The 144,179-nt window shown below is 37.8% G+C and overlaps 1 protein-coding gene across 32 annotated transcripts; it reads left to right on the top strand.

Moving 5' to 3' along the window:
• The first annotated feature begins 59,523 nt into the window (after positions 1-59,523).
• Positions 59,524-128,749, top strand: NRCAM (neuronal cell adhesion molecule). Of its 32 annotated transcripts, none has more exons than XM_057403673.1 (31): positions 59,524-59,708; positions 62,036-62,053; positions 64,162-64,267; positions 67,187-67,383; positions 68,280-68,402; positions 68,779-68,949; positions 69,400-69,456; positions 71,523-71,634; positions 73,875-74,059; positions 75,475-75,606; positions 83,378-83,521; positions 84,719-84,830; positions 85,196-85,362; positions 85,446-85,593; positions 86,124-86,248; positions 87,145-87,174; positions 88,602-88,703; positions 92,139-92,336; positions 92,450-92,520; positions 93,409-93,634; positions 93,940-94,055; positions 96,646-96,850; positions 97,043-97,165; positions 98,177-98,353; positions 99,495-99,530; positions 107,328-107,393; positions 107,910-108,035; positions 109,071-109,223; positions 113,493-113,624; positions 116,530-116,608; positions 126,376-128,749. In XM_057403673.1, exons 1-31 carry the CDS (start codon positions 59,603-59,605, stop codon positions 126,611-126,613), a joined length of 3,981 nt encoding a protein of 1,326 aa, XP_057259656.1. In that variant the 5' UTR covers positions 59,524-59,602; the 3' UTR covers positions 126,614-128,749. The 32 variants fall into 32 exon arrangements, with proteins under 32 accessions (XP_057259656.1, XP_057259639.1, XP_057259671.1 ...); XM_057403656.1 differs by lacking the exon at positions 126,376-128,749 and adding an exon at positions 118,377-121,428; XM_057403688.1 differs by lacking the exons at positions 69,400-69,456; positions 107,328-107,393 and adding an exon at positions 125,787-125,798.
• The last annotated feature ends 15,430 nt before the right edge of the window (positions 128,750-144,179 follow it).

Raw genomic sequence — 144,179 nt, 5'->3', positions numbered from 1 at the left:
CATTGCCCTGGAGATGGAGGTTTCTAGCATCCCCGCTTCTTTGGGTCTAGCTACACTGTGTCATGCTGTCTATGGAGACACACAGTCAGAGATAAAGTAGTTATTTAAGGCAGTCTGAAGCTGAACACTGCCTCAGTTTTAACATTAAGAACAAAGGTGAATGCAGCTAGCTTGTAATGAATGGGGGTGGAGGATAAGAAATAGGAGGTAAGAGAACAGAAGAAAGTCTGACAAAAGTACATCTTATGAAAGAAGGAAGCTTCTCTAGTGAGGGAGCGGAGGATGGGCATAGTGGGGTTTCCAGTTGTGAACCCTGGTCTGGTTTTGTGTCTTTACTGTTGATAGCAGTTTGATAGAAATGACTCGGGGGCTAAACTGTGTGGTCTCTCCTTCAGGACAAGTATCTTAGCCTATTTCAAAGTCCTGGGCAGGAATAAATGGGCCTGCTGAATGCCCTAAGGAGGAGTATCTGACACCTTCTGTACTAATGCTTGGTTGTGTGCTAAAGCATGCAGTGACCCAGCTGCAGGGAAAGCAATTGAAAGCACTCTTGAGAGTAGTGGCTTCTGTGGCTTACACTCGTGGCTTGGGTATGGAACAGGATGGGTTCTGCTCTGTCAGGCAGAAGTGGGTGTTGAGCCAGGGATGGGGTTGGTATTAATTTGGATAAGGTAATTGCAGTCTCCAGCATGTTTGGATCCCAGATGACTACCTGCCATTGTCCAACACCAACTCAAACTAAGATGATAACCTCACTAGGCGTGAGAAGTAGGAAGACTCATGCCTCCTAGGGGAGTAGTTATCTGAAATCTAGGACAGAAGCTTTTTCTCTGGAGTGATCTTGAGAGTTAAGGGTTTTAAATTTCAGTCAAGTTAGAAGTCCTGGTTAAATGCTTGGTTAAATATTTGCCTAGATGAAATAGTGAGGGAAAACCCAGTTGCTTTTTGCAACTTTTCAGTTCAAACTGAAGAATAAGTTTGTCTAGATTTACCCATTCTATTTAGCTTTAAGAGCAATAGTTGCAATGTAATTTTATTTTTGTTTGGTTTTGTTTAAGCTACCAGGTCTTAGAAGCTAAAAGCTCCAAGAAGGAAAGGCTTGCTTGGAAAAGTGTTTGGAACATACGGTAGAAAACTTCACAGTATACATCTGTAGTTGAAAGTCAAACAGTGTGATACTCTTAAATTAAGAGGAAAAAGGTGTGGTGTTTCAGGGTGGGGCTTTTTTGCCTTACAGAAATGTAAAACTTGCATGTCATGTTCACTGGAATATGGAAAGACATGGAAAGCAGAATTTGGGTGTCAGGCTCAGCAGAGATTCTTATGGCTTCCTTTCATGTTTCTCTCCTGCTTAATGTCTCATAAATCAAGATAAGTATCTTGCTATGCTTCCATACAATGTCAGCGTTTTAGGGCATGATTAGTGTGCCTGATAGGCATCCTCATTTCTTCAGTAAGTAATTATGATCCAATAAATACACTTTTTGTTTTGTCTTTTCCTCTGCTGCATTTCATATGCTACTTGTTAGGGAAAGCTAAATAACTTTGTTGTTTTCAGCCTATTACACTTGTCATTATTATACTGTATTGAATTCTAGGGCATAACATTGTTATTGTTTCACATTCTTCTTGTCCTCTGTGCCAGACAGCCAAAGATGCATGTGTATCTGAACTACCTTTGTTAAAATAATCAATGAGGTTCAAGATGATTTATAGAAAGCAGTGGGTGATCCCTCTTTGTTGGCGCGTCCTTTGTAATCCTGAGGATGGCAGTGAGTGGGCCGTAAAGAGCAAGGGTTCATGTGGGGTGATTCATAGAGTACTGAAATGGGAGGATTTCAAGTGAGGGTTTTCTAAGTTTAATTTCAGAGTGTAGAGAAACATTTTGCAAGTACAAGTACTGTTGTGAGAATGAAAGGTAGAATAACAAATTATTTCACATTTAAAGTTTTAAAGCAGCTTGAGACAGTTCTTTTCAGTTTGTTTCAGCTTTGATTTCTCTTGGTAAGAGTATTGCCTCATTTAACTTCCTGGCTCTAACAATAAAGACCTCGGAAAGACTTTTGTGTATTGCCTGACAGATGATGCAGGGCATAAATACAGCTTTGGGAACATCTTTAGTGTCTGTCTTAGTGAAACCTGAACATAAAGGTTGGTATTTTTAAGAGGCAGGATTTCAATAGACTTGCATGACCATTGGCGCCCAAGCATATATTTATTTTTTGTTCTTGCTGTACTCTGCTAAGTGATGTCATGTAAAATGCTATATTTTCCCACCCCCAAGGAAGGGAAGAAAAGCACCTATAGCATTCGAGTGTTGGTTTGAGCATTTTTTCTAGTGTGAAGAAGAGTGATGACAATAACTTCCAGTTCAGATAATGATTCTCAGTTAATCATTACTTGTGACAATGTGGTGTATTAAAAATTCTAAGCTTTCCTGACATAATTTTCTATTGATGTAATAGCTGTTAAATTTGGCTTGTCTATGCCCCCCCTAGCATGTCTTGCTTTGGAAGACTTATTTTTCCTTGTTAGCTGTGTGTGTCTTCAGTTACATTCTTTCTGCCTGCAACAGAGTTTTAATTCAGTTTATACTTTCTAGCAATCAGTGATATCTAGTCACTTGTCAGATGCTGTTTGACAAACGCAAGTGAATTTCCCCAAATGACCTCTTAAGGAGCTTTGAAGCTGTGTTGATTTCTAGCTCTGGACCCGTAGATTATTTTTTGAGCAGAGTGAAAAGAATTCAGCCAAGGTATAGGGAGAAGCATACCCAGGTTCAGTTTTACACAGAATACTTGTAGAGTTTTTACTGGAAAAAACTGTTTGGTTTTGCACATTTTTCATAGGATGGAATTACACTGAGTGGTGCCAGTATTTTTCAGATGTCACGTGAAAATGCTAATACAGAAAAGTAAAAAATGCAAGATGTGATGTAGTAGGGATTTTTTTTTTTTTTTTACTTAAAGACCATCTTCCTGTTCAAACTACTCATACTTGACAAAAGCTTTTACTCAAATAAGCATCATGTGCTAAAAGTCAAATTTGAAAGATTACTGTTGTCTGTTCTTCACATTTCCATATTGCTTTTCAGTTTTGTTGTTTAAATATCAATCAATAAATAGTTTTGTAGTTTCTAACAATTTAACACTCTTAAAGTAACTATCTTTGTCAGCAGATATTTTGTGAAGCCAGACAGGATGATGGGTCTTCACAAAACCATAGAATGGTTTGGATTGGAAGGGACCTTAAAGATCATCTGGTTCCAACCCCTCTGCCACAGGCAGGGACACCTTCCACTGGACGAGGTTGCTCAAAGCCCTGTCCAGCCCGGCCTTGAACACTATCAGCATTTACCACTTTTCTGGGTGACCTGTGCCAGTGCCTCACCACCTTCACAGTGAAGAATTTTTCCCTAATATCTAATCTAGATCTCCCCTCTCTGTTTCAAGCCATTCCTCCTTGCCCTGTCACTACATGCTCTTGTAAAAAGTCTGTCTCCAGACTTTTTGTAGTTCCCCTTTAGGCACTGGAAGGGTGCTATAATGTCTCTCTGGAGCCTTTTCTTTTCCAGGTTGAACCAGCCCAACTCTCTCAGCCTGCTTTCATAGAATAGGTGCTCCAGCCCTTTGATTGCCTTCACTAGCCATTCTCTGGACCCACTCCAACATTAATTTTTGAATAGGTCATAACAAGCACCAAAATGTTGACTGATTTCAGTATTTAATAAATATTTTAGGAGACTTTGTCAGATTATCCGTCTAATGATTGGATTTGAGATCTACAGGGCTTTATTCTGTTAATTCCATTAATTTTGAGGGGTCTCTTCCTTATTATTTTTCAGCTGTCCACAGTGTGACTTTCGTCACCATAGAACTAATCAGTAATTTTTTTTGTAATGCACCAGAAGTCTACATAATATCTCTTCATGGAGCAGAAAAAGACAATCATTGGCAGCTGTTTCAGAAATATATATGATCATATACTGTTTGTGCATTTAGAAGTTTAGTATCTCAGCAATATTTGTGAGCTAGAAAAAATGACTTAAAAATCTCAGCTAAGAGTATTTGCATCCTGTGTGCTTATTACATTGATTAAACAATTCATTATAAGAATGCATTATGTGGGATATATTTGCCCATACAGCAATTCACTTTGTATGAATTACTCAAAATCCCTGGAAAACCTTCTTCCCCCAGTCGCTTGGTTTGAATCCAGCTCTTTACATGAGGAGTTGGTGACAGTATGGTCCAGGAACGAGTACAGAAAAGTATCTTTGCAAAGAAAGCAAGCTGGCAGAATGATTAGAAAACAAAGCAAACCAAGGAAACAGAAGGGTCTGTGCAGGACTGGATATGTGACTTTTCAAACTCTTAGGCATCCAAATGAGAGAACTTGAGTCACTGAGTCACTGTGAATCACTTGAGTCACTGTGTCTTGTCCTTCCACTCAGGGCTTTTAGTTTTAGGGCTTTTAGTCTGGGGTCTTTGGCTTCTTCATGTGAAAAACCTTCCCTATATATATGCTCCATAGGAAGGTTGAGGCATCCATTTTAAAGCATCTGGTCACTTAGTGTTCTCTTTTATAGGGTTAATTTTTTAAAATGGAAGAATAGTTCTTGTTTGGATTGAGATGCTTCTTTATCTGGAGTGGGTTCTTAGCCCCTACATGGGGACTTCCTATTAAGCTGGGGTGGGGTGTGGGAATCTAGCAACATTATTTAAAATACAGATCTCCACCCACCATGCTTAAACCATCAAATATTCAAATGCCTTTTTTAAAGGTTTATTGCATAATTAAAAGGATCCTATACTTTTGCTTCTAATTATTAAAATGAGCTGACACAGCATGTGCACAACAGTCTGACTTGTATGGTTGTGTTGAGCAGTGTGTATTGCGGAGTTCCTTATCCTTAAAATATCATACTCTAGGTATATGGTGGCAGTTTGCTTTTGTGAAGGTCAGCTGTTCAGGAGTTCTCAATTTGGTGAATCATGTAGGATGGTGCAGTGATTAGATGTCAAGTCACGATCCAGTGCTTTGAGCTAATTTTACTTCCAGTGTGCTGCTTTTAAATTCAAAGCTCTTCTTACTGACACTGTTCTGTTACAGACAGGAAAGGAGATCTCCTTTAGCTGCTCTCGGTTGTTTTCTGGTTCTGAGCTTTTCACAAGGGTCTGCGCCTCGCAGTGTGGGCTGCCTGGACCTTGGGATGAAATTGGCAGCTTCTCAGTTTGGGCTCTAAGGATCCCAGCTCCTTCCCCAGTTGTTTTAGTGGATGACATATATGTATATATAAAGGATAATCTGCTGCTTGATGCTTGCTGCAGTCCTGAATCCAAAGTAGGCTCCTAAGAATGTGTAAGCACTGAGCCGAAAGGGGAGTATTGCCCTGAGCAGAGCAGACGCTGCTGAGCCATCTGAGTAAGCTTTGTGCTGTGTTCTGGATGCAGGCTTTCCTCCAGTGGATTTCAAAATTAGTTGAGAACAACTTTCATTCTTTAATACTTAAAAGCTTGAAAGAAAATTATACCTGAAGAAACAGTTACACAATGCTGAGCTAAAATTGGATCTCTGTTCAAACCTGGAGATTAGCTTTTGGTGTATGTTCATTCCTATTTTGGGTTATTTTGATTCACATGGGCACAGTGATACCAAGTTGCATGAAATAAAAGTAATTTGTAATAGTTGATCGTGTCTTGCCCTTTATTATTAAGGGAGGGATTGTTAGAGTGTTTTTAAAGCTGTTTGACACTGATGTTTGATGCAAGCTAAATTTGTTTGCAAAACTTCAACAAAAGTTCAGTCCCTTCTGAAGATGGTGACAGAGTAGGAAAAAAGACATCTTGAATTTGAAACCTTTGCCCTTTATATCAAAGACCAGTATTTTGCCCTTTCTGTGACCATTTGCTTATCACTGACTAAGTTAAAGAACCTTCACTAAATGTCAGTTTGTCCATTTCCAGTAGCAACGCATAAGCTGTAACAAATACTGTATCTACAGACATGTGTCTCCCAGATCACACCTGCACGTATCTGAAAAGGCTTTCTATGTAATTACAGGAGTACTGGGGCATGGCCACATCTGGGGCTTGGCAAAAGAACTCGGTGTTTTAGGGGGGAAAGAGAGTTTTCCCTTTGGTTAATAATATTGTTTGTCAGTAATTTAGAGAGATGAATGGTTGGTATGATGGAAGAGGAAGGAGAGTCAGCAGGTGTGAGTGGATAGGCCCAGAGCCCCTGAGGAGCTGGGGAACTGATGAAACAGGGACTGGGAATTGCTAGGCAAGAAGGAATTTCTTGCCTGGAAGGCAGTGGGGGTGAAGTGGCTGACTCAGCTCTGTTAAGGGCTGCATCCTCTTGTAGCCTGGCCACTTCCACACTGTGTGGCATTTGGTGCTGCGTCTTGTCCAAGTCCTACATGGTAAACCTGTACCTTAAATCAAAGCGTCTGGTATAATGTCAGGACTCTGCTGCAGCTCAGCAGGACATTCTTTTTTTTTGTATTATGGCCTTGGTTATGTATATTGTGTGCGCTGGGGAACGTAACAGCATGGGTGTGAGAGGAGCTGCCTAGATGGTGCTGGAGCGCTGTTGAATGACACAGAAGTAATGCTGTCTTACGAATGTTGCCCACTGCCAGAAGCCCCCAAATGAAGCGCTATTTTAGAAACCTCACCACACAGTATGGATGGTTGAGCAGCTCCATGCTTCAGCTCCTGCATACACCTTTTATTTTGTGAGCAGTACATATGTGTTCAATGTGACTGAATTGGCAAAGAGATTAGTTGGGGGATGGGGGGGGGAGGGAGGGGGAAGGTTGACCTGGAGGGCTGGAAACTTGTTTATGCACATGGATTTGGAGGACAGAAAAGATGAGCAGAATAGATAACAGTAGGAGCTGGGAAGAGATACCAGGAGAAACCCTAAGAAACTGGAAAAGCTGAAGCTTGATTAGCAGGGAATGTGAGACAAGATTAAGGAGCAGCAGTGTAAGAAGAGATAGGACACAGATATACAAAAAGTTCATCCAAGCTGAGATGCGCTTCTGAACAGTACCCATTACCAGCTTCAAAGGCTGACCCAACTATTTTGGGGTCATCTTTCTACTGCTCTGTAATCCACCCCAAAAGCATAAGTTGTCTTTTTACACTGTTGCTTGGCAAAGAGAAGTTCACTTTTGAAGTTTCTTCAGATCACTTGTGCAGACATAAGGTCAGTGCTTAGATGACTTGTCAGACCTCAAGTTCCCAACTCTGCTTTTAAGCTGTCATTATTTATAATAATGCCATCTGATAGAATTTTTCTCTCCAAAAATTTCCTTGAGAAATCTGGTATGAAGCTTTTATTGAAAGAAATCTGAAAACCTCTGAAATAAAGCACTCAATAGAAGCATTAAAATAAATTTGCAAATGTGATAGTGCTTTAGTCTCATAATACATATGCATTATAATCATTACATGATAAGGCATGCCGAAGTTGATGTAATCTTCTGCTTATATAAGGGGAATGAAATTGCTGCTGGAAAGCTTAATTATTGATATGGTTATAGAGATCAGCTTCAAGATAACAGTTCATCCTGCCATATGTTATGAAATGTATATGGATTTGGGCGGTGGGGGAAGTGGTGCACATAGAAGGAACTGAAAGGCACTCCCAGAGTGTTAAATATCAAAATCTTCTTGGAGAAACACTTTGCAGAAACTCCCCCGTTCCCTAGGACTGAATTCTCAATCACGTCAAGCACAGATGACTTGACTCCTCTATTTTCAGATACCTCCTGATAGTCTTATGGGTCTCTTTCTCACTCTTGTCTCCCAGAGTTAGTGTTTTCAGCGTTGTTGAGCACTCAGCTTCCAGGCTTAGTGACAGCGCCGTCATTGTGGTGCTGGCGGATGCTCTGTCAGCCCTTTTCCTGCCAGTCAGTGGGGGTTTGCAGCACACAAACCCCCAGTTCCCACTGCCTTTTGGGAGAGCACAGAGCTTGGCAGCTTTAATCACCTGCCAACTCACAAAAACATGTTGGGATTTCCAACCTTGTAGCCAAGATCGGAATTATCTCTAGTGAGAGTTTGGTTTTGGTGGCATTCCTTGCTATCCCTCTTGAGGCAAAAGCAATCCCTAGTCATTGTAAGGGAAGAAATGTAGGTTTTGGTGTTTTTTTGTTATCTTAAGTTTTACTGCTTGTTAGAGAAGCCAGGTGGTTTCTGTGGACTTCTCATGTTTGCCATAGGTGGTGAAAATTAATTTGATGCCCTGTAGCTTTGACAGGTGTTATCGATATATGTACATCATTCAAAATAAAAATATCTTACTGTCATTTTACCCAGACAGCGCTGCAGACTGTCTTGTTATCACTCAGTCCAGTTCTTTTTCCAGTGTTTCAATACCCAGATGCCTGAAGTAGCTGCATAAGTCCAGATAGATTTGTCGCTTGCTTCTGACATGTAAAAAAGGGAAGGATGTACTCTGCAGTGATTTCAGTGAATACAGCAGAGTATATTTGGATGGGAGGCTGATTTAGACTGCCAGATGTGCTTAGCAGAAAGCACTTCTAAAACAGGTACATTACAGTGTTTGCTAAAAAAGGTGCATGACCTATACGTGGCAATTCTGGCCACTGCTGATATATCGGGAAGTGGCTGCAGAGGCCTGCTAGCTGCAGAGCAAGAGGGAGACAGAAATCAGAACTAGATAAGTCTGGTAGGCCCATGCAGAACAGGGTGAAGGACTAGTATCTGTTAATGTGATCTTGTCATCACCTCAGTTTTTTGTCTTTTGAAGCTTGTACAGTTGTCATACTAGAGTGTATAATCTGCTGCTGCTCTGTAGCCCTGAGCCACTTCAGCTCTCAATAGGATGTGTAAAATAAGAGCTGCCATTTAACTGTGCTATGTTAAGTGCTGGTCTGAAGCTTGCAGAATACTCCATAAAATAGTCTTGTCTTTAAAGCTATATTAAAAAGATTCTTTCAGATTTTCATTTTCCAAATAAATTAACTTGGACTTCACTTTATGTTTGCACATCTGAGTCTTACAACTTCCATATGTTAACGCAGGAGGGATTAGGGAACATTTTCAACTGATAGATACTGTTACTCTGCTGTTAGGTGACATCAAAGTTAATCCAAGTTCAGCATCATTTACCTGGGTACATTAATGTAAGGCTGGCAGAAGAGTGTGTGCTGTTTTAATGGAACTGCCCTCAGCATGAGGTTTCAGTGCGCCACTTCTTGTACGGTTTAAACAGAAAACCAGAACAACACTCTTAAATTAGAGAATCATAGAATCATAGAATAGTTAGGGTTGGAAAAGACCTTAGTTCCAGCCCCCCTGCCATGGGCAGGGACACCTCAAACTAAACCATCTCACCCAAGGCTTCGTCCAACACGGCCTTGAACACTGCCAGGGATGGAGCATTCACAGCCTCCCTGGGTAACCCATTCCAGTGCCTCACCACCCTAACACGAAAGAATTTCCTCCTTATATCCAATCTAAACTTCCCCTGTTTAATTTTTAACCCATTACCCCTTGTCCTGTCACTACAGTCCCTAATGAAGAGTCCCTCCTCAGCATCCCTATAGGCCCCCTTCAGATACTGGAAGGCTGCTATGAGGTCTCCAGGCAGCCTTTTCTTCTCCAGGCTGAACAGCCCCAACTTTCTCAGCCTAAATTCTCAAAAGCCATCATTATTTTATGAAATATGTTTTAAAAGAAAAGTTTTGATTTTGACTTGTTTTTTTTTTTTTTCTAATGCAGGTATCTTCATTGGGTTGGTAGTGTTGTAATTGTTGTGAAGGCGCAATTCTTCTAATGTCAGGAACTAGAAGCTAAAAGTCTTCTGCTGAATGTTTTAAACTTGAATCTCTATCTCAAAAATGTTCTTTAATTTTTTTTTTAATGTTCATAAATCAGGTATCTTATCAGTGTTTAGTGTCAAAATAACGTTAACACCACAGCTTTAAGTTGCTGTGTGTCTTAAAAGCTAGCTCAGTGCTTCAGAGGGAGCTGGTAAGCACTTGATGTTAACCTCAATTAATATATACCTAAATATCCTTTTAAGGAACCTGGAGTGGGTATTTTTTTTCTCACGCTGTCTTGGTTATTTTTCTTCCTTTAGCCTGTTTGAATGTCCATTCCCATATTGGATTTGGCTTTTTCAGGGGCATACACTGAACCTCTTGCTGTTTGTCACATTTTGAGAGTAAAAGCATGTTTTAAAAATTGTTTGCTACTGGTGGTCCTTGCCTGAATGTTATTGTTTTTCTGATAAGGGAGAACTGTGTGTGCATACCAACACTGTCTGTGCTGATGGATTATCCTAGACAGACTACAACACCGTGGCAACAGCATAAAAAATGTTAATCTGATTTGCACTTGGAAAACAGTTACACAGCAACATTAGAATGAAATATGCTTTTGATTTTATTTACTGGTTTACTGTAGCATGTATTCAAGTCCCCAGTTTTTGCTTGTACATTATAATCTTTTAAGTATTTATTGCTTTTATGTTCTTCATAACCTTTTGTTTTTCTTTAAAGACCACTAATAGTTGCTGAAATTATATTTAAACTGGTTAGTTTTAGGTTTAAGTGTATTTGTAAACAAAAAAACTCTAAAGCTTAGTAAAGTGAAAAATAGAACTTTGCTTCTATATTTGTAGAAAAAAAATTACAAAAAGCTTTAAAGTAATATTAACATCAAGAGGTGGCCTACTTGAATGTCTTATTTAAGATCAAAAAACATGTTTTCAGCTTTTTGGGGCTAATTCGTTATTTGAAATAGGCTGTATTTTCTATGGTAGTTTCCAAATAAGTTTAGCAGAATTCCAGTAAGATGGGAGTTCACCCATCACAGCTCATGAACAAAATATTCATTGTCTGATAATGAAGTAACTTCTCTGTCAACCAGGTTATGTTTTCAGGTAAAGTGAATGATATATATTGATATCCACAAACCATAGTAACTGAAAAAAAATAGCTTTGATTAAATTTCCAAAACTGACTTTTCCAGTGAATAATGAAGTTAAAGAAAGACGTGAAGGTTGGGAAGAAGGGCAAGTATAATTTACTGGAACTGGGGGCTTTGTTAATATAGAGAAGTGTTCAGTACAGCCAGAAAAGTAAATTAGGAGACCATGTGATGAGTAGATGTTAACAGCTTTAAAAGGGTATTCACAGAACCCTTCTATACAGTGATGTTCTTTGTGTGACAAAATAGCGATTGCTACTAGTTTCCTGAATAAAACAGGAATAAAATTTTGTCATGTCCTTAGAAGTCCCTCAAAGGCAATCAATCCATTGCTTTCTAAGATCACATTGGGCTAGTATATATGTTGTAAACCCATCAAACTTTGAGCCCTGAGGCTGCATTTGTTACATACATGTGTTATTTGCACTTTTGGAGGGGAGCACAGTATATTTGTGTTACCTCAGCCACTTGCTTGAAACACATTGATTTCCTGGCCACAGCCATTTGGAATCCAGCACCACAGGTTCTTGCACAAATAAAACCTGTCCAAGGGATGAAGGCCTCCACTGAATTTGTAGGAACAGGTAGCTATTTTACAATTCTACATATGGTATGCAATTTGGTAAGCAAAAAGTGCTTAAAATGGATTATATTTAAATACAGAAATTATATGTAAACTATATTCCTCCTCCTCTGAGAAGTAAAATCATTGGTCCCCCTCAATAATACCTTTAGACACATGTCAGGGTCCTAATGAAAGGAGGACACTGTTTTTGCAGGGGGACTATCTGGCCTCAGGAATTAATCCAACTGTACCTTTTGGTATCGCAGAGTTACAGCTGTGCAATTTTTCCAGTTGCTCCAGGTCTGTCTCTGCAGCAGTTCTAGCTGAGGCTGATCCAAACCAGATTTGCTGCACAGAAAGCAAATGGTAAATAACTGAACTGAATAGTTGGCAAATCCAGCCAGAAATTATTCCAAGTAACTTTCTTCTTGAGCTGCTAGGAAAGAAGAGAGGTGCTGCTCATCAGACTGTTTGATAGCAGCAACACAGGCTTCCGCAAAGGTCAGGTTCTTACAGAGACTTCTAGGGTTTTATTTTATAATTATTTTAAACCTAATAGGACATAATTTAATAAATATGTTAAGTAAGGAAAAATCTATCAAGCACACAACTTCTCTGGGGGTTATAGGCAGTGATAAAGCCTATTTCTGTATGTTTGTGAATATCTCATCTCTTACTGTACAGAAACACAAAATCATGCAGTGCATCCAAATCAAATCACTGAGCCTGCTGTGAGTTTGGATGTGTGGGAATTTGGCTATAATGAATTGGATGTTAATTACTTTAATAAAAATTACATATTAAAATATTTTAATAATGAGCTTATCTTTACAGGAATCATGCCCTCCCTTTCAGTCTTTTTGTACACCTTCCTCTTACTACTCTTTTCCTTCACTGCTAGTATTTGCAGACTGTATTTTCTTGCTGAAACTGTCTCCTGAGGGTGTGATTTCATTGTTCAGTTCACCTCTATTGCCATATAGTTTAACTGTTTTTAAAGAAAAAAACAAATAGTTTCCATTTTCTGTTGTTGCAGAGGTGATGATACAGGCATGTTGTCCGGGAAGCTAGTGACAAGGTTAGGGAGGCTAAGGCCCAGTTAGAATTATAGAATCATAGAATCGTTAGGGTTGGAAAGGACCTTTAAGATCATCTAGTTCCAACCCCCCTGCTGTGGGCAGGGACACCTTACGCTAAATCATATCACCCAAGGCCTCGTCCAGCCTGGTCTTGAACACTGCCAGGGATGAAGCATTCACAGCCTCCCTGGGCAACCTATTCCGGTGCCTCACAACCCTAACAGGAAAGAATTTCCTTCTTATATCCAACCTAAACTTCCCCTGTTTAAGTTTTAACCCATTACCCCTTGTCTTGTCACTACAGTCTCTAATGAAGAGTCCTTCTCCAGCATCCCTATAGGCCCCCTTCAGATACTGGAAGGCTGCTATGAGGTCTCCAGGCAGCCTTTTCTTCTCCAGGCTGAACAGCCCCGACTTTCTCAGCCTGTCTTCATGCGGGAGGTGCTCCAGTCCCCTGATCATCCTTGTGGCCCTTCTCTGGACTTGTTCCAACAGTTCCATGTCCTTCTTATGTTGAGAACACCAGAACTGCACACAATACTCCAGGTGAGGTCTCATGATAGCAGAGAAGAGGGACAGGATCACCTCCTTCAACCTGCTGGTCACGCTCCTTTTGATGCAGCCCAGGATACGATTGGCTTTCTGTGCTGCGAGGGCACACTGAAGCCGACTCGTGTTCAGTTTCTCGTCAACCGACACCCCCAAGTCCTTCTCTGCAGGGCTGCTCTGAATCTGTTCTCTGCCCAACCTGTAGCTGTGCCTGGGATTGTTCCGACCCAGCCGTAGGACCTTGCACTTGTCATGGTTAAGCTTCATGAGGTTGGCATCAGCCCACCTCACAAGTGTGTCAAGGTCCCTCTGGATGGCATTCCTTCCCTCCAGCGTATCAACCGAACCACACAGCTTGGTGTCATCGGCAAACTTGCTGAGGGCACACTCAATCCCACTGTCCATGTCAGCCACAAAGATGTTAAACAACACCGGTCCCAACACCGATCCCTGAGGGCCACCACTTGTTACTGGTCTCCAGCTGGACATTGAGCCATTGACCACAACTCTTTGTGTGCGGCCATCCAGCCAGTTCTTTATCTACCAAGTAGTTCATCCATCAAATTGATGTCTCTCCAATTTAGAGACAAGGATGTCATGCGGGACAGTGTTGAATGCTTTGCACAAATTGCAAGACTGGGGTGGTGTTGTCACAGCCTTTGCCAGTGAAGACTGAGGCAAAGAAGTCATTAAGAACCTCAGCCATCCCCAAATCCAGGGTAGCCAGTTCTCCTGATAGCTTCAGGGGAGGGCCCACGTTGCCCCTGTCCTGTCTTTCATTTGCAATGTAACTATAGAATCCTGTCATCCTAGCCAAGTTTAATTCTCTAAATTCTCTGTCTCTAAATTGGAGCGACATCAATTTGATGGATGAACCACGAGGATGATCAGGGGACTGGAGCACCTCCTGTATGAAGATAGGCTGAGAAAGTTGGAGCTGTTCAGCCTGGAGAAGAGAAGGCTGCCTGGAGACCTCATAGCAGCCTTCCAGTATCTGAAGGGGGCCTATAGGGATGCTGGGGAGGGACTCTTCATTAGGGACTGTAGTGACAGGACAAGGGGTAACAGGTTAAAGCTTAAACAGGGGAAGTTTAGATTGGATATAAGGAAGAAGTTCTTTCCTGTTAGGGTGGTGAGGCACTGGAATGGGTTGCCCAGGGAGGCTGTGAATGCTCCATCCCTGGCAGTGTTCAAGGCCAGGTTGGACAGAACCTTGGGTGACGTGGTTATTATGATGTGTCCCTGTCCACGGCAGGGGGGTTGGGACTAGATGATCTTCAGGTCCTTTCCAATCCTAACTATTCTATGATTCTATGACACCATTATGCCTGCGTGGCTAGTGCTTAGCCCTTTTTCAGTGGCTGTCCTAAAAATGACATCTAAGGAGGAAATTCTTTACTATGAGGGTGATGAGACACTGGAATGGGTTGCCCAAGGAAGCTGTGAATGCTTCATCCCTGGCAGTGTTCAAGGCCAAGTTGGATGGAGTCTTGGGTGACATCGTTTAGTGTAAGCTGTCCGTGCCCCTGGCAGGGGGGTTGGAAGTAGGTGAACTTAAGGTCCTTTCCAATCGTAACTATTCTATGATTCTGTGATGCATTCAACACAAGTTCAGAGAAGACAGTTGCTACACTAAGTAATTTGACAATTTACAAAATACTAATAACATGTAGTCTTTATGCAGATGTGAATGGCACATCAAGAAACAATATTTTGAAATCAGGAGCATAATTACAGAGAAAACATCAAATGTCCTCGTTCCATAAGTAATACCAAAGTATTCAAATCTGTCGAAAATTAAATGCAGTTCTGATTAGAATGCTGGAATGGAATGGTTTAAAGCTTTTGAATTTTCTTTCAACTCCAGGTCAACATTTGAAATTTCTTTCCTGATCAGTAGTCATCACAATTAATTTACCTATGAGATGATTGACAAAAAGAGCTTTTTAACCTTGAGGCCTTAAAATCTTAATTTTACAGTATGAAAGGTGTCTGCTGTCATGGAAAACTTGCAGTGTTTGAAGAACTTAAACTTGAAGGCAGTTGCATGTGTGATTAATGTAGATGTTCAGAGTTTAGCCTCAGAAATAGAAACCAGGTTTGAAGTGAAAGTTTGTGACAGATGATGTCCAGAAATAGATTTTTGTACAATGTGATACTTTTCCCTTTTAAAAATAGAGAGAAATATATCAAAACAGGAAAATATGAGGGCTTTGTACTCTGGGACCAGCAGTGTGTAGCTATGAAAAATGGGGCCGTAGGAAGGCTGAGACAGAATCAGGAGGTGCCTCCAATCATTTTTCTATTCAGACTCTCCCTTACTGCTGACTGCTGCGTTGTTTTTTTTTTCCTTTGGGTGAAGCTCTTAAGTTTGAAACATACTATGAGAATTATTACAGATTTGTGCCTTTCCCAACAAACAGCCATGACATTGCAACACTTGCTGGAGGAAAGACTTGAGATAAAATATACCTTCTTTCAAATTAGGTACAAGCCCACATCTTTTATCTCCGAGGAAGATACTTATTCATCATGTTTCAAGATCTTTGGACAGCAAGGACAAAGAGGTAGAAGCAAGAGTCTGTATTTTTTCTTGACCTTGTTCCTCAGATGTGATCTGCAGGGGGAAGAGAGTATCTTCTCTCTCTCTCCAGAAGCTGTGCCATGAGAGCAAAATGCTGAAGACTTTCTCCTTTACACAGTTCTGCTATGTGTAAATGAAAAAGTGCTGCCATACAGCACTTTCTCTGGCTGTCATTTTAAAGAAAATCACAGCTGTATCAGAGCTTTGGGGAGCCCACTCCTTTTTCTGCTGTAGGCATGCTCTGTCTGTACCTACTGAAGCCAGCCCTTTAGGAGTTTCAGGTGGCTCAACTTAGTTTCACATTGTCAGTCAAGGTACTGACTAGCAGGAAGCTGCTAAATTTTTCAAACTGTTAGAGTAGTAGATCACTAGAGAGCCTTCAAGTAAAGACACTGATGAATTTCTAGGAGTGGTGGCAGATAAGGTTGAACAAAGGAACACCAGGAGTGGAATGAAGCCATGTCCCAACTAGAACCTCCAGTGCCGCCTTGGGTATAGTGCATGTATACATATATATATATATGTCACAGGCAGAAGTTCAAACAACTTGTGCTTTACCAAGAAAAAGAAAATTCTTGAGCAGCTGAAGCATCCAGAAAAGATTTCTAAATCCAAAGAAGACTCAGTGTATTTTTATGTACTTTTTCTTTCACCTCTCCTTGAGCATGGATTGAAACCTACATACGCCAGAATCTTGATTGTGTGTTTTGCGTTTTTTTTTTGTTTGCTTGTTTAGATGGTTGGTGATTTTTTTTTTTCTTTTTGTTTGGCTGGTTTGGGGATTTTGTTTGTTTGTTTATTTTTATTGGTTGTTTTCTTGTTTGTTTGGGTTTGGTTTGTTACCAGAATCAAGATTCTAACCTCCTTTTTTGGCTGTCATCTTCTTCCTTTTATCCTCTTCCATTTCTCCCCTCAGGCTTGATTCTGTCCAATTTATTTATTTACTTATTTGGGGTGTAGTTGATGTAAATTTATTTAGGCTATGCCCTGGATGTGTTTAGGAGGCGTTTAGTTACAGTAACTTCTTCCCTAATTGTCTACAGGCAGTGCAGCATCAGCAAATCCGCTTTGTTCCTGAAGCTGCAATTGGTTTTCTAGCTGCTGATAAATCGCCTCATCCTGAGGTTAGCAAGTGTACATTTGTCTAACTTACACTGCGACTCTGTGACACATGTATTTAAACTGCTTTAGGCATCCAACAGTCAAGGACAATCATTGTGTACAAAGAGAAAGGGCAAAGCATTTGTTCCTTTATGAAAAACAAAATGCAGAAAAGTAATTGAGAAAATCTTAGTGTAATTAAAGTTAATGCTGTGAATCTTATGGAGCATCCTCATCAAAAAAGAAACATTAAAGTGGAAAGAAAGCCCATGTACTTGAATCGATGGCAATACTAACCTGTATGTGCTATAGCTGGTAAAATAATAAAGTGAATGAAACAAGTTATTTGAAGAGGACTGTTCTCATTCTGCTTTGTTGGAGTCACTTCTGGGAAACCTCACTCTCCTTGACAACTTCTTTGTCTGATAAACAGCTTATGTGTCTTACATGTGGGAGCTAAGTCCCTCCCTGTAAGACATTCAGAGAAAGCGAATCAGTGTAAGTCTACAACCCCAAAGCGTTTGAGAAGTGATTTTCTCTATCTGGCAGGTAGCCAGCTTTGGCTGGTACAAAGGACATCAAGAAAATGTAGAAAGAAGACAGAGAAGTCTGATAATCAGGACATACGTGCTACAGTGATTTTGGAACAAAAATTGTAGTTTTTAATGTCTGGTTTAAAATTACATAACCTGCTTTGCCTACCATAAGCTGTTTGTTACTAGTAAAGAATAAGGATGTTCTATACCAGGACACATTCAGTTATGTATGTTTCTAGAAAAAAAAAAAAGGCAATAGTTACTGAGGAGGAATGAGTCCCTGAAGTTTCAGTGGTAACGGCTAAAACCAGAAGTGCTTATGATGATGGTTTAAAATAAACTTTAAAATCCACAGAGGATCATCATCTTCACAATTTTAACTTCATAATAGCACTTAACTATCTAGGTACTCTTTAAAATTCTCCTCCCAGCCCAAATATTTGAAATGACTCACTGGGAGGAGGACATACAGGTGAACAGTGATCTATTTTAATATGCCCATGAAGCTAGGTTTTTGAATGTCATCTAAGGTTTGAAGTCTTTTCAGACTCCCTAATCCTAAAGGGATTCTTCATAAAGAAATTGGGAACTATATGGCTTTTGCTTCTGCACACAGAATTATGATCACAGAAAACTTTACTGGTGAAGTAAAGGAAATTGAAGCTGGAAAATGAAAAAAAAATCAGTTTGCATGTGGAAAAATGTGAAAAATAATATGTATTGAAAAATATCAAAAAGCATGCAAAGAACAAAGCTAAATCAAGGCTACGCATTCCGTATAGTCCCATATAGGGAGTAAAGTATTTTTACTCTTTCTTTTCAAAGAGACAGTAGTAGTAGAAACTATAAAACCCATCCAGCATGCCTGCTCTTGGTCATTGTGTGATCATCAAAATGAAGTAACAGCCTCCACAGGTGGACAAGAAGACTTGAGGTAATGATACACCCAAGAATACCTTTCAATAGTTAAGTCTTTAGAAGGAATAATATTTATGTGATTTCAGGTGTAATTGTTAGGCATATGAAGCTTTTAAATTATCTTCCAAAATAACAGATGAAACAACCAGCCCATTTTATTACAATACTACAATTGTGAAACTTACATTTTTCACTGCACTGACCTAACTGCAGGAGCACCTTTTACCTTGGGTCTTCATGTACCCTTTCCCTGGGTAGCTGTGAAGCACGCTGTCTTTCTAGAATTAGAGATCCTACACCTGTTTGCCTACTCCCACCTTCTATAGTGTGGGGGCAACATCTGGGGTTAAACTCTATGACTAGCTAGCTGTTGAGCTGCTTGAAGATCTCAGCTGAGTAATTGGCTGCATTTTGATGGGAGTATGACTTTGACCTCTAGAGAGCATGAATGGTTTGTGGCTTCTCCTGTTATCATATGTCTAGAAAGAGTTGAGGAAATTTGGAGAATAAAGCCAAAAGTTCATGGGGAAAAAGAGATGGGCAAGTAATCAGTATCAGGCAATTGCTGGATATTTTTCAGAATCTGTGTTTAGTCTATTCTTGAGCAGACCTCAAAGTAGGGAATTGTGCACTGTATGTGCACATCACAGTTATTTTCAGCTTGAGCAGTTCAATAGGCTAAAAAGTAATTTTGTTAATATATAAATTGTGCAGTAAGATATTCCTAATGGTTATGTTAGTTTAAAGATTTCCTGAGGCTCAAATGGTAATAAGATGTAAAACAAGATGCCGCTGGTAATATTATTCTCACAAAAAAAGTGTGTATATCAGTGAACATTTTCAGAGGCAGACATGATCATTTATGTGGAAATAAAAATATCTGCTGTGACTGAAAACCTCCTAATAAAAATGTGTTGGGAGGTAAGAGAACTAGTTCAAAGGCTTCTTTTTAAGTCTTCATCACAAAGATTGTGGTTTATTATGATAGCTGCTGTCCTGATAGTCAAGTGACAGATTTTTCTATGGGTTTTGAGCTGTCCATTAAATATAGCACCTCCATTTCTTTAGTGTTTTGAGTAACCCACTGAGTAGCTACTGGCTGAAAAGTGGGAGTCACAGTGGGAAGCTGAAGGGTAACGGGCCTCTGGAGTATTTAGTGTTTAATGGATCAACAGCTGTAGTGAAGCAGTGTGTAGAAATAATTCTGATTAGGCTTGGTCAGTCAGATGCAAAATGAGCCCTGCCCCTCCATCATTCAGCTCTAAAATTCAGAGAACAATTTCTGCTTAAGCCCATTTAAACACAACCCCCCCTTTCATTCAGTTATATTTTTAGCTAATTTCTTGATGTGATATGCTGTCAAAGGCAGAGGGGAGCAAATAGTTGAGCGACTGTACTGGCAAAATTGCCTTTTCTATCTGGGACTTCATTTTGGAAGGAATGATCGAAACCATGAAAATAGTGATTTTAAGAATTCAGCTTTTATGGGAATTAAATCTTACTAAATACAAATAATAGATTAATACTGTGCCACATTTGTGGCATGGTAAGTAGCTTCTTACTTACATTTTCATGTCAGCTGTTGTCAATAGAATATACAGCTGTAGATGTGCAATTAAAAAGCAATAACTTTGAATGGCAGAGGGTTTGCCTATTCAATACAGTATTACTTGATGATAAATCTTCACATCAAAAATAAATCACCTGTATTTGTAACTTCTATTTTTATAAGCTTTTTAGTCTTCTTGGCTAAGTTCCTTGCAGCTCTATAAGCAAGGTACATATGTGAAGTGAGAGCTCAGTTAAGATACTCTGGTCTATTTTGGCAAGTTTAAGAGGTCAGGTGGATGCAGTCATTACTGAACCTCACTGGTAGTCTGCTTTGAAGTAGATTCTTAAGTAGAAATTGTGCTTTTATGTAAAGAAAAGCATTGTTCTAATAAGCCTTGAGAGCAGAGTAGGTTTCAAAGGAGAAGATGAGGTGATTGTTCTGAACTAATGCTTGTGCTAATAAATCCTGACAGAATTCTTACTGCTACCTATAAAAAGATGCAAAACTCCTAAAGCTAGAAATCATCTAGCTGGACTTAAAACAAAAAATCTGGATTTGTGCAGAACAGAAATTAGAAGTTTTAAATACTGTTTTTGTTTTGCTCAGGAATTGGAAAAAAGCCACTGTTCTGTAGCAGTGTTGCTTCAGGGTAGTTCCTTAGAAAGTGAAGGTGGTCCAGAGGTTCATGTGGGGTGTGAAATGAGTGGCTTTAGTACTGAGGACAAGCACATTCAACTCTTCTAAAATGTTTTCATTTGTTTCTCAGTGTGTTTAAATTTGGGGGGGGGGGGGGGTGTGCTGGAATTTCACCAGTTGGCACAAATAGTACCTTTTGCAATGATCTGCCTGTTGGACAGTGTCAATGGATACCAGAGGATTGCCCCGCTGGAAAGTCATCAGGTAGATTGACATAAAAGAAAAATCAAATTAGAGCTCCAAGTTAAGAGGCAAGTCACAAGTCATTGCTTAGGGGGAAACTGTGGAAAGGGTAAGATCTGGATAAAAATCCTTGTGGATTTTTATGTGACTGCATTGTTTATGCACTGTGTATAATGAAAAGGAATTTTTTTTTCTTTTTGTATCAAGATATATAAATATATAGTTCCTTTTATTATAGAAGCTATTTACTCTTAAAAAAAAAAGGAAGAAATACCCTTACAGAGTGAGCATCATTTTACTAAAAGGTTCCTGCAGCTAAGCAGATTTAGCTCTGCTTTTAAATAAATACAGGGAAATGTTTAACCCCTATTGTATGGCTACAAAGCCTGTGCTGATCACAGAGAAGCTTGGGAGGGTGGGGGACAAAGCGACGGACTGCTCTTGTACGTGCTTCTGCACACAGTTCAGCAACAGCAGGGCTTAACAGCAGAGTTTTGTCAAGATTACAACATGAAGAGGAGCATGGTGCAAATTCTTACCTCTCACTAACAAAAAGAAAGGGATAAAAAAAAAGCAATCCATCAAAAAGGGAAGAGGACTATATAGCTATATGTGCAAGGTAATGGATGATTTTCCTTTTCTGTTCCGATTCTTTTCAACCACTTACATAGCTGAGGTTTCTGTATCTTAGTTTGATTTATTGGAATGAAGGATCATGAGGAAATGTAGTTTAAAAGGAGAATAAACCTATTTTATGCAGTTTACTGAAATATATAACTTTGGTTAACAGTGTAGGAACTGATATCAGTGCAGTTATAATTTGTATGCATGACTTCACAACATGTTAAAGATAAGATGAAACTTGTATTCTCTTTTTTTTATTATAATATGTGGAAAATTAAGGTATTGTTCTTAGGGATATTAATGTAACAGGACTACTTGTCAAGGAAGTGTTTTCATGAGGATGTGTGTATGAAAAATGAAAACCCAAATAATTTAGTCTTGATGTTTTTCCAGGGTATTTTCCAGGATATTTTTTCCTATTATTACTCTGTCAGAATCACCTGGGGTTGAGCACTACCAGAAATAAGATAGATATGACAAAAAGATGGATCACTACCATCATCAACCAACAGGGTGATTGTTTCTCCTTGTCTGAGGTCTCCTCATTACTCTTTAGTTCTGAAAGTAGAAATGACATAAGGGTGAATAATGGTGCGCTGAAGTGCTGGATTGCATAAGACTTTGCTTAAATGCACTAAATGAGTTCTATATATTGCAAAGCAAATATTTTTTTTCCAGGTCCCCTGAAAATATTTACTATTCAATAACTTTCTGCAGTAAAGTAAAAGAAAACTGAATTATACATATCTATGCATATAGATACGTTACTAACTTTGGGGGGAGCTGTATATTGTCTTGTTCTACTGCCTTTTTTTTAAGGTTACGTTGAAAACATTAAAGTGCCTTAGCCTTTTAATGAATATTTTGAAAACATTGTATATAAAACCATTTGGCCAATCAGATTATAAAATAAAAATGGAATTTTGAATTCTGAATTCTTTATATTTGGACTTTTTGCATAGACAGGTATTACAATCTATGGATTTTTCATTCTAAATTTTACTTCCCTGAAGTCTATCAACACTATTAGCAGAGAAATTTGTAGAGCAAAAATACTGTGTAAATTTTAGTTCTTTCACAAATTTTTAAGTTAATAAATATACAGAATAATGTTTGGGAAAGTAAGAAGTGTGCTTTACATTTCTGCAATACGCTGGTGGTCAAGCGAATTCCATGATTTGAAATACATCTAATTCTAAAACATTTTTTTAATCTAGACAAAGAATAAATCATACTATCCATTCACTCATTATTTTCCCGTATGGGTACAAATGCTCCTTGGAAACTAGACATCTGCTTATTATTTTACATGTCTATTGCCCACAGCAGGGGGGTTGGAACTAGATGATCTTAAGGTCCTTTCCAACCCTAACGATTCTATGATTCCATGATTCTATACCTGGCCATGAGGGGTTTGTGGCTAGTATGAAATATGTGGGACTTTACCTGTTGCTATAAGATCATGTCACCAAGTAATTCAGAGTAATTCCTCTTCACGCACTTAACATTGTGAATAAAAATGCAAACTTTCATGTCTGCTGTCAGACAGCAAAAGAAGTAATCTGAGAATGCTTCTCTACTTCTTCATTCACCCGAGATGTTTCTTGGATGTTCAGGTGCTCTTCTGCACATGTTTTACAGAACTTCTCATGGGTATGATTTCCTTGGTTTCAAGCTTTTGTTAAGCTCCCTTCTAAGAGACTATCAGAGAAAATAAATGATGTTACAGCAAACGAATCTGGTCATGGACTGTAAATAGGTTAAAGCTGCAGATGTCAAGAAGAACTATAGCAAATATTTTTTTTTTGGAGCAGCATGTGTGTTGTCTGAGCATCCAAAGAGACTGATATTGTGACCATTTCTTACCCAGAAATTGGAATCAGTTTGGCTGTAGTACAGTTTCTTTCCTACCAATAAACCATGGAAAATTGTGAGTCATATTACTTACCAAACCAAATATACTATTAAATGACCATATTTACTTCAAAACAGTAAGGGGAATAGAGTGATGAGGTTTTCCCTTTTCTTTTAATGAGTGTTAGAAGTCTGGAAAAGATTACCTGCACTGTCAATAGAGCTGTGGTTTTCTGCTGTATGTGAGGTTTTACGCAAGCCATCCCTAGGTTTAAGAGCATGCCTGACTTCTAAGTATACCCCTTCAGGCTACAGCTGTTCTTTACTGGTAATAACAGCAAGACACAGGCAAATTCCTGTCATCAAGTTAGGCTGGTTGACAGAGGTTTCTCTGCCTCTGCATTTTAATGTTTTAGAAAATTAATCTCTCATAAAATAGACTGGCTGTAACTTGAGCTTCATCTGAGTACAGCAGTGTTCCTGCAGACCTAATATGCAGCTAGTGTTTAAAGTTCAGAGTACCTGAAATAGTGACAGCTGTGTTGCAGCCCATCAAAGTTATGATTTTGCAGCCTAATACTCTTAAGTCTGTGGTGTGTCCTCCAATGTGTGACATTGCCAGGTGGAGTGTGTAACAGAGGATGCGTTGTCTTGCATGGGAGAACTGCAGGACTGTCTGGAGTGGAGAATCAAAACTTACATAGCCTTACCCATACTGCCGTTGGGAAGGGTCCCTTGGGCTGAAGTATTCCCTAAAGCGTGCTCTGATCTTGTCTTGGAGACAGTGAGTTAGTGGACTGAACCACCAGGTTCAGTCCATGACAGGCTGGATGTAGACATTACCTTTATACAGAATTTGTGTGATCAATGTCATATTCAACTGTTTTGGTCAATTAAAAATTGCATGCATGTAGCAGTTCTGAATGCAAGTTCTGTTGACTGTGGCTCATCAAGGTCCTGTTGGTTGCAGGCAGCTGTTCCAGCTGAATATAGAGGTGGGGGGTTGGAAAGGATTTGAGTGTCTGAATAAAGATGAAGGCAATAAAGTGAATTACCTAAGTAAACTTCACCCCAGTGAAATGAATTATGTATGTCAAACTTCAAAAGTTATCAAGGTAATGTATTATTTCCAGTGCTTTATTATGTAAGAGCAACAAGTTGATTTGAAAGAGCCTGATCATGAGCAATTTATGAGAAGTGCTGGTTGTTAGTGAAAGTAACAGCTACAGGGGAGCTCTAGCCAACAGTTGGGGTTTTGCCAGTCAGCAGACCAATTTAACTGTAAAAAGGCTTTTAAAAGGATACTGAAATAAATTGTACAATTGCTTTATCAATTTGATGGGAAATTAAACCAATCTTACAGTATCACCATTGTAAGCTGAGATTTTGCAGTCTCTCCTGTTTTACCCAACCAAACAGTGCTAATCTGCAGTTAGGAGTAAACAGTGACCTTTATGACAATAAAATGTATATACTTTTATGTACAGTATATGAAATAACGGGTGCTGCAGTGATGCTAATCTGTTGCTATTAGTGTCACTTCGCCATTAGTCCACTGAAATAAGGGCTGCGTATAGTGGCAAGCATAACTGACTTTGCAGATGAGCAACGTGTACTGTAAAGATGAAAGGGGAATCCTCAGTTGAAACTTTCTGAAGCTCACTCTCACAATTTATGATCTTACTTGAACCTTACTCACTTGAAAGTTGAACTCCACATATGCATTACCATGGAAAAATAATCAACCTTCTCAACAAGACTCTGATGTGTTTAAAATGGGTTAAAGTAACAAAGAGTAAGAGAAGAAAGGGTCTGGGTGCAGAATTGCTGTGAATAAATGAAGAAGGTAGCATCTGAATTCAAAACAAAACCTCTCCCACTGTTTCCTCTTTCTTTGTCTTGTGCTTTTAATATGAGGGGGTGGGTGCTGGGTAGGGAAGGGGGCTGTTTGTCCCATCCCTCAAATAGAATTTAGGATATTATTGTAGAAAATGGGATCTCAGATTACAAATTGACTGTAATCCCACATGTGTCTCTGGGAAAGTGCTGTGACCAAAGGCTTTTCCCACAGTAGAGGCTTGCTGTCACCTGCTATGGCCTCTTCCAGCAGATGTCTTTTTACAAGCTTGGGCATCTATATCCCAAAGACCACTGAAGTGTTTAGTCCTGAGGAGATGGAGCTACCCAGTGTGCCTTAAGCTGGGTTACTGAGTGTTAGAAAGATATGGTTAAGTTAGGTTAGGTTAGGCTTGCTCAAGCTTTGTGAAGCACTGACTGTTTTTCACTGATGATACTGCAAACCTGGATGATCAAATGGGTGGTCTGGTTTGATTTGATGTGACTGGCTATGTTATTTTGGAGAGTGAAATGCAAAACATGATTTTGAAACCCAAGGAGCCTGGTTGTTTTCCCCCCTAATGTTATTCTTTTTTCAACCCAACATGTATAAATCAGTTCCTATTAAACTACCATTCCTCTTAACTGAATTTAGCATTGCAGCTGTATCAAGACATATCTGATGTCTTTGTTGTAGTCTAACAGTGAATATAATTATTGGCATCTATAAATGTTTCAGGTTGTATGTGATTTTTTTCAGGCAAGGCAGTGACATAAAGACCTGTCATACGGGGAATAAGAAAGAAGATAGAGAGCATCTTGCTCAGAAGTTATTTGTACAAAGGTAAGATAATTTTTCTCTCAAAATTTTAATTTCTCATGCTTACTGGGAAAATAAAAAAAAAAACTTTACTGACATTAAGTTTCTATCTGTTAAGTTTCTATCTTTCTGTTCAGTTTCTATTAAGTACTATCAGGGTAGTCATGTGACATGTTCTGCATTTACCTGCATTTCCATGTTTGTTTAAGGAGTTTGTGATTAGTATAATTTTTAAAATGTCAGCTCAGCTTTCAACTGAAGGGCTCATATCAAATACATTAACTGGAAAGGCAGTTAGAAGTGTTTCATAGCTTCACATAATTGAAGGTAGCCTTAATCTCTGGTGTTCTTTGCTGGTGAGAACAGGTGTTGGGACAAGTCAACTAGTAAAAAACGGAGTCTGGAAAAATGGACTTAGAAGGCACTTGAATACGTTTTTAACAAAATAATAGAAGATTTTCTTATAGCATGGGTCACAGATTTGGTTATAGGGGCATTCTGAATTCTTTACTCTCATGGAATAGGTCCTAATGTTAAATGTCTATTTGGAAAGTTTCGAAGCAAGCTTTGATTTTTCTTATTTCAATCCCCCTCCAATTCCTTCCTACTCTTGTATTTGAGTTGCATTAATCTTTCAGCATAAGAACAGAGATAGCCTTACTTGAAGTCAGTAGTAGCTGCTGAATAGTCATTTGTGTTCTAATATCTGATTATTATTTTTTTTGAATGAAAAATCTGATTTGGGGGTCCTGAATGCAGTATTGTATGCAGCTTACTGGAACAGACCTTTTCTATCTCTTATGGTGTGTAGGCGTGGGTGGCTGTGCAGTGGTTTGTCCCTTATGTGTTCAAGCAGACAGAGCATCTGAAAGCATCAATAGTATGTTTAAAACAGAAAAGGGAGGAGATGGGCTCTGAAATGTTTTGACCTCTGAATTACATGCTGGTGGTATTACTAAAAGTAACATATAGTACATCCTCTCCCTGCCATGAAAATATTTTTTTGTCATTATTATATTTTTAATCTTTCAGGAATCTCTTCTGAAATGGCTCTTGTGCTAGTCACTGAGGAGTTAAGTGTAGCTTGGGATAAAGAGGACTGTTACTGTAAGGTTTTTAAACTAGACTGCTCTGGAAAAAAGATAACCATTGAAGACTGTGAAAGGCTTTTTGGATAGTAACCAAGTAAAGGAAGCTCTGATGTTCTTTGGCTTTGCTGCTTGCTGCTCTGGCTCACCAGGATCCTGGCACCCTATCACTGTGCCCTCATTGCCTCCATAGCTCCAGTTCTCCTGTCAGGGAATTCCACCATACAATAGGTCCCCTGAGGCTACTTGGATGAGTGACAACCAGCCAGCTCCAAAGTGACAAGTGTTTGAATGTCTAATTGGGTCAGTGCACAGGTGCTTGCTCCTCATGACTGAGATGTTCTAGCTTTTCTTTGTGACGTTCTCTTGGTTCCTCTCATTTTTCCTACAGTTTCGAAACACAGCTGTCAATATTTTGATGCAAGAGAGTAGGCATTACAAAACGAGGATGGCTTTTTGGTTAAACAGGGCTTTAGTGATTGAGTACTGACTGGAGGGAGGCAAAGAAATCCATTAAAGTGATGGAAGTTTGCTGATACAAATTGACATTGTAATAGGTAATAAAGTGATTTACTTGGCTGGTGTAAACATACATTGTCTTAATCTCTATGTTAGGTAGTTCTCATCCTGCTTAGACCTACATTCTTGGGCATCAGCAGTTGCATGGGAGAGAAAAACAACTTGTTTTGTTGTAGCAGCACAATGAAGTTTTTTCTGAGTCTAATTAAACAACTTGCCTTCATAGAGTGCAGTGAGATACAGGTAACCGATACGCAGTGGAACTGTTTTATCTTATTGAAGGCTTGGTCTGTGCAGTGAAAACCACTGACATGAAGTCCATATTACTCAGATTTAGTTGCCTTCCTTTTATCTCTTACCCTAAGCACCACAGAATAACTGGGGTTGCAAAGGGTGTCTGGAGATCGTCCAGTCCAACACTCCCCCTCCTCAAAGCATGATCAACTAGAGCAGCTTGCTGCTTGGCCACCTAGTTCAAGTGCTTGACCACCCTTACAGTAAAAATGTGCTTTCTTCTGCTCTGGGGATTTAATCTGTTTTAATTTATGCCCATTGACTCTTGCCTTGTTGCTGGGCACCTCTGAGAAATTGTGTACCCCTGCCACCCTAAGATATTTATACATGTTGGTAGGATCTCCCTGAGCCTTCTCTTCTCCAGGCTAGGGTACCCAGCTCTTTCAATCTCACTGCATATGTCAAATGCTCCAATCCCTTAATCGTCTTTGCAGTCCTTTACTGGACTCATTCTAGGCTGCTTATGTTTTGCTTGTACTGGGGAGCCCACAAGTGGGCACAGCACTCAGATGTGTCTCATCAGTGCTGAATAGAGGGGAGGATCATCCATCTCCCTTGACTTTCTGGCAGCAATTTTCCTAATGCAGCCCAAGATGCTATTAACCTTCCTTGCTACAAGGGTATGCTGCTGGCTTATGGTCTACTTTGAGCCCACCAGGACCCCCAAGTGTTTTTCTGCAGAGCTGCTTGCAGCTGGTCATCCCCTATCCCGTACTGTTGCATGGGGTTATTCTTCCTGAGGTGCAGGGCTTTGTATTTCCTTTGTGAATTTTAAGAGATTCCTGTTGGTTTATTAGTCAGCTTTTCAAGGTCCCCCTGAATGCCAGTGCAACCAGCTAGTGTATCAGCCACTCCTAGTTCCTGTCATCAGCAAGCTTGCTGAGGATGCATGCACTCTGTCCCATCATCCAGGTCATTAATGAAGTGATTAAGCTGTACTGGCCACAGTATTGATCCCTGTGGTACACCAGCAGTCACTTTCCTCCAGATGGACTTCATACTGATCACAGTCTTTTGAGCCCAGCAGTTCAGCCAGATATCAGTTCATCTCAGTATCCATTTATGTAATCTGTACTTCATCAATTTGTCTGAAGGACACACTGTCAAAAGCCTTCTAAAAGTCAAGATAAACAACATCTGCTGCTCTCCTGTTATCCACTGAGGCAGCCAGTAGCTGGTCTGTTCTGCTCCGAGTGTCTCAGTCCCAGCAGGTGCTGCTGGAAGGGTTGCTGTATGAAATCAGTGCTTCCTCGGGTCAAGGTTTGTTTAAAACAATGTTGTCACTTTTGCTTTGGCTGATTCAAATGTGTTTCCTAAAATAATGCTTTTTAAAAATGGTGTATATTTAAAAGAAGAAGAGTAGTCATTTAAACCTTGTCAAGTTTGAAAGTATTCCAAGTGATGTGGTCAGTCACATAGCTATTGTCAACATTGTTTATATAGCAACTGTTTGTGTTCCGACCTCACTGTCTTTACTGATAAGAAGACCTGCTGACATAGGTGAAAAATAAAGACAAAAAAGTTTAACACAGTGTCTTATATCTGTGTGCTGCATAAGATAGACTGAAGAAAGAAAACTTTCAATTGTCAGGAATCAGAGGAATTATAATAACAGAAGCACAGTTTTTCCAGTTTACATTATTCCTTGTAAAACTTTTATTGTGAAAAATGTCCTCATTCTGAAAGGATTGGCATATCATCTAGTTTAAACTTAGGAAACCTGATATGAGAAATCAGCTAGAAAAGGGAAGCATATTTCAGTAATGTATAGTTTCTTAACAGCAGCAAAGGGAGGATGAAAATGGTTTCTTATTCAAGAATGTAAATGTGAGTATTTTTAAGTGACAGAAATTGCCTCTAAAAGAGACCTTTTTAATGGACTGGAGAATGGATAGCTGTAGAAAGGGAACACAACTAGTTCCTTTTGTGGAAAAGCATGAATGCATTTATGTTAAAAATACCTCCCAAAACTCTTATTTAGTGATAATAAACTGATGTGTTTCATAAATTAATTTGCATCTAAACAGAGTTTTAAAACGGAAGTAGCTGTAACTTGTTTAGGAACCACAGCCATTCTAGCTCTATTAAAGCTTGCCCAAATGTAGTACATTTTTCTAGGATAATTGTACCGTTCATATAAAACATTGGGGTTTGCGTAGGTTTTCTTCTCACTTTACAGTCTCTGATTTCCTTATATGTAAATTGGTTACATTAAATTGACCTCTAACCCTAACCCAGGTGTTCCTTTTTCTAGTTCTCTTGCAATGTGTTTTTTCAATATCCTAAAAAAGGATGTAAGGAAAACATGTAATCCTTGGGTTTATGTATTTAAGTATTTATATGCACCATCAAAATAGCTTTTCAGTTAGCTATATTTATTTCCAAATGTTTTGACTCATATAACACAATGCATTGTTACATGGTCGCAGAATGGTTGAGGTTGAAAGGGACATCTGGAGATCTGGTCCAACATCCCTGCTTAAGCAGTGGCCCAGGACCATGTCCAGATGGCTTTTGGACATCTCTATGATGGAGACTCCACAGCTTCCCTGATCAACCTGTGCCATTGCTCAGACACCTCACGGTAAAAAAGTGTTCCTGGATGTTCAGAGGGAACCTCTCATGTTTCAGTTTGTTTGTGCCCACGTGGTCTCAGTATGCTCAGATGATCTCAGAGCTTTGCTTTCCAGAGATCCATGGCTGCACTTTTTCTGTCTTTTAAAAATGGCTTGTAGGAGTGGTTGTCATTCAGAAGTTGTTACGTGTACAAACTGGGAAAGAAAACCACGTACCAGATGTTCTTGTTGAATACTTGGGTCAGCTCCAGTAGTAATAAAGCCTTCCTGAGCTTGAAAACACTTCACCACTCAAAACTTATTTGAAACTTGGGAAGTATTCTTTTTCTGGCTCAAGAGTGATTTAAACCATTTTAAACATTGGGTAAGTGAGTTACATACTTTTAAATTGGTGCAATCAAACATTTTTTGTTACGAGTATGTCACTGGATAGAAATAGAACCAAAAGCCAAGAGGAGGCAGTCTCTTCAACACAAATTCTTTTTTTTTTTTTTTAGTTGGAAGTTTCCCAACTGTTGACAATACTGTCTGTAGCTGATCCTGCTTTAATTACAGAACAACTACTAGATTCCATCTGGTTTTCTCTGTTAATACATTAACACCAGCTTGTGCATATCTTTGTTTTAGAAAGCTTGGAGGGGCGATAGGGAAGAGGTAATGAAACGGTAAAGGTTACCCTAAACAATCCTTACAAATCTGACAGAATAAAGCAAAAGTGTAACCAACATTAAACAAAATTTTTAAGGTACAACAGAAGACTTTTTTTATGTGAGTGCATCTAACTTCCAGTTGTGACTGAAGTCCTGCTGAAGTCTGGAAGATGGTGATGTTTTTGTCCTTTCGTTAATAACTTTTCCTCCCATAAAATGATGCCTCAGTGGAAGCTTAGGTGAAACTTATACACATGCTTTTACTTACTGCAGCTACTCTGTATGGCAATTATAGATCATTTGATCTTTAAAGACTCTTCAAGCTATTCAGTTAGTAGAAAAATGAAATAATTTATTTTATGAGGTTGTCTGTTGGACCTAGAAATCATCCAGTCCAGCCTCCTGTTCAAAGCAAGGCAAATTTTAGAGTCAGAGCAGATTATTCAGGATTTTGTCCCATTCAGTTTTAAAGATCTACAAGGGAGCAGATTTTATGGCCTTCTCAGGCAACTTAGTATGTCCTTAACTGCTCTCTTTGTAGAATTTTTTTATACAAGTCTGTACTTTTCTGTGCTGTACCTTGTGACTTCTGCTTCTTGGCTTTTTGTAATGCACTTTGAAGGAGTCTGTGTGTTTTCTGCAACTCTTCTCCTGATGTAACTTTAGGGAAATGGGATTGGGAATGTACAAAAGCCTAAGCATCAGCCTGACCCAATACTTTATGAACATTGAGATACTATTGGGAAGCGTTATGCTTACTTGTTTAATTCTATTAAATATTTTATGGAGTGTATTAACAAGAGAAATGGGCAAAGTAACGTACTACTGAGAAAGACTGCAGCATTGAACTAAGACCTGTTGTAAGGAAATCCCTGAATACATCTTTTTGCCTGGGTCTGTCATGTGGAAAGTGTGGAAATGATGAATTTTTTTTTATAGAAGGGTTTACCAACATGTAAGCTTAATGCTCACATTTTCAGGAGTGGGTGGTAAAAAAGAAGCTGAAGCAAAGGACATAATTGAGGTTTCAGAAGAATTTATGATACTGTGAGACACAAAAGATAAGTTTACAAAATCAGCTAAGAAAAGACCACTGGAATGGATTGCACCAAGATATGAAGCGCAAAGGATAACAGTTCAACATGGAGAGGGATAAGCTGTTTCTTAGGTCACTGTTTTTTATTACTGTCTATAATAAAAGAAAACAAAAAAGGTGCAGTTTCTTGATTTTATTATAAATTACAGAAGAGTTAGTAAGTGTAATGAACAGCCATAATATTACAGGATAATTTGGGAAGATTTATGCATCAATAAAACATAATGGATGTAATAAAGGCAGAAAATGTGCATTTTAATATCTGGAGGGCTTCAGCCTCTGTTGAAGGCAAATTTTCTTTTGCAGAGAAATATAGCTAACCCTGAATTATCTGAATATTTTTCTAGTGTTTTACAGCAGCAGTTTATGATGTCTAAATACATGTGAATATTTAAGTGACTGATAGCAGTGTAACACTTCACTTGAATTTTGTACTATTTATTTCAAGGAAATCATATTCCAAAATCTTTAAGACAGCAGAATCATTTGAGCGTTAATTGAGCTACATGCTCGTCTCTGAAGCAAGATGTTCATGTTATCAGTGTCACAAGCTGGTAGTACTTGAAGAGACATCCAGAATGTATGGAGATTTTACTAAGAAGCTAGGGATATAATGGCCTAACAATTCTAGACCTGTGCTTAAGATAGAAAGAATAAAAGAAAGTAGTGGGTTGTAACTTCCTCCTTCCCTTTTTCTCCCCAGAAATACATGTCTGTTAGTTCCCCTATATGAGAAGCCTATAGTAACACCAAGGGAAGGCACAAAGTGGATAGAAGGTTATTTACTGCTGAAAATAATAGTAACTGCTCCATTGAATGGGCTTTAATGATGACTTCGCTGTAGTCTTCAAATCCTGAATGGTATTTCGTTGTGCTGCCCCTAGAATAAAATACCAGTCCGTTCACTAGGGTGTGGATCGCTCATGTTTTTTGAGCCACAGTGGCTCCTGGCTAAACTGAAAATAACCTTCTAAAACTTGGTGAAGTGTTAAGAGTAACAAGATGGAAGCTGTGTTTATTCCTCATGACCTGCACTGCTCCCAGCATGATGCTGTATGTACGTCACCCGGAATTAATTCCTCAGCTACCCCTGTTGTCTTCAGAGGAGGATGAGGCTGGTGCCTGATCTCAAGACAGTTGTCCACGTGGCTCTTTTCTTCTCCAATAAGGATTGTGGCCTATTTGCATTTAAGAGGCTCAGCAGGGACAGAGGAGAAGTAGCTTTAGTCTTTTGCTGATTTTGTGATCAGAGGGAGTGCTGTTGGTGTACCCTAACTCCTTCTCTTGGTTATGTCACGTGTGCCTCTGACAACAAGTCAGATCAAACTTATTGACACTTTTTCACTAGGGTTCTTATAATTTAATCCACTTTCTGAAATATGATTGCAAGACAAAAATGAGAAATTTAGTCCCAGCAACACAGATATCTGTTCAGCCTTCTATCCTCAGAGAGTAACTGATGTTCACGTTTTCTGTAGGCAGGTATAGGAACTGTTCAGATGCTGTTTGCTGATTGTGTCCTGTGAGCAGTAATCCCAACCCTTTCCTTGGTTGCTTCTTTTGGTAGAAACCTAATTGTTCTGTTTCCAGATTTTAATTTAATTTTTCACTAGCAAGGCTTTCTTTCTCTCTTTCCTTGTACAGTCCCCCAAACTATTGTGTTATTTGCAGTGGACAGCTTTCTTTCCCTCATCTGAAGCCTGGCTGCTCTGTGGTGCTGCATATGATAATGCAAGAATCTAACTGAGGGTATTTAGGAAAGAAAACTAATTAGAGGTGCTTATCAGTTGAAGATTAAGGTTAAAAATAAGTCTAGCAGCAGATGACAGACTTTTTTTCTAATATACAGGAGCAGTTGTTAGTTGTTTTGGCTTTTTTTTAATGAAATACTCATTCTGACTTCTGTGAATATTTTAAAAAGTATATTTTGGGAATCTCATTTTGTATCCAAACCATAAAGAAAACAAGTTCTTTAACACTTCTTGGAGTATAATTAAAAACCATGATTTCCAAACTTAAGTTGCATTGCTTGGTTTTACTCTCAGAAAGCCAAGCAGACACTGTACAGAATGTGTCCTAATGGGCCATCAGATCATGTAACTGTTATGTTAGCATGAGTTCATCTGAGTGGGAGATTAAGTGAGACATTGAACTGTAAAATATAAATTAAAATGCAGTTGAATAACTCTGTATTTTTTAATGCAACTTTCAATAGCATCATAATTTTTAGGGTAAATTGATACTTTTTTTAGGCTATGATTTGAGACCCCATCTCGATCTCTGTTCTCCTTAATCCTACAACTATACATATATTTTATTATTTTAAAAAATGATAGAGAAATCAAATATGAAGATCTGGGGAATGTAAAGCTACACAGATTGGCATTTCCAAAATATTTTTCATTTTCATTGTTTTATCTAAATAATATATCCTCTTTACAAATCTTTTAATGTCTGCTGCACATCTGCTGCTCTAATTTTCCTGTGCTTTTCTAGCTGCTGTGTTGCTAGAAGCTGCTCAAGTAGATAGAAAGGTTACAGTGCACTCAATGGGAGAAATGTCTCAGTGAAGTGAGAAAAGCAGTAGAAAATAAATTGTATGAGGCCCTGAAAAAAAGTAAGAATTAATAGTTGAGCTGTTGAAGTAATGTCTTCAATATGAATTTGTATGCAAGAAGCTTATCTTTAACTGCATTTGTTCATTTTTAATGAAGGTTAGCCCTTCATGATAATGTATTCTAACACCCTTAACAGGCCTGAGTTAGTGTTTACAAATCTTGATTTTTCTGAATTGACAATATAAAAAATACTCACTAAAATATTAATAATAAAATGTGTCATGCGTGATGAACAGCCTGTATTCTAGTGTAAACATTTTTTTAAAGCAGTTGTTTCCAAACAACAAAAATCAAATAGATTATTCATGCCACGCAGGGCATCACTGCAATTCAGTGTTACCTCAGTTTACATTTTTCTGACAGATAACAGAGTTTCCAGAACTGTGCGAGCTACAGAGATTACAGTGTTGTGAAATGATGTCAGCCTTTTTAGGATATTTACTGCAGTTATTTGGCATTTTCTTTAATAAGAAATTCCTCTGTTGCTTTAATCTTCAAATTTCCTGTCTTGTGTCCTTCTGAGTCCTTTTGCTTTATTATGGAAAACTTTATTTTGAGGTTTGAAACTGGGAATATAAAGGTGTTTCAGTCACTAAAAATAAAAATTCAGTAACTTAATGCTCACGTCCACTGTGTTTCTTATGCTGTGTCATCATTTAAACCTTGCCAACTTCAAATATATGACACACGGGTGATTTGGAGGACCTGCCAAAAATGCAACAACTGTGTAAAGAGAGGCTAAATACCTGTAGAAGTTTAAATTGTCTAAGAAACACATTTTCAAGCACGAAAGATTTTCAAATTGGAATTGCAGTGCTTATGTGTAGCTAGATCTACTAATTACCAGAATAACTATCACAGTTCTCAAAAGCGTTGCTGTAATGGAACTTGGGATTGTGTTTGGTGAGAACTACTACCTCCTGCATATGGCTGTATTCACCTCAGTGAACTTCATCCAGTTAAAAATTGATTTTTATGGCTGGAGGCCTATCAAGCAACTCTGCCCTTCCCACTGACTGTGGAAAGATGAATTAAGCATTACAGGCTGTTCCCTCTGGAGTCTCTCTGGGCTGGTCTACAACTTGAAGGTTTTGTTGGCAATTTACTGGGCAATTAAAATTCTCAGGAAGTACTTCAAAGGAAAATGGATGTTTGGCTGGCAGGAATGGATGTTTTCCAGCCAGAGAAAAGAGAAAAATGTTGCAAGGAAGATTTAAACCCTGTAGGTCTTTTATAAATAACCTATCACTGACTATCATCTCTTCCTACTAGTTTCAGTTTGTCTGGACAAGTTTCTACAATCCTCTATGTGATATGGAGGCTTTTAGGCCACGCAGGTTTTGAAGGTATTGAAGCTCCTTCACATCTAGAACAGCAGACTGCAGAAAGGTAGCATGCTTCTACCCACTAATGTCTTTCAAGCAGTTGTAAGAGATAGAGCTCTATCTTGAGTGGTGATCTGGAATAACATAGAGCAACCATTCTTCCAAATTAGTGGCATACTTAAAGGACAGTATTAGTTGCCTTGGACTGTTTGCAGAGTCCAGGGGAATCAGACAACTTCAGTTCATGCAAAGTAAATGGGTTAAGTTTCTTAGAATATAGTTTAAATCCCCCCCCCCCCGTTTTTCTCCATGTCTTATTGATTCAGCAGCACAGGATTTGCTGTTGAAAGAGTAAAGATCTTTAGGACCTTTTCCAGAACAGTGAGATGTTTGAGGAATGTGAAAAAATAAAGCATTTTGGATGCAGCACTTTGGGTCTTTGGTTAGTGAAATGTTCATGAATTTAGTTAGTCGATACACTGGGAAGGCACAAAATTTTCCTTCAGCCTGCAGATGTTAAAAGTGGTTGTGGGATTTAATGGGAACCATAAAAGAGTTATTTTTCTATGTTAACAATAGAGTCTTGTTTCTTTACTTATGCAGTTCCCCCAAAATGGTATCTGGTCTGAGATGTGGCTGTGATTCTCAACATTTTCACATGTATGCTGCTATCAGTTTTTAACTTACTTTATAAGTAAGGTTTTTAAGCTGAAGCTTTTGTAAAATTAATTTGCTCACTACAAAAGTATGCTTTGTTTACTCAGTTGAAAGTTAACACAATTTCAGAAAAGCTGATGGGGCATTTTGTTTGACTCACTTTTTGGCAATGGTGGAGTAAAGTGATTAGTAACTCATGCCTAAACCATAAGGAAGCTGGATCCACACCTGTTCTTTTTCAAACCAAAGTAGTCCTTTCAAGCGTTTGACACTTGTTCACTGGTATCCCAAAAGTAAGTTATGAAAAGGATTTTGCGAGCTTGATTCTTCAGACTGCTGTCGAGTACCTGTAGGAAGCTGCAGGAGTACTGACTAGCAGAAAGTAAAACCGGGAAGGGTGTTTGATCCATAAGTTCTATTTAAACTATCATATTAAAGGCTTACTAACTGTGTTATACTGACTGAAGCAATCATAGAATCATAGAATGGTTGGGGTTGGAAAAGATCATCTAGTTCATCACCACCCTTGGGTTTTCCCAGTATTACTGTCAGCATTTAGATAATGCCTTTTGAAACTGAATTGAGGCCCATTTATTAATTTAAAGCTGTATCTTTGGAGGAGCTGGTGAAGTTGAAGAAGATTTAATTAATTACGTTTTGATACAAAAAGCTTTACTTTAGAATTTAAAAGGGGAAAAGCCACAAAAAACCTCCATTAAACCTCTGAATGTTTATTGTGCCATATCAAACTGAATAAAGATATTTTTCATTGAAGTAACTGTTTTACTTAATGGTCCAAGGAGGATCCTTAGTTTTATTCTTCTCACAGGCATGCTATAGCAGAGTCTGCTCTTTACCAAGTGGTTCTTAGCACTCCTAAGGATCAGAAATAGCTTCCACGAAACAGCAATTAGCACATCAGAGTGTTGGATTCCTATTAGAGGGCAGCCTTACACAGTAAGATGCCTAGATTTTGGAAGATGGTGTACTGCTATTACTTGTTTGCTGTATATACTCCATAGGAACAGTTATATTTTCTTATTATGCAATGGCCCAACTTCAGAGTCATACAAACTCCTGAGAGTCTCGTGATTATGGCCCTTTGCTAGCATAGACCTGAACTGGAAAAAAACCCTAGCATACAGTTTTCTTCCCACTCCATAGTTGTATTGTCACACTACTGTGCAAAGCATTGCTGCATCCTTCTTCCATGCTCAAAGTCACAGCACGGTCTCATGACTGCACACAGGATTTCAGCTCTGCTTTCTGATTCATACTGATGTAACAGTACTCTGAGCTCTCAGAAAAGAATTTTTTCAGTAGTTTTTGTTGGCTGTGATAAGCATTTCCTCACAGAGATTGCTAGTTGTGAATACTGTGCACAAACATCTGTCTCTTGTGTTAAATGTAATTGGGAATGTAGATGCCCAGACCAGCAGTGTGAATTCTCTGGAGCTAAGTGCTCATGTCCTTACAGCTTTCAGTGCTGGGAAGCCTGTGTCTGTTGTTTTTGGTTTTGGTCCAAGGTGTTCAAGTAGGCTCTTGTGGCTCGGGCGCCTAGTATTTGATATTCTCAAGTTGTTCATTGTCAAGCTATTGAATGTCCATACATTGCATAGCATCCAGTGATGAATGACCTAACCAGTCAAGAACAAGTTTTTCTTTCCTGGAAAGATACAAATAAAAAATCCTACAAACACTGAGTTGCAGATTGTAACAAATGTTCCTGCATCCATGATTCTTCTTGCAGCTGCTGCACCTCATCTCTTCATACAAAGCCCCAGCTTTTCTTCTACACCTGCTGTTCCGCGGAGGTCTCTGCTGTAGGCTGTACATCTTGCCTCGGGGCTGCAGGGAACATTCAAGATGCGATATTGTACAGAGGAGTGAGCATAGGAGAGAAAGGTTACAGAGAACACAGGCTTAGGATACAGACAGGCTGTCAGGGCCGTAGGTGGTATGGGCATTTGTACTTTGACAGATGTCAGCACTTGTATCTGTCATGCATACAGTTACCTTCCATGTCTGTTTAGTATAATAACTGCCTGTGACATGTTGTGTCTGGCAGTAGCTTCTTTGTGGAGCCTGAGGTATGGTTTGCACAGCAGCTTTGCCCTTGGGCACTCTGTTGCACTCTGCTTTCTTCTCACAGACCTCAGGAAGGCAGATTACTTGACCTGTACTTTTCTCCTGAATTTAGAGCACATTAGTACAGTGTAACCTCCACTTTGTTTCTAGGAGACACCCACTGTGTACCAGGGTGTGTAGCTCCTTTGGAGCTTGTTCTCAACCAGATAATAACCTTATTTGAGAAACCTCCTTGGATGCAATGATGTCTAATTGAACTTAGCAGCAGAATTCCTATTGACATTATTAAGTTAGGTCATAATTCATTATCCGTGGGTGTCTGTGATATGATTGCCTTTGTAGTGGTATATAAAAACTGATGGAATTAGATTTAGATTATTTGATTTACTTTTCTAGTTGATTTTTGACAAGCTTTTTTTTTTCTCTGCACTAGTCTACACAGGTAGGAAGAGCTGTACAAACGTCTTTTTTTCAACTTAATTAATTTGAAAGAAAGGTGGCCATAGTAGAATATGAAAAGCTTTCTGTAACACACTGTGACATTTCGTGCAGCAAATAGACTTGGCCTTTATGTGGACATTATCACTAAACAGCAGTTAAGAGGCTATTGCTTTTTATGTATGGTACCATAATTCTTCACCATTTATCCACAGTAGGAAATGGCAGAAGGAGCACACCATCCTCTGTTGACGTAATTTGCTTTCTAGCATAGTGACTTCTAAAGGTAGCATGTAGACAGATGGGTGTTCTTAAAACAACTGAGCCAGCAAAAGATTTTACAGCCTATCACCCTGACTGTTTCTCTCTGCTGATGGGTATTGCCTTCCTATGAGAGTCAGATAAATCACTTATTTGACTTTTTACCTGTTTAAATCTGTTAATTCCTTTGTTAATTGTGCCAGCTAGAAGAGGACGTTTGTCTGTAACTTTATATAACTTGTACTATGCTAGTGCTGAAAATTAAATTGGTCACAGACCTATAGCGGTAGACCAGAAGCCAGCATAACTTGATGAGTATTTAGGGATACTAGCTGTGGTTCTGTCGGGTGGATTTGTGGAACCTAGTCTAGCATGTATAAGTCTAGGGCCAAAATTCAGTTCTCTGTCTTTAAACTTCCTAGAAGGAGGAAGAATAACCTAAGTTTTTAACAGGGCTGAGCTAAAATCTCAACAACCCTATAAACATGATCAGTGAAGTACTAGACTGGGCTCTGTGGGCACTATCATCAGAAAGGAAAAAATGCTTACAGTATCACTTTTCATTCAGTTGGGATCAGTATTAGAACCGTAAAATATAGCAGGTGATTTCAGACTTCTAATTAAACACCAGGGGTTGCACTCCCACTGCAAAAGGTGGAATCTAAAATTTGTGATATGAAAATTCTCAGTTATGCCTTTTTTTGCAACCCTTGTAAGTCCTTTTTGAACTAGAGAAACTATTACATTTGGAAAGCCATCTATGGAGCATCAACATTTTTCAGGTTTTTATAAAGTGATTAATCTGTATAGGATTTGTGGAATCCAAAGCAGAAACATTATTAAATAATACATGCTGAAGAATATGTGATCTCATATTTCTTCCAGAGAGGCTTGTGGTTTTGTTTTGGGATTCGTGAACTCTCATGGGTCTTCTAAAAATTAGCAGATATGAGTACTGTAATAGCTCAGTAATGTCATCTGTCTGGCATCAGGAGCCCTCTTTTGCAGTAGCTAAGTGTCTTTTGATATGTGATGTAGTCCAGTAATGTGTTGTAAAGCTTTCTGGCTTCACTGAAGAGTAAAAGACTCAGTATCAGCCATTTGTAAAGCCTTTTAATAGTGCTGAAAGAGCACATAATGACAGTGTACAGTGCTAGAACAAAACAACAAAGACTGGATAGACAAATGTTGGGGGCCGCTTAGTTTTGCAAATAATTACAGTTCATGTGGTTTTGGCTTTTACAACTTTGGAGTATAAATCCTTTTTGTTGAATTTCTATAAAGTGTTATTCGGGAAACACATTTCTGCAAGAAAACTGTCAAATGTTTTGCAAAACATTTAACAAAACAGAAAGCAAAAACACTTCTTTGAAACCTGTCATCCAATCATCTGTCAGTATATTCATTGGTTTTGAAATGCCGCCAAAGCAGCCATGAATTAAAAAGGAAAAAGTTGTTTTGAAAGTGGATATATCCTTCTCATGTTAAAATTTGTAGTACAGTTTTGTAAGTAAATTACTGACCTAATTTAGTGACAAAATGACAGAAGAAATCAAATATTCTGCCTGGCAAAATACAATAAAAATTGAATCTGTGGATTATTCACAAAATGCTTTTATCCCTGTCTTGTTTTGCCTTCCTTTAAAGCAAGTCATGACAGTCTGTAAAAAGGATGGACAGGCTCTCCGGGGACAGTAGAAAGTCCTTTTTGTGCCTACCTACTGCAGCACTGCTTTTCAGTCAAATGGCAAAAGGAAAGGCTCTACCTACTCTCACTACCAGAGGAGTGCATTCACCTCTGTTCAGAAAGTATACTTTTTTTCCTCAAGAAAGGTTAATGTTAATGTGTTTTTCATTGCATCCTGTATTCAGTAAGATCTCAGGTAAATTAATTATGAATTTCTGAGTATAGCATCTTAAAACTACAACTGGCTTAGTAAAAAACTTCCTGTGAAAGGTCTTGTGCCTACTGAGATGCTTCTATGGGTGTTAGTAATGCTGTTAATGTTTCCTTCATGTTTAAAGTACCTGACTACCTTTGGAGTACAAAAGTTATTTATTACTATTAAATAAAACTTTTTGGTGCTGTTAGAGCTAGCTACTGCTGTTGTGAGACAGCTGAACAGAGCTAAATGCCTTTCCACTCAAAAACATCTTTCCACTCAGAAAACCCCAAACAAATAAATCATTCCTACATATTTGAAAAAAATATTGTTTGCATGTATGTGCTCACTCACACAGGTAAGAATGAGACCTGTTAAAGACAGCAGCATGCTGAAAAGAGAGAGAAGCTTCGACACAGCCTGAAAAGTGTCAGTGCATGGCCTGGGCAAGAAGCAGAGGCAGTGAACTGCTCAGTCAGGGTGCTGCCAGAAAAGGCTAGAAAGCTGTGAATGAAACCAGCATCTAGTTATTTTTGAAAGAATGTGACATTAGACTCTCTTAGATGAATATAGTGTGTTTTGAAAATCTCCTGTTTGTAATAACCTACACACTGAGAAGCCTCTTGGCCAGCACTCATGTCAGAAGCAGTATTTCTCTGATTTTTCCTAAAAATAGATCAACAGTTGAAATGAAATCAGTAGCCAGAACTTCTTGTAAATCTTTATTCCCCTATGAGCATTTCTTTAACATGGCACTGAGTTCAACTGATTATTTATGAAGGCAGGCTGAGAGAATGGGGCTTGTTCAGCCTGGAGAAAAGAAGGCTCCATAGAGACATTATAGCATCCTTCCAGTGCCTAATGGAGGCCTACCAAAAACCTGGAGAGGGACTTTTTACCAGGGCATGTGGTGACTGACAGAGGGTGTGAAACTGAGAGAGGGGAGATTTAGACTAGCTATAAGGGAGAAATTCTTTACTATGAGGGTGGTGAGACACTGGCACAGGTTTCCCAGAGAAGCTGTGCATGCCCCATCCCTGGCAGTGTTCAAGGCCAGGTTGGATGGGATTTTAAGCAACCTGGTCTAGTGGAAGGTGTCCCTGTCCATAGCAGAGGGTTGGAATTAGATGATCTTTAAGGTCCCTTCCAACCCAATCCAGTCTATGTTTTAGCAAAAACAGATTTACAATTCTGATATAGCTTGATGGCTTTTGATGGAGAATCTTGGGTTAATTCTCCCACTGTGTCAAATTCCACAGTATTCTAATAACCTAAAAAATATTCTATCAAGTACCTGCTTTTGTCTGCACCCCTTTTCCATAAATACCTAAAATATGACTATTCAGTTTCCTTTTAAATAGCTGCTTTGACTTTTAGATAACTTAATGATTTGTGTATCATTTGCAAACTGGTGTGCAAATGAAAGAACCTCTGTAGTGCCAGATGTGTTTGAGATGCAAGTGAGCACAGGAAATGCTCAGGGTGCTTTTTTTTTAAAGGAGAGTACTCATCAAAGCAACATGTTCTGATTAAGTTGAGAAATACAGTTGTAATTTGTCATAGAGCAGGCTAAATATTGTTTTCATATGTGTATGTGTGTATGCATATTGCTAATTATATAATTTGAGAAATTATAGAACTTACGTGTACAACTGGTTTTCCTTTATTTAGAAATAAAAGCCTTCAAATATAGAATTTACACTATTTGTAAAATGCATCCTGGTAAATACATATGAAGGATGGTTACTATGTTAGAATTATTTTGCAGGAGACTGTATGCACTGATGTGTGGCAGTTGCCCACACTTTTTTTGAACTATTTTATTCACAATATATCGAATAAATCCTCTTTGAATAAATTAGTGTAAAAGGCTGGTGGATATAAAAGTCAGGGAAATACGATAAAGGTTTGACATTCCTTTTTACATGACCTACAGAGTTTGCAGAATATAGTGCTCCTCTTCAGACTTAAAAAATCACGTATCTTAGCAGACTACACTAGGAACAATGCTGCAAATCATTAGGAAAAAATACAAGGACATGTTTTGAATCAAAGATAGTGAAAATGAAATGTCAATGCCATCTGTTTAATGGAAGTATGCAATGAAGTTCATGAATGCATTGGTCATCTTGTGAAATTCGTCAGTGAGAGAAGAGTCAGTATTTGGGAGGCTGCCTTCATATAATATGTTTAAACTTTTATGGACTTTGTAGAGATGTGAAAAATCATCATGGATGTTGTTGACTTTCGATTCTATGATTCATTGAGTCAGATGGAGTAAGTCAGAGGTACTAGGATCTTGCTTTGCTTTTTTAAATCTTTTTAAATTATTTTTAAGCAAAACAACTGTGCGTAAATTTCTCTTTTCAGGTGTTTGGCTCTGCTCTGAAGGAATTTTCCTTGGCCTTGCAGAGTATGCCTCACCAGTGCTGCAAGTAGAGTAGGACAAAGTCAATTTAGCAATGGGAATACTTCAGTGTGGCATTCACCCAGGTCAGATCCATGAAGACTTGGGCTGTGGGTACATTTTCACATGATGTTTTACTTCATTTAATTTCAGGCTGACATCCAAAAGAGGTAGTTCCTTTTAGGAAATCTCTGTCATGTCAGAACCTGATCTTTTCTTGCGTAGTTTTAGTATTTTTTTTGGATCAGTGAACTGATGTACCTCACTGGGGATACTACAGTTCTTAAATGCAAGGAGAGAGGGCAGGAACTTAAAGTGGAGAAGAAGAGCTCAGGACTTCTGCGTATCTTCTTGACAGGTACTTGTCATTAGGTCAGAGCAAGCCTAGTGTGAAGATCCACCCCTAAATAAAGTGCCAACTTTTTAATTCAAGTGAAAAGCAATGTTGGAGAGAACTCAAAGGACTGCTCTTGAAAGGAAGTATGGTCAGTGAATGGATACACCTAATTCCACCCTCTTCCCCCACCCCCCCCCAGCCAGGTTCTATTTTAATTTGTGCAAATTAGTTAGCTGTATAATTCTGTGACTCTGCCCACTGAACCAAAGAAGACAAGCAGTTGTTCTAGTCTCCATGAACCTCCTTTTTCATACCTGACGTTGTTTAGGATACATGGAAGATTAAGGACTGAAATGTACCCGATAATAAAATACTTTGATGATCAACAGACAAAAGCGATTGCTGGCAAAAAGAGAAAACTACTTATCTAACCTAGCGCTTAATGCTTTTTTTATAGTAGCAAAGATAACTGTATTGCTAACTTGATTTCTGTTCAGCATTCAAGTTAGTTCAGGCTTAATTGTATTTCACTGGGTATGTTTTTTGGTGCAGTTTCCTTGTCCCAGATACATTAGAAATGGTTCATTTTGTATAAAACAATATTTTAAAATATACTTCTCTCCTTTATATCTTTTTTAATCTTTTAAAATCTTCCCTTCCCCTTTCTAGTTTTCCCATGACATTCAATATATTTGCCAAACCAGTGCAGTGACTTAGGTAAACTTTCTCTGATTAAACATGTGAGAAATCGTATGTGTGAAGTTCAGAGCATCTCAGTCATGCCAACTGTTGGCTTTATGTCTGGAAATTCTGGGTTTTAAGATTAAACAAAAGGTATATCACACTTTTCCCAGCATATGCTGATGTGAGTAAATCTTGGCTAAAAATAGCCAATTGTCAGGCATTGTGGAAAAAAGGAATGTGGTTTAATTAAGCAGAAATACTGTTATCTTACCTGGCAACTACCCAGCAGCAAGCATTATATATGAAAATGTGTAATTTGTTGGACCCAGCCTAATTCTGGGAACACACTATCAAGATTAAAGAAAAGTAAGTAAAAGGTTTTACTTCATCTTTACTTCCACCATTTCATGGGGAATGTTTCCAGGTGAGTCCTTTTTACAGCAACCAGCTCCTGTTACTGAATGAATTACGAAGTCAAAAATGAGACCTGAGTATGAATGCAGAGATCCCTATGATGCAATGTGAAAACCTGTAACAATTCAAAATAAATAATGAGTGCCAAAGGTTGGTTGCCTTTGTGTTCCACTCTTGGTTCAAATGCAAGAAAAACAAAATACTTTGTGAATTTTAAAGGAGACATAAACCCTCCCTTTTCTGCTATTCAGGGTTACAAGAAAAGTATTTTTGTGCCCTACTAAGCCTATTTTCTGCTTTTTTCCTTCTGGGAAAGAAAGCTTGTAAGGGTTTCCTTGATTGCTGTTGTCTCATGAGTGCTGCACAGGCAACCAATGTGACATTAACCCCTTTCATGTAGTGCAGAATGTTTCCTTCAGGATCTCAAATGACAAAAAAACAAACAAACAAAAAAACCATAAAAAAAACTGAAAACAAAACCCCCAAACAAAAAAAAAAAAAACATCCTTGGGAAGCTTAATATCTGCTTAATAATGAAAAACATTCTTTTCATGAACTTTCACTGTAAGTTGATTTGCTACTTTAAATTTTACTCTGATGGGGACTGAAGCTATTAGTTTCACTTCAAATGTTGTCTGGGCAAATTGAGCTTAATTTGTGGAGTATAGTTATGGATTTAACCTATAGCTTAGGCCAAAAAATGTTGAACTACTTTACCAAATATTTGCAGTGAAGCAGTTTGAGTCATGTACCTGCTAAAGAAAGGAATCAGGGCTGCTACCTGGTATTATCAGTCAATCTCAGCTGTTGTAACTGCCCTCCATGAGAGGCTACTATTAATTTAGTGTTTTACTGTTCTGACAGTAAGAAAAGCTGTATCCCAAAGCCTCTACTTCAGTATTAGGTAGATTGTTCTTTGAATACAAAGTCTGACTGAGATTTTTTTTCCTTGATGGACTTTATTTCCCATCACCCTCCTTCATAGATAGCTACTTTCTCAGCAGTATGGAGAACAGTTCTTTCACCAGTCTGGTTTTGCCTGGCTAGCTAGTAGTTTTTTTAGGAAGGATGCTTGGGAGAGATGAGAATGTGGGAGGGAGAGATGTAGAACATTGACAACTGGTTGTCTGAGATCCTGCCGTGATTTCTTGCTCCTTTTTGTAAGGAGGCACTCCAGTTTTCTATTATATGCACACAGAGGCAACACTTATGAACACCATGAAAGTACATGCTGGGTAGAGCTGCCTTTTCCTTTTGCTCTGTCCATGTGCCCCGATGAGGCATTTTCTGGGAGCCCTACTTTAGGCTTCAACTTCTTCCCATAGACCACATGGAAAATTTGGTAAGACATTCACATTTCCACAAGTCTTGCTTTCCAGAAGTACTGCTTTGAGATACATTATTCTTCTATGCAAATATGAATTGGGAATTGAAGCTGTGCAACCCTAGGGAATAATGCCTGAAGGGAAGTTAAAGGTGAGACTGAAAATCAGGCTGGTTTTAGAGATGTAAGAACAGGAGATCAAAAATTATTTTCTTCCCAGTGATGCACTAGTTTCTACATGTCCTTACAGACCCAATTAAAATAACATTTGATTAAAATGAGTACAACAAAGCACAGTTTAAAGTGGTGCTAAGTCTCTGGATAAATTGAAAAACCAGCAAAATTTAATTTTATATTAAAGATTAAAGAGTACTTTCTCATCTTAGTTATATGAGGGTTTCTCTGGTGTATACGCAGTAAGGCAATTTAATGTAAAATTAAAAATCCTTGGACAACAGCATCTCTCTCAATTTAAATTAGCATGACTAAGAAAATAATTTTAGGCTTTAATGTTGCTTTATAGCAATTTTGCATTCTTTTCGTGTTGAAATGCAGAGCAGTATTATGCTAATATGCCTGTATCACCTGCAGGTGTTGCTTGAGAGTCCAGTGAGCAGTCCTTTGTATTTACTTTGAAGGATCAATATTTAAAGATATAGAAAGGAGAGGGGTCTGACTCACAAGCTGCCTTGATACACTGTTATTCTGACTATAACTGGATTGACTGAAAGTTGCCTCAGAGAAAGATAATTTGTAAAACCTATAAAGCATAGGCAAGCGTTTGAAGTAAAGCTAATAAGGAATATTATTTATGTTAACTTCTTAAATGTCTTGCCTTCATTTTTATAGTTTCTTGAAGTTTTCCTTCTGAAATGCTTATATTTTGTACTGCATTTGCATTATTAGATGTTACAACTGTGCAAAATTTAGAATTGGCAGAATTATTGAAATAATTTCTAATGTGCTGCGAGAAATTGCTGTTGCATGTACCCATATTATTGGAGAGAAATTTGTTTTTTATTTTATGTGTATGTTTAGAAATTTAGCAAATAACCTGGCTTAAGAAAAAGCAAAAAGGTAGTTTGGAAATTAAATGGATGCATAATTATAAAAAAGTGGTTTTGTCATGAGAGTAAGAATTCAGTTGTGAGATCATGCTGCCTTGTTACTGTGTGTCTTAGGATGTATTATCATGAAAAGCAAATGTTTCTTCGGATGCCTCATTGTGTGATACCAATCCTACGTATGTGTATACATTAATAAGCTGATTTTATTTTTGAATGATTAAATGTAGTCTATTGTGGATAAAATAACACACATCAGTCGCTGGATTACAAGTTATGTAGTAAAGTTCTTTTGCAGCACTATCAGCAGAATTTCAGAAGGTTTTTTGTTTGGGATTTTGTTACATGTTCTCCTCTTGGAATGCTATTTTTTCTTTCACCTTGAAGAATTTTTTTGTTAATTTCAGTGTTATTAATTTTGTGGGAGGATATAATATGTGCTTAGAATACCATTCATATAATAAGAAAACAGAGTATTTTGACTAGTACATTGAATGGAAAAAAGTTTCTCCTCATCCACTGGTGCAACTGTGCAGAGCTACCCTGAGCTTAACTCAAACAGGAAAAAAAACAAACAACAAAAAACCCCTATTCTTACAATGTGTGCAGTTTTCGAGATCTTGATTTAAAGGATAAATTAGTTGTAACAAGCCAAAGAAAACAGTTGTAAACAAAACAGTATAAAAGAAATGTCTTTTATCTCCTTGGTGGTAATGTGAATGTGAAATTCAAATGAATCTGTGAACAATGTAAATTCTTACATCAAAGTGTAATGTTTACTTACATAATAGATACAAAGTCCTGGGTAAGATTTTTTTGGTGTCATTAATGAATAGCATACATGTACAAAAAATGCAGGGAAAGCTATTTCCCAGTTAGGGAACAAACTGGACTAACTCCTTGATGAATAAATGAGCTTTTTTTACCCTAAAGGTTTGAATTAATGATTTGTATAAAAAAGCTCACTCAGGCTCTGGTTATTGGCTTTGTCGTATTGCAGTTTATTTGAATTGCACCTAAAATTGCGTTACTTTAGTGGTGCCTTCTCTGATTCTTATAAGTGAAACACTGAAAATATTCTTAACATATAAAATGTATTTCAAATGAAAGGGCAAAAGCATGGGAATGTAGGTTAGCATATATCATTTAGAAGGTTTCAGTCTGATAATGGTGTTTTAAAACTCTATTAGAAGTGCAAGATTAATTGGGAAAATTAAGCTGCAGGGCTTTATTTTTGATACATTAAAGTAAAAAGTACATTCAATTCAAAAGCCATATTAATCCTTGAACATCATAATAGCAGAAAAAACTTCCACATTTGGATAAATGTAAAAATAGGCCCTTCATTTATATTCCTGAATTACTTTTTTTTTTTTTCTCTTTGATAATCCAGATTCAGGGAAGCAGAGGCTGGAGAACAGAGGTTTAATAGAATCAGCTGCAATACAGATTACAGAACGAATCTTAAGAGTTTTAATCAAGTCAAGTTCAGATGAAACTAGTGGCAGATTTTGTTGAATAATGCCAGCAAAATAAGGGATTAATTCTAAAAATACAAATTTTGGTACATTGTATCTATTGTTTGAAACTGTCCTACTAAAACAACATGTGTTCTATCCATTTGTATATTTAGACAGATGAGGTTCGATAGTCCATGCCAGTAAAACTGGCTAAAATCACATAGCTTATTTAAAGCAAGAAGGAAAATATACTAAGATTTTGAATAAATGTGGTGGTTGTGGTTAGCAATAGACTACAGGGGGAAGTAATTATAATGCTGGTTCATATTTGCTTCTGGTAGTTTCATCCAAGGCACTTTTCCTGAACTAAAAATGTTCACTTTTATAGGATCATAGAATCTTCTAGTTTTGAAAACACTTTAATATCATCAATTCCAACCATTAATGTAGCACTGCCAAGTCCAGCACTAGACCATGTCCCTAAGCACCACATCTGCCCATCCTTTAAATACCTCCAGGGATGGTGATTGTATCATTTCCCTGGCCAGCCTGTTCCAAGGCTTGACAACCCTTTCAGTGAAGAAGATTATCCTAATATCCAGTCTGAACCTCCCCTGGTGCAACCTGAGGCCCTAACTTGTCATCCTCTCACTTGTTACTTGGGAGAAGAGGCCAACACCTGCCTCGCTACAACCTCCTTTCAGGTAGTTGTAGAGAGCAGTAAGGTCTCCCCTGAGCCTCCTTTTATTCAGGCTAAACAACCCCAGTTCCCTCGTATGACTTGTGCTCCAGACCCTTCACCAGCTTCACTGCCCTTGTTTGAATATGCTCAATGCCTTTCTTGCAATGAGGGGCCCAGAACTGAACACAAGATTCGAAGTGCAGACTCACCAGTGCCAGTACAGGAGGATGATCGCTGCCCTTGCCCGCACTATTTCTGATACAGGCCAGGATGCCATTGGCCTTCTTGGCTGCCTGGGCACAAGCTGGCTCATGTTCAGCCAGCTATTGACCAACACCCCCAGGTCCTTTTCTAACAGGCAGCTTTCCAGCCATTTTTCCCCAAGCCTGTAGTGTTGCATGGGGTTGTTATGACCTAACTGCAAGAACTGGCACTTTGCTTTGTTGAACCTCATATGGTTGGCATTGGACCATTGATCCAGCCTGTACAGATCCCTCTGAAGAGCTTTTCTTCCCTCAGCAGGTCAACACTCAGTCCAACTTGGTGTGATCTCAGGCTTACTGAGAGAGCACTCAGTTGCCTTGTCCAGATCATTGATAATGATATTAAGCAGAACTGGCCCCAGGGCTGAGCCCTGGGGAGCGCCACTTGTAACCAGCCATCAATCGGATTTAACTCCATTCTTCACCACTGGCCATCCAGTCAGTTTTTCACTCTGTGAAGAGTACACGCATCCAAGCCATGAGCAGTCAGTTTATCCAGGAGAATGCTGTGGGAAAAGGTGTCAAAAGCTTTACTGAAGTCCAGATAAACAACATCCAATCCACAGCCTTTCCCTCATCCAGTATGCAGGTCACCTTGTCACAGAAGTTGATCAGGGTAGTCAAGCAGGACTTGCCATTCATAAACCCATGCTGACTGTGCCTTATCACTTGGTTTTGCGGTACAGTGCTGTGTGATGGCACTCAGGATGATCTGCTCGATAGCCTTCTCCAGCACCAAGGTCAGGCTGACAGGCCTGTAGTTCTCTGGATCCTCCTTCCATCCCTTCTGTAGATGGGGTCACATTTGCTAATTTCCAGTCACTGGCACTTCCCTGGTTAGCCAGGACTGCTGATAAGTGATGGAAAGTGGCCCAGTGAGCACTTCCACCAGCTCTCTCAGTACCCTTGGGTGGATCCCATCTGGACCCATAGACTTTTGTGTGACTCAGTAGTATAGCAGGTTGTTAGCCACTTCCTCTTGGATTATGGGGGCTTCATTCTGCTCCCTGTCCCTGTCTTCCAGCACAGCGGTCTGAGTACCTGGAGAGCAGCTGGTCTTGCTGTTAAAGACTGAGGCAAAAGTGGCAATACGTACATCAGCCTTTTTCCCCAGCCTTTGTCTCTATGTTTCCTACCACATCAATAAAAGATGAAGATTCTCCTCAGCCCTTGTTTTGTTGCTCAGGTATTTATAGAAACTTTTTTTTATTGTCTTTTACAGCATTAGCCAGATTAAGTTGTAGATGGGCTTTGGCCCTTCTAATTTACTCCGTGTATAACCTTATGATATCCTTCTGTCCTTCTGAGTAGCCTGCCCCTTCTTCTAGAGGTCATAAACTCTCCTTTTTTTCTGAGTTCCAGCCAAAGCTCTCTGTTCAGCCAGGCCCATGTTCTTCCCCACTGGCTTATCTTTCGATAAGGCTTTTATGTCTGGCTGGCAATAGAATTGACTAAAGTAAAAGCTGTATGAGTAGGAGGATACCCATGATTTGTACTTCAGAGTGAGAGGTCAGGGTGGTGATAGTCACAGCAGTCTGTGCTGATGTCTGTCTGTATATTCAGATTTTCTGGAGTTTGCCTTGCGATGGATCTGCAGTGGACCCAGTGTGTCTGAAGCCTTCAGGCCTTAGTGCTTTTAAATATTCCCTAATTATTGCAACATTGATTTTTCACTTTTTCCTTGTTTCTTCCTGTGAATATCTGTAATGCCCTCATAGCCCTTGTTTAAAGGTGAAACCTATGCTGAAATAATCTGGCACTGTGAATTCACCATAGAAGGGGGCAGAGCTGTTGCAAATATTAATGTGCAAACCAGTAGGCTGGTATAGGGTCTGTTTTTCTTTCCCCATCATCTTCCAGATTGTGTCTTTCAACACTGATGTAAAATTATTTTTCTTTCTTTTCATGTTAATATCATGTTGAATACTTTTAATTTCTCTTTCTTTTATGTAAATAAAATTTTAACATGTAATTCCAACCTTAACGCTTTTAAACGTATGTGCTTTCTTTACTTCTTTCCTTTCCTCTCCCTCTAACAAAACCCAAAAGGTACTGTTTATCTGGTATCTTCTCAATCCCATCGAAGGGTTTTGCTTCAATAATTGCCTGTTCCACTCCTTCACCCTTTGCTCCCCTCAGTTCCCGTTCAGAGAAGCACTTACCTCATTCTCTCTCAGGGTCAATCTGCCACCTAATGGAGGACTGACATTATTGTCAATATTTGGAGGCAGAAGACAGTACATCCAGACTGCTCTGTGCCCTGTGCATGGAGGATAGGAGAAAGCCGGGCAGAATTCATCCGTGTTGGGATGGGGAGCTCCCTGTGTGAGCTTTTGAGGGCAGACACCAAGTCTCCTTTGCTTTCTCAAGTGCCAGCTGTCAGCTTAATGATGGTGACAGCTAGTGAGGTTGGGTCATTGCAGCACAGTGTTGCACAGATGCAGTGTACATCCTGTCAGGCCTTGCCCTGTTGTATACTCCCATTTAGAACCTCCACAGTGTACACAAGAGCTCATGTATTCAGGGACCTGGAAGCTCTACAGGTTCATAATGAAAAAAAAGCCCACAAACAAAACCAAACCACTCCCACTCCAAAAACCAAACCAAACCAACCCCCCCCCCCCCCAAAAAAAAAAACAAACAGCACCAAGCAAACAAAAGCCAAGCAAAGTCAGGGTAAAAAAAGGACACTTGAATGCCAACCTTCCCTCCTTTATCTATAAAGTTGAGACAGCCAGCTGCAGCAGGTAGGTTTTATGCAGGTGATGAAGTTAGCACTTTGTGTGTTGTTATGAATTATTTGTGAATGAGGGGTAGAGACACTAATACAAAGAAGTGATAAAATCAGAACATCTTAAAGTTGGCAAGTTCTTTCTGGCCATTGTTAAGGCACTAGTCATCCCTGCACGTATGATCCTTAGTAGCACACCTGAGCATGGTGACCTGGTTGTGAAATATAGCACAACACTGGGTATATCTGCAAACATATTTTAAGGATCTGGTTTCTTTGCTTAAGTCTCACATCATTATGTTTGGAACAGGAGCAGCATGAATTAGTGTTGTTTAAAGCAGGGCAGATCTGATTTGCACAGCTATAATCATTGAGAACATTGTCAGCACTTTTAGAGAGAAAGGCAAGGGTATTTTTAAGGCGTAGAAGTGTTTGCGTCTGAGCTCTTGTTTCATTTCAGTTTTTAATGGTAGGCAGAGACTGCAAGCTAACAGATGTATTTGGAACTCCTTTAACAAAATTAATTAAAATGTAGCCAGCATTGTGTTAATTTTGCCTGTTAAATAGATGTTGCACTTAGATGGCCAGTCCCCAGCCCCCATCTCCAAAAAGTCTACCCAAGGCAGCTAGCTGGAGTTTGTACAGTTTGTTCCTTCAGCACTGTTTACCCTCCTTTGTTCATGTACTTGTTAGGGTTTTATATCTGATAGAATGCCTTAGTCCTCAGTTTCTGGCACTGTCCCTATTCTGAGTGATCTCCTCCCTAGCATAACTATTCTGGCATTTCATGCTAATATTAGTGGTTTCTGCTCTACTTCCCAAAGGGAGGAGTTTCCCTGTCTTTGAATCAGATTCTGCTCTTTTGCACAGTATGCTTTTCACAAGAATATCTCCAGGGTTGCAGGAATACCTCTGGACAGATAGTGGGTTAGCTGCAGGGATGCAAAGAAGGTAATTAACCAACATAATACAGAATGTGTTACTTTCTCCTAAGCCAGCTCTCTGAAGCCCCTGCTCTGAATTCTGGTGAGTTAAAAAATAAATACAAGGAAAAGAAAGGAAAAAATATCTCTTTCATCATCCCTCTTCGGTAAAGAAATTAGCATTTCAAGGAGCATTTCAGCTGAGCATCACTTTTGCATATTTACAAGGAGCTAACCGTAGTCATTGAATTGGGAGTCTTCACTCAGGATGATGGTGCATTTTTCTCCTGCCCACCCTGCAGTTTTCCTTCTGGTTCTGTTTGCACAGTTACTTGTGGCTGTCACAGCAGTCTGATGATTCATAGTTATTTATCTCATAAGCACTGTCTATTGAAAAACCTTTCAGAGGGAAAGAGATGGGCTACTTGAAAACCTTTTTGTTATTGAAGCTCATTCCGAATTAGATCTTCTGAAAAGTGGACTTACTGAGTGACTAGATCATTTGCATGGTTTTAGAAATGCCAAAGCATAGCCTGAAGAGTTATCCTAATGATAGCATCATGTGGGTACCTGGTTTTAATACTCAGGTGCTGTAAAAATTTTTTCTTAATTTGTTTTTTCTCACTCACTCTTAGTGACTTCTAACTCACTGGGAAATGTAATAATTATTTACTCTCCTTGCTAACCATATTTAGTGATTCACTTTAAGCCAAACTGTATCTCTCTAATTCTATGCAAGTTATGTTTTTACTTCCTGATGTGTAAAGCCATAGTCTTCAGCAGATTTGTAAAGTTACACTCAGGCACCTCAGTCAAGTCTTTGAAAGACAGCAAAGTCACCATACATACATAAGAGATGAAGAATTGTTGTTCAGGCTGTAAAGACTCTAAAGGACTACTGAAATAAATGGCACTAAACCATTGTTTTTATGCTTCATTCTATCTTCTATTGTAAGTGAAGAGGTAAAAAAGGTGAAAGAGTCTGAATCCAGTTAAGAATTCAAGACGCCAGAAAGCACTCAAGCAAGATTGCTCTTCAGCTGTTGATTTGACTCTGAAGGCATCTGAATTTGTTAGTCTTACTAGGCTTGCTTCCCTGTTTGAGGGCTATTCACAGTTTTGCTCCACTGTGTATGTAATCACCTCATTTAAGCAGTTTATAATTTAATCTGAGCAGGACCTAGAAAGTAAATGCTCCTCTGTTTAAATCTCCAAAAAGGCCAAATTCAGAATAGGTTCCTAGGGACCTATAAGACAACTGTAAAAGGACAGATCAGCCCTGCCTCAGTCTTTTAAAAATAACTCTGCTTGTCTGCTCTCAAGAGAAGATTTGAGTGTGTGGATCATGACTGGGCTTACAGGCTTACCTGCAGCCTTTAATTAGACATTTGAAATCTGTGCTTAGTTGGATTTTTTTTATCCTACATTTTTGGGTGCTCCTAGGATGTGTCACTTGCACTTCTAGAGCAGGCAGTTGAAATAAGACTTTGTCAAGTGGATTTTTTAAGGACCTATATCCTTGATTTTTTAGCTGTATCCCAGTGTTCGTAGTCATTTACCCATGAGCTGCAGTTAGCAGCTATATAATTTTATTGTGCTCAGGGAAGTAAAACACTAAAGACTCACAAAAGTAAAAGGGAAAAATATTTTGAGAGAAGAAATTAAAAATTAAAAAAAGAAGTGAACAAGACAAGGTCCAGATTGCATATGCCTTACCACTGTGGAAAAGCTCAAAGTCGCCTGGGACCCAGGGGTTTCCTCCTGTCTCCCTGTCAATGGGCAAGTGTCTAAGTGGCTGCTGGAGGGAGGATGTCTTAGAGAATACCTGAACAGACATGTCTTCATTTAGACCCCCACCTGCCCTAAAACACTGTTGAAGGACTGATGGAGTGTTGACTGTGCTTAGGTAGACCCTGAGCATTCATGGCACTGTAGGACCCTACTCAGTCCTGGCTGGACCAGGGGAGTCAACCTCGTGCAAGGCTGCATCAGCTGGATGGGTGTCAGATGACCTGGTACAAGTGCAGTTCAGTAGCAATGCAAAACGGGTGGATAATGAAGCTGTTTTACATTGCTAGTTCTGTAGTTCATACTGAAGTTATGTTGGAAGCGATTGGATCTTGTTGTGCTGGGGCTGGGCAGATGCACAGTCAGTACTAGCACTTGTCTGAAAGAGCTTCTGTTCTCATGGCAGATGTGTTGGCTATTGCTGTGGAGGAGACAAGCAGACAAATACTTGGTTTATTTTTATGGACTAAGTGTTAAGAACAGAAACAGGATTAGCACTGTTTTGTGAGCTACTTCACAGTCATTTGCTTCTCTTGCTGTTGGTTTAGTATTACAAGTAACATGATGAATTTGAAGAAAAAGTATGATACATCATGTTTGGATGGACACCTTTTTGTCATAATAACCATAAATAGATATTAAATAATGTGTGTTGAAGATACAGATGTTTAGCCAGCAGGTCTAGGTGCAATGGGTCTAGAGAGGCTTGTGGGGGAGATTTCTGGTTCACAGGTTTTAATTTTTAATATGCTCCTTAAGACTGGAAGAAAGTTGGTGTTCTGCCCAGATTCAGATTCAGACGAGCAGATTGAGCAGGGTAAATGTAGCCTGATATAAATCACAGTGAACATATGGAAAAAGCTGATTGGGGATTCAGCTGGTAGGGAATTAAAGGCTATGAGTAAAATTAATTCTACTCAACATAGTTTTACAGAATGTTGGGCCTGTAAAACAAATGATTGACAAAAGCCTGATTTTAATATTTTAATATTTGATAAAATTACAAGTTTGGTAAGATGATGCTGTACATTATTCCTTGGACGGTTTACATCTAATTTACTCCCGTATCATAGCTTCAACCTTTAGTCCATGTTGTTACTCACAATCAGCATCTCAGCAAGAAGCGCAGAAGATATAAAAAGTGATATTTTGCTATGTACGTGAGAGCTATAGAGAATCTTATTTGTACACATTAGTGACTAGCGTCCTGAATGAGCTGTCAAAATACATGTGTTTTCCTATGAAAAGGGTGGGACAAAATGTCTGAATTACAAGAGATTTTAAATAAATTATCTGGAGGAAAAGGCAATCTGTTGTATAAATATTTCAAGTTTGGAAATTGAAGCTTTTACATTGATCTGCACTTAGAGGCCTGGCCTTATTTTGTAGCAGATAATATTATGTCAAAACAATGTTTAGTTCTACTCAACAGCTGTTGTATTCATACTAAATTATGTCAGATTTAATCTTGAATATATTCAACAAGAGCACCCAGTTGTGCTGACAAACCTGAAATCATTTTCTGTTAAATATTTTCTATCACAAGCCATTTGGGCACACTGCCTTTCTGAAGAATGAGAAAGTCAGCGTGCAAGCTCAGCTTTATAATTCATGTTGCCTGTTGAATTCCCATATTGTATCCAAACATCCCAGCAGTAGGCTCAATAGATACCCTACTAGAACCTAGCAGTAGCGGAGATAGACAATGTAAGGCATTTTCTCAAGGGTATTACTTTCACAATAATTTTAATTGCACATGCCTGGCTCACCACTGCTTGCCTATTCATTTGTACTTATTCAAAGGGAATGCAATTTAATTTTAAAATACCCTGAAATCACTGCAATAGTCATTTTACATGGTGAAAGAACGGGACAATAAAGTGGATAACAGGTTTTCAGAGTGAAAGAACAGGACAATAAAGTGGATAACAGGTTTTCAGAGTTTCATAAGGAGAACTGAAATTTTGCTTGGAGAAGAAACAATAAAAGTCAAAGTTCTCTTGTAGAATACTTCAAAGAATATCCTGTAAATCCTGGTTCAGACACATTGCACAGAGAGGGCACCTTTTTAATTGCAGTGATGCAGTAATGAGGAGATGACATGAAGATCAGTAGAACAGTGTGTGAGAACCTAGTTTAACTGGAGAGGAGCAGACAGCTGTAGTCGATGGAATAAAATCAGCTCTTCTGGAGAGCACTTCATTGCAGGAAACATGCTGGAGTGTTTTCAGGCACTCTCAAGAGAAGCCTTTCTCCTTCCCCTTACTGCAGTGGGAGCATAAGAAACTATATGCCAAAAGTGGGACAGAAGAAACACTTCTCCCCTTCCCGAGGTAAATCCCCAGGGCTTTATGGCACTCATTTAAAATATAGGAAAGTTCAGGTTATTTTTCTATGAAAGTCCGAGTACTTGTCATGCTTTCCTCTTGTATGCCTAAACCACTTTTTGGGTAATTTTTAGTTAGGCTTGCAATCTTGTTTGCTTCTGCAGTTCTAGTTTGGATAAATAATTATGCAAAGGCTAGAACTCAGGTATTCTCTCTTCTGATGAGTTTTGTAATCTTTCTAATCTGCCATAACAAATACTTGTTTCATTATGGTGTGCAGCACTGTAGATAATTTTGAATGTGAATAAGCAATTTGCCTTCTCATGTAGTACCCCAGTCAGTAGTTCCCAAGAGTTCCAAGAAGTAGTCCATCTCTAGCAGTTTAACCCTCTGGGCTATTTTGATTTTGAAACAAACGTGTTATAGATAGTGACAGTAAGAATCGGGGCGTTTGATGCACTAGGTTAGGATGAGATGTTGAGTTCTACCTACACCTGGTTCTGGTTTCCAGTTGCAGCCTCTGTTCAGAGAAAGACCATTTACAGCAGCAATTAAGAAACATAATTTATTCTGTAACTTAAAGATTGAGGGAAATTCCTAGCACAGAATGATTAACTTCAGAAAACAGAAATAACTATTTAACATTTGTAAGACAGCTGCTTCTTTGCAAGTCTTGCTAGCACATCTGCAGGGGTAGCTGAGGAAGTGCTCTCTTCAAGGTAAATTAGTGCTCATCACTGTGAACTTTCTGATGAGTCTGGCATTTGAGAGCTTCCTCAGCTGATGTCCATTTACTGAGAGTGCATTGCATTAAGTGCTGTTTGGATTTCTAAGGCTGTATTCTTATAGCTCTTTGTAGGTAACTGATGATGATGATGGGGCTTGCAGGCAGCTAGATTTTACTCCTTCAACATTCTTCTAAGTTAGAGCTTCGTCCTAAATGCAGTAGGACTAAGGAGGGAGACAGAATAATTCTGCACTGGCTAATGCAATCTCTCATGCTTGGTTGAAGCTGAAAATCCAGCACATTTCAAAACCAGATTTCTCTGGTTTCATTTATACCATCCATTCACACAGGAAAGAAGGAGAAGAGAGTTTGTAGTGAGTTGCCAGTTAATTAGGTTTTGGTTTCAGGCTAGAAATGACAAAGTATTTTATGTTGCATATTTTGGATGGAATCTGAAATTCAGGAATAGGAGCATAGGTTCCTATGCAGTTCATAAGTTAGCATGTAAGTGTGGCAGTCCATGAAGTCTTCTGTATTCAGTTTACAGCTCTCTGTTGGAAAGAGTTCCAAAGTAGGGAGAAGATCATGCAGTTTACTCAACAGATTTGTAGTCAGACATGTTTTCATTGGAGTAGATGCCTAAAATAACCTTTTCCAAGAATCGTGCAGGGTATTTGAAAGAGAGACTAGGTGAGCATTCAGAGCGTTAATCCCATATATCTACTTCAGGGGACTATTTCCTTTAGTATATACTGTTTTTTTTAACTAGCTGGACTTTATACTTGGTGCTTTATACTTGATACTTTATACTTCTTAGGAGACGCATTTATATTTCCGTTCAATGAAGTTATGAGAGTTGTTATGATCTAGGTGTCCTGAGAACTTAATGGATTTTGTTAGAGCACATGGTGTGTAACAATTATCCCTGGATATAGTATGTAGACTGCTGGCATTTCATAGTATTATTAAGATGTGGTCATTCAACTTTCCATAGTATCTACGTATTATTATTCTCTTTATTTGCCAGGTTTCTTGTCTTATATTCACATAACTATTCCAAGCTACCTAGTCTGATGAAGTTGAACTTCATTCTTCAAGTGTGATTTACTCAATGCAGCCTAAAATCATGATGAAAAAGAAGAGTATATCTGCAAGCAAAGCTTCCTTGGTCCTCTTTCTGTGCCAAATGATTTCTGCATTGGATGTACCTCTTGACTGTAAGTATTAACCTGCTAAGTAAGTGCAGAATAATGGAAGATTAGTTAAATAATTTCTGCATTGGAGGATGAAGATAACTCCAACATGGAACTGAACATGGAGTATCTCTTCAGTCAGGATATTATGATTATGAATAATTATACTAATTTATTGAATGTTTTCAAAAACTGTGTGCGTAAAATTACTTACATTGTTCACTTGAGAAGGGTTAACAGGATTCTCATGGGTACTCTCACTTCAATGTGCCTTGATTGAACTCTTTATTTGATGAAACAAAGAAAGGCAGAGAAGCCCAGTTAAATGTTAATTATTTGGGAAATTAAGATTTTATTTGCTGAAACCCCAGGGTAATTCCTAGTTGCTGTATGCAAACATCCTTATTTGCATAGAAGAGGTTTCCAGGAGCTGATATGAGATCTAGTAAAAGAATCAAATACCTGAAATTCAGACACTTGGAAGCATCTTACTTTTTGATCCAGAAGAGTAAGTTAGGCTCTTAGATTTCCTGAGCAGTGCCTGAAAACAGTTATGTAGCTAACTTTTAAGTAAAGTATGTGTGCTGAGCATGGAACTCTAGCATTAACCAGTGAGGAAACTTCTAGGAAAGGGGAAATACCAAGATTCAAAATTCTTGTCTAATATAAGACAGTGTTAGTGGGGAACCTTGAAGGTAGCACAGCCATGTTGAAAGCAATGGTCAATGGTCACTGCTGCATTTTGCAGCTCTGATAACTAATTTTATTAAATTATTCATGCTTCAGGTTGTTATTTTCTTCTTGAGATAAGCATGATCACATTTTCAGAATTCAGTGAACCGTGTTGCACCTCACAGTGACTCTTCATCTGTTAAACTAATTACCATACGAGAACATTAGGGCTGGTGTTAAATTGATGGATTAATAAATCAGTAAGTTTGCCTATGATTCTAATCTGCACGGCTTTCTTTACCCCTATGTTTTTCATAGTTTCCTACCTTCCATAAACTCATGTTTTAAATTTAATAATCATTGACATACATTGCAGCTGTTTTGTTTTTTTTTTTTCCCCTGTGTGTATTTACAAGCTTCTCAAACCAATCGCCTGTATTTCTGTAGCAAGATCAATATATGTTAATAACATCAGACTTGTGTTGTGAATGCCTTTAGAGCAATAAACTGTGGCTTAAAGAGGGTATATAAAAATTTGATGACTGAATGTTTTAATTTTTCTTCGTAAATATTTTTGTAGGCTAGAAACACTGTTTTAAACCCATCTTGTAGTTTAGGAATAAATTCAAATCGTGCACCACTCTAATATCTATTGCATAGAGCAACACTTCAGATTAAATTAATGAGAAATGCATCAATATAGAAAAATGAGTAATCCTTTTAGATGTGTTATGTTAACTCTCGATTAACTTGCTCCCTCCTGCATAATGTTTAATAACTTCATTAGGTCTGATACTATCACATACTTTTTTTTAGCCAAAAATCATATTGACTGAAATTACATCCATAATGATGTTACTGTTTTCATAAATAATGGTTAGAATGGGCTCAGGGAGAGCACCACCAAGGCAGGACGTACGTTTTCTGTGTGTCTTCTCTACATACCCAGCACAGAGGCCTGGTGGTGAGAACATACTTGATCAGCTGAACCTTTAGGTTTCATGCCAGTTAGCAGTTCCTATGCTCATCAGTGTCTCAAGGTAGGTAAAGAATAACTGACAGTGCAGCTGACAGAAAGCAGTTTGACTTGCTCTAAAACAGTGATGAGAAGGAAATTGTGCAAAATATTTGAATTAAGCAATAAAGATGTGACAACTAAAATGACTTTTTTTTTTTTAGTTATTTTTCAAACCGAAAGGGATTGCATGTCTGTTGAGTAGAATTAGAAGCTTTCATCTTTGTAATTTTAGCCTGAAGCATTCGCTTTGTTCTTCCATATGGTCATATGGGTGGATTGATTTTGACTGTAGCATGAGGGCAGTGCCCTCCATTAATTCTGATTTGCTGTCTCCTCAGTATCAGTGTCCTTGCAAGGTGAAAATCATATACCACGGTTGCCCTTAAAAAGTCAATACTTCAGAAAAGTTTCTCATACTATGAACTTTGAGATAATCTTAGTAATATCTGACTCAATAGAAATTGTGGCTGGAATTTCAGGCATCGCTGCATGGGCTACGGTGCTAAATATTTTAAATGTTTTCTTTTTAATGGTGACCAATGTACTTGTCAGAGATACTTACCTTCCCTCTCAAAAATGCTAATTTTCTTTTAACTAACAAGTGTTTCTCTTTAATCTCCATTTGTCCATTCAACTGCTGATTCTGATGGGGGAATAAAAGCAAAACTTCTAGAAGAATGTAAGTTCCTGTCCACAAAAACTAGGCTGTGTGCTGCTGAAAATTAATACTGATTGTGTTGCAAATTGAATTTGCAGTCCAAAAATGTGTGATTCTGACATTTTGTTGATTACTTGGTTTGCTGTAGCTAGATGCTTGGTGCATGCAGTGTTCAGAAAATAAACCAATTGAACAAATTAACTGTGTGATTTTTGATGGTGTGCTATCTGAACATTAAGATCTTTACTCAATATCAGCATGAGCTATGTTTTAGTACTACTTTCAGGAGTAAATATATTTGTTAAAAATACATTAATTGGAATATATATACTAATATACTATTGTACATATCAAAGCTGGAGATAATTTTATATCCTTAAAGAATAGTGGATACAGTTATTTCATTGTAACTCATCTTTTATGGGATTTCCTAAATCCACTCTAGTGTCATGGTTAATTTAGTAAATTTTACATGCAGTGCTTAGCACAGGAGTGAAGGCTTCAGGTCTTTGGTGTGCATCAGGTGGGATATTCTATATGTTGGGCAGTATTCATGTCATGTCCCTTTTCAGGGTGTGCCTGCTTTTCCCAAGTGACCATCTGAGGTGTACTGGCCCCAGGAACTGCTTCTGAGAGAGAAAAAGAATGTCTTCAAAATGCTTCACTGAGAAAATACACAAAAAGTTATCATCATTTAAAAATGTAGCCTTCTTCTTTTAAACACTCTCATCTATCTAGTGAGGAAAAGGAGCAAAACCCAGCTCCACATGTCCTGTTCTGTTCTGCTTAGCTGCTATATCTTGCTGTGATTCCATGATCTGATTTTTGTGGGTTTTTTTTTTTGCGGCTAGGGCTCTATAGGCAGCTACCTCTTACTGTGCAACAGAGTACTTGATGTGTAATGGTAGGGAAGACTTAAAATAAAAATCCCAGTTTTACAGTTTTAACTGGCTAGAGTGAAGCATGAGTATACAGCTACTGTAGCAATTGAAATATTTTGCTAAAGTGGCTAGAAATGACCAAAAAGTGTTAGCAAAGGGTATGGCTGGACAGACAGTTTACAGTATTTAGACAGGGATGTTCACAAGCATGTTATTAAACTGGTTCCTTTAGATGACACTAAACTATAAACAGATGAATAATGTTAAGGAAGACACCTTTCTCACTTTCTTAATATTATAAACAGGCTTGTTTTGATGCAAAAACGGACACAGATAATGGTAACAGATTATAAATTAAATAGGTAGGCACCAACTACTTTGTCAGGTGATTACATTCTGCTGTGTGCTACTCATTCTAGAGAACTTGATAAATCATAAACATTAAATGTTTGTTTTTCCTGGGGCAGTTCACAAGGTTAACTGTATTTCTGTTTGGGTTTGGGGGTTTTTGTTTGTTTGTTTGGGGTTATTTTTGGCTGGGGGTGGTGGTGGTTTTTTTTTTTGTGTGTGTTTTTTGGTGTGTGTTTTTTTGTTTGTTTGGTTGTTTTTTTAAGGAGAATCAGTATTAGCCTTTTCCTACATGTTCCCTCTATTAAAAATTAGTTACTACTTTTTTCATCTTTTGCAGAGTCTTTTATTTATAACACATATTTTACTCCTGAAAAGTAGCTTCTAAAAGCATGCTTTGTAGATTAATTCAGTATGTTGAGCACAATAAATGTGTGAAAAGTTTAAATCCATAGAGATTTGGAAGTATATGAAATGTTTAGAAATACAAAGCAATGTATTTTTTTCCTTCTGTGTGGTAAAAGACATTTTGTGTTTATATATGTCTCACAATTCTTCATTCAGGATATGCTGGGTTTAGAATTCAAGTGTCCTTTGGTTTTGTGAAAATCTGTTGAAAACTGATGTATAGAAATGATATTCCCTAAACCTTTTGGCAAAGATCTTCATCTGCTGTAAATCAGCATAGCTCAGTTGGAAGTTAGTACAGCTACACTGAGTTACAAGAGTAGAGGGCTTCCGCTTCCTAATACATAGGATGCTTTAATCCCACTCTTCTGTCAATGATTTGGTTGCTTATTGAAATATTGAAATTCTACTTTCTCTGCTTGCGAAACTGTCTCACTGGTACTTTGAAAATATTGTTAAATTCCTCTCTGTTTCTTGTATTCCATACCAAAGTGTCGCAACCTCCTACGATAACTCAGCAGTCTCCAAAAGATTACATTGTTGACCCTCGAGAGAATATTGTAATACAGTGTGAAGCGAAAGGAAAGCCACCTCCTAGGTTAGTAGCATTTTATTTTGCTTTTGTTGGCCTAACAGCATAGGAAGACTAGGAGGAAGTAATGTAACTTTTGTATATTAACAAGTATATGCATATGTATGTGTTTGAACATGCATAAACATGCACTCCTATCTTTGTAATTTAAACAGCTCAGATAGTGGCATAAATTTGACTCTTTTCATACTTGAAATTTAAATTTTTCTATAGTCATCAAGCAACTGTATTATTCTTTTTTCTCCTCAAAGCTCTAAAAAAAAAATAAAATACTGGATTATTACATAAGCAGACAGCTAAATGCCCATGGAAAGCACTAAGAGGTGTGCCATATAACAACTGGATCATATTCCAGAGTTAGGCAGTGTGTAAGAAGAGTGGACACTGAACAAATTGAGAATAACACTAATAAAAGAAAATCTAATGTTTTGTAAATAGTTCCATTTTAGGAGCCTCGTCTTGAAATACATAAACGTTTTGTCCAAAGTTATGTAATGTGTATCAATTTTAATGATTGGTAGCTTTGATTTAGCAAGTGTATTTAATAGGCGTAAGTTTTGGTTTGGCAGAAATGGTAACTGTGTGTATGGATCAGATTCCTCATCATCTTCCATTTTAAGGCCCTGTTTCAGTGTCTTTAAATATTTGAAAACTACTCATTTCAAGATACTGATTTCATGCACTGGAAAGAGTAGTAGCTGTGATACATTCTGATATTAGTTGACTAGTTGACTACTCCTGATGTCAGAGTCTATAAAGAGAATTGTGCATCTTTTTGCTATGAGTATTATGCTACAACTTACTAGCAAGGTCAGTCTATAATTGTTTAGTCAGGCACAGACAGAGCTCATTAAATATAGTTCTTCTGAATAACCAGGGGCTTTTCTACATTATTCCTTTGGTTTTCTTTGAATCACGGTCATTATCGTGCTGGGCAGCAGAGTGGAAATGGATATTATCTATGATACTGTCACACTTTCTAGTGTTCTGTTACTGGCAAGAGTTACATAAAGCTGCTGTGTTTAGCAGCATTTTAATTTAGCAGGCACAATGCCAGTCTCAAGAGTCTGGGTGTTGACCTGAAGGATCAGATGATTATTGTGCGCTTTGGGACAACTGTACTGCTTCTGCAGGTGTTTCTCTTGAATGCCTTTTCATTTACCTGAGAGAACAAGAGCAGTGTCTGTGAGACTGACCTACCTGAGTCGTGTGCCAGGGCTTGTGGCTGTACAACTTCATCTTCCCCCATCAAACCTTGTCTCTCTCTTTGTTCACCTACTACAGAGGAAGTGGCAGGATTTAAGTGCAGAATTTTCTGATGAGTTGTCATGGTTTAAGCATTTTATAAACTCATGCTTATTTTTGCTTCTTTAAAAATATGACACCCAAATAATTTATGTCAATAGTTATAATAATAACTATTGTAGTTATAACAATAATAACTACTAATAATTATTATAATAAGAGTTCTGATCCATCAGTCTTGATGACCTGCAAATGTGTCTTGGAATTTGAGCTGCTTCAAAGCTCTGAAATGGAAGATAAACTTTCTCAGCCCAGAGAGTTAAAACTGGGTAACCTCTTATTGGTGAAAGCAGTTGGCATAAAGGTTTATGGAGGTGCTGCTACCTGTAGCTTGAGAACCAAAGATTCTGACTTTCATGTTATCTCAAATTCAGGTGTTTGTACCACACTTGCCACTTCTCATTTGGAGCTATATGACAGTTCTCTCTGTCCTTCAGGGTTCTTGGTAGCAGAGGATTACAGAAACCCCATGTTCCACAGCTTCACCTGCAAGGTCATAAGGAGCAGGTTGACCATTGGTTCACTATCATGGTATTCCTCCCCAAAACACTGCAGTATGTTGCAGTGCTGCTGGTCAGGTCCAGTTCTTCTGCTCATCCCTGCCACAAGGTGCAAATAGCATGTCCAGTGCTGCCCTCCTACTGCAGAAATAAAATCATAGTTGTCAGTGCACAGTTTGAGTCACTTGTAAGGTACTGGAAAATATCTTATTCTAAGTTTCTACTTTTAGGAAGCATTCTAACCTGTAGGTGTATATAGCATTTGTGTTTAAGATTACAAAGATGAACTGTAACAAGTAAGAAAACTGCTGTGCATAGCATTTGAACCTGTCAGTGTTCAGCTCTTCACAGCACTTCACATTAACAAAGCGTAGGTAAGTAGCTGGTGTTTATAGCAGTCTAAGCTGCAGACTGCTTTTTAAATTTTTTTTTAATGAGTTCTAATAGTCATAATTTTTTGTGACTACTTTTCAAAGCATCTCTTGGTTTGAGTAACACCAGTATAAATTTACTAGGGTAATTATGGGCTATCAGACTGCTAAATTTAATTTAAAGAATCACGGTTGCTTGTGTTAGAGGAGTGAAATCAAACTTACCACAGTCTTTAATTCACTTGCATAACTTTAAAATGTCCAAAGCAATTAAAGAAATGGTCTCCTGCTGGGGCCTAAGATGACACATTTCAGCCCAGAGCAAGTTTTTAGAGGCAGGTTTATAAACCCTTTCAACAATAGGTTTTATAATGGAAATGCTAATGCAGCTTTAGCAATATCAGTTCGTGCAGATGTTACTGTATCATCTTTAGTAGAAAGAAAATCAGTTCTTTTCCATATACAATTAATTTCAGAATCTTTTTAATGTTTTTTTTTTAATATTGCCTTTGAAATGGCTCCTGTTAACAAGTTCAGCCAAGCCTTTTATCTCAAAGCATTGCCAGATTTCTGATATTAAAAAGTGCTCTATTACTTTATTAGTTAATTTAGTTTGGGAGCAGGTCTTGCTTATCTGCTAAAGAAAAAATACCGTGTATTACTGAAAATTACTTTTTTCTTCTTTCTGTCCGTACAATCTGGAAAAGGAAACTGAAGAAGAAAATTTCTTTTTGTTTTTAATATTTTAGCTTCTCCTGGACACGCAATGGAACTCATTTTGATATAGATAAAGATGCACAGGTAACAATGAAACCAAATTCAGGGACCCTTGTCATAAATATTATGAATGGTGGGAAGGCAGAAGCATATGAAGGAGTATACCAGTGTACAGCAAGGAATGAACGAGGAGCAGCCATTTCCAACAATATTGTAATAAGGCCCTCTAGTAAGTGAAACTTTTATGTTCATAAAATGTGAAACACTTTGGATTCCTCATTTTCCTTTTTTTTTTTTTTGCCTGTTTTTTCCTCTGTGTTAAAAGTTTAATCATCAACATGTTAGTATTGTATAGTTTGTGATATTCAGATTTAATAAGGTATTGCATGTTCTCTTCAGTATTCCTTAGAAAATTTCATAACCAAAATGCTTTCCTGATTTTTTTTTTGTATGTCTGGAATACTTACCATATCTAAAGTTGGGTTATGTATACGATTCTACAATTAGAATAAAAAGTATAAATCCTTAATGCAGGTAACTAGGGAGGACAATTTGTATTCTCTTTCTGTTGAATTTGTTCCATAATTTTAATAATAGCTTTAATGCAGAACAGATTGGGACCAAAAGGAAGATAAAGCTAAAAAATTGTGATTAATGGTAGACTGTTTCTACAGCTTTTTATCTCAGATCAGTTTTTCAAGCTTCTCGGCTTAAAATGTGCTGTTCTCACATGTTCAATAAAAATGTGTGTATAATACTGTTTCATGAAGGTTATCTTTTTTATTTCTAATTTAGTGCATTGCTTTTTTTTTTCTCCCCCCCATTATTGTAGTTAAAACTAATACTATTACAGAATCTTTATAGGGTAGCCAAAATAATTTTAATCCATTGATAATACTTTCAGGAAATCATTGTTGTACAACTTGTTTTAAAGAAACCCTGCTTTTCTTCCAAGAAAAAAACAAAAACCAGCAAAAATTAAATCTTCAGTAAGCATGATCAGACTCAACATTCTGATGCATGAATTTCCTCTGGTTTTCTGGAATATTAGGTACATTTTTTCCTTAGATTCTGGAATTTTTATCAATCCCTAGTTTTTATGTGTGTTAAAATGACTTTCTGTAGGATCCCCTTTGTGGACGAAAGAGAAACTAGAACCAAATCAGGTTCGAGAAGGTGATTCACTAGTACTGCACTGCAGACCTCCTGTTGGCTTACCACCACCTATAATATTTTGGATGGACAATGGTGAGTTTGTTTTTTATGCAAAATTAGTTCACTTTTTGCAGTTTTTCTACACAGTTTATCATTGCATACCAGGACCACTGATGATGGGTCTTGCCTCTAGGTTAAAATTCAGAGAATTTTCATTTCTGTAGAAACAAAGGAATAAGCAGACAGGCAGTCCAAAAGCATGAAGCCAAAAGCAGCTAGAGTTCTTAATGTAAGCTGTAGATTAACCTGCTGGAGAAGAATGGGAAGACAAGGGAGCTTGAGAGGAAACTTGGAAGGGTCTGTATTTACAAACCCACAAACAGTGTAATCGAGCAAATGAGGAGTCTGCAGATCATAATGATGGAATGTGTATTATAATTGAGATAAGCATGTTCTTGTTTTCCCTTAGCTTTCCAAAGGCTGCCTCAAAGTGAGAGAGTTTCCCAAGGTCTAAATGGAGACCTTTATTTTTCTAATGTACAACCAGAAGACACCCGGGAGGACTATATCTGCTATGCAAGATTTAATCATACACAAACTATACAGCAGAAACAACCCATTTCTGTAAAAGTCTTTTCAAGTAGGTATTGCATTACCTAATTACATGCTATTTATCCAGAATCGTCAAGTTATTTGCCAAATTGAAGTAATGTTATGCTAGGGAATTTTGTCATTTTAACTCTGAATAAGAAATTACGTTACTGTATAATCGTAAAAAGTAATCTCCAGTTTTCCTGACATATAATTCGTTTTAAAAGCTGTAATTTTTTTTTCCCTTTATAAGGCTTTGTCTTTTAAAACAATGTTTTGTAAGATTTGAATTTTTGAAACAATACAGTATAAGGAAAATAACAATTTTCAGATGGTTTTCATATCCAAGAATATCAAGTTACTATGATTACTGTAACTATTGAAACAAATTAATCAATCATTTGATTAACTCACCGTGGCCATATCATCACCTTTTGATTCCCAGTACTTTGATTTATCCCTCCTGTATGCATTCTTCACGATATTTTGTTTATTTCAGTGGATTCATTGAATGACACTATAGCTGCTAATTTGAGTGACACTGATATTTATGGTGGTGAGTTACACTGGTCCCCACTGATACTCCTTGTTTCACAGTAGCATTTAGTTAATTAACTTCACCTCCGTGGCTACTTAACCTTTTGCTCCTTTTTGTGTTTCTAATAAAGGTATCTATTAGTGCTGGTGATAATACGTACTTTAGAAAGGGACTGCACAGTATGATCCATACAAGTATTTAATGTTTCAATGTTATTTTAATGTATGGCTCATAAAAAATATAAACTGTTGCAAAAAATGAGTCCTTTCCCACTGGGGCAGTTTTTAAAAATTGCCTATTTGATTTCTTCTGTACTGTGCTGCTTCTTTGTCCTCCAATTTACATAGTAAATGTGTTCATTATCACTAGGACTATTCAATATCACATGCTGCATAATAATAATAATAACAACAACTAAGCATTTAACAGATGCAGTTCACATTTAACAGCTGATTGAATGTACCATTCACTTTTAACATGTTTCATGAGTGTAAAACTGGAATTAATTAAAATCTAAACACTTTAATACTCTCTGCATAAATAACTTCTTAGGGAAAAGATGAGTTTTGTTTGTCTGATGTTTAAGCTGATTTTTACATTAATCTCTGTTGAGTGGTCTTTTGTATATTGTGAATTAAACCCTTCCAAACAGGTGTATGTATGTTTAATGAGGCTGACTTTGGAGCAGCACTGATACTGTAACACTTGAGGTTCTAGCCTCTCCACTTGATATTATGTGAGATAGGTAGAAATACATGATATTTGTTCTATTTTTGTCTTTTTCCTTGTCAAATGAGGCTTTGTGCATATTAAATCATAACTCAGGGGCACAGAATGTTTTAATTCTCTGCATAAAAACAAGATGTCATTTGGGAGCAAACAAGAGCTATGTACCTGAATACAGAACGATACATTAGCTACAGTTAGTGAGGAAAACACCATTCAGTTGTCTCACAACTCAGAAATACCAGAAGTAATTCTTCTGAATTTTTGTAGACATGCAAAATGAGTCAGCGGTTCTTGGCAGTGCTGAAACTGGGTGGATTAGTTACTGCCTGTGACTATCAACTGTGATCTTGACTCTAGACCACCCTTTTCTCCCATCTTTAAGTTGTTTGTATTCTGTTTTTTAAGAAATTCATAGCACGTATGGCATTAAAGTTGTATTTATGTTAATCTGGCAGTAAATCTTGTACCCTAATAAACAAGAGTTTATGTTTCTGATCACATTTTTTAAAGAATGCATTAATCTACTGTAAAGATTCAGACTGCTACTGCAGTTTAGAGCGATTTAATCCTATAGTTTAAAATAGATATAAAAGAACACTAGGATATTTACAGAAAGCACTCTATTACTATAGACAGCACTCTTATTGTGACTTCCATGTAGGCACATGAAATACCATAATATTTCAAAAGCCAACAGAGTATGATGTCAGAAATGGGTCTTATATTTATAGCTGTCTGTTTACTGTGGTTATTTCTTGTGGGCTAATCAATGGTTCTTTATTACCAGTCTGAGGAACAGCTTGAAGTTAATATATGGCAGGAGGAGAATACAAGGCTTGACTTCTGAAAAGGCACTTCACATTGCCTAGAAAATATTGAACAAAGCATATTACAAAGTCAACTGTAGCTTTTATCAGCTTGGTTTCTATTTCAGAATACAATAACTTTGCTTTATTTGTGTTTCAATGAAAGCCCAGAAATTTTTGGTAACTTTCAGTCTTGCACTGTCACTTCCGTCAGTGACCTCTTATTTTCCATATTATTTCTGCTGAAGTGAATGGAGGCTGCTTAGGATTAAGGCTGCATAGTTGCCTAGGAAAAACCTATGTATCAATTGCTTCAATCTTTAATAACATTTTTTGTGTGTGAGTTGAAAATTGTAGCATTTAACAGGCTGAGATATGTCTGTCAAAAAACTAATTTGTCAAGCTGTGTAGTTGTGTAACACAATGATTTTTAATTAAATGGCCAATGTGGAGCAAAACCTCTGTCCACAGTGTGATAATGGATGTATGTACTTGATCAGTGTTAAAATTATATTTAGAAAAGAATTGTTTTATTTTTTCTTGTTTCAGCGAGGCCAGTTACAGAGAGGCAGCCGGTTCTGTTAACACCAACAGGTAGCACAAGTACCAAAGTGGAACTCAGAGGAAATGTGCTTCTGTTGGAGTGCATTGCAGCTGGATTGTGAGTTACCTTTTAGGCAATGTTTTTCTAAATAAAAATACAGAAACAGTGGGAAACATTTCAGAGATGTTTAAAAAGTTACTATTGTATAAGCTTATATATTTCAAAGAAGCAGAATTGTAAAATGGAAAGAGCTCTTTCAAGGGTGTCCACCACTTACTTGGGCATGAGCAGATTTTAGAACTGACTATGGACATAAGTATGGCCTCTGCCTTCTCTTATCCCCAGGATACGGGGTTTCAGGTTGTACCACTGTTTTTTCTAAAGGACACAAGGATGCTGGAGAGGGACCCTTCATTAGGGATTGCAGTGATAAGACAAGGGGGAATGGGTTCAAACTTAAACAGGGGAGTTTAGGTTAGATATAAGGAAGAAATTCTTTCCTGTGAGGGTGGTGAGGCACTGGAATAGGTTGCCCAAAGAAGTGATAAATGCTTCATCCCTGGGAGTGTTCACGGCCAGGCTGGACGGAGTCTTGGGTGACATGGTTTAGTGTGAGGTGTCCCTGCCCATGGCAGGGGGTTCGAACTAGATGATCTTAAGGTCCTTTCCTAACCCTAACTATTCTTTGATTGTGTGAAATGCCATGGGGTAAACTTGGACACAGATCTGCAGAATTGCACTCAGGAATAAAACCTCTGGGGTGGTTTTTCCTATATTTACAATTCTTAGGTTCTCAGATTATATAAAAATTGATAAGAGTCTGCTAGTCTTATGCTAATAATTACAGAGTAGATCAGCTAGATAGGAGCTGTTAGAACATACCTTTAGTTTGTTACATCCAGTTTCTCATTGTAATTGAGTTTAATTGGTACTTATTTTTTCAATGTAATTCAAGTTTGCTTCTGCTCATTATTGTGCAGGTAGAAAATTACTAAAGACCAATTTAACTTTATGAATTAATTAAGTTTCATTGTCAGGAAGAAACCTGAGAATAGATTGGGTCTTGCAGAAGTAGGAACCCAATAGATTGGGTCTTGCAGAAGTAGAAGTTTAAACACTGTAAACATGTTTACAATGCACAGAAGCATATAATGCAGAGTGCTTTGAGGTAGCCAATAATCATAAATGATGCAGCACAGCATCATGCACATGTTCACTTGCCTAAGCTCCATAGGGCACGCTCATGCACAGCTTGGCATAGCTTTATACAAGCATCAGTGCAGTGTTTCTGTGACAGCTGTGGTCTGCTCAGGTGTCTGCATGAGCACCACTGGCAAAACTACACCTAGGAGTGGGAGCAGCAGCATCAGGTCAGGTAATCTTCCTCTGCAGTATAGTTGCATGCTTTTTGACAACTCTGAAATACAAGTATTCAGTGATCCAAACTCCAATAAAATGGCTGAATAAAAACGGGGGAGAGTATTATACATTATATGTCTTTGTGCCTTTAGCTGTCATGTAGTTTTCTGAAAAAAACAATTCAATGAGGGAAGGTTACATAGTTGTCCACACAAGGCCAGGTTCAGATTTTGTTTAAAACAACTGTGCCTAATTACTGATACCATAATTAGAAGTCAATTTTGCTAGGTGTCTCTGCTACAAAGTAACTGATACTAGACTACTAAGGGAATATTTGTCTTGATTCATTACTATTTGAGATAAGATATTCTACTCAGTAAGCAACACCTTGTAATTTCTTGTCATTTTGGAAATATATCCGTGTATTTGGCTGACTTCCAAGTTCAGTGGACAACATGAGGCATAGCCAAGATTTAGGCATGGTTCATTGACAAGAAGCTATACTTGACTCTGCGCTGACCTTTTATTCCTGATTCCTTGTAGGAAATATTTCTATCTCCTTACAGCTCTGCTGTAAAACTTATGACAACCATGAAGCATTAGGAAATTGCTCACACAAAGGACAATTATAAACTTGTCATTATCTAGAGGCTATCTTTTAAAGCACCATGAGCATCGATTTAATAGTATAAGTGCAGAAAGATTTGAAATACACTTCATTTATTAACCATCAGGGTTTTTAGACTGATCAGCACACAAATGTATTCAATAATTATGAAGCCTATGAACAGATGGCCATTGACAATGTTAGTGACACTTGTCATTTCCTAGAGACAAATGCTGGCACATTTTGCACATTTGCTGGACATGTCCCAGAATCTGGGTAAAGGCTCTTAAAATAGTTATTTGTAAAGCATATGTTCAAAACATTAATGAATTGAACTCACATGTTCCATTTCTCAAGCTCCTAAATTTACTCTGTGCGTTTGCTTCTCCAGACCCACACCAGTAATCCGCTGGATTAAAGAGGGTGGGGAGCTGCCAGCCAACAGAACCTTTTTTGAAAACTTTAAGAAAACTCTCAAGATTATTGATGTTTCAGAAGCTGACTCTGGAAACTACAAATGTATAGCAAGAAATACATTAGGTTCTGCTCATCATGTCATTTCAGTAACTGTGAAAGGTAATACTGAATTAATCCTTAATGTAGTACTTTCAGTGTCCAGAATGTGAGATTGAATTAAGCTTTTTAAGATAAAATATAATTGAAAGGAAGAATGATAATGGAAAAAAAAGCCCAAACCCTGAGGAAATCATCATTAAACCAACTGAATTCTAGCACTGGAAGGACATTACAATGTTTAATATCTTTTTCTTTTTTTTTAATATGTCATTTCACAAAGCATCAGGCTAAACTGAGATTGTACAGTGACAGTAGTAAAATCATTTTAATTTATACCAGTGCTACATTTATTTTTGATCCTTTGATTATCTGTTATTAGACTGCTTCTTTCTTCTGTTTTATATCTTCCCCCATCTTACTTCTTCATCTCCTTATTTTATCTATCTTTTCTGCTCTCCATTCATATAGCCCAGATTCTTTCTCTTCTTATTTACTATTATCTTATTATTTTATATTTTTCTTCCTTTTCCTCTCCTGTTTGACATTTCCAATTTTCTATCTTAATCATTTTTTGACCATGTTGATGTCTTACTAGTACTAAAACATAGTATGGTTGTCCAAATAGGATTTGTAAGTATGTTTTGAATGCCGTGAAAAAAAAGATTGGAATGACAGCTAATTAGTCATTGAAATAATCAGCTGTAGTGCTTATTTTGCATGCTAAATAGCCATTTATTTTGTTGTAGATCAGCATCATTTGATGATCACATTCAACCTCCTTTTAAGAGCAGAAGTTTAATTTTCTGTTTGCATCTGTCCATCAATCCAAAATCTGAAATTTAATTGCAAGATGTGATAACGTATGCTATTTGTGGTTATTTATTGCAAAATAGATGGAGACATAGTATCTTTTGATAAGGACAGTGTTCCATTCATTGTGATCCTTGTATGTTTTCAGCTGTCTCAGGTAAACATCTGACCCCACTGCAATCACCCATTGAATTCAGCGAGACCGAGTATCTTACTATTTCTAAATTTCACTTTTGGCATGTAATAAAACCTGAATTAATTTTTAACAGCTTAACTTCTGTGAGCATGGATATCTCTGAAATTAATCAAAAGACCACTCTAGTCTCTGCAGATGCCGTACTCAGATAAATTCTGCTTTCTGTAAGAAAGGCAAATTAGATTCAAAGCAGGCAGCCCTAAATGAAACAAAGAACATCTTGTTGATTATCTCAGAATTTTAATGGAGTGGGTAGCCGGTGGCTCAGTTTAGCCAAAGTACAATCTACTAGTTAATCACTGAGTAACCCATATGTATATACATATTAAAAAAGGAATTAACAGTTTAACTGCAAGTCTATTTCTATACTTGCATTGTTTGAATTACCTTTAGTTACCATGACTGTGCCTTGTGATTTTCTGTATATAATTTTGAAAAATAATTGCTATGTTTCTCTTCCTAACCCCAGCTGCCCCATACTGGATAACAGCACCCCGAAACTTAGTCTTGTCTCCTGGAGAAGATGGGACATTGATCTGCAGAGCTAATGGCAACCCCAAGCCTAGTATAAGCTGGTTGGCAAATGGCGTTCCCATAGCAAGTAAGATCCTTAATTGCTTTACAGGAGAATGAGTCAGAGAATATGAGGAATATCAGGGTGTTTTTTTCAAATATAAATGAAGACTGTGTATTTGAGTAGTTTCTTGCCTGACAGGTAATGCTAAATTATAAATGAGGTGATAAAAATACTGTGGTTCGTAAAAGTGGAACAACAAAATGTGCTTCTAATGTGCTTGAGCACACGAAAATCTGTGACTGTACTCCTGGTTATTCTGTCTAGTGTTCAGCTGGTAGTATCCTTGTGGAGATGGGGCCATACTAACATAGCACTGCTATGCCTCTTTTACAGGGCTATTGCTGGGATGTAAGTTTTACCACTGTGTTGCCATGGCAGTCATGTTTGTTAGATCTGTCCTTTGCTGCCCCCCTGCAACACTAACTTTGCCTAGGAATCGTAAAGGTAGCATAAAAAGTTAAGTTTTCATATCTGTGGATGCACAGAGCACTTCTGCAGGATTTGCAGCTTGGAGTGTATTTGAGACTTTCAGGCTTCAGCACTAAAAAGCAGCAGCAGGAGAAAGGAATGAATGTGTCAGCAAGTGCTTGGCAAACAGCTTGTGCCAAGTAGGTGTCAAAGAAAAGGAACCCCTGTGGCAGTGAAACAGCTGTTTCTGTGTGCATGGGTAAGAAAAGAAACCCTGAATTGCTGGTTGAGTCACGTAATTGCTGCAGTGTTATGACTGGCAATGCTGTAGGACAGACACAGGATAACTGCTGCATATAGCACAACTTTACTTGAGAAAAACTTGCTGGAGGACACTACAGTGTCTGGTCAGTTGTTTTTGCAGTCTACATATCCTGTACCATAAAATCACACTTGGTTCTTCTACCTTTATCCTTCCTCTTTCAAAATGATAATATAAAAAGAGACAATGTGCCCTATTGACTCATGAGAGATAATGTGCTCTAAAATACTGGTCAGTGCTGACCTATTGAAAGTATGACAGTGTAACTTTAAGGAGTTTCAGCAGATATTTAAGTTTGTTGATGAAGTCAACATCACAGAATTTGGGACATGGAGAAAAATTCTGTACAGTGAGAATCTAGGAGAAAGCAACAGGTAATCGAGAATCCTCATTAGATATATTCAAAGTATTTGGGATACAAGAGAGGTTAAAATGAACTGGAAAGAAAAATATGCAACTTTGGGAAGAAAAAAAGGATATATCAGGAAATGGATAGAAATACTCAGCAAGGAACCTGTTTCAGGAATCCTAATTATATGTAAATTGAGATCTTTGGTTAAATTACTTAAATAAATTCCATAAGCTGACATTAACCACCTCATAAACAGTTGTATTGCAGGAAAATATCAATTTTATTTTGTTCTATAAACATTGTATGTAAATATATACAATGCCTGCCTTATAATTGAAGCTTGGTACATGTCATGCTCTTTCCTGTCTGGCTTTTTGGTGGTCTCAACTTCCTTACTATTTTCTACATACTTACCTTTTGCTTTTTTGGTTTGTTTTGAGGAGACTTTTGTTCTGCTGTCCTGATAGTATAACTTCTTTTCAGGCTTCCTGACTAGTAAAGTCGTTTTCACCTAGACATAAGATTAACCTTTGCCTCACACTGCTGCCTTGTCAAAGCTGTAGGACATGCTATTCAAATGACAGACTGGCACATTTTCCATAAAAGCAATGATGTGTTCTGCATTCTTGCAGGATAGCAGTAAAACATTAAGGAATAGAAAGTTTTCAGAAGCAGCTGCTGGATGCCACCAAATTTCCTGCATACAAGGGCTGCATATGTTGGTTGGTCTTCCATGAGGAATCAGCTCAGAGTCTTATTGAAAGGAGCTCAGTAAAAATTAAGTGACTTTAATTAAATTACTCACTCGACCTCAGTAGAGGAAAAAAAATAAAACCAAGAAATAAGTAAATACCTCAGCCTTATGTTAAAGGCCACTTTCACTGCTGAAGGAAGATGAAGTTTTATCACCTTCAGTATTTAACTGCAAGTTGATTGAATTGGTTCCAGTACAAAGAATCTGTCAGGGCATCTAAGAAAGAAGTATTACGATCGCAGAAAGTGCAGTTCATAAGATTCTTGTGATGTTGTATTATTCTGAATTATCAAAAGCTGGTCTGGAAACTACCAAGTACAGTGTGCCTTTTTGTTCACTTGTTACCAAATTATAGAATTGAGGCCCTCTTCTTCCAGCTGAATGATTAGTAAATTACCGTAAAAGGAAACTAAAGCAGTTGTTTCAGCTTCAGGGCAGTGCTGCTAGAACTACACCCATGGAAGGATTTCAGAGAAAGAGAGCTACATTTGAATTTCAAAGCCCTGCTGTCATCATATATCCCGCAGTGTGCCTCCTGTGGCCCAGTAATCTGTTTGCAATACTTTAATTTTCTGTTGGAAAGCACAACTGGGAGATGCTTAATTCTTCCAGTTTTGTTTTTCCATAATAGTGTCAGACAGGGAAGGGGGAATGTTGAACCATTTGTCCATATCTCAGTCAAAGGGTGAGGCTTAAATACCAATAGGGAAAAGGGAAAAAATAAAGAAAAATGTGTATCTTAAGCACCTATAAAAAAAATTCTTTTTGTTCCAGATTAATCAGAGTAAAAAGATATTTCTGAAGGAAGATTTTGGGTTTCTTTGAAGTATTTTAATTAATCTTTTTCAACAATAATGCTTGTAAGAAAAACTCCAGCGTGTCTGAAAACTGTTTCGGACACGGTGGAGTGGTAAGGGCCTAACCTGCTAGTATTTACTCACAGGAGTAATTTGAACTCAGATGCACAGTCCCGTTGAGGTCAATTAGAATTACTTTGGCAAGTAACAACTGAAAGTTCAGGCCATGTCTCTGTCTTGCCTTGTGCTTCAATTAACACTCAAGATCTGCATTATTTATACCACTGCCTAAACTATTGTGTTATACTGCTTAGATATTCAGCATGGTTTTACAAAGGGAAACCATGCATAAAGTATCTCAACTTTTAAGAACCTAACAACCCAGATTAATTGGGAAGGGGAAGCACTTTTCATAATTGGGCCTCAGAAAGGCATTGCAAATACTGCACAAAAGACAAATTTGTTGGTTCAGTGATTCATAGTTCATGATGAGCTATTAAATATTAAATACACAGATTTATACAAAGTAGTGCACTGAAAGGCACTATTTAACTTCTTTCAGAATGTTCTTTACTTGTTTATACCACATTTCACATTGAATCTTAGGTTTTAGTTAGTCTCCATTAGTAATCACATTGAATTTAAGGAGAAACATTAGCCGTTAGATTTCCTTCTTGAAAAGCCTTGATAATCCCTGGCTCAGAGATTTGTCATCCATCATGTTCTCTGTGAGTACACACACAAGTACACCATAGACATGGAAGGGTGGGGGAAACTGCTGGATTCTGATGCCCTGAGGAGTTCAGTCCCTGCTTCTGCTTGTCATTTTGTTGGAACTGTGCATCTGGCCTAGGAATTTAAGGATGAAATTAATAGAACTACAACAAATATTTGGTATAAAAATCTGTCTCAGAAGAGTCAGAGATCACTTAGACATATCTGATGTAGTAGCTAGTTTATTGAGTTCTAATCAGGAGATTTAGGTATGTATAATATTTAATAAGTAGTGATGGATTGGCAGTCAGTGCTCTGCTATTTATTACATTTAAAGTCAGTATTAGATACAAAGATGATCACATAAGCTGTAAGTGTCTTAAATGTTACATGCATGAAAAAAAAAAATGTCACTTACCAATCCATCAGTGTCTGGTGTAAGTCAAGGGGTCTCTCAGCCTTGAGGAATCGCTGCTTAAGGGGAGATCATGGTTGTGCAGTCAGCTGCTATGGAGGAAAAGCTCAATGGGCCCTGATGGCTACAGGTATTTATAACATGAAGTGGGTGATTTGTAGTCAGATTTTCTGCTGTATTTATGCAGTTTTGTCCACTTATCAGCCCAGTCTCCAGCCAAACGTTGTTTTTTTTGGGGGGACGGTGGGGGAGGTGTCGATGCTGAGTCCTCACTGATAGCCTCATATGTAGGATTAACCTTGATTAGGTATGCTTGCTGTGCATCTGCCTGGACCACAGTTCAGTTATTTCTAATAGAAGTGCATCCATTACAAAATCTAAACTAAATAATTGTCTCAGCTTTTCTCAGAAACCCGTATTCTGCTGTTGATGCAAAATGATAGCTCAGCTTTACTAAAGAAATAAGTGACTGAGTACTATAACACTTAAACAACAGACTTTATAATACATTTGTTTTCCAACAGTCGTGTAGTCGCTGTGAATACATGCATAGTGGCACTCCTTACTTTTGATTCATAACTTTGACTTGCTAAAGAAGATGCAGTCATCCAAAGACACTAGTGAATATTTCTTCTCTTTTCTAATTAGAAATTATTCTTCATTATGTTTTTCTGTGACATTTTACTTATCTAGGTAAAATTAGCTCTTACATGCCAAAGATGTATGTGTTCTCTTTGATACAGGGAAGAGCAGTCATTTTGTCCCTTTCTTCTTCAGCTTGTTTTCAGCCATGAGGAATCATCTGAAGATAACATCAGCTTTTTCACTATAGAATAGAAACAGTTAGTACTCACATACCCTACAAACTATAATTATAACCTCCAGCATTATTCTGGAAAAAAATGTATGCTACCTCAGGTTACATCATACTTCTCGGGCATCAAAATCCACCTTAGTTCAGTGCTTCCTGGGACGTGGAGTCTGTTAGCAGTGCTAAGAACTTACATGAGATGGATCTCATACTCTTTTGTGTTTCAGAGTGTGGTAACAATATAAGGAACTCTGATTTCAGGAATGACGGTTTTTACATTAGCTTTTTTAAACAATGGCAAATTACAGAATTACGATCAAAGGTATATACGTCCTTCCCAGTGAATTATTTATACATTCTCTGTACAGGAATATGCTGTACGTGGCTACAAAGTCAGGAAGCTGTCTTATTATACAAAGGGATGGAAAAACTGGGTGAAAACAGGCAATCGGGTCTTTGTTCAAAAGGACATAAACACATTCATGAGCTAAGATTCAATGTTATTGAGAGGAAAAGTTGGTTGTTTTACAGGTCATATGCTCAACTGTCTGTTACATCAGCAGAACTCCTAGAACAAATCCCCATAATTCATTATCCCAATTGTACAAACGCTTTTTAAGTATTAAGGAATTTTCTGCCATTTTGCCTATCAGCAGCAAATTAGTTTTGTCAAAGATGTCAAAAGCATTTTCTCCTTTTTGTGTACCTATCCTGTAATGTGATTAGAATCCTTGTACGGAGAAACACTTGAGTCGCCTTGCCATATCCAGAGGTCCTTTCCAGCCTCAGCAGTTTTGTGTGTGCGTGTGCAGCAGTGCATGCTTAAGATCATAAAAGCAGCTGGATGATACCACATTTAACTTTTACAGCAGTACATGGGGGAAGATGTATTCTGTTCTGCTGCTGCAGACATGCAGGTTCTGTTGGTGCTGCGTGGGAGGATGAGGCATATAAGAAGACAGACTGTTGAATAGGTGCCAGTCTCAACAGGGAGCTTCCTGAAAACAGTGCCCTTCAGCATGCAAGTGCCCAGACCAGTCAAAGGAAGCATTGACTATCCTGACACTTTCTTTAGTTTGTTTTTTTTTTTTTCCTCTTGGGACCCACAGCTTAAAGCTCTTCTGAGAGAGCAGGTGCCTACCTCCTTTTCTTCAAATAAGTGAAGAGGGATATCTTTTTCCCCATAAATACAGCAGTGGGAAAGGAAGATGCTACCCTTCTTTTTATATGGTAATTTAATGGTTAGATTGTTCTTTTAAGATCCACTTCCTTCTTCAGTCATAGAGGACTGAACTAATGGCTTCCACCTCTCTGGAGGGGCTATACCATCAGGGGCTATATCATCAGTAAGGTATTATATACGGGAGTATGTGTGTGTGTGTGAATCTGTGCACCCATTAAAGATTTGTGGGCAGAAAATGCTGCAGGATTCAGAAGGCATGAGTGAAGGGCAGCCCAGAGCTTGGGGCAGGCAGTAGCTGTGATTGGAATGCCTGTGGGCAGATCTCCTACCTCCTGGGAAGGCGGTTCCGTGTATTTTAGCATTTAATGGTGATTTGTATGCAGAAACAGACCACTTCTTACAGCTGACTGGCCTGCCTGCTGGGCTACTCACCTCCTCTGTCTATTTTCAGTCCATGAATCTTTTAATGAAAATGGCATTTACATAGAATGGGAAGCAATGTGAAATGTGGAACGCAATAGAAAGTAAAGCAAAAGAGGAGAAAAATAAGTGCCAGCAATCCAGAAGTCCATAGCATTTAAAATTCCAGTGTAGCATAGCTATACAAATAGCATAGCATTTAAAATTCCAGTAGTACCTTTCTCTACCTTTCCAAAATTTTTGAATTTATAATATTGATATGAACTCAGCGTGATGGAAAACAAGAATTAAAAATGGAGTTGAAAACTGCTCTTTGAGGCATATGTTTGGAAATTGATGTAATTACTTTACATGCAAGTGTAAATGCATGGGTGAAATACCCATGAGCAGTAGCACAGATTTGTGGGCTGCTTCCTCTGGTTTCTTCACTCTTAGAGAATTCAGTAATAGATACGTCAGTAGATTTGAGAAAGTACAGGAGAAATTTCTCCATTTTCTTTACAGATGAGTACTGAGGTATTGTCTGAATCAAAAGGTTTTGTCACTTTACAGAACATTTCTATGAAACAGAAGAAATGAGAAATGATTTTATACGAAAATATATTCCACAAATATACCTATTTTCTCAAGCTCCAGCAAAACATAAGGGTGTCAATTTTGATGATGCAACTAAACTATGATGCATGCCTTTATGCATATATGCATTTATTTTTCATATTGGTATATAAATTTTAAATTAATTTTCAATATTACTATAGTAATCTGGGTTTATATAACATTTTCTTAAAATATTGAATTATATCTTGTGCATTTTTATGTAGCGTAGTGTTGCAAGCTAAGTGTTTTCTCCGTTTTACCTCTCTATCCAATTGTATCATAACTGACAGCTATTATTCTTCAGTAATATCTTGTAATTTTATTTTTGGTGATAGTCTTGGTTCTTCTGATATGCAAGAGCTGTTTGACAGCTCAGGTTACTACAGAACGTTTGAGGAACTGGCACTGTATAATTATTATATAAGGGAGAGAGTGCCACCTACTGAACTACAATTGCAGCTCTTGTGAAGTCTGTTTCTTGATTTTGTGTGAAAGAATTGCTTATGCTTTACTCCAAGATAGTTTTCAACTGAGTAAGTTTCTTTTTATATTTGGAGAATAATTTGTGGTATTAAAATCGATTTGAAAAACTGAAACTTTTAAGTCACAGAGGACTGTGTCATTCTAACAGCATTTTCTTCTGACATTCAGAAGTATTGCTTTTTTTTCTAGATGCTGTCTGTATTTACCTGATCTTGTCATAACAGTATTTTCCTCTGTATTACATGCAAAATATGATCTCAAACTCACTTCTTTGAAAAAGAAACAACGAACACCCCCCCCCCCCCCCCCCCGCCTTCCCCCGAGAAATGGTAACTCTACCATCCTGCGTTAAGTATTTGTAGAATCGGAAGAACTTCCTTGATCATATTCAGATTCACACCTTAACCAGTCAACTGTCACCCAGGAAAACAGAAGAAAGGCCATATTAGTCTTCCAAATTATTTCCTCTTTTCAGCAGTATGTAACATATCATCCAACAGCAGCTTAGGAAAAACAATTTATTTTCTTTACACCAACAGTTGCCCCAGAAGATCCCAGCAGAAAGGTGGATGGTGATACCATAATTTTCTCACAAGTGCAAGAGAGATCAAGTGCTGTCTATCAGTGCAATGCTTCTAATGAATATGGATACTTGCTAGCAAATGCATTTGTGAATGTTCTGGGTAAGAAACAGATTTTATAGTTTTCAATTTTTGTGGGTATTCAGGTGTTTCCTGCTGCTACAGGGACTGCAAGCTCAAGCCTTGCTCAAGGTCTTCAGTGGGAATGGATGTATTTCATAAGCCCTGTAAAAGGCAAGGGTGTACCTTGTTTTTTGTAGGATATTTCTGAATTTCACTGTTCCTAAGTAAGAAGGATAGTAGTGAAAGCTACAAAAAAAAATGGAAGAAACTTTATATCTTTTGTTTGTTTATGTAAGGGCATGTAGTGATAGGACAGTGGGGGGATGGATTTCAGCTGACAGAGGGAAGATATAGATCAGATATTAAGAAGAAGTTCTTCACTATGAGGGTGGTGAGACCCTGGAACAGACTGCTCAGAGAAGCTGTGGCTGCCCCATCCCTGGCAGTGTTCAAGGCCAGGTTGGATGGGGCTTTGAGCAGCCTAATCTTAGTGGAAGGTGTCCCTGCGCAGGGCAGGAGAGTTGGAGATAGGTGTTCATAGCAGACCATAAGAAGCATAACAAATAAAGCAGGAATTAGTATTCAATAAGTTAGTATGTTCCAGCACAGTGTCATTGACTGTGAATGGTTTGGATCCATTAAATAGTTGATCTCTGAATTGCTGTTGCAAGGGGGCATGATTATGCATTTTTCTTCAAGGCCTCCCAAGAGCATGTTTCTAGTTAGAAGATATTGTGGCCTCTCTAATTCTTCTCACTGAATTTAACAAAGCTGGTAGAAAATCCTAAGCAGAATGGACTCTATAGACTCTCCTGCAGGAACTGGCAGGTGTTTTGATTGAGAGTCATTATCTTTTAAATGAAAGAAAATGTAGGTGTTTCACAAAAAATGCATTTTAGCTTTTTTCTGCCTGCAGGTTTGTTCAAAATTATGTAGTTCAGTCTGTTCCCAGGGGTTTCTTTTCTTAAAGTGTGTTTTGATTTAAATTTTCAATTGAAATAGTTGTCTTTCGTGCCCATCCCTATTACTTGTAAACAGGGAAGAAGCATTTGTTTTTCCAAGATAATTCTCCTACATTAACATTTCCTCAGGCTACTGGCAGTAGAGTGTATTTGGACCTAGACTGAGATCAGAAGTCACCACAGGGAAGTGTGATAGCATATAATTCCTTAGGCCATTCTGGATGTCTTAGTACTTTGTCCTTGCATATTTGTACCTGTATCTTTGTCTTTTCAGCTGAGCCACCAAGGATTCTAACTCCTGCTAATAAACTGTATCAAGTCATTGCAGATAGTCCTGCATTGCTAGACTGTGCTTATTTTGGTTCTCCTAAGCCTGAAATTGAATGGTGAGCTACAGTTATTGTCCTTAAGTTATATAAAAGAGACAATTATATCTATGGAAACAAACATTTAAAGCTTTAAAACTGAATTTACTCTATTTACAATCTTAAAACTGTGTTTTTAAATAAATGCTGATTATAATATGCTAATACAACATTACATATACTTAACATAATCGTACATATATGTAACATAGTTAAGATGTCCCTAAAAAGTAAAGTAAAATTCATTCTATGATTCTGTCTAAATTTTATTATGTGATTCTATCTATATATTCTAATGTGGCAGTCCCAAGTTTGGATTTTCTAATAATAAAATACAACATAATTTAACTCTGATGTCAGATAATGATACCAATTTTTATATAAAGGTTTAAGGGAGTGAAAGGCAGCATCTTGCGTGGAAGTGAGTACATTTTCCATGATAATGGAACCTTGGAAATTCCGGTGGCTCAAAAGGATAGTACTGGTGCTTACACATGTGTAGCGAGGAATAAATTAGGAAAGATACAAAATGAGGTGCAATTGGAAATTAAAGGTAAGAAATGAATCATTCTTTCATCACAGATTAGTATAGAATTTCGGACTTTCTCAGTATCTAATAGTCATTTTAAATTTCAGATCCAACAGTGATAATTAAACAGCCAGAATACAAGGTGATTCAGAGATATGGCCAAGTTTCATTTGAGTGTATAATAAAGCATGATTCTACCTTATTACCAACTGTTATATGGTTGAAGGACAATGATGAGCTGCCAGATGATGAAAGGTATGGACAAAAATAATTTTTCTTTCATTTTTTAGTTTCTTTTGTCGGCTTCTTTTCCTATCTTTGAAAGGAACATAGTGACCTACTGACATTTTCCAAAGAAGACTGTTAAAATCATTGCTGTCCTGTATTTGGTGACTAAAGGACTTACCTATCATGGTGAAAATGTTAAGGTAGAATTAAAAACGAATGAGATGTAAAAATTTTTATTTGTGTACATTGACTGTGTATATCAATTGTGAGGGGAAGATAACTGGTATGAGAAGCTGAACAGATAGGGGAAAAAAATTTGCTCTAGATCTCAGATAAAGTTGAGTATATCTGGAAATAAAAGTACATTAAGATAGACAGGTACTGTGGGAAGATGGTCAAAAGCAATGTAGAAAAAGCTGAGGTAGTCCCATAGCTTATATTGCCATCTAGATATTTGCTGAATACACAAGTATATGGGATTTAGTAATGTCATATGCCAGTTTCTTATAACAGTACCAGTAATGAAAAATGAGTGGCTGAATCTGTTGTATTTACAGGTTTCTAGTTGGTAAAGACAACTTGACCATTATGAATGTAACTGATAAAGATGATGGAACATACACTTGCATAGTTAATACTACTCTGGACAGTGTTTCAGCAAGTGCTGTGCTTACTGTTGTTGGTAAGAATACTCTCAAACTTTATGGTAGCAGGACTGTGTTTTATTATTGTTAAGTATGAAATCAGCATTAGATTTAAAATGAAAAGCACAAATATCATTTTTGTTTCTAGGATAGGACAAAGGAAACATCACCTATTTGTAAATGAGTGTCAGTGTTTTAAAAATATAGGCTTAATCTAAAGTTTGCCTTTGAATCAGCTACTTTCAAGAGAGTCCATTACCTACAGGACATATTTAGCTTCATGCTTTATAGATTTTTATTTGGACCACATCTGAGTTAACACAGTAGATTACATATTGCAGAGAATTTGAACATAAACATTTTAAGTCAGGAATCTCTTTTGCAGCTAAATTATGCTTCAGAAAGACTGAGCATGCTTGGTTGTATGATTTTCCAAGGATTTTCTTTTTAAAATAGTTCTCTCTGCTCAGTTTCAATGATTGCAGATTGTTGCAAAATGCATTCTTCGCCCCTTCTCCCAGTCTGTGAGAAAGTTTTAAGTAAATGTTCTGAATGGTTCTTATCTGAGCTCAGGCTGAGATTCAGAGTGAAGTATGCTTCTGTTTTAAAATTGTGCTGTGATCTTATGCCTGTACAGGAATGACATACTACTGTATCTCATTTGCCAAATGTCTAGAACTTATTTAATAGATTTTATAAGATTGCTTACTTTATTTTTTAAATCTATCCTTATTTAAAAAAATGGATAAAACATTCAAGGATACTTTTATAACTTTTCAGTGAAAAATTGTCAACGTATTATATAAAATCAGCCATTTCCTCTAAATGTATTAACTTTTCTTTGTCTCTAATAATTATAGTCTTTAACTACCTACAGAATTCTGTTCCTTTGGCTACTAACTTATTAAATACTTTATATTAATGTTCTTTTCAGCTGCTCCCCCAACTCCAGCTATCATCTACGGTAAACTAATACAAAGTTTTCTTTCTACATCATCTGTTGGATATATTTCTTATTTGCCTATTGCAAAGTGCAGCATCTTTTTGTCCTCTTTTTCCTCTGTTCTTGTGTGTGTGTGGTTTCATCCCATTTTACCAACTGCTTCATTACTGGAGTACTGGACTTTGGAATTTTGCAGTGCAGGCTGCTTTGTATTTTAGGGAATAAATGATTTTGAGAGATAAATTATTTTTAACTAAGGTTGATTACAGTGTGATAATGGTTTTCTCAATAGAGTACACTGTAATGCAGCTTAGTTATATAATAAATGAAAGATCTAAAAGATGATCTTAAGGTCCTTTCCAACCCTAACTATTCTATGATTCTATAAATCCAACTGTTCATTAAAATCTAATTCACTATCAAAGAACTTGTACCAACCAAATTATGGTATGTTTTTATTTTGTTGCCACTTCTAATGGCAGCTTTGTAGGTCTTTTGTGCTTTATTTCATAATTTGTCTTCATTTTACTTCACTCATAAAATGGATAGGACTGTATTGACCAGTTTGGTTTATGATTGATTAAATTGCCAATAAGGAATTTTAAATAAAAGCTGAAATCACCCCCAAAAAATGTGTCAGATGCAGTATAAAGACAGTATAAAGCCTTTGATTTGTGCTTTTATTGTTTTTGTTTGTTTTTTTTTCTGAATTTGGGTTTTAAAATACGATATAATATGCCTAAAACACTTTTGAGTGTTTAAAGCACTTTTATGTAACTCCTAGCATATTTAGTGAAAATGCTTATGTATTCTTAAATAAACCTCCTCATTAGTCTTGATTTTTTGGCGACAAATCATGTAATTAATTATTTTCAGCAATTTGGGATAGACAATTACATCTTTATGTCCTTTAAAGATGTATATTAACAGCTTCAATAGTATTTCAGGATTTATCAAGAGTACAGCAAAAAATAAATGCCTAACTTGCAATTAGTTTCTGTTTCAACTATACTTGTTTTGAATTCACATGTAAAATATTTGTAATGACTCTAGCAAAGCTTCTTTGATGTGAATGCTTTCTTATTTTCAGATTTTTATTAAAATACTTCTAGTTGCAATAGAAAACCACCCATAATCATTTAAAGATAAACTAAACATGCATTTCATAATTCTTTGCATCTCATTACATTTTTATATAACAGTGCAATCAGATGTAGACAAACTCAAATATAGATTCTTGTTAATGTATAGAACATCAGTTCTCCATTTTATCTGTTTTGTAACGATTGCATGCTAATGGTCATTAAGTTCTGCGTATCTAAGTGAGTAGATCTGTGCTGCTGTATTTGTGGAATTCTTTTTATTGGAATGTAAGGGGCTATTTTCAAAGATGAAACTGCATATCTGTTCTGGTGTGATTATTTACTTTGTCTTCATTTGATTTACAGCTCGGCCAAATCCACCCTTTGACTTGGAATTAACAGGTCAGCTAGAAAGAAGTGTTGAACTCTCATGGATACCAGGAGATGAAAATAACAGTCCTATTACAAGTATGTTTGTTTGTATCTATCATGCTATATTAAGAGAATTATGTTAACTGTTCTCAGAGATTCCAAAGGGTGAGTTCTGAGATATATTTGTGTGCAACATGGAAGAATGTAAATTCGTTCGCTACAGTTGCCATTTATTTACACAACGAAATTTCACTAAATGTCCTTTAGTGTACAGCCAAGCAGAAAAGACTTAGTCACTGTCCTAAAGAGCTGGGCTTTTCATCCAAAAACTGTGCTAGTTTAACACAGAAGTTGATACTGATATGACCTCTGTCTGACAGGGTCCTATTCTATGTGTAGAATAGACTTCTTCGTTACTTATCTGCTTCTGAAGGAGAGACCTACTAATATCTTGCATTAACTCTTTTCTAATTCACATGAATTTGAAATAACAACAGTACCTGTATCTTTGGGAATTATCCATCATTACAGATACAGAAACTTATTCTTCATGAAAATATAAAGCAGTTTTTCTGGTGTTTTGCTTTTTGTGTTTTTTTTTTGGCCGGTTTTTGGTTTTTTGTTGTTTTTTTTTTGTTTTGTTTTGGGTTTGGTTTTTTTTTGTTTGTTTTGTGGGTTTGTTTGAGTTATTATTATTATTTATTAGTCCAGACAGCTGAAGGAATAAAACATGTCCATAAGACAGAGAAAATAGACATCTACAAAATTTTGAGACAGATAATTGATCTTAAATGCTATTATTCCTCCCAGTAAAACACGATAACTCTTTTATTGAGCAGAGAGGGTGGAGGGGGAATTAAGGAGGAAGGAAGAAGGATGTTACTGTTTGTTTGTTTTCCAAAAAATAGTAGGATCTGAAAGATTTGTTGGGGAAACCTTTTAGTTGTGAGCAACTTAATGTAGCAGTTTAATTATTTATGCAGTGTATTTTTAGCTAATAACTGCCACAAGTTACCAAGGCTGGTGTTCGTGTTGTATGTGCAATAAATAAGTTAGGCTGACTTACTGAGTGTTACTCTCCAGGGTCTGATTCTGGTTGTTATCAACACTGAACACAAACCATAAGCATCAGGCATCTGAAAAATAAGTTTTGTAGAAACAGAATTCGACAAATTTAAGAACATATCAAAGATTTTGATTGCATTTTAAGGAAACACCAACAGATTTTACTGGAGTTATACACTTGCATACTTGTCTAGTGTATATCAACTAGTAAGATACTTTTTAAAAATATATGTAAATTTAATCTAAATATTTGAATTGTATTAAAGATATGCCTTATTGATATACTTGTATATTAGTATTTTCCTTTTTTCCAGACCAGAAGACACAAGTCTCTCCTTTCTATAGGAATGAGATCACACTGTTTAAAAAGAGATGATACTAAGTGGTGTTGTCTCATGTAATTTTTTCTAAAAGTGAGATATTGCATGCACTCTGATATTAGCAATTGAACTCTTTTAACTAAATAATTTTTTTTTTAATTATGATGCAATTTATATTGTAAAATAAGGCATTTGCTTCATAAGTAAATTTATTACTGCTGTTGGTGCTGCTATCACTTCAAAGTGCAGATCAACACTCAAGGATAGCATTTCATTATGAGTGATCCCTTTGCACAAATAATATGACTGACATGCTAAATATCTCTGAAAGCTCAGATAGAATTTTTTTCCTTGAAGTCTCCTATATATTGTTCGATTAGAGTTGAAAGCAGAATGCTAGTTATTAGGGAAGCTAAAGAAAACTTTTGGGGTGCTTTATTTTTTTTTTTTAGCATGTAGTGTCATGAGGAGAAGAGGCTTTAAGCTGCCAGAGGGGAGATTTAGATTGGACATTAGGAAGATACTCTTCACGATAAAGGTGATGAGACATTGGAACAGGTTGCCCAGTAAAGTTGTGGATGCTGCATCCCTGGCAGTGTTCAAGGCCAGGTTGAATGGGGTTTTGAGCAACCTGGTCTAGTGGAAGGTGTCCCTGCCCATGGCAGGGGGTTAGAATTAGATGATCTTTAAGGTCCCTACATAGTAGTCTAAACTTTTCACAAAGACTTTTGTTCAGAGAACATAACATTCCAAGAGCTTTATCTCTGAACAAGCACCACCACTGTATCTCAGCAGTAATTTGGGGCCAGTTCTTTCTTACTACTCAAGTCAGAATGAAATCTTCAAGCCTCAAGTCCAGAAGGCTATGTTTAGTACTACTTACCTATTTTCCTTCTTGAACAGCTTGGCTCCTTATGTGTTATTTCTAAGTGCTACCGTAATTATTCTTCTACAAGCAATTTCTAGATGTCCCTCAGAATTTCTTTAGTAATGCAAACAGGATTTATTCTAAGTTATATTCTGGCGTTTTGTCCTCACCTATACATGAGATAAGGGAAAATTTTTGTTACACAAAACACAAACATTTGATGCTCATGTATCTAAACTTAAGTTTCTGTGGAATGTATTCAGACTACACATTTTTCTCCCATTTATTGACTATATCCTAACAATTCCTCTAAAGTGTTTCAAAATTTGTATTTTTACCCAGAAGCTGCTTTGGCTTGTTCATAGCTGAAAAAACAAATGTCCTTTTGTCTTTGCTAATGATTTTCTTTTTTGACATCTACAAGCCTAGTTATCCCTGAGATTATATACTCTGTAGGATCTTAACAGTAATCATTGTAATGTTCAGACAGAGAACTCTCCAAGAAATTCAACTTCTGAACATATATTCTATGACTTAATTAGAAGATACTGAAAAGTGCTCTCGGAAACCTTCCTCAAGTATTGGTTCTTGACTTTAAGTAGTTCTTCTCAGTCTCATTGGGGAAATTGGAATACTGAGAGAGTTTTAATACTGTATAGGTAGTACTTGTCATCCTGATACAATAAGACCAATATATTTGTCAGCCAAATATTACTTTGGCATCAAAATTCCAATCTTGTCCAACTTCCTTGCTGTGATAGTTCAAGGGTTCCCGTTACATTAAAATTCAGTACCCGAGAGAGAGAGTTCTTGTAGTAACGTGCTACATGACAGGTAGATCATTAGTGAGAATACCAAATAATAAAAGTAAGGATGTTTCTACTCTATATTCTATACTCACCGTATGTTCCACATATATATTGTAAATTATATGTTTGTAATATATAATATTGTATATTATATGTTATTTATTACATATATATTATACATTATATACTGTGTATTATATAGTATATGTTATGTATATTATATATGCCATATACTGTATATATTATATTCTATAATTTTTATGTTATATATTGATTACCTGGGTAGTAGTTTTGAGATGCACATTATAGATCTGTGTTCTGGTTTATGTACTTGCATTTCAATTTCCATTGTTTTTAAAAGCAGACGTTGGATCACTCCCTTCCGATTAGCTTGTTCAGAAATGCCTATATTGATTTAGGAAGGTGTTGCAAGTTTTGACATAAAGTTGGATTCAATTTCTGTTTCCAGACTTTGTGATTGAATATGAAGATGGACTGCATGAACCAGGGGTATGGCATTACCAGACGGAAGTTCCTGGAACTCAGACAACAGTACAGTTGAAGTTGTCTCCGTATGTCAACTATTCATTCCGCGTGATAGCTGTCAATGAGATTGGCAGAAGTCAGCCGAGTGAACCATCTGAGCAGTACCTGACAAAATCTGCAAGTAAATAACTTTTCCCACTTACTAGCGATTGATTTCTTCTATGAATTTCATTGAATTTGCTTAGAATGCAAACAACAGTCATTCTTGTTCACATGCAAATGTTTTATTTTTAGACCCTGATGAAAATCCTTCTAATGTACAAGGGATAGGCTCAGAACCTGATAATTTGGTAATAACATGGGAGGTAAGTTTGGGTTTTTGAGGTTTCATTTGCTTTCAGGTCTGTGAGTAGCTTTTTTCTTTTTGAGAAATAATAATAATCTAACTGTGAACATACTATGAGCATACCCAATGCATTGCTTGCTTAAAACATTCTTGAAAAGGAGTAAAATCCAGACATTTCTCCATCTTCATTTTGAGGGATAAGCTACATGGAATTTAAAAAAAAAAAAATAACTTAAGGTGTGTATTTTCCTTGAGTGATTTTTCAAGGTAAGCCATTAATTTGGTAATACAGGATGTTTTGCTGCCAGTTTAGGAAAACTTAAATATGTAAATTGAGGTTTATCTCAAGCAGAGTCTTATTTTTAGAATCAATTCTAATGTGAATCTTGATTCTACCATCAACTTTTGTGATAAATTAAGCTATTGTGCACTGTTCCACTCAAAATTTCTGGGGAAAAGTTTTCCCTTCCCATCATGGTAAGGTTTTCTCTATAATGCCTTTACCTCTCAAGGGGAGCCATGTAAAACCACTTTCCCATCCCAGGCAAGGAAACATTGTCTAGGCAACAGTTTACAGGGAAATGGTGTACGTCTCTTTTTTTCCTTCTTCCACTTTTTAAGAAATACTTGAAAACAAGCTATGTATACAGCAATCCCAGTCTTTGGTTGCAAGAGAATTAGGATCACAATTCAATCTGATTTTTACAAATGGATCAAAAGCAACTAAACTGGCATCCTGTAAAAGCTAAATTAGATAGCTTAGAAGTTTCAGCAGTGTTTCTCCATCACAGAACACAGTGGTAAATTTTTCAGTAGAATTCTAAAGAAGAATCAGTACATTTCCTTTGTGGCTTTGGATTTTTCTGATGCTTCTGAATATTTTCAAAAGTATTTCTTTCCATTTCAGTCTTTAAAAGGTTTTCAGTCTAATGGACCAGGGCTTCAGTATAAAGTCAGTTGGCGACAGAAAGATGTTGATGATGAATGGACATCTGTTATAGTTGCAAACGTATCTAAGTATATCGTGTCTGGTACACCAACTTTTGTTCCTTATGAAATAAAAGTACAAGCTTTAAATGACCTGGGATATGCACCAGAGCCGTCAGAGGTGATTGGACATTCTGGGGAAGACTGTAAGTTTCGTAATGTGACTCAGTTGTACTGATTAAAAGCAACTAAATGTGTAACCTAAATGGGTATTTAAAATACTAAGATACTGAAAAAGGGGGATAGTAGTTGGTTTTGTTTTTTCATAAAATGAAGTAATTTGGAGATAATAAAGCTTCATAATACTCTAATATTAATCCTGAGGTCAGCTTTTTTAACATAGGAACATTTTAACTTACTCCTTGAGTGCAATGCAAAGACTCATTCTGAAAAAGTATGTTCGTGTGGTTTCTCATTCTAACTAGGTACTTGTTGCCTCCTTTCCACACAGTGCCAATGGTTGCTCCAGGCAATGTGCAGGTTCATGTTATTAACAGCACGTTAGCAAAGGTGCATTGGGACCCGGTTCCACTAAAAACTGTCCGAGGACACCTTCAAGGGTACAAAGTAAGTAGAGTCAAAAGCCTTCAGTTTCTTATTTATTACAATAGATCACTTTTCCTATATATGTGGTTGTATCCAGATTGAAATTACTGATGTGTAAGAGGACTCTTGCTTTTCATTGAGCTCGCCGGTTTTGCTGAAAAGAGCAGCAATGTTGATGCAATTCATTTAAATTTCAACAATGTTCCAGCCTTGTAGTAGTAGCCTCCTCTGACATTGTCCTTGAACCATAAATACAACAAGCTCAAGACCACAGGACTGACAAGAGACCTGACCACTGAGTAATTTTGCTGTTATGGCTAGGACAAATGTGATAGTCGTATACCATTGAAAAAGTTGCAGATGCAGCAAAAGTTTCTTAAATAATTTTTGCAGATGCAGATAAATCAAGCTAACATAGGTTAAAAACAAGACCTGGTGGATAGGTATTCTTATAAAGCTTTATACACACTGAAAACTTTTCATGGACGTAGAGGATGCTTGGAATTTCTTATCTATTGGTGTAGCTTACAAAGGACATGACTACCTCTTTTTAATCACATCAGAAAAATCCTACTAGCAAATTCAGGCTTTCCTATTTAATGAAATTATCTCAGTGAGATATACTGTGTTATAAGGTATTTCAAACCTAGAGAAGAACTTTTAAAAATCATTCTTTTCATTGTTACTGCTGCCATTTTCTCCCTGTTATTCTTATGAATTCAGTGGTTATTCAATACAATACATGATGCAGTCTCTTTCACTGTCATTTTCCTCTTCCAAATCACTGCTTATCAAACCCATCTTATTAAAGCTCTCCTTTAATTTCAGCCTGCCTAGTGAAAAGTGATGACCCCTCTATAATAACATCCTTTGAGATATGTTACTGGCTAACAGTACTTAAAACATCATGAACTATACCTTATGAGTTTCAATAGTAATGGTGCCAACACTTCAAGCTTTTGTTACCTTGTAAATGGCTTTATACACTAATTGGTGGGATGAGAGCTACAGGATGACAGCTGATGGTGTTGAAAAACATTAACTCAAGCCATGTAAAACATGGTAGCATTTAACAGTGATTAGAGCGATATGGTATGTTAGCGATTGGAACTGGTGTTAGTGTAACATTGCTTTATAAGCTGTCTAGTTCGGCTTTGTAAGTCTTAGTTCAATTTCTTGAATTCGTATGTGAAATTCTAGCTTCCTCAATTAAAGGGGTGTTTTGCAGTTAGCCTAAAAGGAATCACTGCATTGCTTCATCAGTTTTAGTGTGTGATCGTACATGCATAAAAATTGTTCTGTGAAAAATGAACAATGATGTGCTTAGAATCATAGAATCATAGAATCGTTAGGGTTGGAAAGGACCTTAAGATCATCTAGTTCCAACCCCCTGCCGTGGGCAGGGACACCTTACGCTAAATCATATCACCCAAGGCCTCGTCCAACCTGGCCTTGAACACTGCCAGGGATGGAGCATTCACAACCTCCCTGGGCAACCCATTCCAGTGCCTCACCACCCTTACAGGAAAGAATTTCATCCTTATATCCAATCTAAACTTCCCCTGTTTAAGTTTTAACCCGTTACCCCTTGTCCTGTCACTACAGTCCCTAATGAAGAGTCCCTCCCCAGCATCCCTATAGGCCCCCTTCAGATACTGGAAGGCTGCTATGAGGTCTCCACGCAGCCTTCTCTTCTCCAGGCTGAACAGCTCCAACTTTCTCAGCCTGTCTTCAATACAGGAGGTGCTCCAGTCCCCTGATCATCCTCGTGGCCCTCCTCTGGACTTGTTCCAACAGTTCCATGTCCTTTTAACGTTGAGGACACCAGAACTGCACACAATACTCCAGGTGAGGTCTCACAAGAGCAGAAGGAAGTAATACAAGTCTTTGTAGGAGCAACTGTTAATATCTTCCCAGATGTCATGTTAGAGAGACTGTGTAATAAAGAGAATCCAGTCAAGTTAATTACCTCTGAGGCTCATCTGTAGTTTCTTAGAAACTCAATCAGCAAAATGGCCACCAGAAGCAGCTTTGTGACACGATCTAATTGTCATATAAACGGAGGAATAGTTTTCCTGTCCTTAGGTGGAAATCCTTCCATGAATGTAACCTCAGAGACCTTTCAGGACTTGTGTGTTTTTCCAGCCCAGACAAATATTTTGGTTTCTCTCCCATTGAAAAATATCTGCTTGGCTTTCACGTCATAGGGAATGGCACTCTCAGGTGTGTGACATAACAAGGTGGCAAAGCGCAAGTCTGCTTTGGAAGCTGTGTAGATATCTTGCTCAAAGAACTGATGATTTGAATGAGTCCTACCTCTCAGATGGACTTGCTAACATGAGAACCATCACGTAGTAATGCAATTCCAAACCATAACTTGCGTGAAACTGGTGTTGACCATTAGCAGAACTGGCAGGTGATAGTTGTGTAGACACGACTGTTTCTGGACAAAGCCTGTTTCTAGAGTAGGAAAGCTGTATGCTGTGTCTCACCTGAGTTTATTAAAATTGCAATTAATCCTACCTATAATTGATGGATAATCATGAAAAAGCTTAAGTTTGTAAAATCAGGACACTTTAAATACTCACTGTAGATTTTCTTCTGTCTTTAGGTTTACTACTGGAAAGTGCAGAGTCTATCCAGAAGGAGTAGGCGACATGTAGAAAAAAAGATCTTGACTTTCAGAGGAAACAAGACTTTTGGAATGTTGCCAGGGCTGGAACCATATAGTACTTACAAGCTGAATGTTAGAGTTGCTAATGGTAAAGGAGAAGGACCAGCAAGTCCAGACAAAGTATTTAGGACCCCTGAAGGAGGTATGAAATGAGAAATCTGGAGAATAAACTTAATATTCAGAAATAGAACAATAAGGGTATAATTGCTGATTTTTCGTTTTGGACATCATAAAATAATAATCTGGCTCAATACAATAATATTTTAAGAATTAATAATTCATCAGCTGTTTTAAGTTAATCTACTCTGTATTTACTGTATATTCTTCTTAAAAGTTCCCAGCTCACCTTCCTTTTTGAAGATTACTAACCCAACACTGGACTCTCTGACGCTGGAGTGGGGTTCACCAACCCATCCAAATGGTGTTTTGACATCATATATACTGAAGTTTCAGCCAAGTAAGTTGATTATAAATACATGTTTAACTTAGACGATAGGTGTACCAAATAGCAATCAGTTTATTAAGCAAAAATATGTGAAGTTAATGTATTGTATGTACAGAAGTTATGATTGCAACATAGATGTCAAATTTGGAAAAGATTAATGTATGTTGACAGTATAGATGAATAGAAAACTTCACTTGCTTAAGTATAAAGTTAGCTCTTTTATATTACTTTTATTTCTTCAAAGCATGCTTCAAAGAAAAATGGAAGTCCTAAATATAATAGACTGCCAAGTTAGAAGCAAGACACCACACTTGCAAATCCCATATTTGAACTGCAGAGAAAGTATCATTAGAAGTAGATCAAAATACATGACAATTGCATTGTTGTCTGCTTCTGCAGTTTTCATGGTATTTTACTCTTAAAATGAAAATTCATAGGTGTGTTATTTACTCATATCAGAGGTATAAATCACTTCCTTAGGATCCCCATGCCACTGCTTCTTTGCCCAGAAATATGTCAGCAGTGACACTGGACATTTAAGAGGTTTATGTGCATGGAATGGGTTAAGGAAGTTTGTTTTCTTCCACTTACCAACTTCCACTGCATTATAGACACTTGAGTATTTTTTTGTTCCTGAGCATACTGGATTTATTATGAGGCAGGTAGTGCAGAGTTTCAGAATTTTTTAATGATCAGTGTTTCAAATGTGTGTAAGTTCAGATGATCTGATGTGGACTCAGTTGCTTTGAATTCAGATATTTACCAGAATGGAAGTTGTACTTTTAAAGCTTACAGGTTTTTCTTATCTCCCTGTTGAATTTTGGCTCTTTGAGTAAATCCTTTTTACACAAAAGTGACTTTCTTTTGAAACTGTAGATTATCATTCATATAACCTGAAATGGACAATGCAGCAAACAAAACAAATAAATACAAACAATACCAACAAAAAATCCTGTTTTAGCACAATGACAATGTAGTCAATTTTCCTAACTAACCTTTTTTTTTCTTTCCTTGTGACAACAGTCAACAACACACATGAATTGGGTCCCCTGGTAGAGATAAGAATTCCTGCCAACGAGAGCAGCTTGATACTAAAAAATTTAAATTACAGCACACGGTACAAGTTTTACTTTAATGCACAAACTTCTGTTGGATCAGGAAATCAGATAACTGAGGAAGCAGTAACAATTATGGATGAAGGTAAGATGGGTATGTATAGAGGAAACCCGCAGAATTTAAAAACCACTGCAAATTTTATTCAAACTATTTCTACTACTTCCTTCCATTAAGGAAATAGCCCCTGTTTTTTTCTAGAGCTTTCTTAACTCATAAAAGATTTTAAATAGTTTTTAAGAGAAGGTGTGTAAAGGTTTTCCACAGTAGTAGAAGCCCCCAAAAAAGGTGCAAAGCCCCTCCTTTTAATATAAACTTGCAAGTTCTAGGTCTTCAGTTTTTCTGGTCTTCAAAGATGCATGTAAGTTTACATCTGAAGTGATTTTCCTCTGTTTATGTATTTTGCTTCATTGATCTGCTCTGTTCACAAAGAACAATACTGAAATAGAATCATAGAATCTTTTAGTTTGGAAAGGATCTTTAGATCATTGGTTCCAACTGTCAATGAAATGATGCAGCTTCATGGCTAGTGGAAATAATTTCTGTTTTGAAGTATGCAACAACTTCTATGAGGTCTCAACATTGTTTTTACAGAGCTGGCAAAAACTGTAAAAGCCCCTTAAGCTTAAAAAACCCTGCATAAATAAATTTGTCACCTATGGCCCCAAGTAACTGGTGACCTTCTATAATATTTTAAAAGTTTTAGGTATATTCTTCAGTCCTGTTATTGATTTTTACATTTATTGTCATTCTAGATCTCAGATTTTGGCAGTTATTTTGTTAAAGATGTTAAGCAAAGGGAAAAATTTAGGGGAAAGTATTTTATGATTTTGCACATCTTATTATTAAGAGTCTATTTTGACACCATCTTTTCACAAATTTTTATGCTTAGTAAAATTATAGTTTATTGTCATTCCCATAGATGAGTAGGTATGCAATGCAGTTTCTCTAATACTGTATTAAGGTTGCATATAAACTACATTTATTTTAAATTGTGAACCTTAACAAGCATGAGCCATGAAATTTTGTAAATGCATGTATATTATTTTTTGTCTTGTAATAGTCTGTCAGTGTTCAGCATAAGTGGGTCGTTTCTAATTTGTTTGAATTAATACATTTTATCTAGTCTGCATGCTTTTCTGTTTTATAATGAAATTATATATGTATGTTCCTGTTGGTGTTGTATCTAATTATATAGTGTTCCTGTTCTTGTTTTCCTCCATTAAAGCTGGTATTCTTCATCCTGCTGTAGGTGCAGGCAAAGGTAAAATGAAACTGCATGATTTGTTAATGTGTGGATTTTGCAGTGTTGCAAATGGGGGAATTGTTGGAGTGGTAAGGACAGAAAATCTTGGTTTTGGTGATTTCTTTTTTTTTTTTGAAAAAAAGGAATACAGAATGTTTATTAATACCTTTCATCTTACTATTTTGCCATGTAGTTCCACAGGAATTCATTAGCTTTGCTTCAGCAAAGTCTAATTATTTCTGAATATTTAACGGAATGTATGTCAGTGTCACAGATATTCAGGATCCAGGTGCACTTGCACTGATTAGCTGGAGTAGAAAAAAAAGCTCTTCTGCAAAGGAGATATTTTTACTGCCTGTGCCATGTGCAATTTTTTTGTTGTTTAAAAAAAGTAAGTGCACTCTTGTTTTCACTGCTGATTAATGCTACCCATTGGATCACGTTTATTTTATTTACAAGTCAACTGTGCACAAGAGACAGATGACTGACAATACCCGCTGTATACATCTCAGTTTGAGTATCAGCTTGAATGCACAGGCAAATGGCTTCTTGCTGTCTTAGGTTCACAGATCTTGTGAATGAGTATTTGATATTTCAGTTAGTGGGACCTATTTGTCAACCTTATTCTTAAATTCAGTAATACTTAGTTTTTTATGATGCAGTTCTTCTGAATTTTGATACCTTCACTGTCAAAGGCAAAGGTTGTCCTGAGGACTGTTAGGTAGCTCTAAGTCAGAAAGGTGTCTCTATGTGTATGTGTTATTTTACCACAGAAGTGTCGTTGACACCAGTGAACATCTGTGCTTCAGATTGTCAGACCATAACCATCCCAAATCAAGATCTATGCATGAAATACCCAGTATTTTTTACCAACTTGGAGGAGGCAGGATAAAGTGTTTTACGTATATTTTATTTCCACTTGATGCTCAGGTATTAGAATAATAATAGCGTAAAAAGGAACTTAATTTTCTCGGTCTCATATGATTCAGACTATAATATACATATGTATGTGTGCATTTGTGCATATATAATATATATATTTGTACATATAAGTGTATTCTATTATGTGATGCATTTCTGGTTAGTGTATGGAGTTGTGGATTTATATTAATGACAGCTCATTACTGGTTGTCAGTCTGGCTGTAGCTGAGAAGTCAGCACAGATTTGAACACTTCAGTCTGGCTTGTAGTCTTGGACATTAACAGCAGAAATATAAATTAAGTTCGAATTATTTATAGCTGGCTATAAAAACTCATGAAAGGAAAAATGGATTCTCTGTGTGAAACAGGTCTAATTATAGCTGTATCACAGTCTGTGGCTAGCAGAAAGCATCTTATTTGTAAGATCAGCTGAAGCAGCTCATATTTCAGAGCTGTCATCTCGGGTTCTCTGAAGACTAAGCAGACGTCTTCATTTGGTTCCATGCTGTTTATGGTTTCAAAGTTTTCACATATTCCTGTAGCATCTAGCTCTTACTATTGCAAAGAAAACTTTGGAACTGCAAACAGGATGGAACTAAAGCCATGGCATCTGTTAGGACATCTGAGTTGCTGCAGGTCTGAGATGAATGTTCGTACTAGTTACTTACATTAACACATTAACTGTTTTGCTACTGATCAGGGACCATGAGGAAAGATAGGATTGTCATATTACCAAGTACTAAGTGATTTTGTCTCATAAGTGGGTGGATTTGGAAGATAAAAATACTCAGCCCACTCAAGGAGCCATACCAAGCAGTGAATTTTTATTCCTCCATTAAGTGCAGGAGGGCCTGTATGTAGATACAATTCCTACTAATATGGACCCAAAACCAAACCAAGGAGATAGTGAAATTTGGATAATCCCAACCTTTTGTGACCAAAAACGTATCTTTTTTTTTTGTTTGTTTTGAAGGGCAGAACTTACCAGGAAATTTTATTTATCCTCTCTCTTTCAATTTGAGCACATTCATCTTGGAAGTTAAGAAGACAATAGGTCCCAGTTTCATCCTCCAAATTTGTACTGGAATATCGGTATTAGGTGTTTTCTACTGACTAGGTGCCCCTGATGACTTGCAGCTTGGGCAGTCAGAAACACTAAACACAAGGTCCTGGAGGAATTTAAATCATTCAAACCAGGGCAAGCTGTGCTACTTGTGATATATTTCACTTCTCAGACTAAAATTTTACATTTAAATGCAAAGGGAAGTATTGCTTCAGTGAATCTAAGAGTGTCCCAATATTTTTATTGCAGTTCTGAAATACATTCCCTTTCTCTTGGCACCATTTGTCCTTTGCCATCTTTTGAGACAAGTGTGGGCCCTTCATAGTCTTTTATTACTTTAAAAACAATCAGAGTGACCACAGTCTGCTTACTGCTGCACCTGGTATTTTAATATTTGTCCCAACTGAGTTTGTTTGATTATAATGACTGTACTGGTGTTAAGTAAAGATATCTAATATATTCTAGACCAGTAAGTAGGGAAGCAAGTTTTGTACATTTTTTTCCATGAGGTTAAATAAAAATTTTAGTTGAAAGCATGAAATATGAGGTCAAAGCTAGGGGATTTAGATAAAGGAATAATTTTTTTGCCTGTAGCTGGAATAGAAAGGGGGGGGGGGGGGGGGGGCAGTATAAGGAGATAGTTATTGTCCCCCTCTAATATGGGCAACCATCCTAATAAAAAAGTTCTTTAGACAAACAGTGCCATTGTATCAGACAGCATAAGTACAGTGGATCTTGGCAAATCACAAGAATTGAGGGTATTTTCTTCTCTAAGGGAAACTTAACAGAGGAGATCCGTGTCATTCTCTCACAAGCCCATGAGTAAATCAATCATGAAACACATTATTTTACCAGATGGCCAAGATGTCCTGCTATAGTTGATACTCTTATTTGACTTGCACTGTCATTTTTCCTTTCTAATACTGTGGTGTTATAAGTGATTTAAATGTTATCAAAGTATGGGACTACACAGAAAAAAATGTGTTTTTCTTCTTAGCAGCCTGTATTCTGAATGTGTCTGAAAGCTGCATATGTGAAACATGATGTATTGTACTCAGTACTAGATAAGCAGTGTGCATTAGTGTATGTATCGACATCTAACGACAAGCATGAGGTAACAGAGGTGTGAGAAAAACTGGGAAATAATAACCTGATTACAAACAAAATAATTACATTAGCAGCTGGGATGTAACTGAGGTCATCACTGGAGTCAAGCCTTTTCCACCCTTTTCTGTTAGAATTTTTAAATAACTGGTCTATAGAGGAAGGAAGAGAATACAGATTTGACCAGTAGTAGAAATGAGAGTTGCTGATTAAAATAAATAGGCACATGGGCTCATTACTGTATTTGTTATAAGATAAAGTGTAGGGAGTCATGGCATGATGTGTGAGTCTCATTTCACAAGCCTTCTTGTTTCTTCTTTTTGATTTAGTCAACATTTTTATTTGAAAGCAAGGTCTTGTCTGCATATACACAGACAATGAACTGCAATTAAAACAAGGTTGTGAGATGACAGTTATCTTTAATTGATGCTAATGCTTCCTGTCAATGCAGTACTCAGTCTGGTCTGCCGCATTCATGTGAACTTCACATCACAAATATTATTGATAGAAATACTTATTTTGCAAGGGAGAAAAACAAGTAGTCTAGCCTCTGGGTTTCAAAATATTCTTTTTCTTCTGATGGAATCTTCGTTATGAGGCTCTTCACTGTAGGCTAGAAATCATTCTCAACTGAGTTCATAACTCTGATCTCTTTGTAGAAGACAGGATAATCTCAGTTTTCTTTGTTCCATACAAAGTTCTGTTCCTTAAATCATTTGCCCTGCCCACCATCTGTTTTTCCTCCCTCTTTGCATCACTTCACAGAACGTCTCCATATTTTTCACTAACAAGTTCAAGCTGCTTTTTCTTTTCAAGTTTTTCATAGTATTTTTGTACTCCTCCTTCAGCCACTCTCTCTCTGTGGACTTCATGATAGATCTACGTGATTGTTTCAGTGCAATCTGCTAAGCAGAGCCACTGTTCTGCGCCTTTTAAGTTTACTGGAACAATGATGATGCTTTGCATACCAGACTAGAGAAAACTATGGTTATTGCAAGGCAAATATTCCTGCAAATACCTTTTGCTTTGTAGATGTCATACAAAATCCATGCCATCCTAAAAAATCCATGCCATCCTAAATGCTTATTGGTGAAATGATTTCTTGCATTTCTTCTTCTGTATTTATTACACTATAGGAATGCTCTTGCAATGGCCTAAATTATCTTAGAAGTTACTAATGCCCATCTCTCACTGCCAGAAATGGAATTCACTCCTACTATTATACTAAGGCTTGAATTTCATACTTTAAAATTTGTACATTAAAAAACAAAAGCAAAACCCTTCTCTCTGTGTTACAGGCTCTGGCAGAATCTCTTACCGGTTTCCTTCATCTTTTCTTGTGTGGGGTTTTTTTTTATCTCCTTTAAATTTATTTTTCTTTTCATATATGCATTTTAAGTAATTGTCTATGATATATTGCTTTGTGGTTTTGTTTTGGTTTTTTTTTTTACATTTGACACCGATCTTCAAATGTGTGCTTGTCACTTACCTGCTATTTTCGCCTGGAAATCAGGTGAATCCCATGAAAATTCCTAAAGTTTAGTCACTTTGGGGATTATTTAATTTATTGTTCTTCTGAACTAAATCTTGAGAGAGAGTACCTGTTTTGTTGTTAAAAGCTATTCACATCTCATATCCTGTCTTCCTAAATTCTATTGAATCTGCAGCCCAAGTATAACTGTGTTATTTGGAGGAGCTCTGTTCCTGAAAGACTGGAAGATTAAATAGATCTCTACAAAAAACTGTACTAAAAAGGCATAGGAAATAGTTTGAATTGAGAGGAAAATTTTACCTTGAGCGTAGGCCACTTTCTCAACAACTGGCAAATACTCTTATGCTGTAACTTGCTACAGGAATGAAACTGTTCTCAGAGGTGCCAGCTAAATTTTGCATTGTATCGTAGTGTGAATAGAAGAGCTTATTACTGGAGGCAGCTGAATAGGAGTCTGTCTGTATAAAAAACTGTAGCTTATTAACAATCCATTCCCATCAGTTTTAGAGCGAGGCTTTTGCCAGTGCTGCTGCACAGTGTTGAGCGTGGTTACAGATCAAGAGAGCACAGTGCTCCACTACTGAAAACTCCTGCTGCCTGAGACGAAGCTTTCGACCCCCCTCTTTACCAACTGGCACTTGCACATGCTGAGAGGTTCTGCCAACTAACAATTACAGGCTGCATTTGTGAACAGTGCTGGGAAACATGTTGAAGAACTGAGAGGTTAATTACAATTAGAGGTGTGCTGATTGAGAAATCAGGATTCTGGGTAGATTGGAGACAAGCTTTAAATGTTGTAACTACTTTGTGCTTTCATCAACTCAGGATCCATCTTTTACCTTCCTGTGTTTATATTCATGTTGCAGATATGGCACATTTAACAGACTTAACTAAAATTTTCCAAGCTTGCTAGAAAATTAGATCAAGCAATAATGCAAAAGAGGAGGAATTACAAAGATAATGATTCTGAAATTAAATGTTCTACTGAACAAATTTTTTTGTGCACTGGATTCAACAGGAAAAAAACCCACAAAACTTACATCTGACCAAATACTACAAATGGATAAATCTATACAAACAGCTGTTGGTAAGAATCAGATAAGAGTACATCTGATAAATGTAAGCATGAATCAGTCACAAACCAAAACACAAGATAAGATAGAGGTTTTACAGGAATGTGATTATTGAATTTGGTTAGGGTTACAGAAGCTGTCTGTCGTCTGGAGTCTTTCACACAAGATGAGAGAGTTACCTTCATCCCCAGGTATTCAGGCATGATGAGGGAGAAGTTAGGTGTACTTCTGTGACATCTATTTGTAAGAGTTTGAAATGGTTTACTGCTAATAGTTTCTTCTGTCTAACATAGGTGACAAATATCGGTCATACAGTTGTGTGCTAATTAATTCTTTTGTGGAAAAGCAGAATCCAGGGAAAGACAAGTCTGAGAAAGCACAACTTAATGGAACAAAACAAAGTCATTTAGAATACAGACCAGTTGTTTTCTTGGCACAGAACAAGCGCTTTGATGCTGTTTGTAACAAACACCTGTTCCTATTTACAAATGAGAAAGGAAGTTATATATCCTGTCTGCAATGTCAGACTCTGCAGCTCCTAAATTTGGAGCCTGCTATTCTTTCCTCTTACTACCTTCATGTGGTACAGAGAAGCAGAATCTAATCCCCTTGCATTACCATAGTGGATATGGTTACATGTTAGACTTCCCATAGACATCTCTGGCACTGGCATTTCTTAGGGGGTTTGTTGTTGACTTAGTAACCTAGATGGCTTTTTTAAAATCCTGTGCTTCCTATTTGATTTTTTTTTTTCCAGGTGGTTTTAGCCAAGGAATAAATATATTCTGTAGGTTTAAAATAATATATTCCTTATTGGTTTTGGTTGGTGAAAGAAATTGCATATAAAATATACAAGCTCAATTTATATGCAGAGACATCAAATATGGAAATAGTTTAATAAGGTTGAAGGGTTGAATAAGTACTACTGGAATAGAGTTAAGAAGAAAAATTTGATGCAACTATGGGGATAAGAAGTCTGATATTGTGAAATATGTTTTGTTATCATGCCATATTTTCAGGAGAGTTTATGTGACTGGAATAACTTAGATATTTTAAAAAATACTCAGAAACTGCAGTTTTCTGGACATGGTATTCGTATTGTTTAGCCTGGGCTAGGGTCTTCTACATAGATTTATCTATTTATGTTACTATTCCAAAGTAGGCCATTTTCTCTCTGAATCTATTTTGGAACTTTTTGCAGTCAGCCATATGGACAAAGCCATCCTGTTTTGAGGAGAAAATAATTCAAGTACACAGATAAAATCTGTACAGCACCTCTTGCCTTGAGAACAAGCTTTTCCTCATTTTATTTTCTGTTGTAGGTGAAGCCATTGGAATCCTACCATTTGTCTTTACTGAGGATAGGCTTTTGCCTCTGATGTTTCATAGTCCTTTGGGAAGTATTTTTGATGCTGTTTCTAGCAGAAAAGATATTTTTAGCAAGATAGAAAAGTCAGTGGCAAACCAAGTGAGGCATTTTCATTAAAAACTAATTTCATCCTTTGAGGAGTATCTTTTCTGTGTCTGCACTATCACACTGCTAGAACTATTAAAATATATTCTTCATTAATATTAGGAGAACAGAAATACTGAACTATATATCCATTTGTAACAAGTATAATTGGAAAAGAAAGAAATAAGGTATAAGCAAAGTGGGTAATTACAGGATGCTGAAGAGAGAAGCACTTTTTATGTTCAATTCTCAGTCGATATGTGTGGGCATTATGCATATCTGTGAAAAGGACTGCTTTCTAATGAGAATGTCAGCAGTAAGACACAGTACCTTAAAATGAACATCTTCTTGCATTCCAGTGATTTGTGTCCTTCACACCAGAGTATTTTGATACTGGCTTTCCAATATCTGACATTTAATGTTCCAATGTCTAAAGGTGCTGTGAATCCACAATGTTAATGAAGCTGATTCAGAAATGTGAAAGTAAAGGTGTCAGTACACACACACTTCAGCTTGTTCTCAAATACATGCGTATCACTTAGCTATTTCATATTTTACCAAGCAAAACTAATTGATGCCTGCATGAGCTTAGAGTGTGCATGTGTTATTCATTTAACAGGTAAGGTTTTACTGTATTATTTAAATGTTACTTTTTGATGTAAAGTGGTTTTACTGTTTATTTTTTTCTTTCCTACTATCTCTGATGAAGGATATTCAGAAACCCTTTTTGCAACCTCCCCAGTCATGCACACTGTCCGTCCAACATTCTATAAGGGTATTGTCTTCCTTTTTTATCATTATCAATGCAATAGGGACAAAATCCTATAAGGGCTTGCAGTTGAGGCATTTGCGGTCCATCAGTGATGGGTGGTGTAAAGGGAGGTGTGTACCACCCTTCTCACCCTGTTGTACCTCCCTTCTCTCCTACCATTTCCTGTTACCTCGACAGTATTCTCACTTTCCATTGCATTTCACATCTAGATGGATAGAAATACTGTGTTCCAGAATTTTGTCAGTTAGGTGTTTTTAAATATTTGACAGTTTTTGTGATAGAGGGCATGCTCAGTAGATTATGTAGATGTTACTTTTTAATTTCATAGTGTAGTAACTGCCTAGGATTCAATTATCAAATACTTTAGTCACTGGTTTCCAGTAATGGAAACAATGACAAATGTACTATACTTTCTTTGTATATGGTCTAAATTGAAATAGTAACCTCTTAAAATAATTTTTTATTATTGTATGAAGTCACAATTTTGCATTCTGCTTTGTTTTTCTATTGTATATTCAGTGCAACCACTTTATCCAAGGATCAGAAATGTTACAACAGCTGCCGCTGAGACCTATGCCAATATAAGTTGGGAGTATGAGGGACCAGATCATGCGCACTTTTATGTTGAATATGGTGTAGCAGGCAGTAAGAAGTCATTTCATTAAATTTTGCTACAGTGTTCAGATATATTTTAAAGACTGTTAATGTAAATGTGGTCCTAAATTGACCCAATGGTAGCAGTAGCTCTTAAATATCTGTAAGAATTATTTTTTAATTTGATCATGAAGATCAAATAGTTTTCATTTTAATTAACATCAATGTGTAGCAGGTATTTGATGCTTAGAAGGAATATCAGCCTTTGTTCCTTTGTATTTTATAAATTCTTTTGAATGTGAACTTCTAAAAATGTAGTTTGCATGAAGTTGTTTATAATACATATGTTAAAATATGATTAGTTGCATTAAAATAGGCTATAACAATTTTGCTAAATTATGCCAAATTCAGGGAAAAAAAATAAATGAGAGCAAAACAAAACAATATTCCTTGTTAAATTAAACCTTAAAATAAAACATCAACCAAATTACATGCTTTTATTGGCATAAACCCAGATTTTATTCTTTGATAATACCACTAGTAATTAAAACACGGTTAGCTCAAAAAAAAAAAGGTATGTATATTCAAGCATTCTATCCTTCTAAAGTTATGACTAAAGATGACCAATCTGAAAATTGGAATATAAATGGATTTTTCTGGATATTGGTCTCAGATATGAGAGAGATGTTTGGATAGCGATGTAAAACTTCTTAACTAAAATAAATATTGACTGAAACTGCAGAAGTGTAATTTAAATTATTAAAATCTATTTTAATGTATTTTATAATTGCAAGTTGAATAGCCTTTTTAAAAAAGTAAGCGAAAATACTATTTTTCTAGTACAATGGAACAAATGTTCAAAATAGTTTCATAACTCATGTACAATGTCTTTAATATATTGAATGCAATATATTATTTGAAGTCATCATTTTATATGATTTTATTTTTCTGAGAAAATGGCTGATTTTTTTTTCAGCCAGTCCATAGTTTAGTCAAGTAACTGTTGATAGTTTTCTGTCTAGAATCTTCCAATAATACAGACAAAAATTAAAATTCCGCTGTGTTGTTTTCCTAAAATTTTTGTAGGCAAAGAAGATTGGAAAAAAGAAATTGTAAATGGTTCTCGAAGCTTCTTTGTGTTAAAGGGTTTAACACCGGGAACAGCATATAAAGTCCGGGTTGGTGCTGAGGGCCTGTCTGGTTTTAGGAGTTCAGAGGATGTGTTTGAGACAGGTCCAGGTGAGGCATGCCATACCAATTCTGTATCGTAGTCAGAATCGTGGTAGACCAAGTGCTGAAACATTGAACTGCTTCTAGCTAAGAGATGCTGTAGCTTTATCTCTGCATGTTCCTTTTATAGAGCAATGTTAAATTATTTTATGAACTCCTAAATAACGCCAGGACATTTATTATGTAGATTATGAATGTTTCCTCCTTCCAATACACTCTACTTTTCTAATGTTTAGATTAGAGGCAAGATGCTCACTGCTTACACTCAAACCTGTGTGCTGTGCACTGAAGATGATATATTTAATTTATTTCTAATTAATATAATTAGATGGCTGTATTTAAATAACTTTAATAGAGCCAAGTATTTAAAGATAAAATTCTGTATATGATTAGTTTTAATGCAGAAACTCTGAGCTAAAATGTTTCCATAACCAGAAGCGCAGATTCAAACTGATGTCTCATGTAATCTGTTTATACCGGTGTTAAGAGATTCCAACCTGTAAATTTCTTTTCCTGTCATATACTGGGTTTATATGGATTTTGATGTTACAACCATATCCTGTGAATCAGTAAGACTATTTAAGTTCCTTATGTACATATTTCAGTTCTACTTCTTCATAAACAAATCAGTAATGCTTGTTCTTTTAACTCAGAGAAAGGGCTTTGTTGGATGTTTTTCGATGTTATGCTGAATATGTTGTTTCCATCACAGCATGTTCTTAGTCATCTGTTATTATTTGTTGTGTATTTGCTAGCCTCTTCTGCTCAGTCCAAGCATTTTGGTCAGTGCATAGTTATTTCACAAGAGCCTCACCAACTCTAGAATGTTATGATTTAAGAAAGTAGTTTCAGCATGAAAATATACTTGAAAATTATGTAATAACCACCAGACAACAAAGTAAATAATGGGTATGCCAGTTTGAAAGCAATCACTTTCTAAAATCATAAATTTTTGCTTTGTTTTGTTCCATTTCCTTTCACCGTTTCCTTTCACAGTTTCCTTTCAAAACAGGAAGGTTTTGAAAACATGGTGCTGGATAACAGTGCCAAGCAAATGAGTATGGGCTAAACACAGAGGCTATTTATGCCAGAGAGCAGCTAGTTGTATAAAATTTTATGCAAATACACATGCAAAATCTAAAGTAGCAGTAAAGCAAGGATCAAGACTATAGTGTAATTCAAAACAAGATGAATGGAAACCTTCCCAAAAGCATCTTTCTGCACAAAAGTTACAGTTGATTAGGAGCCAGTCAATTAGGAATCCTGTTCATAACCAGTCAGCTTGGCTCATGTTGTTGAGTAGTTAAGGAAGAAGAGAATTTAAAGACATTCGTTTCTGCTTCTTGTAAGGTTCAGTGTCCAGCACTAAACTATATACATAGCATATTACTTACAGAAGAATGTTGTGTCACACTATCTTCAGCCTCTATCAAAGCTTTTAAACACTGCAAAATCTTAAGTGGACAAAGAGGAAAATATGGGAATATGAAATATGTTCTTATTTAGGAATGAAGCTGCAATATTTTATATCAAAGGCTTTTGCTCCATAAATATTCCTAGAGAAAATGTTCATAGTGTGCAGGTTTATCTTTTTGAGCATACCAGAACAGAGTATTGCATTGATCCTGCATTAGCAGTTCAGCAAGAATAAATGTCTTTCGGCCTGAAGCAGAGAATTTGCTTAGCACAAGCAGGAAATGTTGTTCCATTTTAAAAATTGCACTGAGAGCTAGAAACCCTTTCCTACTGGATATGCAATAAGTTAAAGACTACAGAAAGCTACATAAGTTAGTTTTCATCTTTACTCTTTCCCATCTATCTTGCATATTTTTATGCATGAATTGTTTTGCTTGATCGCATTTCTTACTACGTTTGAATATGAAATGCGCTTTTGCATTTTGTCACTATGTATTATACAACCTTTAATGCCTTATTATGAATGCATATGAGCAAAACTAAAACTAATTTTAAGCTAAATGTGAAAACAAAATTTTGTTTTCATTTTATTTGGAATGCAGAAGAAGATTGCCTTTGTGATCTTGTTTTTTAAGACTACCACTTATATATATTCATATATTTATATATGGTATATGAAGTGGAAATATATAAAAGATATATTTATATATATTTATATAACATGTAGACATTTCAATGCAAAATAGTTTAACTTATTGTGCATATAAGAAAGAGTCAGTTTCAAAAATATCAAAAAGGATATTCTGAATCCGAGGCTGGAAAAACTCCTAATTGTAACTCCACAGTAACCAGGCACATTAATTCATTGATCTGTTTACATGAAAATCAAGTCATAACTTTGCCCAGTAAGACCATAAAGAGGCAGCAAAAACAGAGTTAATTTTAGCCTAGTACTTCTAGCATGAAATACACATTGGTCTTCCCTATGGAATGGAGGGTAGATACTGTCTCCAGACATCAGAGGTACTTGGGGTTTTCATAGAGACTATGGAAAACACTCAGGAATCTGGGACTATTGAGAGCTGATGTTTCCAAGCTAGTTGTCTCAGCCTAGTTTTAAGTAGTAAATAACATTGAGACATGGGTTTGAATTCTGGTCTATAATTGCATAGTGTCTCTTGTCAGCTAGCTGTCTGCCATGCAATGCTCAGGTGTTATTCCAGGGCAAAAACTATATCTGTACACCAACACAGGACTATTCCCAGTCATAATCCAATATGTTTTACAAGGAGAAGAATTTAGGTTGTATCACGTGGAGCTGGGGCTAGAAAACAGTCAGTGCTCCATCAAAAGTAGGTTCTCCCTGATGTGTTTTTATGAATCTTCCCTTAAAAGCAGATCTTCTCTAAGGAGAGATGGAAATCCTCATGGGGCTCTGGGACTTTCACATTTCTGTGTGTATTCATGCATTGGGTCTTCCTCTTCAGTGGAAGCAAGTCTAAGGACTTTCCCTAGTAGATATAGACGACACATATTGTGCCATGAGAGCTAATGTACTCACAGCATCCAAGCAAAGAGATTGACTGAAGGTCTCAAATATAATCTGTTCTTAGTGCAAAGTGTCTATTAAACTGAGATTTGAAGTACTATTGGTTCTTACTAAAATCCTAGGTAATGTATGTGCTGTGAAGAATCTGATACTTTATCTAATGAAGCCATTAAAAAAAAAAAAAACAGACACAATCAGAAACAAAAGCTAAATCAAAATGCCGTATGAGTTACACATAGGAAGTGTTTTGCATATCACTTTCCTTATTCATGTGGAATTTTCTAAATAGAGATCTGCTGAGCCACTCTTCACAGGGTTTCAAATTCTTGGGTTTTGGGGCTGAAGGAGAAGGTGAAAAAAGAACAAGATAGGTTTGGATGGATGCCAGTATTCCTCCACTTGATGGCTTCTGTCTGTAGCATGCATCCCTAACTCCTTTCACGCATCCCACTTTGTCCCAACAGCAAATCCTATCACCAGTTGCCTGCTGTCTGTTTCCGAACAGGGGAATAGTACACAAGCTTCACATGGAAAATCTCTGTATTGTGTTGGAGACCAGTAGGGAGGGACTCAGTCCCCAGGCTGCACAGATAATTCGTTTTCTTATTAGTGACTGTACTATTTCCTGTGTAGTTTGCTTATCATTTACGTTATCTTGCTGTTAGAGTTAGCATTTGGAAAGAAACAGGAGAAACAAGGAAAGGCTTCCCAATTGCTTTGTCCTCACTAATTCTGAATCATGGCAATTGTGGTAAATTGTAGGATGAGGTACGGGTCTGAGGAGGGGAAGAAAACATGATGCTTAATAAGGCTTTAAAGGATGCTTCGTTGTTGATTTTCAGTTGAAATTGAATGTTAGAACCTTGAATGACCCATCTGTTTCCCCATTTCAGACTGATGGGAGTGCATTAGCTAATGAGTATTGGCTTTTTATTCATTTTGAGAATGCAGTCAGCATGTTTGCTTGAATTATAATTTGCAATTTCATTTCAGTAGTTAATGTAAAATGGTTGAGAATAGTTTTGTTTGTGGAAAGCAATATAGTATGTGCACAGATTTTGTGAAGTAGTTGCAAAGCTTAAATGTTGGCAGAATTCTTACATACTCAAGAGTGAATTCTATGCACTGTGTACTTGGAAACATTTTGAATAATGAAAATGTTAACAAAAGACAGTGTCACTATTTTCCTTAATACTAATTTTCCTGGTGAATGTTATTCCTTAATGGACAATGTATACTCGCTATTATTTGTCTGAATTAGTGTAGCATTTAAATGCAGCAAAGCATCTCATTTTTCTTCTTTTATTCTTTAGCAATGGCAAGTCGGCAGGTAGACATTGCTACTCAAGGATGGTTCATTGGTCTTATGTGTGCCGTTGCTCTTCTGATCTTGATATTATTGATTGTTTGCTTCATAAGGAGGAATAAGGGCGGCAAATATCCAGGTAAGATATATAACAATGAGAGTAAAACTTGTCTACTGGTAATGCATTAAGACATTTCAGGTTTACTGGAGAAATTACATTTGCTGCTGGTTTACATCTACTCTCTGTATATACAATAAATCAGTCTTACGCGGTAGGCTTGTCAGGAGCAATCTGCCTGTTGGTAAAAAATCTCAATCCATTTAAGTGTAAGAAAAGAACCTCTCTAAAGATGTTTGAGCTTTTTTTGAGATACTTGGTCCTTCCACCAACCAGTACTGCACATTCTACTTTCTGAAGTCTAATGAAGATGGGTTTGACTCAATAAAATAAGCTGAGTTAGAATTTACTTGGTCAGAAAGTGTGGAAACATATACCAGATCACAGTCATGCTGTTACTTTAAAGTACTGGGAATGCATTTCATAGAATGAATCCCTTCATATGCTATTTTTTCTTAAATACATTACCCTCCTTAGAATCTGTGTCGTCTTCAGCCTCTGCATTTTTGCAGCCAAATTTGAAGTTACCATCCTTCAGTTAGGCTGTTTTTTCTTCTGAAAGTTTCTTCTTTGGAAAAGTTACTCAGGTTTGTTTGAGTTTGGTGTTTTTGGTTTTGGTTTTTTTTTGCTGTTAGTCCTAGTAATGGGCAAGTATAGTTTATGAATTAAAATTAGAACTATACAATGTACATCTTTTATCAAAACTCCCATTCCTCTGGGTTACATATTATGAAAGGCATATATGTGTGTATGTGTGCATGTATGTATCTTGCATATATCTTTCCCCAGTCTTTCAGTTCTGTTTATGTAGTAGGTCCATAGACTAAAGCTTTTTTGAAAAGAATGATGACAACCAGTTTGCCTAGTACTGACTGATAGGATCTCCGAACAGCTGTTGAAGTATGAGTGGATATGAATGAACTTCTAGTGGGCATCAAAGAGTAATCTGATTTTTTCTTTTTCCTTGGCTAACCACAATAGAAAGCAAAATTACTAAATTTAATGTACAGTATTGATTTCATGAAAAAAATCTGTTCTATATTACAGACTCCAAACGTTTAGAAATTATATAATTAGCCAAACTCTAGAATGCTTATTTAAAGTCAGCTTAAACTTCTTAAAGTTGTCTTGTCAGTTTGGACATGAAAAAGACGTAAGCACTTACAAAAGTGTAAGAAGAAAACTAATCCATACTGTGCTTTAATTTCTCTCACTTGTTTTGACCAGTGCACTTCTGAAAACTAGTGTCAGGGGACACTGAAAACTTTTCATAGGCAAATCTTTTACAGCTGAACTTAACATAGCAAATTATTTTTATAAGAAGACAAAATCACTTTATTAAATACAAGAATTCTACTATGCCAAATCTGTTTGTTTTATGGAGAGAGCAAAAATCTACAGTCACAGCAGAAATTAAGTAAGAGAAGCTTCTGTCCCAACTGCCTATGCCAATGCAGAGAGATGATGAAGGAACACGTTACATAGAGTTGAATGATGGGCTGAAGATGTCATCTTTGTTTTTTTCCAAATATTTCAATTTTTTAAAAGGAAAATGAGATTGCAAAAGATGTAGGACAAATTACTCTTTGTGGAGAGAATTGAGAAAACAGAAGAAAAATTAGGAGACTTAAACAGGTGAAGTGATGAAACTGAAAAGAGTAGGGAGGACTTGGAGTGAGCCACCATCTTTAAACACCATTTGAGTAAAAGTGTAGAAGACAGTTGGATTCCAAGGTTGTCACTACTTTGTGAAGATTCCTGCTACACCCTTCCTTTTTTCTGCTTCTGCATAATTATTAGATATATTCATTTTTAATGCACACATATGTATGCATATACATATGTGTCATTGAAAATGTATTGTTGCACAGATAGTGGCAAAGCACAAAGTTATTAAGTCTTTCTCATCGTAATTTTAGCATGTCATCTTGAGATTGCCTGTGGTTTGAATAAAGTAATAAATTATGTTAGTGTGAAATTCTGGCAGGGAGACAACATTTCAAGGTGTTATGAGTTGTAGTAATTATAGAGTTAGAAAATACTGTCAGGAATGATTCATATAATCTCAAGTAACAGCGCATAAGCTAATGATGTACAAATTAAGTGTGGAAACTACCAGGGAAAAAGATAAGAGGTTGTGTATTGGATTATATAACTGTCTGCTAAAAAGGGAAAGATTTGAGTAGTAGCCAGAAAAACAGAAATGAAATGCAAAAGGAAGCACTGTAAAGATAATTCTGTAAGTCGGTATGTTATATAACTCTGTCAACAGCCTTAACTTACAGAAATACATGTCTTCTATAAGAAGCCTGGCTTCTTAGGTGGGAGCAGGTTTCATGCTAAAGGGCACAGTGCTACACAGGCTTTTTATAGGGATAAATTACATGCACAGATATATTTCCACCAGTAAACTACGACTAAACCTATAACAAGGACATGCAAGAGATATAACTGTGTTAAATTTAGGTGCCAGTGTAGGTGGTTTTGCTTTGCTTTTGATCATGTTATAGGAAAGCAGACATTAACAGACCATGCGTATTTTTTCCAATATTAATAATTTTTAAAAAAGGTATTAAAATTCTTGGAGTCTTCATGCATGAAACTCACCCACCCCACCACCCCATCCCCTCCCCCCCCCGAAAATATACAAATTGACAGTGAAAACAAGTGAATCTAATTCAGTATTAGCAACCAATGTGAAAGGAGTATCAAGAGGAAATGCAAAGCTTGGATAAGGAAAACTGAATTATTCAGATTTCAATAAACAATGCCTCTATTATTACATAAGTGAAGAAATTTTAGTAGTTTACCAACACTTTCTCTTTAGTTCTAGAAATGAAAACATTTTACTAATGAAGAATGACACATTATATTTTGTTCTTGAATTATATAATTAATTAACAGATCCTTTCCTTCAATATTTTAGTGAAGGAAAAGGAGGATGCACATGCTGATCCAGAAATACAGCCTATGAAGGAAGATGATGGAACATTTGGTGAATACAGGTGAGCAGCTGATGTGGTTTTTCATGTTCAATGTTCATATCACATGTGCTGTATATAATACCACACTTATTAATTCAGAACTAACTTTTTTTGTGTGTTTACAAAGATTCTGTATCCAGTGTTGTGTAGATATCATTTTGACTACACCATTAGGAAAAAAAAACAACAAAAACATCCAAGCTTAAATAAGCCATTCACTAGGTGAAATCAAAGATTTAAACACAGTGGTCTCACAGTGAGTAATCTTTATTTACAAACCCATTTTCAGATAGTTAAAGTACCAGATACAGTGTCTTTTCAGTTAAGGCACTTTTAGCATTATGGTTTTTGAAAATATATTTGTAATAGAAGCCTAATGAAGACAATTTTGTGTTACGTGACTGAAAAACAAATGCATTTAAAATGGCTCCCAGCACTAACCCCTAATCCAATAACAAGCAATTATATACACAGAGGTGAAGGAACGTCACACAAGAAAAACCTCCCTTTCATGTATTTCAGTACAATATACAAGCAGCTTCAAAGCATGCAACACAGCGCTTATTCCTGACTCCCTTTATTGTAAATGTAGTCTAGCTATATCCAGTGGAATAAGAAAAAGCATGCTTTGGCAAGTCTATTCATATAACAATTACGAGTGTAGCTTATTAAATAAACATCATTTTAGTTGTCATTTTTACATTAGTATAGGAAATAATGTTATTATTTTCAAAATATGTCAATGCCATTGTATTTTACATGGGTGTTATAATTTTACAGTGTATTCCTGTGTCAAAACAATTGAAAAAGCCCTTTGTTAGTCTGAAGATGTGACACTTAAAAATGTACATAGAAAAAATAATTTTTTCAAGAAGGATCTACTCTGTTGCCATAGCTTCTTCATATAAGGGAACTGTGCATCTTGATCTGACTGCGATAGATTTACAGTTCTGAATGCCAGAGAGCAGTTTATGTTCATTCTTCCTTAATTTAAAAAATATAATTATACTCTGTTCTTAGGTTAATGAGTTCAGAATAATATTTTATTACAGCATTAAGTGCATATGGATTAATTAAATTCGGCTGATAAAAAAGGAAGTGTGAAGCATTGTTTGGAAGCAGTGGTAAATAAGTACTGTATAAGTCTTCCTAGGCAGTCCACTTTGTATTCTCCTTTTTTCCTCCACTGTTTTTTGATATGTGGAACCTTCAGCAGCAGAAACTGGCCTTCATACAGAATTGTACAAATAATATGACCTCAATACATGTTTTCTCAGGAGTAGAATAAGATTATTCAAGTCTGCTGTCATGTATAACCTGTAGCAAGATTTGAATGTATGTCTCCATATTTAAGTAGCTTCAGTTAATCTATAGAATCATTTAGTACTTTATTAAATGTTTTTATAATGTATTTACCCACCTCATATCTGGTGAATATGGACAGATGCATGCCAAGCTTTCAGACTTGTTCACATGAAAGAGCTCATCCTATTTAATGTGCAAAAACTCCTTTCTAAAATGTGTTTCTGTGCAATTAGTCTATATTGGGCTTTCCTCTTTTTTCCTTAGAGACAGGGCAGCAGCAGCAACCAGTCAGATTACAGAAGATATCTCTCTGCAGCCCAGCATCACTGCAGCCGCTCAGTTCCCAGTTTGTCTGCCTCACATGGAACTGGTCATGATGCAGTGCTTCTTTGAGGAAAAAGGGTATAGGGTTTCCCTTGAAAAAAAAAGTGATTTTTGAAAGATCTAGGAATTCGAGTATTTTGAACTTTTTTCATCACTTCAGGTCCATGTCTACTTGGACAGGAAAGAAACTGGACAAGAAAAAGAAAAGAAAAGGTAGCTGTGCCAATTCTCCTGAAGCAAACCCTGTATTTACCAAAGCAAAGTCTGTGAGATCTGGCAGATCCAACTTCTTCAGAAGGTCAGGGGATCAATACTCCAGCACCAGATCAGAGACCTCCTACACCAGGAGGAGGGCTAGGCAGTCTTCAGAGCTTGCGAGGGTTAGTTCTGTCTCTGCTTCCCTCTGCCAAGAGGAAAAGAGATCAGACGAATGGAAGTGCAGGCATGGCTCTAGACATCATGCTTCCGAGCAACAGATAATGGGGTTGGAGGAGGGCTCAGATTCTCAGGCAGGACAGCCATCCCCTTTCCAGCAACCCCTCAGCTGCAACTCAGTTCGTGGCTCGCTGACAAGGCAGCATTCTTCTCTCCAACACTGGTTCAGCCAGACCCCAGACTACAGCTCAGATTCAGAAGACAATCAGAGCTCCTACCACAGGAAGGTAAGACCTTCTACTACTACTCACTTCTCTGAATCTGACAAGAATTCATTAATGAAATCTGTAATTTTGCCTGAGTTAGCTACTGTCTTAAAAGATGCTTTGACAGCAGCCAGACAAAGTATAACTTCTATGGCACAGGCTAGGTCCCATTCAGTAAAGCATCCCAGGGTACCAATTACAGAAGTTCCAGTGGTTCCTCTGGAAGCTAGTGGGAGCAGTTCCCAAACTTTTGAGTCTGACCATATGGACAGTTTAAAGGATCAAACAGCTTCTGAGAAGGAAAAATCTGAGTCTGTCAAGGCCTTGGAGGTTGAGTCATCCCCTGAAGAATGGGAAGTGTCATCTGAGTCCCCTACAGAAGACAAACAAGGGCCAGATCCTCTGCGTAAATTTGACATAGAAAATCAGAATTACCTGTTCAAGCACATAAAGAGAGTGTTAATGCTAAAATCTTCCAAATCTGAATGTGCTTCAGAAGAACTGTTTCTCCCATCTGAAGGCAAAGTAAATAATGCACTTCCTATCCATTCAGCAGTGGAAGATCTTGTCTGTAGGATCTGGGGTAAACCTGAGGCAAAGCATGAAGCTCCAGCAGTCCTGAGTAAGCTCTATCCTTTTCCAGTGGATAAAGCTGTTTTGTGGGGGACATTGCCTCAGGTAGACAGAGCTTTGGTTACTGGTGATTCTGTATTATCAGTGCCTGCTAATACTGATGCTCTCCCTAAAGATCCTACTGATAGAAAGGTTGAGGAAGCAATTAAAAGATCTTTCAAGCTTGCTGCAGCCCAGCTTGCAGTATCTATCTACAGCACTTATGCTTCTAGAGCGTTACTAATATGGTTGGAGGAAGAACAAGCCAGAAGAAAGAAATGGGTCCCATCTGGTGCCATGCAGAGGAAGTGCAGGCTGTGTAAAATTGCAGCTAATTTTATCCATGATGCAGCTGAGGATTCTCTTACACTCACCGTCAAAAATATGGCATGCCTCACTGTAGCCTGGAGAGCTATATGGCTACGTCCTTGGGCTTCATCGCTAGATCTAAAATGTAAACTGCTGTCTTTACCATACAGAGGCGGCAAGCTATTTGGTGAATCCTTGGTCCAGATCATGAAGGATTTCTCAGAACACAAACACTCCTTACGTCAGCTGAAAAAAAAGAGCTCTCTTGGAAGCTCTTCATTTTCTTATTCTCACAAGTGTCTGAGCTCCTTGCGTTCTCCTCCAAAGTTTAAAGGAGGGAAGGGAAAGTATAACGTCTCACAGTCATTTCATGCCAAGTACAAAAGGACATCTCATTTTCAGAAAGACATCAGACCATCAAGAGGAACTTTCTAAGAACATAGATTCGCTTCCTCCTTTCTGAGAAACTGGGCAGGGTGAAAGACCTGCAAATTTATACTTGAATAGCCTTCAATATTTCTGACAAGAAAGTTCAATGCTTAGAAAATTAGTTGTTTTAAAGTAAGATTGAATTTATTAAAATACTTAAATCTTAATGACTAATTAAGATGTTCTAGAGAAGTCATAGCTCTCAATTTTAGGGGAGGTTTCTGTCACGTTCAGTTTCTGTGCTTCCCAGTATTGTTGGGATGGCTTGGACTTGTTTTGAAGTTTTGCACTCTTCAGCTTCATCAAAGATAACATTTCCTGCAGAACCAGGCAACATCAGATCTTCCTGCCATATCGATCTAACAAAGGAATTAATGTTTAAGGAAATGCAGGTGCTTCAGGAACCACAGAATGACTGAGTATACTATGTCCCTGAGACAGGAGGAATACCTGCACATAATAAGGGAAAACAGTACCTCTGTAGCTAACTGCAGTACAATCCCAGTGGTTTCCTGAGTTGTAGAAGACTGGGATAGCAAATTGTGGATAGGCAATGCTTTCACCAAGAAACTGCAAGAAATGCAAGAAGTACCACAAGTATATGTTTGTTTAAATTAAAATTAAAGAATATCTAGAGCTCCTGTGCAGGTCAGTGTAGGTGTATAAAAAAGCCTCAATTTCCACTCTGAGCCCTAAATCAAGAGAAATTAAGAAATTACAGCATCTATAGACCTGTAGATTCATGGGTAGGGAGAGACTGAAAGCATCCATTTCTTAGTTAACTTTACAGGAAGTATGAGTCTAGCATCTCATTGCAGTCTGCAAAATGTTCTTAAGATCAAACAGGGCAAGGCAACTGCAGTAGCAGGACTGCTAGTGTGTTAACACAGTATGTTTGCACATTTTGTGGTTTATTTTGCCTTTTTCCTTTAACATTCGGACGCACATAATATTTTTCCTAGAAATTCTTGGATATGCTATGAGAAACTTTCTGGAAATGGTTGGTGGAGAGTTCTTAGATAGCTAAATAATATATTACTCTTCCTTATTGTTCTGGGTTGATTAACAATGAAAATATAGTTAGTAACTACAATAGTATTTTTTTTTCTCTTGTAGTTATTCAAGTTCTATGGCAGTTTAGGTGTGTTTCCAGGGTGACCTAGCAATGTTTTGTGCCTCAACACTGTAAATCTGAGCTTGCTCCCCTCTTGTGCAAGGGATTATGTCTTAAGAATTCTTGTCTCTAAACAGTCCAATTGATTTGGCAGTGTTCTTATTGTGTCCTCATTTACACACATGTGCTTTCTTTAACACTTAATTATTGAACATCTGTGTCACTAGTTTTTAAATAATTGCTTTGATTTTGCCTTGCATAATATTCCACCAGAAACAGCAAATGTGGAAGTTGGTTGAATTTCACTAAATAAGATTTTTCTTCAAAATTTTCACATGGAGTGAAAACAGTTTTTTTTTCAACCCATTGCTATTTAAAGGCAGAGCTTAGTCTCCCAGCTTTTCCATCTTCTGCCAGGATTGAAGACTGAGTTTTACAGATGCTGAAGAAAAAACAGAAAACTAGTATAGATGTGCTTATGGTTTAGCTGGGTGAGAAGTAGAAAATTGTGTTGAAGTCTGGATTGATTCAGGTGCATAGTGAAAGTAACTTTCATCTGCACAGTCCTGTCAATTTAGGAGCATGAGCAGAAACCTGTTAGGTAGTAGGGCAGAGGTTCTCCTGGAATGTGCAGGGTAGCCCTGATTTAAGGTACTTCTGTGGCTTTATGTGACTGCTTGTACTTAAACATTTCTGGGCTGTTCACCTAAGGGCACAGAAAAAGGAATTTACTGCCAACAATTTTCATCCTCCTGTGTCCAATAACCCAGAATACTTTAGCTATTTTGTTTGGTTTATGCTGCCTTTCTTCTGATAGTTGTGTTATAAGGAAAAGTAGTATATTGCTAACCATATATTGAGTCTTTTTGCATGTCCATGAATGTGGCAAAGTTTGGTGAGAACTAGTTGCCTGCTGGACTGCAGAGCCATCGTAAAACTGTCTTCCCCATTCTGACTGGTTGCTGCATGTACCCATATATAAGGAAGAAAAATTGAAAAGTTGAAAGAAGAAAGGAGATTTCAAGGTACATATTTTTTCAATAACTGATGAGCTTGTGAAATGGAATTACTTTTTAAAAAAATAAGTTTGTACTTTGCACTTACACGTTACTGTCACCTCCATACTTCTTCCATCTCTTAATCGTTAGCTGTAAGCTTGATATGTTTCATTAAACTAAGAAGAAAAAGAAACACATTCATATATTATCAATTGTTCATTTAAAATATTGTAATCATGCTTTTGGAAGAGGCTTTGACATTAAATTCTGTTCTTACTAAAAGGGCAAGAAATGTGCGTGGTATCTATGAGTACTTACCAGAATGGCTTCTACGTGTCAGTCTTAATTGAGAAACTTACATCCTTAAAAAGCCACTAGTTTGGAATTTATTTATAATAAAACAAATAGAAAAGTATCACTACACTTAACTTTCATGACTGTTTAGTCTAAATATAGAACCTATACCCATTTTCACTTCCTGTTTTGTTCCCTCCCAGTACTTGTTGTTTCACTATTAATTGTATGTACTGCATGTGTGACGCTTTTCAAAAACTTCAGTTTTCCACTATAATATTAGTCAACCCAAATTTGCACTCTATTTCTCATTTAATGATATTACACTAAGTGTAGAAGTCAGCAAGCAAAACCACAAATGAAAACTGAAAGTAATTACAATCTGTCATGGTTGCGTTTTGGAATAGTTTTATGAACATTTGTAAGCAAGATTAGCAAATCTTGCAGGTACTGTATCAAAATTTATGGCTTTAAAATGTTTTTGTAATATAGTATTACATATTCTACAGCCCGAAGTGTTCTATAGCTCTTTGGCCATCCATATTAATAATGCAATTCAGCAGCTTTTGCAGTTTGCTTCTTGGCAGCAAACAGAAAATATATTCATTTCCCCAGAGCACCAGAGTTCCTTCTCAGTTTTGCACCTCAGGGTAAGAAAGTACTGTCCAAAACATTGATTTCTTCACTTTTCTCTCCCTCTCCTGCTTGTTTTTTGTTCGATTGGTTTCTGGGTTGGGTTTTTTTCCTTTCTTCCTTGATTTCTTTCCCTTCTACCCAAAACATTATATTTGTCTAATACAAGAGTCATAATCCAGTTTGATAAGGAATAAATCATGCCATGGAATATGTTTCCTTTGCCCAAACGAGGGGAAAGCACCCTGGATAATCCCACTTGTTTTTCCACTGCCAGAGATTTGGCAAAACTTCTTTCTGGACCTGAATAGTGCAAAAGGAAAGGGAATCCTCAGGTTCAGATTTGATTTTGTATCTGCTGTAATGGTGCTCTCACACCAGCACTCACCTCCGTGCAGGTGCACTCCTGGGTAAATCTGCAGGTTTGTTTGCTTGTTTTCAGTTATGCAGACAGTAGAAACTGCATCCTTACTAAAATGTAGGAAAATCACAGACACAATGCAACCAACTGTGTATTTCTTTGTTGCCTAATAAATAAACTTTGTTTACAAAAAAATCAAATAACAAAACCCTAACAGCAAAACAAAGCAGAAGTTCCTGTACCCAGATTTAACTAAGTTAAAAACTGAAATCAAGCTTTTTGTTGGATTAAACACAAAAGTTTGGATATTTTTAATACAGTGATGGTGTATTATTTATATACTGTATTATTCAGACTAGTAAAATACACTGAGTAGGGTCACACTTCAGAATATTTGCACAGTTTTTCGACCAGTTGGAATATGGTACAAATGTAATTTTAATTTATTTTCATTCCTTCATATTATGGCATAAGCAATATGAAGGAATATGAAGTTGTTCACTTAAAATTAAACAGCAAATCATATGTGCAATGTTCTTTACTTCATGTGATTACCCAGAAAGCATTAACCACTGCAGGTCATTCTTTATTTGGGGAGTATGTCTACTTACTAGTTCAAAGTGAGGGTCTGGTCTTCATTTGGCTTGAATAACCTATTTTAATGACTCTAATACCCTCTGACGAGGGCAGTGGATAAACTATATTGTGTGTGTGATTTTTACATAATTCTATCTTCAACCTTTTAAATATAGAGTCCTTCCAAAATGAACTCTCTTCAGTAATGTCTCTGTAGTTTGTTTGTGTTTGCAGTGTTCTAACATTTTCACTTTGCTGCTGGATGCTTGACATTTTGGAGTAGCATTCATTTAAATGTTACTAGCCTGTATGTTTACAGTATCAGTGAGCATGGGAGGTCAGTGATATTTATCTGTGTGCCATAAAAACACAGCAATAACTGAAAACCAAGTCAAGACTGATATAGTCAAGTTTAGAATTTTTGCCTTTGTGTATTTTAAACAAGAAAGTTTTCTTACTCGTTAAAAAGATAGATACTCCTACCACTTCTTTCTTGTGTATGCATAGAAGGATAAAATTCCCGGTATACTTTTTTTGTAAGTAAATGCATATTAAAGGTATCCTTCTTTTAGAGTATAGTGGTATACTTCATTTAGTGATAACTTTGAGTCTTCAAAGGTAAAAAAGATGATGAGGTAAGGAGAAGCAAGTTGATGGAAAACTGGTGTAGTGGTTTTCTAGCAATGGTGAAATGTTTCTCAACAGGGCATCTGTTAACTAATGATATAATTTGTGTGACCTTCTATATGCTATATAGATATGGTTTCTCAAGTGTTCAAAGATCTTAATTAGCAAAAAATAGAAAATACCTTGTAAGAGCTAAGGTATTTGAGTTTAGGTATTAGGTAAAATAATCTGCTGAATATATTCAGTCTAGTATTGTGCATATTGTAAAATATATTTTAATTTCTTTGCTATTCTATACATGTTTCTCTGTATTTTCTGTAATCTGGGAGTCTTTAAATAAAAACCAAGTATCGCTAACTCTTCTGTACCCTACATGCAAATAAAGTCATATGTTCTATTTAAGAAAAGGTGGTGAATATTTGCACAAAGAAGTGCAGCTGGCAATAGTGGGTTTTAATTCAAAATGCTTTGGAGCTGCTGCTGAAATCTTTATCTTGAAACTGAAGTGCAGTGTAAAGGATTCCAAAAAGAGCCCACCTATTTCTCTTTCAATAAATGCAAGCCTACCACAACTACAGATTCATGTGAGGATGCTGATGGTGATTGCAGCTTTTCCACTGACAAGAGAAAGACCACAGGACTTTGCTATGGGGATCTCTCCTCCCTTTCTTTCCTTCCCATTTCCTATTGTCCTCCAAATCAGCAATATCACCATCAGAACATGTTACCAGTTACAGATTAGGACAGGGAGGTTGATCTGATAAATTATGAAAAAGGCTAAGCATGCTCTCAGCTCTTCAGCTCTAGCTACTGTAAGCTAAATTGTTGCTTTACCTGTAATACAGTAAATGTTTTAGCAATTTTAAGAGCAAATTGCTATTGATAAAATACTGATCACTATCAGGATATGGACTTTGCTTTTCTTCTTAGGCTATTTTCATTTGTTTCTTCTGCACCCTTTTAATGGAATATGTAGGTCTCTTGAAAGGTAAGGTTGAAAAATGCAAGTCTGCCCTGCATTTTGTAACAAATTATTTGAAATGCAGCACTTTTATTTTCTTTATACTATTAAAAAAAAAAATCGGTATGTTTCATTTAACCAGAATCATTCTTCATTCATGTTCAAGGAGTCAAAGAAATCAAGAAGTTTAACAGACTAACTTCGCAGCACATCATAAGCTCATTACTTTGGAGAATAAATTATTTATTTATTTTATGTAACTTTACAACCCACTTTTTAATGCTTGCAGTTGCATCTAAATTGCTTCCAAGCCAAGGGCACAGGTCTTATCATTGAAAAGTCATGCACGATGTGGCAAAAAAAAAAGAAGAAGCTGCAACCCCCTCCCTCCCTCCACTGAAAACATTCTCTCTTTAAACCATTGCTGCACCATGTATTCATGTCAACTGCATCATATTGATATGTCTCTACAATGTGATGTGGGTTTACTAAAGGATTATAGGGCTGCACACATGCTTTTTATAAACTCTGCATGCATGGCTGATTTTGTCTTAATGTATTATACATCAGTTAATTCCTTTTGTTTGTTTGTTTGTGTCTCCAGTGATGCAGAGGACCATAAACCTCTAAAAAAAGGAAGCCGGACACCTTCAGACAGAACTGTGAAAAAGGAAGACAGTGATGATAGTTTAGTTGACTATGGCGAAGGTGTAAATGGTCAGTTCAATGAGGATGGCTCCTTTATTGGACAATATAGTGGTAAAAAAGAGAAAGAACCTGCAGAAGGAAATGAAAGCTCTGAGGCTCCTTCTCCTGTAAATGCCATGAATTCATTCGTGTAACCACAGAACTTGATCCCCTTGTATCTTCCATTTGTTTAAAGCACTTGTACATCCTCCTCCTCCTACTATGAACATGCAGGTAATGGAGCTCCTCACCACAAGAGGTTAATGCTGTGAGAATATGCAGGTCAATACAGGTTTACAGCATAATGACACATTAAGTGGTACATTACTATGAATCAAAAGACAAAACTAAAATTTTGTTCAGAACTTGGGTATTTTTACTTTTTTTTAAAAGGAACTGACACAAACAATAACATTAACTTGTAATTTTGTTTCCTGTTGAAAATACAGTAAAATGCATGATAAAAAAAAAGGAAAAAAAAAAGCTACACAATTCACAGATGAACTCACATACACTGTAAAAACATGGTTTGACAATTTGTTATGCAGTCCTCCGCTGAATCCCTGGATATGAATTCCGTTTTCATTGTCAGAGTGTTATAGTAGTATTATATAGAACTTCAATGTCTTTGTGGACATTGTTGTGAAATTGGTGACTTAATGTCTAGCTATCATATGTCTTTTTTGCAAGACAGTTAGGAACAGTATGTACAGTATATAATTGCTAAATGATTTAAGTATGACACTTGCATTTGCTGATGCTTAATGAGACCCTATTATCTGCTCTTTGCTCCTATTACTTTATAGCCTTTTTAATCTGTCAAGTATTACAGCAGTACAGTGTTCTATTTTTACATCAAAATACATTGAATTGATTTTAGGGCATAAAAGATACGCATTGCAATGCATTTTGGAATTTGTACAGTCATGGAAAGAAAAAAAAAATAATATAAAAATGAGAGAAAATATTCCAGAAAACACAGGGCAAACTACATTCAGTGCCTTTATACAATATGCATTCCATAATGTGCTGTACTACTAAATCAGTTGGTGCAGTAAACTGTGATTAGCGGACTACTATCATTGCCAAATAAAGTAAAAATGTGAAGAAAAAACGTGTTATGAAACTGTTGTGCTAAAAATTGAAAGTTTTAAATATTTTAAACTACACAGAAAAGAGTATGATTTTTTTTTTCCCTTTAAAAATAAAATCAGTGCTTTCTAGACAGGTCCAGCACAACATGTTTTCATGGCCTCAGAAAATTATAAATAAAATAAAACCAAAAACAAATCCAAAATTTAATTATTCACTAACACAGCAAGGTACAAGCTCTTGTAAAATAAACTGTTAAACACCCAAACTAGCCGGCTACACCAGCGAGAGTGCATTTCCCGCTGTGTCCCGGCCTGATCAGTATGGCAGCTTTGTAATTATCTACACCCTGAAGCAGTGTGGGGGTTACCGCTGGGAACCACAGATCTCAATCTGACAAGTGCTAATACGGTTTAGTGGTAAAAGGTTACCATGATGGGTTAAAAAATTCTTTTCTCGCATACTATTTCAATCAAAAGTTTACCTCCAAATATAAATTTTTATAACAACCTATGGTTGAAGGAATGCTCAGTTTCATTTGCCAATAAATTGGTTTTTCATAACTTGCATCAAGTTTAATTTTAAGTAAGCTTTTTATATGTAGATATTTTGTTGAATTTGTAAATACACTTAAAGTGTAGATGCTATATGCTTCTAGGTGTTACATACAAATAAACCAAGAAAGCTTACGTTGTACTGTGTAAGAAGTACTATAGCCAATGGTGTGCATGGTATTTTAAAGCATCTACTTAAATACTTTTTTTTTTTTTGCTGTGAAAACAAAATAGTGAACTGTTCTGCTTCTTTACTGCAGATTCCTTATTGAACCATTCAGAGCTTTGCCAGTGCATTGTTTTAGACCGTACACCTTGCAGCTTTCGTGTATATATTGTAGGTAAAGCACAACTGAAGTAAGCTAGCTGTATTAAGCTGCATTTGCACCTTTGAGCTTTCCATTGATCATTTTTCTTAATGGGAACCGAAATAAGAAATTAATTCTATAAAAATTGATTACAAAGCACAAAGAGAACATTTTTAATAGGATTTGCCAATGGTTTTGGTAAAAGAGAAATACAGTTTTACTCTTATTTAATTGTAGATGCTGAATTATCTGTGCATGTGGGGGTAAACATACAGGCTCACTTCTGTAATAGTGCAACAGATTTTGTATTAAAAATAAATGTGGTTTTAAACTTTCACTGTTTGTTCTGTTTACACTAGCAGTAAAAATGACATCTGATACACCATGCAATTAAGAATTCAAAGTGGACAAAAGCATGAAGCAACTCTGGCAGAAGTTGTTCCCATGAAGCTCTAGGACTTTAGGTACTGCAGCCAAATTATTTATGGAAAGTTGCATATCTTTACACGCTACCATTTCAAAGGATGTGAATTTGTCTGACCATTTCCCATTGAAGTCTCCTGCTATTTACATTTTACTTCCATGGGTGCTTTATTTAGTCATATGTCTGCAAAGAAGAAAAGCAGACCTGCAAGAGTGAATAAGAGAAAATAAGAATGTTAATTCAAAATTAAGCCCCTAGGTAGGATCCCACATCAGGATTTTGTGTCCTAAAGGAACTGTCTGACACAGAAAGTTCTAGGTGTCTGTTTTTAAAAGGTGCATGAGGTGAGGAAATAAGTAGCATCTTTTATAGTGCACAAAATCCATTGCAATGCTCTTTTCAGATTTTGTCTATTCTGTGTATGAATGGAAACAGACTGGGCTGGAGGGCAGCTGCTCTGCAGAGAAGACTGCAGGAGGGCCATGGATTCCAAGAGGTCCAGATGCGTCAGGAGATACATCAGAGAGTTGATGTTTGGCCATGATGCTGGAAAGAGGGATTTTATCACTGAATCAGAAGCCATCCTGTCAGCCCTCTTGTGTGTCATTGGAAAACCCTGGCTGTGGAAAACCTTGTCATCTGCATAGTGTCAGTTCTGGCACCTTCACATACTGGGGTGCCTGTTTCTCTGTACAGGTGTCTGTTGATTTTTCCAGCAATGTGCATTGACTGGGAGACATGAAATACAGCTGTTTCTGTTTTGATTAAAGAATAATTCCTGAAAAGAGGGGTCTGAGCTGCCTGGGCTTTGTTGGGACAAAACCGTTTTTGGAGACACACGTACATTCTTTGTGCATGTTCCCCAAAGCGTACTAATATGTATAGTTGCTATATTTTCCTTATAGTGAACTTTTGCTTTCAGTTTTCTTCTCACTGGAGTGACTGTATAAAAAAGAGGATACCCAGTGGTAATTTTTCTTGTAAACTCTTCTCACATTGTTCCTAGGAAAGTACAGTTTCCTTGTGGCTCCACATGGCAGAGGCAAAGTGGCAAAAACTTTAGGAACCAGATTCTGTTCATATTCTGCCTGGCCTATTTTAAGACAGAACCTATATAAATAATATACAAAGAAATATTAGCTACAGTATGGAATTGTTTTCTTCTCTGAAAGAAGAACTAGGGAGAAAAGCAGGAAGAGGATGAGATTTCAATAATTCCTGAAAAGTAATTGCTGTGTTTCTGTCTGTCCTGGGTTCAGCAGTAGCAGTCATTTTTCTCCTTCTTAGTAGCTGGTGCAGTGCTGTGTTTCTGAATTTCAGCCTGGGAACAATGCTGATAACACCGATGATTTTAGTTACTGCTCAGTAATGTTCACTCTGATCAAGGACTTTCTGAGTCTCATGCTCTGGCAGGGAGGAGGGGAAGCTGGGAGGAAGCAGAGACAGGACACCTGACCCAAACTAGCCAAAGAGGTATTCCATACCACAGCACATCATGCCCAGTATATAAACTGGGGGCAGTTACCCAGAAGGGCTGGATCACTGCCTGGGTCAGGCTGGGTGTGGGTCGGTGGGTGGTGAGCGGTTGTATTCTCTTCCCTTGCTATTTCCTTTATCATTATTTTATTATTGGTGGTAGTAGTAGTGGTTTGTGTTATACCTTAGCTACTGGACTCTTCTTATCTCAGCCTGTGGGAGTTACATTCTTTCGATTCTCCTCCCCATCCCTCCAGAAGTGGGGGGAAGAAATGGGGAGAGTGAGTGAGCTGCTGAGTGATTCCGGGTTGTCAGGTGGGCTTAAACCACAACAGTTCTTTGTGAGGCCCAAAGGGTTGAGGTAAAGACAGATCTAACCAGAGTGTGTCTACTCGTATGTGTGATAAGCATTTATTGTTTTGACTTAATAGTCACTTGTCACAATGCTGATTTATTGGCTCCCAAAGTTGTTGCTCTTGATCTTGGAGTTTCAGCATGTTGTACCTTACTTCCAGCTGCTATTTGCTGTGTTAGTGTTTATTGGCTGGGGGTCTTGGGCTAAGGTTCTTGTTTCACTGTACTTTATGATAATGACTTGTAATAACAATAGAATCATTGATCATGAAGATGATCTGGCTTGCATTACCCACCTGTGTGGCTAAATAGGGAATTGCTGGGTGTGCTCAAGTGAAAGAGGAGAGTTTACAGGTCATGGAAAGAGGGGCTGGCCACTTGGGAGGAATATAAGGCTGCTGCTAGAGGATGTAGGAAGGCAGCTAGGATGACTGAGGCCTCCTTAGAATTAAACCTGGCGAGAAGGGTCAAGGACAGCAAAAAAGAGCTTTTTCAAATACATGGCAGACAAAACTAACACCAGAGGCAATGTAGGCCCACTGATGAACGGGATGGGTGCCCTGGTGACAGAAGATACAGAGATGGCAGAGTTACTGAATGCCTTCTTTGTCTCTGTCTACTCTGCTGCAGGCAGTCCTGAAGAGCCCTGTACCCCTGAGACCTTAGATGAAGCCAGGTCAACGGAGCGGTTTGCCTTAGTCGATGAGGAATGGGTTAGAGACCAGTTGAGCAATCTGGACATCCATAAATCCATGGGTCCAGATGGGATGCACCCGCGGGTGCTGAGGGAACTGGCGGAAGTCATTGCTAGACCACTCTCCATCATCTTTACCAAGTCTTGGGAAACGGGAGAGGTGCCTGAGGACTGGAGGAAAGCAAATGTCACTCCAGTCTTCAAAAAGGGCAAGAAGGAGGACCCGGGTAACTATAGACCGGTCAGCCTCACCTCCATCCCTGGGAAAGTGATGGAACACCTTATCCTTGGTGCCATCTTAAGGCATATCAAGGATAAGAGGGTTATGAGGGGCAGTCAACATGGCTTCACCAAGGGGAAATCATGCTTGACCAATCTCTTAGCCTTTTATGAGGGAATAACAGGGTGGATGGATGATGGCAGAGCGGTGGATGTGGTCTACCTTGACTTCAGCAAAGCATTTGACACAGTCTCCCACAGCATCCTCACAGCTAAATTGAGGAAGTGTGGTCTGGATGATCAGGTAGTGAGGTGGACTGTGAACTGGCTGAAGGAGAGAAGCCAGAGAGTTGTAGTCTATGGGGCTGAGTCTAGTTGGAGGCCTGTAACTAGTGGAGTGCCTCAAGGGTCAGTACCGGGACCGGTATTATTTAATATATTCATCAACGATTTAGATGAGGGAATTGAGTGTACTATCAGCAAGTTTGGTGATGACACTAAGCTGGGAGGAGTGGCTGACACGCCAGAAGGCTGTGCTGCCATCCAACGAGACCTGGACAGGCTGGAGAGTTGGGCAGGGAATAACTTGATGAAATATAACAAGGGAAAGTGTAGAGTCCTGCATCTGGGCAGGAGCAACCCCAGGTTCCAGTATAGGTTGGGGAACGACCTGTTAGAGAGCAGTGTAGGGGAGAGGGACCTGGGGGTCCTAGTGGGTGACAGGATGACCATGAGCCAACACTGTGCCCTTGTGGCTAAGAAGGCCAATGGCATCCTGGGGTGTATTAGAAGGGGGGTGGTTAGTAGGTCGAGAGAGGTCCTCCTTCCCCTCTACTCTGCCCTGGTGAGACCCCATCTGGAATATTGTGTCCAGTTCTGGGCCCCTCAGTTCAAGAAGGACAGGGAGCTGCTGGAGAGAGTCCAGCGCAGGGCAACTAAGATAATTAATGGAGTGGAGCATCTCTCTTATGAGGAAAGACTGAGGGAGCTGGGTCTCTATAGTTTGGAGAAGAGGAGACTGAGGGGTGACCTTATTAGTGTCTATAAATATATAAAGGGGGAGTGTCACGAGGATGGAGCCAGGCTCTACTCGGTGGCAAACAATGATAGGACAAGGGGTAATGGGTACAAACTGGAACACAAGAGGTTCCACTTAAACTTGAGAAGAAACTTCTTCTCAGTGAGGGTGACGGAACACTGGAACAGGCTGCCCAGGGAGGTTGTGGAGTCTCCTTCCCTGGAGACATTCAAAACCCGCCTGGACACATTCCTGTGTAACCTTATCTAGGTGTTCCTGCTCCGGCAGGGGGATTGGACTAGATGATCTTTCGAGGTCCCTTCCAATCTCTAGCATACTCTTGTGTGTGTGTACTCTGTGTGTGTGGTCACCATCTCTATACTTTGGAACGTATATAATAGAAGTGTATAGCAATTACTCATCTTTTTTCCCCTCATCCTTCTTTCCCCTATGAAAGAGACATTCCCTTACGTTCCCAGCTCACCCACCAGACTATTTACAGCATCTTTTGAGGGTTCTGAAGGTTTTGAATGGCCTTTGAGTACCCGTGAGACCTGCCTGCTGATTGTGATGGGGATCACCATGTTGGCACACATACAGAGTGTGTTTTACCCACGACCGTTTCGTCTGATCTCGAAAGTTAAGCAGAGTTGGGTTTGGATCTTCTCTAGGGCTAGACGACAATCTAGGAGGACCAAGAGGTTTTCCCCAAGGCTGGAGAGTCATGAGTGGCAGGGTGTGTGGGACAGTATGGGCAAAGGTCATGGGTTCAGGCCCCATGTTGGGTGCCACAAAGAACTGTCGTGGTTTAAGTCCAGCTGATAACTCAGAACCACACAGCTGCTCTCTGACTCCCCCACTTTTCCTCCCCCCGCTCCCAGAGGGATGGGGAGGAGAATTGAATGAATGTAACTCCCACGGGCTGAGATAAGAACAGTCCAGTAACTAAGGTATAACACAAACCACTGTTGCTACCACCAATAATAATAATGATAAGGGAAATAACAAGGGAAGAGAATACAACCGCTCACCACCCGCCAACTGATACCCAGCCCGACCCAAGCAGTGATCTAGCCATTCCAGGTAACTGCTCCCAGTTTATATACTGGGCATGATATGCTGTGGTATGGAATACCTCTTTGGCTAGTTTGGGTCAGGTGTCCTGTCTCTTCTTCCTCCTGGCTTCCCCTCCTCCCTGGCAGAGCATGAGACTCAGAAAGTCCTTGGTCAGAGTGAACATTACTGAGCAGTAACTAAAATCATTGGTGTTATCAGCGCTGTTCCCAGGCTAAAGTCAAAAACACAGTGCTGCACCAGCTACTAAGAAGGAGAAAAATGACTGCTACTGCTGAAGCCAGGACACTGTGTCACTCCCTCTCTCTGTATTCCCCCTCTCTAAGGAGGAAGCATTTCAGAAGGCTGGCAGAAGCAGCAACTGGTATCATGAGAAGATGGGAATAACTGAATGTCCTACTTGTAGGAATCTGCCCCCAAATGATGCCCCCCCCCCCCCCCGAGGTGCAAATAAGCCTGCCAGGCCATAGTTTTTTAATTTCTGAAAGGATGTCTTGCTGCTCTTTGTACACATGAAGTGGAAACTTTAGACCAAACTGTCAGGATAAATACATGTCAACAGGACTTTGACAGACAGTATATGTGATCCATCATGACTGTAAGTAAGGAGGAAAATTGTGATCTGCGTGATCTCATGACTTTTGGCAACAAAAATATACACAAAGTTCCTTACCGTGCTGACATGCAGATGAGCTCATAAAACATTCATATCGTGTTTAATATCCAAAAGATGGATCCTTCATTTGGGGTTGGAGAAGTTTGCTCAACTGTGAGTTAATTTGGCAGCACTGGCTTTCTCCCTCACAGGATAGAATTGAAGCCAGCTTGCAAGTACTACATTTGCATATGTTACATGTTGGGGAGTGAGGGAGGGCAAGAGACAGCCCCTGTCAGTGGGACCTAGCCAGCCTTTTGACCTGCTCCCCTTAACCTGAGGTGCTCAGGTAAAATGAGGAAGTTTAGAAGATAGTACGGTTTCTGTGACAGCTGGATAAAGCCCATGGCATCACGACAAAGATCTAAGCTGCTACTGTAAATTCAATTTAATTCTGCCTGACTTTCTATTATATTTAGTGAAGAGGAGGAAAAATACCTGGTCCCCAGCCTGCCATGTTGCACAAATATGCATGCCCAGGGTTTCGGATTTGAGCCTTCCAACAAGGAATGTTTAGGCAGTCTAATTCCAGTGCCTAACTTCTTAAAACTTGCAAGGTCTTGTTCTGCCTCAAGGGATGAACTACATTTACCTCTGATAATAAACTGTATTTGGTATGTCTTCCAGAGGGTATTGCCCTATTTCCCATTCCAGAGGCTTCTGAAGAGGAGTACTTTGGTCTTGAAACCCAGCATCTTACCTGACAGAGGACAGCAGCCCCCTTCATACATGACTCTTTTCCTTATGTTTGCAAAGATCTAAGGGCTTCAAGACTTCATAGGACAAAGGGGACAAATTCCATTTTCTAAATGGCAGTATTCAGAGTGTATTCCAAGTAGATGGTCTGCAACACACGTGCTGCAGTGGGAGAGGCCTCACGGGCATGTTGGCAGGAAAAGTTAGCGTGTTTGGTGTAGTAAGAGGAGGAGGAAGCAAAATTGAAACCGCTGAGACACAGAAAATGAAAAAACCCCAAAGGTACAGTATTGCAAGTTTCTTGTAAAGGAAACTTCTAGGTAGGAGAGGCAGCAGAAGCCCTTACCAGTCCAGAGAAGCACGACCTGCTGGGTGTAAACTGGATTATCTGTTGCTGACAGACACCCTATAATAGCTTAATAGTGGGTCATTCTCCTTCTAGAGAATTCTGTGGTTTAGTTTGAGTTGGGTTTTTTTGTATGTTTATCCAGCTATTGCTTCAGGAAGCTCAGAAGGACTTTCTAATCTTAGAAACTTGTGTCATATGTAATGAAAACTGCCAGTAAGTTTGTAGGTTTGGGATAGGAGGAGTACTGGGGCAGATTGACTAACAAACAAAGCAAGTTAAAGCTTATCTCCTGGGAAGCAGCTGTGTTCTGTAAGCACAGAGCAAGGCCAGCTGAAGAGACCCATTTCCCTTTGCTTGGGAATTTGACTAGTGGTGTTCCAGTAATTTGGGGGAAGTGGGCATTTTCCATGCTGCTGCGATAAGAAAGATACAGGGGAGCCATACAAGTTGTTTGGTAAATGAGTAACATGATGAGGACTGCAAACTTGGAATACCAAAATTAATGTTTTTGAAGAGCTTCTTCAGGAAAAAAAAATTGAGGAGGGAAAAAAGGCAGCTGATTGAAACAGTTTTTGGCCAAGTCAGAGGACAGAAGAATGGGGAAAAAAAAGCTGACTTGGACTGAGATACTTTGATTTCCAGTGGGGAGAGGAAACGTGTCCTTTTCTAGGCGGTCTGATGGTCTCCAGATAAAACCACCCCCTGTGGGTGCACTAGAAAACCGGTTACACTGCCTACAAGTCAGTGCTATAGCTTGAATGCTGTAGTGGCCCACAGGCCACGCTTTTTAGGTGTATTATATAACTTGAGCAATTAGTGAGCCAATTAGCCAGCAAAAACTTTCATCAAGCTGAGGTTATTTTTTCCTCCTGGCTTTTTCCCAACAGATGCTTGGTTCCAAATTTTTGCTTTTAATAAGAAAACAGCCTCTGCTGTTCTACTAAAATTAGGCAATGGCCTTCAACTTTATCAAAAGGGAGCTTGTATCTATTCCTCCAGAACAAACTGGGTTTTTGTTATTGTGAGAGGCAGCCCAGCCTTCAATCATTAGCGTTTAAAACTAACAATTGACCACTAGAGGGAAGTCACAGTTGTTAGTGGAAGCCTGGGGAAAGCTGCTACCCCAACCAATGCATCTAAGTTCACATCACATGTGACAGCATGCATGTGTATATGTCTATGTCTATGTCTATGTCTATGTCTATGTCTATGTCTATGTATATGTATACAAAGCCACTACAAAATAGTGGCTAATAGAATAAGACCCAAGTTCATAGATTTACTTGTTTTGCAAAAAGCAATACTGCTATTTGTGGAAGCAGTAATGCTAATGACCTTATTCTAACTTGCCCATATGTTATCATGATCATAAATTACAGGGATATTTTGGGCAGTACTGCTGTTCATGTGAGAAGCCCAGGAGCCCAGCCTGCACTGGGTACTTTGTAGGCCTGTATTTCATCTTGCTGTAGTACTGCACTCAATCTGGGTCTGAATTTGGCAGGATTGCCCTCAATCTCTGTGTCAAAGAAGAAAGGCTTGAGGTCCTGACACCTAAAGATGGTAATAGCTTGTCACACAGCAGACTGTGCTCAGGGAGGGTGGGTGTTGCAGCAGTAAAGCAAAAAACAGTGCTGTGCTGGCTCTGCCTGCCATGCCTGCCCCCCTGCTCTGACCCACACTCCTTTCTAGGTGTGCCCACTATTAATCCTTGTGATCAGGACAGGCAATGCACCACACATTTTCACTATTGCACCACCAGAAGCCCTGCTGTTCTGAAATGAGACGAAGAAACACTGAATTGGTTCATATTGTCAGACAGCATCAGCTTCAGAGGGACATGGGCCTGCAGGAGCCATCTCAGCACATCAGGGCTTATTCATGTGAGGAGGATGGAGGCTCTGCCCTTCAGGATTGGCATCACATCACCCATGTGGTAGCAGCAACGAGTAGAAGGGGAAGACATTTTCAGGGTGTGCACAGCTTTGTAGCAGGAGACCTGTTGCATGGATCAAGGCAGTAGAATAAAATAAGAGAGCCTGAAGTGCTGAGAAAATTAGTAGTTTTCAAAACACTATTGTATTAGCAAGTATCAGCATCACACCAAATACACAGGTATGAGGTGTTTGAGGTTAGAGGTGGGAATGCAGCTACAGGTGAATGAATAACAGGAAATAAAATTTGGCAAATTGTTCCTTTTTGCTGCTTGTTAAAGCAGAGACAATGAAAACCGGAACCCAGGACAGCTGTTTGGATGGAGCGGACAGTCACTGCCCTGCCAAACCCATTGAAGCTGCGTTCATTTACACCAGCTGAGACTTCTGCTCGTGGCGTTTGAGGCAAGGCTTCGGGAAGAGGTCTGCATAATGAATAGGTTTTTAATTAATAACTGCCTAATAGAATGTCAGGGTTTCTTCACTAATGACAGCAGCCTTCAGCAGGGCCGTCACAGCCACAGCCAGTTCACATTCTGGAGAGAGCCATGTGGCAGAGCCCGGGTCTTTCTTTCCTAAATCATGTATTTCAGAGCACAACTGGAAAACGTTCTACTACAAATATTAAAAAAGCAAAACATCTTAATTACGCAGCTGATTTTGGTGAGATTATTCATCAGTTGCTCACTAAAGATTTGCAACAGTCACAGTAATGCAGCAGGACTGTTTCAGAGGCACAGTCCATGTTTTTAAGAGGCTTGCTCTCAGAGTGCACCTTTTAATTCCACACACAAAGGCTTGAGGAGAATCATCGCAACATCCTTCTTAATTGTAGATTATATTTTCTAATTTTAATGGCTGGAATTTGATGTTCCTTGCAAAAGACAAAAGAAGGTGAATTTCCCTGTCACTCATCTCAAGCTTTTGTGCCGGTTTGGCCCTGGTTTTGGTTGCCTGTCAGACATTTATTTTTTGTAATACATCTGGTCAGATAGGTTTCAAGAGTGATTTACATCCCCTCACCACTGCATGGTGAGGTTTTCAGTGAGGTTGTCAGAGAAAAGTTGCTAAATGCCGTAAGACTATATTTGTCAGAAATCAGATGTGACAATCAGTGCAGCCTGGTCCTGCATTTAGCCATAGTTTTTCCCTGAAAATTAGATTTTAATTGCAAATAAGCTTTTCATGTGAGACTTGAATTGGTATAAAAATACACAGATATTGAATCTGAAATGTTCAGCTACTTCAGTTGGCAAAATAAAAGGTAATGTATGAAACTCATGGATTGCTCTAGTTCAAGACAAATGAAAAGATGGTCATTCCAGAGGGGTGGTTCCTATTGCAGATAATAATGTCAAGTGAAGACTATAGGAGCAGAAACGATAGCTTTGATACAAAATTGTCATTAATGCAGGTCTTGGCCTCACATCAGGAGCCACGTTTCTTTTCCCTGTGCACAGCCATGAGCACTCAGTTTCACTCTGAGGCTCCCCAGCACTGCAGGGCTCTCTGCAGCAGCATGGGCCCACCCAGGGCCAAATTCCCACCACCACTCCAAAGTGAAGGAGTTACTGGGGGGGGGATTGTGCCCCAAATTCTGCCACCACCCATTAGTACTCAATACTGACCTCGTGGTAAACACATGATTTTACAGCATGTTACATCATGCCATTACCTCCCATGCTGATCAACAGCACATTCCAACCCTAACCGTTCTATGATTATGTGGCTCTATGATGAAACAGAACTATTCTGTTGACTTTTGTCTTTTTTGATTCTGACAGACACTCTTGGGACATACACTAAGGAACAGGAATTTGGATATCAGCACAGATTTCTTAAGCAACTTAACATTATAGTGTATCCTCACCTGCGAAACGCTCCTCAGAAATGAGTGCACTCTGTGTTGCATGAAACAAAAAGCATGTGGGATTATTTTGTTCTCACTGCATAAAACACTCCTGAAACTGAATCCTGAGAAAGCTGTGTCATACAAAATGAGTGCAGTCCTCAGACACTGCAGGTGGGCTACAGCCATGTGCTGTGAATCACACAGTGTGGCTCAGGAGTGATCCATAAATCTCTCCATGTTCCATTGCTACTAACAGCAACAGGCACTTAGAAATGCATCGACTGCAGCACTTCAAAACCCAAGATGATTTTTGTGTAGTTTGGCTGTATAACTATGTTCATTGGAAGTTTATTGTCCAGATTGAATAGCCCCAGGCATTCTGCTTCAGTTTTGGTATGGGTCCATGTATCATCCTTGCAGGAAGGGTTGTCAACTTCATTAATCTATGCACTACTGATTTTTTTCACCTTCTAAAATCCTAATGCACTGCACAGCCTAACCTTGCAGTGATAGCCCAAATCATACTTGAGGAGCTGTGGTCTGGAATAAAACCACACATAAAATTGAAATATAAACTGATTAAAATAAACAGTACATAGCCTAGCTGCATGTGACTGAGAGTAATGTGATATTGTAATTACCCATTGCATCCCTACCTTTTCAACAGGTATCCTCAAACCACATCCAGGGTGTATGTATGTTTCTGCTAAAATATACATATACCCAGGTATTTTCAGTCATAATTCCTCAGGAAGCTCAAATAATTGCTGAAGCCTCTCCATGGTTCCTGTCTAAAGCTCAGTGTGACTTTGAAACGTGTTGGTTTGCCTTATTCTGCATTTGAGATCATTCACATCTGTGCAGTGATGCTGAGAATGGGCATTCCAGGGAAACAAAATATTTTCATTTTTAAAGACATGAACTAACAGCAGCAACAAACATGAAAAAGTGCACAGGTCAGAGGACATGAATGTACCACATGCACCCACAGTGCCTGGTATGTGTGATGTAGGTGTGCTGTATGAAAGGTACGTTTCATGTACACATTCATTCAAGCACTAACACATCAACAGAATTCAGAGGTAAGTGCCAAACAAGAAGGCACAGGAGGAATGACAATGATGGCTAGATAGGCAAGCAACAGACCAGAAGAGAAAGGCAGAGATAGGAAAGTGTAAGTGACCAAGACCAGACTTTCCTACCACAGATGTATTTACTTATAAAGCTTTGAGAGAAATGAATCTGTAGGATCTTCATACTGGGTTTACATGAATAGACAAGAATAAATCCATCTAGAAGAACTTTATTGCCTCTAAACCATGATGAAAGAAGGATTAACCTTGAGGAAACAAAAAACAGAGAAGAATGGCTGGTTGCCCAAACCTAAAAGGACTTCCTGCCCACTGCCACATGTGCACTTCTGTGATGCCTTAAAATGTTTTTGTTGGAGGGAAAAAAAACACAATTTCAGAGCCAAGTAATTGCCACTCTTCTATTGAATAGTGGTTAATCAGACATCCGGGGAGAATTGGGTTGATTTGAATACTTTATTCTAAAGAGTATCCAGCAATCATGTTCTGACTAAATGGATAATCAAATAAGTCACACTCTCCATTTAAAAATGTAGTCATTGTTAACGGACCTAATATCTGAGCGCACAGTTTTGTCACTGTATCCAGATACAGGGGCAGTTAAAAAAGCACAGTCCCTTCAGGGGCCCAAAACACTCTGAAATTGGCTCCAAGCACCAAAGCTGAAAAAAATCTGCTTCATTTTGGATAGTCCAACTACAAGGAGATAGGATATATGCATGCTATCAGTTCCAACATGAGTCATATCCCAATAATAAACTTCACAGTAAATTGAAATTTATGTGGCAGTGAAGTTAATGGAAAGAATCAGATTTTCATTGGTTTTACAATATACTTTAGTAATTTGTTTTCCAGTGGGCTCAGCTTCCTATCGTGGTGCCTGCATCCTTCCAGCAGCAAAAGACAGCACACCTGATCTTCAGCTAGTCCATAACAGCCAGTTCCCACACAGGTGAGCAGGACTAAACTGGTTTGAAATAGCCGGCTCTAAACACTTTGTCAAAAGGAGAAACCTGGACTGTCAGAATCCAGGCAAATTGGAAAAGAGATCTCAACAGAATGAAATATGTCTCTTTTTCCTGTTCTTTTACATCTGTGATTTCCTTCCATGAGATCAGGTCCATCACAGGAAGGAATTGGTTGTTGCGGTTGTTATTTCTGTTAGCAGCACAAGGCACCTTTTAGAGATCCTGATGTGTTAAGCGATAATAAAAATGAGATAGGACCCATCCCAACTAATTTAAGTTGCCTAAAAAACAACTCAGGTGTTGTCTTTAAGTTCATCCTGATACCCTCACAGGAGACACTGATAAGCCATTATTCCCCATATTTTTCATGATTCTCTTGAGTGGCAGCCAACCACGAGAATCGAGCCCATCTCTTAAATCCTTCTGTAAGAGTGAAAAGGCGCATTGCAGACTGGGAGAGGAAATGGAGAGACAGCAGGACCTGTGGGACTTGCAACTGTCCACTTACTTGTCTGACCAGAACTGGCTTCACTGTTCTCTATACTGCCCCAAGAATTGCAAGGCTGTTGCTCAGGGGACAGAGTTTTATGTAAAATATACACACCTCCAGCTAACAGCAGAAGTTAAGGTACACAACTTGCTTCAGTAATGCCGTTATAGACACCCTGGGCAAGCTCGTATAGCAATAGAGCTACCGCAGAGGACCAACCTCATGGATTCTTTCTGTAGGTACCAATAATGAGGAATTTGACATCAGGAAACTCAGAATTTGGGCAAGTTCATCAAAACAGGAGGATAAACCGGAAACTGCACAAAACTTGACACTTGTTTTGAAATCAGAGATTCTATAGGAAAGCAAATCTTGGTCTTTGAAGAAAGTGAGACAGATATTTCGGTCTGTTAAATCCTGGCAAGGGCAATTTGAATCAGTCATGTCAGAAACACAGTCATCCTGTTGGAAGAGCTCCAGAAAAGAGATTAGCAGTTGTTCAAGCAGGAAGTAATAACAGCAATTCAGCCTCCTCCATGGAAAGGTAATACCACAACAATGTGATGTTCCTGGAATAATGGAGCTTTAGGCTGGTGAGTGAGTTGATGTCATTGATAAAAGATAGACTGGAAACCGTGATTACTCCAGTGAAATAAATCTCACTCCATGAGAAAGGGCATAAATCATGACATGTACCTGAAAAACATCCTGACAGTACGCCTGAGAAAACAAAATGGCTACAAACACACCTGATATAATACAGAGATTGTAAAGGTGATGTTGATAGTGATATTCCATCACCTGGTATTTTAGTACTGTGTGAACCTCCAGGTCCCATCCAAAATCAATGAATTCTGGACAACAAATAACATTTCATAAAACGTCTAGTTTTTCCCACACAGCTGTGGAACCAAAAGCTGAATCCTGACCTTTTGGCATCCTCAGAGCACAGTTATGTTGTGCCTTGACCCCCCTAAGAGGTGAGGTCCCATAGCTCTCTTCCACCCTTTGTCCGTATCTGTTAGTGGTATGATTTCGTAGCGTTGTACTTTGCTGAATGGCTGTAGGCTATGCAAGTACCCTTGTCTGCAGCTGGACCTGCCACTTAAAAAAGGCAGGATTTCAAAGAAATATGTGATCCATTCTTTAATTATCACTCCTAAAACAACACAGAGCACAAAAAGAAACCGAGCCAGTGGGAGATGAAGATATTCACTAAGAGCAAACTAAGAGCAAAAGCACTGATAGCAACTTGGCAGCCTAAGGAGTACTGGAGACCAAGGAGGCACGATAATGAATAGGAATTGTTTTTGCAGGCACTGAATACAGCCACTGTGATTTGGAAGCTGTATGAAGATCAGAGAAAAGTAAGGAAAAAAAAAACCCAAACGTTATTAAGACTTTAGTTCTGAGCAGGTCCTACATAACCCCCAGAGTCTGAGCTTGGTGCTGTGATAACACAGCTCACCACTTAACTGGAATGCTTTCACAGCAATATATAAAATGATTTCTAGGAAGATGGAGCTGCAGCTGAACCATTTATCACTGTTCATGGACTGGCTGAGTTCAGACCAGTTCAGTCTTATGGGCAAAGATGCTTCTTGGGGCTCTAACTCCAAAGCACATATATTAGCGTAGGCATCCTTTACTCCATGATTGTCACTCTTTTCCTCTGCATTGGAAACTAAACAAATCTGAACTCTGCAGTGGTAAAGGATCCCATAGAGCCCTTACGTGTCCAGAATAGTCCCTTTCCAATTTCAGGGACTCTGCATTACCAAGTGTGGAAAATATATGGGCAAAACACCTCAAAAGAACTTCGGTTACTGTGAAAAATATAACTTTCCTTTCCCAGGAGACAGAAGGAGAGAGACACAGACAGGCAGATTTGACAGACGAACTACTAACATTTGGACAGAGAAAAATATACGAAGGAGATCAAATATGACTGCTGAATAATGGAAAAGTCAGGGAGAACACAGTAAACTTTTGAATTGTGCAAAGAGAAGTGGATCCTGGGGAGAGTTTGGAAAGATGATAGAGACTCTGGAAGGTCTGTAGCTAGAGCTCTGTCCTAGGCAAGGAAGAGAGACGGGCTGAGACACAAGACTGAGCAGAGAGAGGCAACAAGCAAAGGGTCAGATCTGGAAGGTGTCAGGCTGAAAGCTCAGGCTGACTCCACATAACCCAATAAACTAAGCAGGCACATGAAGAAAACACAGTTGAAGTATAGGGGAGAGGCAGATGAGTCACAAAGAAGAAGGAGATCTTAAACAGGGGTCAGGCAAAATCTCACATAGGAGGGGATATCCAGAAAAATATGTTGGCTTCTGTGCTGAAAGAGTCATTGAGTTGGATGACACAGTATTTCCTCCTCCAAAAGTGCTGTAAAAGCTCTGTGCAGAGAAGTTTCAAAAGAAAGACTGAATCAATCCTAATTTAAGCAAGGAAAGAGCTGGGCAGAGGAGCACTA

This window comes from Pezoporus wallicus, unplaced genomic scaffold, assembly GCF_028554395.1.
Source record: "Pezoporus wallicus isolate ANWC-B61680 ecotype Strahan unplaced genomic scaffold, APGP_CSIRO_Pwel_v1 contig_7274, whole genome shotgun sequence".
NCBI classification, from domain to species: Eukaryota; Metazoa; Chordata; class Aves; order Psittaciformes; family Psittacidae; genus Pezoporus; species Pezoporus wallicus.
The sequence above is the reverse complement of the archived record's forward strand: the minus strand, read 5'-3'. Positions and strand labels throughout refer to the sequence as shown.

What these genes read in the sequence shown, in the direction of transcription:
- NRCAM (XM_057403656.1), top strand. Translation starts at nt 59,603, where the DNA reads ATGCAGCCTAAAATCATGATGAAAAAGAAGAGTATATCTGCAAGCAAA. An exon ending in AAATAACAGTCCTATTACAA is followed by an intron (nt 88,704 to 92,138) that starts GTATGTTTGTTT and finishes TTCTGTTTCCAG; the next exon opens with ACTTTGTGATTGAATATGAA. An exon ending in AGTAACAATTATGGATGAAG is followed by an intron (nt 98,354 to 99,494) that starts GTAAGATGGGTA and finishes CCTCCATTAAAG; the next exon opens with CTGGTATTCTTCATCCTGCT.